The sequence below is a fragment of the Phasianus colchicus genome, chromosome Z, assembly GCF_987193195.1.
Source record: "Phasianus colchicus chromosome Z, bPhaCol1.hap1.1, whole genome shotgun sequence".
Taxonomy (NCBI): Eukaryota; Metazoa; Chordata; class Aves; order Galliformes; family Phasianidae; genus Phasianus; species Phasianus colchicus.
The window spans coordinates 33,486,305-33,615,402 of record NC_143476.1 but is presented as its reverse complement, the minus strand read 5'-3'; the positions used below and the strand labels follow the sequence as shown (position 1 = coordinate 33,615,402).

General features: G+C 39.0%; 3 protein-coding genes across 6 annotated transcripts; 2 read left to right on the top strand and 1 right to left on the bottom strand.

The window, feature by feature from the left end:
- Positions 1 to 15,084: 15,084 nt before the first annotated feature.
- On the top strand, positions 15,085 to 96,026 carry ATG10 (autophagy related 10). Of its 3 annotated transcripts, none has more exons than XM_090130996.1 (8): positions 15,085 to 15,439; positions 16,557 to 16,682; positions 21,376 to 21,492; positions 68,313 to 68,439; positions 75,625 to 75,722; positions 94,054 to 94,151; positions 94,417 to 94,548; positions 94,945 to 96,026. In XM_090130996.1, the coding sequence occupies exons 2-7, from the start codon at positions 16,557 to 16,559 to the stop codon at positions 94,532 to 94,534; spliced, it is 684 nt and encodes a 227-aa protein (XP_089987122.1). In that variant the 5' UTR covers positions 15,085 to 15,439; the 3' UTR covers positions 94,535 to 94,548; positions 94,945 to 96,026. The 3 variants fall into 3 exon arrangements, with proteins under 3 accessions (XP_089987122.1, XP_089987123.1, XP_089987124.1); XM_090130997.1 differs by having other exon boundaries at positions 15,085 to 15,670; XM_090130998.1 differs by lacking the exon at positions 21,376 to 21,492.
- Positions 96,027 to 105,312: 9,286 nt separating this feature from the next.
- On the bottom strand, positions 105,313 to 107,078 carry RPS23 (ribosomal protein S23). Its single transcript, XM_031609528.2, has 4 exons — positions 106,954 to 107,078; positions 106,571 to 106,730; positions 105,908 to 106,028; positions 105,313 to 105,507 (listed from the first exon to the last, which is right to left on the bottom strand). The coding sequence occupies exons 1-4, from the start codon at positions 106,955 to 106,957 to the stop codon at positions 105,361 to 105,363; spliced, it is 432 nt and encodes a 143-aa protein (XP_031465388.1). The 5' UTR covers positions 106,958 to 107,078; the 3' UTR covers positions 105,313 to 105,360.
- A 90-nt stretch (positions 107,079 to 107,168) lies between these two features.
- Positions 107,169 to 127,767, top strand: LOC116239430 (V-type proton ATPase subunit S1-like protein). Of its 2 annotated transcripts, XM_090131222.1 has the most exons (9): positions 107,169 to 110,969; positions 111,066 to 111,239; positions 111,955 to 112,253; positions 117,804 to 117,844; positions 118,682 to 118,743; positions 120,578 to 120,819; positions 124,128 to 124,178; positions 125,082 to 125,325; positions 126,611 to 127,767. In XM_090131222.1, the coding sequence occupies exons 3-9, from the start codon at positions 112,126 to 112,128 to the stop codon at positions 126,911 to 126,913; spliced, it is 1,071 nt and encodes a 356-aa protein (XP_089987348.1). In that variant the 5' UTR covers positions 107,169 to 110,969; positions 111,066 to 111,239; positions 111,955 to 112,125; the 3' UTR covers positions 126,914 to 127,767. The 2 variants fall into 2 exon arrangements, with proteins under 2 accessions (XP_089987348.1, XP_031465389.2); XM_031609529.2 differs by lacking the exons at positions 107,169 to 110,969; positions 111,066 to 111,239 and having other exon boundaries at positions 111,897 to 112,253.
- The last annotated feature ends 1,331 nt before the right edge of the window (positions 127,768 to 129,098 follow it).

Sequence of the window (129,098 nt, the reverse complement as noted above, 5' to 3'; positions counted from 1 at the left end):
TAGCATAGAAGGAACCTCAGGAGGTTTCTAGTACTTCCTCCTGTCCTATGCAGGGTGACTTGTGAGATCACACCATGTTGCTAAGGGCTTTTCTCACTTGGTTCTGGAAAACCTCCAAGGCTGGAAACCAGAAAATCACTTCAGACAATCTTGATCATCCTCATGAAGAAGACTTCTTTCCAGGTATCTAGCCAGAACATCTCTTGTTCAAACCTCTGCCCACCGTATTTTTAAAACATGTGTTTTAATTGGATTGCGAGTATTCTTTCTCACTCTGCACTGTTAACATTTTGAATACATACAAAAGTTCAGCCACAGGTGAAACTGACAGAGATTTAAAGTAATTTTGTATGACCAGAATGCTCCAAATTCCAAACAAAATTGTAATAAAGAAATAGAAAAATCACTGAACGATAAAATAAGTTTATTAGCATCCTAAATATAAATGATGAAGAATGCAGGTATTCCCCAGTGAGAATAAAATTCAAACTAACAATATGGAACTAAATAAAACATGGAACAAGCTCAAATTTGTACAAACTTGTTCACCACGCACCTTTGAGAAATATTATCAAACAGATTATCTGGAGCTTCCATAAGATACTCTCATTTTATGAGTGGCATTTATTGTTATATCTCATGGACACAAACTTTGAAGAATATTAACAATATCCTACCTAATGACCCTTAAAAAATTAAAAAATCTCTGTCTCAGCATGTCTACTTGATGAGAAGTACCATTCAAAAAGTTTGTGGTGGTTGTGGATGACAGTCACAGAAGACATAGCTGGTATTCAAGTGCTCAGCAAATAAGTCAAACAAAGAGCACAGACTGAATAGGAAGGAGGCATTCCCTTGTACTACCAAACTTTCCTTACCCATTAGCCAGCAGGTCAGGGCTAGAGTAAAGCACAGGTAGGACAAAAAAAGCTCCCTTTGTGGAGGGAATACTTATTCCAAAACACGTTTCTCTGAATAAAGTCTGAGTCAGAACATTCCAGTGTTTCAGGATATTTCTTTTAAAAGCTGCAGGAAAAAATGATGTCTAAAATGAATGGCAAGGTTTGAGCACCTGTAACGATCTGCTTTAGATACTATGAAATAATCTTAAAAAGGCTACATGCAAAGAGTAGAGCACAGAGGGGTATATGCTTACAAGATGGATGTATGTTTCAGAGGTAAGACCAGGTGCCAGTGCAGTCATGAAGGTTATGTTAAGTATTGCACTGTAACCACATGCCCTGGAATGAATTATCGAGCTTCTTGGTCATGCTAATGTTTTTACTTATGAGTTCTTACCTGTAAAGGTATGGTCTCATAATTACTGTAATTACAAGGCTTATGAATTTCATCATTCAAATCAACTTGCTCCCTGAAGACATACTCAAAATTGCTATCTGTCTGATTCTCACACTCTAAAAAAGGTAATTTTGGAGTAACGTTTCCACACTGAAAAAACAGCCCAAAGTCAGAGCAAAGAAATACGCAGCTAAGTAATGCAGCTGCTAATACACTCATTGCTTTCCTTTCTACCCCTCTGTCACATCTTTCTGATCATCCTCAGTCAACATATCGAACAGTTTTACCTTGGCCAATCCATGTGCAACTTTCTTACCACAGCCCATATATTTGTTGTACAATTAGGTTTTGATGATGAGGGCAGTTAATGTAGATTGCATGCATTACATAGTGAAAACTACAGTGTGTTCTTTTGTTAGCCGCTCTTTTAGTTAATATCAGAGAATAGATGGTGATGAAGAAATATTTTTCTGTAATACTACCTTTGACATTTCTAATAACATCAACTACACCAATGAAAGCTGCATGTAGGGCTGCACTGGCAAGTACACTTAGGATTTAGGCTTTTGAATATTTCTTATTTTTCTTTAAAATTAGGGTCCAACTCTAGTTAAGCATCACGAACAGCTAAGTAGTTCCTCTGGCTATCTTGACAGAATTTATTTCGAATGCAGAAGAAATCTATCCTAAAGGGAATAGCTGTATGCTTGATTTTTAAAGTTCAGAATTGCCTTATGGCTAAAAATATGTACGTGTGAAATCTGAAATTTGTGGAGATGGTGGCTGCATAGCCCCAAAATACATAAAAATAAAAGAAAAATGGGAGGAAAAAAATTAGAAGGAGCATTTAGAAATGCATCATTTTTTCACAGCCCCAAAGAATTATAAAAATGATTGTCTTTTGAAAGAATACTGGGTAGGCTTTCTGTCTGAATTCAATTATTAAAGATATCTTAATTTTGTTTTAAGGGCCTAATTACTGCCTCATTGAAACTAATGTAGAGGGGCATCCAATGAAGAGATGATATGCTATAAATAGAAATCCCAACTGGAGGATTGCTACTGGAGCGTTCATGATATTGTATAATCCAAACAAGCTGATAAATTAAAGAAAGTTCAATAAATGAAATGTAGGGTAATATAACTTCCACTCTGTTAGTGTTATATCTCATTTATGTCTGACTTTACATCATTTGTAGTACAGTTATAGTTAAATCTGATTTATGGCAACTGGAGCTTTATGAATGCCATCCCTTTAGCCTTTTCTGGATTGAGTTGTAGATCGTCCATTTCATGAAGTACTAAATATTCTCTGAAAAAGACCATTAGTTACAGAAGTAACATTGGTAACATTGGCTTCTTAGGAGCAGCAAGGGGACTCGATGGCAACACAGGTTACTTCAGACCTTTGATCCCTTATAAATAGAAATATGGAAACCTTTGATTAATTTCTTACTGTGTAATTCTTTAAAAGTCTTGCAATTATAATAAACTCATACTGTCTCCATTAGACTATTATCTGATAATACAGCCGATAATAAAACAACAGGGACCTAAATCTAAACTTACCTTGTTAATACTGTATTTATTGGGACTGTGAGTCTATACACATAGGGTTGAGCATTTTGAATGCTATTTTACATCTTTCTACTTCCTATCATGTTGTATATTAAATCTTTCTTAGATAGCAATACAAGCAAACAAACAAAAAGTTACAAAGGAAATGAACATTGCTTGCTAGGAAAATCCTCTCTAAGCTCAATTAAGTGTTCTGCTTTTTACTTATCTAATATCAAGCCTCAAAATCCTTCAGTTCCAGTGGTTTGATTATCACATCATCCTGTCTTCGATTCACTTTTACTCTAAACAATAACGTACATTTTCATAATAATTATACTTTGATTTTCTATACACTAATGTTTTCACTTGAGTATCTGAAGGGGCCTTAAGTAGTGTTGAGTTAATCTTCAAAACACCTATTACATTATCATTCTCATGCTGCAGATAGATGAAAATAACAGCAAGAAACAAGTAACCTGGCAAAGGTAATTGAAAGAGTTAGTGGCAGAGATGAAAGCAGATGTGATCTGAAAACAGATGACCCCACCCTCATCATTAGCCCCCAGTAATCCTGTAGTTGATAAAACAGAACACAGCAGCTGTTTCTAAACTGCTGGATACCTATGAAAAGCTGTCATCTCCCAGGGTGCTAACCACCGCTTTTAGCTGCTTCTCTGTCTAAACACTTTTCCTAAAAAAGGGAACATTCACTAGACAGACAACATTATAAGTGCTGTTGAAAACATAAATGAAAGTGGTTTTATGTAACAAAATGCATTCATCAATAAAGCAATATTGTTCGACTGTGAGCAGGTATGAAGAAAGGAACAGTTACAAAGTGTTGGAAATAAAGGGGATTAAACAGAAAGTGACCTGGATTTGAACATCATTCTAGACAGCAGACAAAAGAAACTGGGCTGGGAAAATGCAGTTTACTGGTGTTGGGTGGGTCCCTTTTAAATTTGTGCTTGGGGGTACATTCCAGTATTGTTACATATGAAATTACTACTTCTCTGGCCTCTACATTACAAATCACATGCAACATATATACATTGTACATCAGGGATCCAAAATGTAAATTTACATCTTATTTTATTATTTATTATTTGTTTCATGAAAAGGCTTAGGAAAAGAAATGTGTCTCTTAAACATAATTTCATTTGAATCATATCTAGTTCAATCAATTATCTGTGGACAATTATGAGCCAGATGTTGCCAATTTTAGTGTAGAACTATATGCAAACTAAACACTTGTAAGCTATATTTTAGCTCATATATAAGCCAGAAAACCCTATGCACACAAGTCAGCTCCGAACAGATCCAGCCCTGGAGTCTTGGCATTGTTCTCCAGCTACGAGGAGCACTGGTTTGCAGCTGATTTTGTGGTTCTGCATGAACTTATCTGGCCAATGCTGGAATGGATCTAATAAATCTGTCTGGAATGAACCCAGTTCCTGCACTTGGCTATCTTTGTACTGTGCTCCTTAGGGCTCTAGGACTCACTAGCTCTGCAATACATCCTTGACCCACAGCATTTTGGAGCACCGTGTAAAGGTACCTGAAGAGTTCCACAGAAGTAATTTCACCTCCAGTTCTGGGCCTGTGCCGACTACACTGTGACTCAGTTATTTCCGAGAAGGGTCACTTTGATGCTGTCAGCTGTGCACCACAGTACCCATATTATACTAGGTTTTCATTAGCCAGGTGTTGCAGCCCCACAATTACTCCAGGTAATGGGGAATAATTGTCAGACTAAATTAATTCTGACATACCTTCATCGACTTCAGCAGACTCACAGCAGAGGAGAATTTGGCCCATGGATTTCATTGTTATGTTAAGAAGCTGTCAGTGCCATGTACAGATGAGGGGAGCTGACACTGATGAGTTGGTGAAGCTAAAGTGTGCTATTTCAGTGTTATTAAATAAATCATTCCTATTTCAGTGACAGTCTGCTCTTCATCCTCTTGTCTTCCTGACTTTCTTTGACTCTTACTGTATTATTTACCTTGTGTAAATGCTGCATATGACTCTAAGTATGATGCCTGAAACTCAGGACTGGAAGTAGTTTGGTTAACCTTTACACCTTCTGGCAGGAGATATTCCAGCAAAGCATAACTGTGTTACAGGTAAATATAACTTCAGTGAAAGAAGTGGAGTTACAGCCTCTTATGCTAGAGTGGATATGGTCAATTGGGTCAATGCATTTCAGAATCACAGACAAAAAGAAAGAAATTACCAGGTATACAGTAGAGTAGAAAAGAGTACTGAGACCAAGATAGTTTATTATGCAGTACTATTGATAGTGTTTCATGGGATTAGATCCCTACAGCTCCACTTTTTTTGCACCTATTTTTTCGGTGGCAATCAGCAGCAGTTTTGTGATCATGACTGGGAAAGTATTCCAGAATTGTTCAAATTATCATGTTAGTTGATCTATTCAATGACGTAATGTTTTGTAAGTTGAACTCTATCTTAATAAACGTACAATTTTTCTGGAAAAAAATTGCATACTGGATTTGATAATATCTCAGTAATTTAGCAGTGATTTGAATTCTGAAGATCTGGTAAATTTCTGGAGTACAATTCAAATGATTGAAAAAGACTTTTGACTATGTCCAAAAAAGGGGAAACAGAAGCATCGCTGTCATATATTAGACAATGTGAGTTAAGAGAGTTTTTTGAAATTTAGCATAGAGATTTTCGCACAGGCCAACCTGCCCATTTTAAAGACAAAGAAGGAGACTGAAGGAGACTGAAAGTTCCTTATGTCCAGTTATGTACATGATCTCCTATCTCTATATGTATTAACCCCTAGATATCTCTGGGAGAAATTAATCTCATGGGCACAGGTCAGTACCTAGCATATTTTTTTAACACAGGAGTATTACATGCATTGGCAGTACAGAGAATCTTTCAGAAGTATTGTCTGCACCCTCCATGTTTATCATCTAGATCTTTATGCTCTCCATTGACATTTATCTTGATCCTTACCTGCAAGCAAATAGCAGCCTGTGTCATTCCACTCATTTTTTAGCCCATCATTTTTCTTGTGAACTGCTTTGTTGGGCAGCAGATGACCTCCAGAAACTCAGCTTCCTTAACACACTCGTGGTTAAGGATTCCTGCATCTTTTCCAGGAGTATGCTTGTTTAACCATTTTCCTGCTCCGGATCTCTGGGACAGAGGGTGGTCTTTAAAGGCTACCTTGGGAACAGACTGGGGACAACCCTAACTAACCATCCTTAACCAAGTACAAACTGCTAACTGAAGTATTCCAGCTCGTATTCTGTTTAGTTCAGGCTTCTCTAAACCAAGATTGGCTTACTTAGAACTTAAATGAAGCACTCTGAAGTGCCAAAAACAATCTGAAAAGGCAGAACAGAAAAAGAGAGAGAGTGCCCAGTATTCATACTGTGCTGCTTTGACATTGTTGTTAATTAATCCTTCATTAACAGTTCAGTGTCAGTTGAACGATCAATTATTCACTGTTCAATCTATCATTTTATCAGTATAGGTTCTGATTTTTCCAGTCCTGGCAGGTGATACTTAACCGCTGTTTTTTCTTTTTCTTTTTTTTCCTTTTCCTTTTTCTTTTTTTTTCTTTTTCTTTTTCTTTTTCAAGCAACCAGAATTTTGTCAGTTCAAACTGATGAAGTAACCATCTCTGCAGACGACTGACTTCTCCAACATGCTAAATTCTCCATTTATTGATGTGCTGTTCTCCCACTGAGCTTTTAAAAATCTCATTTGCATTTCCTGATGAGTACACCATCACTGATTGAAATGACCTTTTTTTTCTTGCTTTCAATACGTTTTGATGTTTGGAAATAAGTCCAGAAAATAGGCAGGAGTGGTGACAATAGAAAAGAATCAATCATATTCTCCAGTTATAACATATGCCGTAATTACATAAGAAATGTAATTTTAGAAAGGGTTATAACATTCTTATATGGAGGCCATTTGCTTGGTAGAATTATTGTAATAGGACAAAGAGATATATTAAAAATGTTAGAGGCCATGTGTTGATGAAGACAAGCAAGTATGGGGGCTTTTCTCCAGAATTTTACAACAAATCAGGTAACACTTTTTTTTCCTTTTCTGTGTCAGGCACTTCCAGATAAGAGTGCTTAGCTATACCATTCAGAAGGCTAACCATGTGAACAGCACAGCTGTTTAGTAAATAACAACAGACGACGTGTCTGAGAATCAATACTGAGTGAACAATACAGGTGGATTCAGCAGCTATGAAAGAGGATTGGAGCTGAAATTAAAAGCATTAGAGGCATCTTAGCTGGTCAGCCCAAGGGCCTAAGCGTCTGACTAGTCTATCTTTGACAGTAGCAACAGGAGAAACCATTTTGGGAAAACAAGTGGCATTAACCACTTTGGCTCATTCCTCAGCATCCACAGTGATGGCATTAGGGATACTAAAGAGCAATACAATGTTAAAAAGCCTTAACTATGGAGAGGAGAGGTCTGAAGGAGAATGGTGGAGTTGTGTATACCCACAGAAGGTCTCAGTGAGTGCTAGATCTACAGTTGTATGTGCAAGGGTAGCTCCAGTTCCTCACTGTACATCTGCTGTATGGCAATTTGAACTCTCAAGAAACAGAGGCTTTCAGCATTAGCATAAGAAGAGGACATACACTGGACCTTTTTCTTGAAACACTACAAAAGAAAATCACAAAATACAGACAAGGGACACTCCAGACAGCAAATCACTAAATTTAAGTTATCACTAAATCTGGTTTCAGATTCACTCATCCTTTCTCTGTTGGACAGAAACTTCAAGATTCCTCTTTTAGATCACTTTGTGTCTGCACCCATTTTGCTTACTTTTCAAAAAGTGGCTTTAAACTCTTCTTAATGTAATCTCCACGATATATACTTGCACTTGTGAAAAATTTAATAACATTTTTTCCAAGTAAATCTACTTTTCTTGCCAAAGTATCTCCAATCTACTTACTATTCATAAACTTGCACTGGCTTTAACAGGTCTATCTTCTGAAGGCACAAATCAGTCTAGTTTCAGTTTTCTCTTGGTACCCATGCAGTTAGAAAAGGATTTCATGTACTTTAACGAAGACATTAAGTGTTATTAAAATAATGGAAATAATACTCCATGAGTAGCAACATACTGAGGAAGACTTAATTTTGTCTGTGAGATTAAGCATTGGGCTTCATTACTTTGGTGTCAGATATATTTGATATATTTAAATATTTTCCACACTGTTGTTAAAAACACTGTCCTTCTCATCCATCAGGCCTCTGTTGAGTACAGAGCATCAATCTTGACATGCATTATTCTCTGAGGACAAACTGGGGGCACCTGTAGACCCTTAGTAACTCTAGAACTAGTCAACTATGAAAGCATTATTTTCTGACAGCCACTTATTTCCCATTTTGAGACCATATGGTGAAAAACGAGGTTTTTCAAAGCAAAAAACCCAAACAAACAAACCAAGAAACAATCTAATTCCTTGAAAGGCACATCTGATGATCCCTATAAATCCTCAGATCAAAACCATAGGTATGCTGGATCTCGTGTGAATATAATGCTGTGACACAAGTAACATCCACTAAGTCACACTTGCTGTGTGGATACAACATGCACTAACTATACACATGTACTAGAATTCAGACTTTTCAAGATGCATTTTCTCCCATCATGCTGTTGACTTTATGGTAAAAGTGCAGATGGGGTTCCAGGATAGGAAACAGGCTTGATATAGATTGGAAAACTGCTGTGAAGGGATTATTTCATTCAGAGTAAATGAGAACAGCTGCCTGGAATGAGGAAAGGTGGCTTCATGCCTCCTCTGTTTTCTTTCACTTAGCTGTACTGTCAGTGCAGGTAAGGCTAATGCCCTGATTCATTGTGTAATTTGTGTCACAGGCACTACTTGGAGTACGTTCCTGTTGGTACACCTACAGGATTTGTTATGAATGCAGTACAAAAAAATTACTGATACAAACCTCCCTGGATGAGGGCGTCAGAAATTTACAGCCAAGAATTTGCCATGACAGACAAGATGATCAGATGGTGTCCCTTCCAATAAGATGGTTCTTTATCAGCAGCATATTACACAGATAGGTCAGAAAGAAGTGCTTAAAAATATATAAAAACTCATTCTTAATTCATGAAGAAATTCTCTCATATTTCAATTCATTCAGCTTCCTTAAATAACGGAGTTCTTAACTTTTGCAATAAACCTCCTTGTTAAGCTCAGAGTCTTCTCGTTAAGTCAGAATCTTTTCTCTATATGAGGTAGATGATAATTGCTCTGCTCTTGCCTGTCATTTTCTATCCAGAAAGCTTCCCTCTTGACCTTTGTACCTATCATCTGAAGAAAATATTCTCAAAACATAGCTTTGCAAGTTACCTTATATAATTTTGGATTGCAGCAGGAAGTGAGAATAAAATGCTCATTCCATAACACCGGTATCTGTCAGTTTTGACTCACTTCAGTGTTCATTATGAGCTGGACCTTCAAAGCTATACCAAACCAACCACATTCCTGGAATAATTTATTCTGGAGCTTTACACTAGGTTTTATTTAACTTACACGTACAGAATGAATTTTAGCTCTGATCTAGTTAGCATCCTGAACAAAAATATTTCAGATATTGTACTCAGAAATGATTTCTGATTTGCTGGTTTCAGCAAACGTGACGGTGGTAGCATAGCTTTGCCGGCTTAATGACACATGAGAGACAGATGGTAACATGTTAATTTTTTGAATATATAAATATATATTTGCTATAGATTCTAACAGTATTTTTTTACTGCATATTCATATAATCCTCCACTATAATGACCTCTGCCCCACTGTCTGCAGATATTTTAATATTGTTTTGACCACGAATATGTAAGTTGATTTAAAAATTTGCCTTTCTGTATCAATTAGTTCTCCTCACTATTTTCAAAGTCCCACTGCTTAGGAGCATCGCTTTTTGAGGCCTTCATTTGCTATTATGTTCCATATTAATGACACAATAATTTCATATGCAGCCTGTCTCAAATTGGTCTAATAGGAAAAACAAACAAACAAAAAGAATGCAACATAACTAACAGTAACAAAAAAGTGAAGACAAAACACATCAGGAAAAAATCTGAATCCTGAAAGATTAAACTCTTACATTAAAAGAAATAGATAAAAGTAGAGCAATTGTTAAAGCCCGAACAATAGAAGAATTGCTGCACTGTACAAGTACTTTCTTCAGTGCCAGTTCATAGCTGCAGGAGCAGAAGAAAAATATCCATGAAAAATGTATGCTGTTTGTACACCTCTCCGTCTGTTTCCTTTTGAACTTTCTCTCTGAACAGTCACAGTACCAAGAAGGCAAGTAAACTGAAGGCAGACTTCAGTTTACAAAACTTAGCTCCTTTCACCAAAACAATGAGTTCCACAGCCTTCACCAAGTTAATTCCTCTTTTTCTACCAACAAAAGGAAAATAACACAACTCTTCTACTTCGTAAGAATACTGCAGTTATTATTGAAAAGAAAGGTCTGTATGTCCATTAACAATTTTGAAAGAGTACCTCTTCAACTAACAATCTCTATCAGGGGAATTTCATCTATGAAGTCTCCTAAACAAACAAAGCAGAAAAATGCAGAAGAACATATTTTTAATTCTTATTATGTATTATTCGTGCAGAATCTTTATTAGGTCAATTAATCTAGTAGACAATTAAGAGATTTAAATTAAGTGATCAGACATGCTTGATGTTTGCTAGTACCAGTTTCAACTGGAACAAAGTTCCACATTTCACTTTTGCAGATGTTGCCTATGTAATCCTTCTTAACTGCAAATGAGGTACATTTGCTCCTGCAACCATACCACTAGAGCAAATGAAGACAGGATGTGTTATAATACAAATGACATTTTGCTTTTGAACATGCTGTCAAATAGCCTCATGAGGTTTTCAAAACCATTTTGCTTTGGCTAATCCATCCTTTCTTATTTGGCTTAGCTAACAATATTCCTTTGTAGTACAACTCTGCAACCCAGGTACGCTGCTCACCACTGGAAATCAAGAGTAATCAAAAACCGAAGTGGAAGAAATAGCATTAGAATTACTCTGAATTGCTCAAGATCTGAATCAAACTAAGAAGGATTTACAAAATTGAAAGTAAATCATGTTAATTCTATCAATTCTAGAGATGCAATGTTGCCTCTGTTCTTTGAAGAGCATTATTAGCAAAGTATTGCCTGAGTTTCCTGACTGATCAGTGAGTTCTGAATGAAGTTATCTTCCCTGGAACCAAAGACAAGAAAGAAGAAATGAAAAAAACCTTTCAGAGATCACCCTTCTAGGTGATGAAAGACTATTCGCCATGATCTTCATTCAGTTTAGTTCTAAAATCCAACCAACAAAGTTGGTTGGATTACTGTATTTTTCTCTCAAAAATGATCAGTGTTTGATGATTTTGTAAATATATATATTTGTGTATTTAGAGTAAAAAATCACCTGATGACCTGTACCTCTCTTTATCTATATCTAAGTAGTGACACAAGGGACAATACTACTAATGCTTTTGTATGGCAGAGATGAGATAGGAAAATGGGGAAATTATTCACAATACAGGCAGGAGAAGGAAAGGAAGGGACAGAAACCTTCATGTTCAGGCTGAGAGAGCTGGGTTTGTTCAGCCCAGAGAAGAGAAGGACCAGGGGAGAGCTGGTAGTGGCAATAAGTAAAGGGAGCTTATAAACAGGAGGGAAATCAATTTTTTACATGGGTAGACAGTGGTAGTACATAGGAGAAAGGTTGTAAACTAAAAGAGGGAAGATTTAGATTTGATGTCTGGGGAAAATTTTCACTGAGAGGGTGGTGAGGTACTGGCACAGGCTGCCAGTGAGGCTGTGGGTGCCCCATCCCTGGAGGTATTCAAGGTCACTTTGGATGGGGCCCTGAGCACCTGACCTGGTGGTTTTGGGGGGTAGGGTGTTGAACTGCATAATCTTTGAGGCCCCTTCCAACCCAACCCATTCTATGACTCTACAATTATATTTGGGGGCCTGCTGACAAGTAGTTTTAGAACTATGACAAATCCTTTGATAAAAAGGCACTCGCTACCATTTTCTGAAATTACCTGACTGGTCCTTGGCACTCTAAGAATATTCTGTGATCTACTGATCTACTTTGAAGAAGGAGAAAAAGACAAATGGACATAGGAAAATGAAATTACTAGCCTTAATTTGTCTATACCATAATCAGGATTAGAATCCACTCTCTGCAATATCCTGTCTACTTTGAGATAATATACTATTTCACTAATATTGCTTTTTTTTGTGTGTGCAGATGCTAACAGTTTCTCAAACTTAAGTGTTCTAAATTTTTAACTTCTATAATCTCAAGAGTTAATTATGATTGTCATGAGGAAGTTGACAAGCATTGAAAGGGGACGCTCTTTGTCCCACTGTTTGTGCTTACTTCTAACAATATATAATTACTTAACAGTGTTTATGTTCAATTTAAGGCCCATAGATAAAAGAGCCTGTTTGAGATACTTAAACTTAAGCACGACTAAAGCCTATAGTCTTTAGAAATGACGACAACTGAGTATCTAATTACTGGCTGTCCTTGATTTTTGAAGGGTCTGTATTTGAAAATTAGTTTACACAAATTTTAGTTTATGTGAATGGATCCAAAATTACAGAAACTGCAGCTTAGTTTTCTGGAATCTGCTAGCCATAGCAGATCCTCTGCTAAATTCAATGCAAAATCTGAGGCCCCAGCAGCCACTTTTTAAATGCACTATGTCTTAAACCTATGATTCTTGCCTGAGAAAATGCAAAGAGACAGTAACAAAGCTAAAATTAGAAATCAGGAGCTGTAGCTTCCAAGGCAATGCACATTACGTGACATTTTTTCAATAACACAGACATTTTCTGTTAGCAAAAATGGCTTACAGAATATATTCCGCAACATAAAATCTCCCTTCAGAAATCAAGGCTGGGTGACAATGTGGTGTTTGTGTACCAAATTTCCAAACACCAACATTTAAAGGAAACAGTCAATAACAACATAAATAATTAATTCCTATAATGATTAAGTAATGACTATAACATCACATCTTGTACTTTTAATGGCATCACCCATGCCATACAACTGCTTTCTAAATTAATATATGCAGTCAAAATAATAATCTGTGGAGGCACAGTAACCTGTTCAAAGCACACTGCACAATATGCACAATTATTCTTCAGAATAATTGAGTGAAACAAATCTTTTCTCTTATGTACCTAATGTTGAAAATTATGGATTTACATGGAACGTTACATTTTTCAGGAAGAACTGTGAAAATTATATTTAAATATGAATCATGGTGTATATTTGAAGAACTAGGCTGCTAACAGCCAAAAACTAGAAAATGGAATTTTTAAGAATAAAGAAAAATGGTTTACCTCAGAAAATTCCAACAAAAAGCTTTGGCCCTTCCTTGTGAAATTTCCATACTCTGTGGATTACAGGCAAATTAGGAACTGTGCAGATTAAAAATGTCACCTTACAGTCAGCTATAGCAAAGCAACCTATGGATACCGAGCTCTGCACTGAATAGCATGGACTTCAAACATGATGGGTCAGATTTGCTTACTTCTTCTACAGCAGTCACAGAACTCAGTAGTTTACAGATACACTGGCAAAGTCAAAATCATGTTCTACTTAAGTGTATCAAAATATTGTGAATTCTGTAATTAGTATTGTTTGGGTAGTCTAGTCACACTGGATAAGACCTTACTTCCAAAAAATGTTTGGTCTAACAGACTCATGAGCTTAAAAATAATTCTTGAAGCATTTATCTAGCAAGATAGATACATATTTAACACATTAGATGCACATTATCTGTCTAGCAAATGCTAGACAAATGCTAGTTGCTTTGTGCGCTTAGCAAATACTCATAACCAAAAGCAATTTAAGAGCTACAGACTGGACATAAGGAAACATTTCTGTATCGTGAGCGTGCTCAAACAAGGTTCCTAAGAGATGCCCCACAACTGTCAGTGTTTAACAGACACTGGGATAATGCCTTCAGCAACATGTTTTAGCTTTCTTTTAGCCCTCAAGTAGCCAGGCAGTTCATCTCGATGTTCACCGTAGGTCACTTCCAACTGTTCTGTTCCACTCCAGTAAGCTACATAATCATTTTGCATGACTTTTCTCTTAACGTCGGTTGTAAGATGATGCTCAGGTGACCTGGCTACTTTAATTTCATGTTCCTCTCCTACTTGTTTTTACTAGATGAAAGTCATAATATATTGTTATATATTTATATTGCAGGAACAGAACCCAAGTCTCGAAAATTAATTAGAAACATTCAAATAAAACTGGCATTGTTGAGCTTCTGGCTGAAGTCCAGCCTGAACTATATTTGTCTAGTTCCAACAACTCTTCTTGTTTGGGCAGTGGGAGAAGGGGGCAGAGAGAGGAGCTAGAGGAAGGGAAAGCCTTCCAGGGACTTGCAGTGTATCCCTGGAGAAAAGGAGGCTCTGGTGAGACATGAAAGTGGTGCTTCAGTATTTTAAGGGGGATTTGTAAGAAAGAAGGAGACGGAGTCTTTAGCAAGGTCTATGGCAACAGGACAAAGGGAAATGGTTTCAAACTAAAAGAGGGGAAATTTAGACAGGATATAAGGAAGAAGTTTTTTACAGTAAGAGTGGAGAAGCACAGGCACATGTTGCCCAGAGAGGTGGTGGGTGCTCCATCTCTGGAGACACTCAGGGTCAGTCTGGGCACCTGCTGTAGGTGTCTCTGTTTGTTGCAGAGGAGTTAGACTGGATAGCCTTTAAAGGTCTCTCCCAACTCAAATGATTCTGTGATCCTAGTGTACTTAAGTCTGTGATGCGCACACAGACGCCGCTACATCCCCCAGACGACAAACACCACAGTGCAAAGGGCTGGAGGATGACACGGGCACAGTGCTTCACCTCTGTCTTCTGCCAGCTATGGCAATCAGGGCCTGAGGAGGGAAACCGAAATTTCTCCTTCCTCTTTAAAGCTGTCACTCCTTACACCATATCAGGGAGTACTGCGTTACAAATTTAACCCGTCGAGAAATACCACAACCCCCGCTGAGAACCACCACCACCACCGCGCCCTCTGAGCACAGCAGCCTCCTCCCACCGCGCATGCGCGTCGCCCCCCCCCCCCCGAGACACGGCGCTTCCCTGGGGCGGAGCGGTGTCCGCCGCCACGAGTGCGCATGAGCAGTGCGCCGAAGGGGGCGGGGGGCGCGGCGAGGCGAGGCGCGGGAGGGCGTGGTTTCCTCTCACCCCGCACCACCCCCCGCCCGGGAGCCGTCCGGCGCTCCGCCGCCATCGGTCTGCGGCTCGTCCCCGAGGGGAGGCGGCCCGTCCCGAGCCTGCCTTCGACCGCGCAGGCCTCCCGTCCGTTTCTCTTAGCGGCCGTGGGGCCGCGGGGTGGCTGCTGCCCGCCCGCTCGCTAAAACGCAGCGCCCAGCTCATTGCCTGCGCTGGGGCGGGCGGGCAGCGCCTCATCCGGATTGGGAAATTTGGGAACCGCGGGCACGTTGGTCGAGCCCGTTTCCAAATTTCCTGTCTCTTCGCATCCAGGTAACTTGTGCTGCTTGGGGGCTCGGGCGGCCTGCCACAGGAAATCAGGCAGTTTCAAGTGCCAGGTGTCGTTGCCCAGGCGGGCAGGGTGACGGTGTGGCTGCGACCGCAGCCTGCAGCGCGGCGAGCGCGGCGCGAGGCACTTCTCCCTACGTACTGGAGGTGTGACCTGCCTGCGTGTACGTCTGCACAGCTCGGTCCTGCCTGGTGCCCGCAGCTGGATTGCACAGGGTGCGTGGTTCTGGCAGCAGAAAGAGACGCTGGCAGGCTTGTCAGAGTACCCTGTTCCCTGCGAGAGCCGGGGGTAAGGGTGTAAGGGCAGGGAAGGTGCCTGTCTCACACTGCCGCACCCTGAAGCCATGCCTGGGCCGTCAGGTTTGTGGTGATCAGCTGGGCTGAGCGGCGGCAGCCACCACACAGGTTAACCTTCTGCCATTTGGCTCCCCGTGGAGAAGGTGCTAGGCCTGGTGAAATAAGCCCACGAGTGAGTTCAGGCTTTGGACACACACTGGTCCATAATGCTGAGGAGGCATTTGCCCTTACCACATCTCTCTACTCCTGCTTTCCCCGGTACAAGGAAGGCCGTGATGGCTCAGGGTGTGGTGTCAGACACGGGAGGGGTGGGACTCTTCAGCCTGGAGAGGATCTTACCAATGTGTGTATGTAAATACCAGATAGGAAGGTATGAATAAGTTGGAGCCAGTGTATTCCTGGTACTGTTCAGTGAAAGGCAGTAAACACAAGCTGATACATATATACATTTCTTGTTATTTAGACATTAAAAAAAAAAAGTCATTTCAGTAGTAATTGAATAGTGGAACAGAGGTTGTGACATCTTCCTTGGAGACAGTCATACCCCATCTGGAAATGATCCTGGGCAACCTTCTGCAGCCGATGCAGCTTTGGGCTTAAGATTTGGACTGGACGATCCCCAGAGATGCCTTCTGACCTCATCCATTTTGTGATTCTCTAAAGTGTTGCACTTGAAATAATTCTTTGTCTAATAGAAACAAAGCATTCTCCACTGCTTTGTTCTTTTGCTATTCAGTTGCTATAAATCAGTACATGTTATTTTTAGTGTTTGTCTGTCATTACTAACATTTAGTTTGCTCTGCAGATGTCCTGTAGCATGGCTGTTGAAGAGGTCTTTTTTTTGGAAGAAAAAAGATTCAAGCAGTACTGTGAAGAATTTGTTAAACATTCACAGCAAATAGGGGATGGCTGGGAGTGGAGAACCACCAAGGTAAAAATAATCAAAGTGTTCATTTTTAGATAGCTTGCTGGCCTCTCTTAGTAGTTTGCAAATGCTAGGAGCTATAAGATCCTTTAGGATTGTTTATATTGCGTGAAATAAATGACGTTTTTTTCACAGCTTGTCTGTGAGCAAGAGAGCACAGAAGTGGTTCATCTAAGCATTTAGACTAAGGCATTTATTGAATACAGTTAATGAATCTAGAAACAACTGCTGGGCCTTACATAACAAAGACATAGAATAATCTCAGATGATGTCTGTTTTGATGCCTTTTAAGGCATTTTCCTATCTTTACTTTCAGAATTCCCAAGGATGGCAAAACAATTACAAGGCCATGCTTGAAATTTGAAGAAAATATTACTTTTAATCTTAACTACCTAGTTTAGACTTTCAGCCACTTGAACTTATTCCTTTTCTGCGAAGCTGAGGGCTTCTCTTTTGTCAGAATTCTTCCTATTCTGGTACTTATGGATTCAGGTCAATTCATCCCTTAATCTTGTCTGGGCTAAATAAAATAAGTTGACCCCCTTGACTGTTTGGCATTTTTCCGGTATTCCCGTGGAACCTCAAGTCCTTTCCAGTATAGCAGCATCCTTTCTTCTTCATCCAGAAGATGAAGAACTAGATCCACTAGTCAGAACTAGTGGATGGATGTTGCATCACTGTGAAGTTCAAACCTTCCTAAGTGACTTTAGCCCTTTAAACTAAAATAGCACATAGGATTTTCCTGTTCAGCTAATTATCCATAAATCTATGCAGATTTTGTGCCTTAGGATCTAATCCTTCAACTTGCTGTCTTTGTTCTAGATGTGTGACTGTATTTTATATTTAAAAACAATTAATTATTTGCATACAGCATCTGAAATAATCTATTACTGGTCAGTATTTGGTCAGTCCTCATTATTTTCTGCTTCCCCGTTATCTTCAAGCTTCATGAAAAATAACTACATATTGTTTCTAGGTCATTAATCAAAATTCTAAATAGCACGGGGCTAAGACTGATCCCACAGGACCCCATTAGAATCACTTCTTTTATGATGATTCCCATTTTTTAAGTTGTGTTTGTGATTGTTTTTTTTCATCCTTCAGTGTGTGTCAGATTAGTTTGGGATTAGATTACTTCTGTTCATTTCTGCTTTTGAAATCAGTGGTTAACATAGGGAAATATGGGCATATACTTGCATGACTTTTCTTTTGTTTAAGAAAAATAATCAGAAATAAGGGAATAGTTTCCTTTATTTATTGAATTCCATTTGAAGTCTTTGCTTGGGATAGTGTCCAGGTAACAAGTGTATAGCTATGTATGTTGTCTGGTATATACTTTTAGGGATACCTGGATACATTCTGGCCTTCTCCCAAGTTCTCTGGAACTTTCATAGCGTTCAGAGACATAAGGAACATCAGCAGTTCTTGTGTGCTGGTTAGAAATACGGAGTCAATGCCGCTTCATGCTAATGTCCTGTCTAACTGCTGCTTGCAGCCCTTGGCTGCATCAGTTGTATTTGATGCCTGGTAACAATAGAAATGTTTTGAACACTTGATTTTTCTGCTTTGAGTGCTTCTAATGTTTTTCATCTAGTATTAGATTCATACTGTATTAGGGTGTCTCTTTCAATTACTTTTTTCTTTTGCTTGTTGGACAGCGTAGATTTTCTTACGTTCTCTTGCTTCTCTGACAGATATTCAGTAATGGAGGGTTTGAGATGCTCATTGTTATCTCTATTTCTTCTCTTTGCTGTGCAGAATTTCTCTCTTTTTTTTTTTTTTTTCTTTTTTTGTGTGTGGACTGGTAGTCTTTTGCTTTAATGTCTGATTTTTCATTCTTTCAGTAATTCTGGGGAGAGAAATCTTGCTTAAACTGTTTTGAAATGCAGGAAGTCCAAGAACACGTGTGGTATCATTTCTATTTAAATTGTTGTACTCGAGTGGAAGGGTTACCATTTGTAACCCTTTCATCATGGATTAAACAATTTCAGATCTTGGCCTTAAATGCATTCACTTAAGAAGTTTTTAAAACAGTGCAAATATTAGCCAAGTTTTACAGTGCACTCTTTCTTGTAGGCAGCCATTTGAAACTTCAGATTTCAGTCGAATTTATGAGGGATTTATTCAACAAAGAAAGATGCTATGAGCCTCTATTGGGAATTCAACATGCAGGTCAAACTTTGAACTTTTGTGAAATATGAATCTTTGCTGGAAATAACAAAATGAGGGATTTGTGTTCTCATGTATATATACAAGTTTTTTTTTAATTGGCCAAGTTGATGACTTCGTGATTTCAGAACGTAGCAAAAACCTGGCTGTTGAGATGCTCCATGTATACTATATAATCTCTGAGGGAAGCCTTTCGTTAAAAAGATTTCTCATTGTCTTTTTGCCTTTTTTTAACAGTATTTGTTATACAGGAAGTTTGAAGCACTCGGTTTTGTCAATGTAATGTGCTCAGACCCCATTCCTCATTCCATACTTGCATGAATAGACCCGTTGATGGCAATAATACCACACAGACTTGCTCTTAGTCTCCTATGTTTTTGATAGAGATTAAGCTTAGATGATGAAATACTCATTGTTTTTGACAGGCTGACTCCTGTGGCATGAGCTCACGTGACCCCCAGCAGAAAGTAGAATGTTCTAAACCATGTTGTTTTTATAATCCTTTTTTTTTTTTCTTTCAAAAGAAAGCTATAAAAAATAAAAAGCTAAGAGCACCTCAGTTGTAGGGACTGATGGAGTTAAAATGTGAATAGAAATAGTTACCAGAGATGGATAGTTAGGACTTGTCTGTGGTAGCTGTCCCATCATTTCATTTCTGTTTTAAGTTTGTTTCATATCAGTTAGGTTAATCTGGGTAACTGTATCAAAGTCTGTTTCAGTTCATGTTTGTTTATGATACTTACAAGACAGCTGGAGTAGAAAGTACTCCTTTTCCACATTCATAAAGATCAAAATCCTTGCTGCAGTATTGATTTGTTTGCAGGGGCAGGAGTCTACAGGGTGCAGCAGGGAGGATGCTCCTCTTTCCAGCCACTGCTTCACTGACTTCTGATGTACAGCTGTCGAGCACAGAGGTTTCTAGTTCCATGTTTCCTGCCATCTGTAGACATTTTTCGTGGCATTCAAATTCCATGGATCGCAAAGGCTGTATAGCTTTGGCTCCTTCTTTCCCCTCACTGGAAAAACTGGTTCAAGGAGATGAAAGTTGTATCCCGATCTTCTCTGGCAAAGATCATTGTGCCTTGGGGCATTCCGCCTCTGTGTGTGGTTATAGTACTTTCTTTGCTGCTCTTAGGGCAATAAATACTAATGTAGGCAGCTTTATTTCTACTGATACTTGCACAAAACTCCACAAGGAGAGACTTGAGAGACTGCTGAGAATGAACGGAGTAGTTTTTATGTCACCAGGATGTGCATCAGTTTTTCCATCTCTGTTGTCCTCCACATGCTTGGTTCTTCTGAGCGCAGGATGCAGTTGGTTGTACAACCAAGATATCCAGCAAAGTTTGGCAGATTTGTCCTGTTGATGAGTGAGATAACTGCTCATAGCATTTGTACTTAAAAATTCACAGGCAAAAATACATGTAAAGGCATTAGTATTTTATTCAAGGTGTGAAACTTGATAAGAACACAGTGCGCATATAGATATAATGTGTTGGAGGTGTATATATTCTGCAGTGTCACTGGGAGGAGAGAACTGATTTATCAGAATAAAACATACATTGATTTAAAGGTCAAAATACATGAAACAAACTGTGTCAGAAATAATAGATTAACCAGAGAGTCCTATTATGGTTAAATTTGCGGCCTTGTTGAGCAATCTAATGCTACATTAATGAATTCGGTAGAGAGACTGCTTTGAATAGAATTCTTTTTCATCAGATGTTGCACATGTGCTTTCTGTATTTGTCTAAAATAAAATGTAATGAAACAGCTAATAAAAGCTCAATTTATTTGTTTCTTTTGAAAAATACTTTCTTAACATGCAACTACTGTTCTTTGTGTTGCATATGCTCTTTCTTTCTTTCAGAGGGTATTTTCGTGGTATGTTTTTTTTTCTATTCTTTGAATTGAAAAAATAATTTTTTATATGTGTGCAGATAGTTAATAAAGAGGGAAGGCTGTTTAGAGCTTCTACTGCAACTCTGATATGGCAGAAGGGCCTTCTACAACAGTGGGCCAGGTAGTTTGGGAAGCAGAATGGTAAAAAGGGAACTGGGAGAAAGTAAAGCCTTGCTGTTTTCTCTCACATTTGACCTTCAGAAGCGATCAAGAGAAGGGACATGCAAATTCTAAAGGTTGTTAGGTTTTGTTTTGTTTATTTTATGAATGTTGGAATGTAAACAGATCTAAAATAAAACAAACTACTAAAAATTTGGAAGTTTGTACTGGTATGAATGCATTGCAAGTTATTAGTGGCTGTTTGTCTCTTCAAAACCTTAGTGCACTGTCTTCTGATTCTTTGGCAGTCATCCTGGATGAAGTTTCATTTTCATGTTCAGGGTCTTTGATTTCTTTTAGCACTGAGAACAGAATAAACTACCAGTCAGAAGATTCTGAGAAGCAGCACAATCATTGGTTTTTGTAAAAAAGTCTTGGAGCTTCTGCTTATACATCGTGCTTTATTTTCTGTAACAGTGATAGCACTTAGCATTTTGGTTACAGATTTTTTTTTGTGTTCTGAATGCAGGACTTTGGTGATGGTTATCTCAGTAAAACACATTTCCAGGTAACAAATAAAAGCATCTCACCAGATCTCAAGAAGAAAAACGATAACATTGAACAAATGCTGCTTACACATGTTGAAGTAAGTACTTATTTTAAACTTCTGTGTTTATAAAAGAAAACATGAACAGGATTTTAAAAAAGAACATAGCATTAAGTCCTTCCAGATCTTCAGTTGTCGATGGCTTTTAGTTATTTTTCATGCAGTGCTTCTTGTTGATGTGTGTTGTTAATTTGGAGGTGAAATTTGGGAGAAAATGGAAAAGATCTATCTATGTGTTTTTGTCATGGAAGGGTAATATTTTTCTGCACATTGATTTGCACTAACATTAAAAAACTTAATTTTTTTTTTGAACTGAATACTCAATTGAAGTGTATTTTTCTTTGAAGAATTTTCTTTAAAGTAAGTAAGTATTGTATAGAAATTTTATGCTCACTATATGTTTATTTTCTACTGTTACTTCTTACTAATTCTTAAAAATATTGAGCAATTTTTTTTAAACTAGTGGTGAGAAAGAAAATAGATTATGCCTTCTTGAAGGGAAGTAAACTTCTTTCTTCTAGAAAATGAATTTTGCTCATTAAACAGAGAGCGAATTGTTTTAAATAATGATTTGCTTGTTTGACATTGGACTTACAGATTATTGACTAATCATGATAGAAACAGTGGAAACTCACTTGTTTTGTTGTTACCATACACAAGAAAAGAAATTTTGGATTATAATTGACTGAAAATAATGGATTCCTTGTTTTACAAGCTGTTGAATAGATTGATACAGTATATTTTCCAGTTACCTTTTCCTGTAGCAATTCCTTTTCTTTTTCACCAGCACAACTTTTTTTACTTTTTTCCCCACAGCGACTGTGGTACAGGGTCTGAAATAAGTATTCTTTTGGCCTGATTTCTGAAGGAAATGCCACTTAAGCAATCATACCATCTGTTAGGTAGTTGTTTCTTGTGATTTTCTGAGTTCGCTCATGGATTTCAACTGTATTTTAAAGAAGAATAGATCTTTCAAAGAGTTTGTTTTTTAAGAAATTTGAAAGCTGATGTCTGGCCAGGTGAAAGATGACTTTTGCTGTCAGGTAGAACTCTGATCTTTGTGCTCTGTTTGGCTAGTCAGTGCATGTACCAAGATAAAGGAGCACCTTGGTCCCTCAGAGTACCTTGAAGAGCAGGACTAAGTCTTATTTGCAAATTGCTCGTGTTCTATTGTTGATAACTCTTTGGATGTGCTGAAAAAGGGTTGGAAAGCTTTACAACCCCACTGCCGGTACACCAGATTTGATACCAATTGGAATTATCATCATCTTTAGAGTCATTGCCTTATGTTTGTTACATGGGTACAAATTGATGGGCAGATTATATAGGTCATCTCAAGGGCAGCTGAAGCATTTTAGGTTTTCCTTGAAATGTTAGTGTTTCTTAAAATGAAGCCAAATATCAGCGCTTCAGAGGTTGTTATTTAGCTGTCTTTATAACAGTGTTTATATACTTTAGGCCTGGCTTGTAAGAAGAGATTAGTTGTTTATACTGAGAATTACTCTTTATTATTGTGGCTGTTTTAACAATGAATCAAGTTTTCTTTAGAGTATGTGGTAAAATGATGTGTTTTAAAGCTGTTTAGGCCTCCCTCTGAAACAGGCTCTCCAACCCACGGCCAGCGGGCTGCAGGCAGCCCGGTCTGTCAGCACTTTGGCTGCCCCTGCCCCATGCTGTAAGGCAGCAGCTCTTCCCCTCAGGGTGGCCCCAGTGCAACCATTGCTCACAAAAGCCGAACATCAGTGCACTATTATTGCTGCATCGACTGACTGCAGGGCGCAGGGGGGACGGTGCTGACTCAAGTGATGGCACATAACTGCCTGCGTGTTGATACATTGGCTAAACATAGGGCTCTGAACAGCAAAGAATATGCAGCCATGCTTTCTGTTGTGATAAAAGGATTTGAAAATAGCGGCTGAAAAGATCATTAATATATGTTTGTGACACCATTTTCAGTTGATATAAGTACATGACCTGTAAATATTCAAATGGAATATGTAGAATTGCAATCAGGTATTTAATTTAAAAATCTGACCCTGTCTCTTCACCAGACTTCTATTAGCCCTCTCTTACCAGAGAGAGAGATCCTTCACAATCACATCTTATTCATGTTGCTGCTTTTTGGCAGTATGCACATGTGTGAAAAATCGTCAAGGATGACGTACAAGAAGAGTAAAATGTCATCAAAAACTTGATGAACACCTTGAGACCTCACTAAGAATTTCAACCACTGCCATCAAACCAAGGTGATGCATTTGTTTCACAAAAACAAGGTCAATAACCCTCCAGTCTTTGTTCCTCTTCTTTAAACATGTTTTAAGAAAAATACTAACAATTAAATTTTGTTTACTTATATATTAATGATACCATGTATTTTAAATGGGCCTTCTGTTTTAGGATATTGACCCATGACATCAGAGGTGGATATTGGTGGTATGGCACTAGAGATTGAATCTTCCCAATGATACTCTGTTACATTTTGATGCAGTGTGACAACAAATGGCAGCAGAGAGGCTGTCTGACAGAATGGTATCTGACTTGGAAGTGTGTATGAAGCAAGGGTGTGTTGTTGAATTCCTCCATGGGGAAAAAAATGGCACTGCTTGGTATTCACTGATGCTTGAATGTTTATGGAGACCAAACAGTGGATGTGAGCACAGTGAGGTGGTGGGTGGTGTTTTTCTGCGGTGATGACTGTTACAGTGGGTCACCTAAGCTGGTGCAGATTGTTATGAGCACAGCATGCAGGGTCTTGTTTGTTGCTGGTGAAAATTCATAGCTAATGGTAGTGACTGTGATTGAAAGATATTGTTTTTGTAGCTGAGAATTTGCTTTATGAAATAGTGCTATTGTGCTCTTCGTATGGATTATAGTTTCCATGAAATTAAATAGGAGGCATTACTTCTGGAGTAGTTTATGTATCTGCTGCCCAAGATGATTCATCTTTACTTAATGTGGCCCAGGCAAGTAAAAACGAAGTGGATCCAGAGGAGAGCCACGAAGATGGTCAGAAGGCTGGGGCACCTCCCTTATGAGGACAGGCTGAGAGAGCTGGGGCTGTTCAATCTGAGGAAGAGAAGGCTCTGAGGAGACCTTATAGCAAGGGGCCTACAGAAAAGCTGGAGAGGGACTTTTTATCTAGGCAGGTAGTCACAGGGTATGGGGGTGTGGTTTTAAATGGGAAGAGGATAGATTAGACTAGATATTAGGAAGAAATTCTTTATTGTGAGACTGGTGAGACACTAGAACAGGTTGCCTGGTGAGGTTATGGATTCCCGCTCCCTGGAAGCATTCAAGGCCAGGCTGCACGGGGCTGTGAGCAACCTGGTCCAGAGGGAGGTGTTTCTGTCTATAATAGTGGAGTTGGAACAACATGATCTTAAAGGTCCCAAACCATTCTGTGATTCTATGAAACTAGTGCGTATGTTTTCCCACAAATGTAGACTCTGCAAGTCCTGTTCCAATAACAGTCTATTATTAAATAGACTGTTGTATTTTTGTAAAGATAAACATTGTACGTACTTGGCATTGCCACAGTATTTTATTGAAAGAGATTCTGATGAGTAAACTTTAACTTAAATGGTGATCTTTGCAGAGCTTGAGAAGTTCTTCATTGATTATGTAGTCATTATTTATCATAGCTTTTCCTTAGAAAATTTTTGAAATCATATTTTTATATATTTGAAAGCTAAATGATATCTAAATAAGAATTTTAATTTCTTTTGCGAATGACTGTCATTGGCTGATTGATAGATTCATATTTCAGAATTCCAAATTTCAGAATTTCTGTTGTGATCTATATATTTACTGTATTGTATCACTGCTGTTCGTGTCTTACTGAGTTATTTTCATTTGTCGTTAGTATGATCTTCTCCTTAAAGGTATCTTGGAGGAAGTGTTATGTGTGATAGTTAATTAGAAATAGTCAAAAAGGAAAAAACTAAAGTCATCGTAATCAGTATCCATTGATAAGAACATAAAGCGTTGACAGAGCAAAAAATGTACCGTGGTGTATGGCATGGCATAAAAGGTCACAGCAGTCTCCTTTATAGTGTTCCTGGGAATCTGTTTCAGAGATTATGAATGGAACACTGGTTTTGGCAGGTGAAAATGGGGAAAATGCGAAGACAGAATTTTGAAGCTGGATAGAAATAGGGGAAAGTCATCCAGAATGAGGATGGAACTCTTATTTAAATAACTGAACCAGAAGGCACATCAATGAATCACAGAATCATAGAATTGCTCAGGTTGGAAGACTTTCAAGATCATCAAGTCCAACCTCAACCTAAGCATATTACCCTAACTCTAACAACCCTACGCTAAATCATGTCCCTGAGCACCACATCCAGACGGTTTTTAAACACATTCAGGGATGGTGACTCAACCACCTCCCTGGGGAGCCTGTTCCAGTGCTTAACAATCCTTTCTGTAAAGAAGTTTTTCCTGATATCCAACCTAGACTTCCCTGGCACAACTTAAGGCTATATCCCCCTTGTCACCAGTGAGAAGAGACCAGCCCCACTCTCTCTGTAAGCACCTTTAAGCTATTTGAAGAGAGCAGTAAGGTCTCCCCTCAACCTCTTCTTCCCCAGACTAAATAGCCCCACCTCCTTCAGTCTCTCCTCAAAGGGCATGTTCTCCAAGTCTTTCACAAGCCTTGTTGCCCTTCTTTTGACCTGCTCCAGCATCTCATTGTCCTTTCTGTACTGAGGTGCCCAAAACTGAACACAGTACTCGAGGTAAGGCCTCACCAGTGCTGAGTATAGGGGCAGGATTACTTCCCTACTCCTGCTCACCACACCATTCCTGATACAAGCCGGGATGCCATTGGCCTTCTTGGTCACCTGGGCACACTGCTGGCTCATATTCAGCCGACTGTCCATCAGTACACCAAGGTCCCTTTCCATCAGGCAGGTTTCCAGCCACTCCTCCCCAAGCCTGGAGGGTTGTCTGGGGTAGTTATGACCAAAATGCAGGACTTGACACTTGGCCCTATTGAAATTCATACAGTTAACCTTGGCCCATCGATAAGAGTCTGTTCAGGTCCCTCTGTAGTGCCTTTCTCCCCTCAGGCATATCAACATTCCCTCCCAACTTGGTTTCATCTGCAGACTTACTGAATGTGAACTCAAGCCCCTTGTCAAGGTAGTTTATAATGATGTTAAATAAAGTGACCCCAGTACCAAGCCCTGGGGGACACCACTTGTGACTGGCGACCAACTGGATTTAACTGCACTGACCACAACTCTTTGGGCCCAGCCATCTAGCCAGTGTTTCATCCAGTGGAGTGTACGCCCATCCAAACTGTGGGCAGCCAGCTTCTCCACGAGAATGTTGTGGGGGACAGTGCCAAAGTGTCAAAGGCTTTACCACATACCACAGGTAGACCACATCTACAGCCGTACCTTCATCCACTAAGTGGGTCACCTTGTCATAGAATGAGGTGAAGATGTGACATTGAATAATTCAATGGGTATATCCTATTATAGCAAAGAATTTTGACATTGTGTTGAAACTGCAGAGAAACAAAGTTGTTCCTGTTTTGTTTGTTTTTAAATCTGTCAAGAAGCAGTAAAATAGAATGATAAAGTGCAAAAAATGTATAGAACAAAGCAACCTTATTAAAATAGGAAATCAGTGATCAGATATCATATTATCAAAAATGTGTCAATCTCATGGGATCCTCACAGAAACAGATCACATTATTAGAGAAAATTATTTCCACTCATTGGTTATGGACAATTGGCTTTTCAAACTTCCCATCTTATTCGTTGCCATCTAAATATTTGGGGTCTTCTAGTGAGGGAGTAGAAGTTAATATGTATTCTAGTCTTTTCTTCACAGCTGTCTGTATTACCTGGTGTGCTTGGTTCCACTTAACATGGCTTGTGTTTTGATAAAGAGATTGAAAAGCATTTGAAAACCAAGAAAAAAAAAAGCTGGCTTTTTTTCTTTTTCTGTTTTTCTATACTTGCAATATAGAGCTTGTAACTTGAATCTCTGTTTCAGCCTGAGGCAGTGAAAAGTGATTATTGTCTATAAATCAAACTGTTTTGAGAGAGGATGCACCTATTTTTCTCATTGATGTTCAGGGAAGCTAGATGGTTAACTCCGATGTAGTAATCTGCATTTTGTGATATGTATCTTCTACAATGAAGCATGGATGTAAACTCATTAAAGGCTGTAGCCATTTTTGCTGTTGACTTCACTGAGGCTGAGATTCTGCTTTGACACTAAAGCTTATACATATTTCAGAACAGAATATAGCAGGAACTGAGGACAAGTTTGGGGACCTTTGTGCTGAACTGCAGCAATGTGGCATTGTTATCTAATAGAAAGCAGGTTTTCCATTTTCTTAAACTTGAAGGATTCTATCGTGCACATAATGCTTAATTGATGATAACTTCAACTCACCGGCAAGCCTGCAGAATTCAAACTGTTTCCTAGTTATCTTTTCACATGTCAGTGAGCCTTCGGCATTTGCAGGACTCAGACATGCTGTTGCTAATTCCTTAGCTGTCCTAGGCAATAGAGGAGTTAGCTCATGAACTCATATGAGGACTGCATATGATGTTAGCTGCCGTGCTTTTAATTAGGTGCATTGTAAGAGTCACGAGTTGCGTTTTGTTCATTATATTTGAATGACATTTAGCATAAGCTTAGTTTAAGGTAAATGGAAGAATTTATGTCTGCCTAGATGCACTGACATTTTAAAGGTAGATTGTTTGGAGACAGGTAAGTTTAAATGCTATCACCTACTTAGAGCAATTTCAGAAAGTTTCTGTGTGCTTGTTGGTAACTGAGTTGTCCAACTGTTTATCTAACCAAGTGCCTGAGTGCCGTGTTTCATGCAGATGCTGTCTCTTTCCATTTGCTGCCTTATTAGAAAAGGATAGGGAGTGTTCCTATGAAAAACTATTCTCTGATTTCTGTGGATTTAGTTTAATCAAAATGTTTAATAAGAAAAAGGACTTTAGCTCCTTTTCTTGAAGAATTGCATCCTACCCAGTGTTTACATTTGGTAGTATACTTATTTAGATTGGTAGACAGAAACTACTAATGACACTGTGACTAAACATATGCAGATTTTTGACCAACCTTATGAAGGATGGTCACAGCTAACTAGTGAGATGGGATATAAGCTGAAGAGATCGTAAATCTGAGCTGAAAATAACGTGAAATGTAAAACATGGAAGCAATACAAACACATCATACCATCTGAAAGTTGCAAGGTGCAATTTTGATCTGGTTTGATATTTATTCAGTTTTTGTTCTTTTCTCTCTTAACTTTATGCCAGGTAAGGGTCATCTATGCTTTTCTGCAGACAACATAAATCTTGTGTAACCACTGTACTGTATTTGGGCTAATTCAACAACAGTATTCAGTTTATGTTCTGTCTTGATCCAGATCAATGTCCAAATCTGCCCTGCCAGGAGGTCTGTCAGGATCTGTATTAATGAACATGGAATCATGTAGTCTTTTGTATAATTTAATTTATATATAGAAATGTACGTTTTAAATATTTCTATGTTGACAATCCTATAGTGACCAGATTTATAGCTGAGATTCATATAAGTTGTGCATCTGAAGCTCTTCACTGAGACTAGATGCAATGATAACCAGCTGTGCAGGGAAAGGAATAATTTTGATGAACTTAACCTGGGCTTGATTTTTGAGATATACTGTGACATTGGTATCTTGACTGAGGTGGTACCTTCTGTTTTGAATTTGGACTCTTAGCCTTTTTTCTTTCTTTCTTTTCTTTTCCCCTCAGTAGGTTGAAACTAGTTAAAAGCTGTAGAGTTGTATGTCCCTAATGTTATTATGAGCCTGGGTAAGTCTGAATTTCACTGTAACACTGGCTATGATTCTGGATGTTGGTATTTACCATCAACTTCATCCAGCTCCAGCTTTTGTTAAGCCGTACATAGACACCTCTCAAGCAGGGACAGAACAATTACTACCATATATTATTACATGAATTGTTGACAATGTGAACAATCCTGTACAAAAACTCAGAATCAGGACAGCCTGCATGCCTCAAAGAGCTTATATTCTGAAAGAGTGAAATAGGAAAATCTGGATTCACTTTATGCATTCTTTTTGTTTATTATTCAAATAGCTCAAGGGAAGCAATAACTTGGAGTCATAATTCTCTGTGTGTGGTTTGTCTCAGTTCTTCTGGGTATTGCAGAAGTAGTGAGTCAGCCTGGAACCGTTTCTGAAGTTACAGCCATTGCTACTTTATGTAGGAGTAGGCAGGTTGGGAATGTTGAAGGTCTCTTAATACCCGAGGTTGCCTTTGGAAAATGAGCACCAACCTTCACAAACATGTTGATTAAGTTATATATTTATTTTTACATCAACTTTACCTTTGCTGGCAGATGTTCAATATTGTAAGTGAAGATTTCCCTGATAGAGGATGTGGTAATGAGTCTGACATCTTTCTTGTACTTCTTGATTCTGTGTGATTTGCTGTTCAGCTGTGGTGTTCAGTTTATTACAACTAGAAAATTATAAGTCTTAGCAATTATTAATCATTTTTTCTCCAAACATATCCAGTATTTTTAGAATTAAGAACGACTCCTTTTGTGTGCAAGAGTAAATAAGATGAACTCAGTGTAAACATTGGCATAACCACAGTATTTGTTGGATGGTTAAAAAATGTAAAGTGAAAACCCAGGAAAAGTACTTAAGGAGAAAAATGTAAATACATTTAATGAAATCCAGCACTCACTGAAGAAAATAAAATGTCCGTAGCAGAGGAAGAAAATCAAGTATTACATATATAAAATATCAGTTTATAATGAATGATCACAGCTTAAGAACAGTGCAGCTGCCTCAGAAACAGGTGAGTTTACCCATTGTCTTTTCCATAGTTTCCCTCTTGCTCTGGGGAGGGAGTAAATGATGGTGTATGTACTCAACCCAAAGTGTGCTTTCTTGAAAACCTAATGGAAGAAGGTTCGATAACCTTGATAGGAAGGAAAAATCCTAGTTTTGGTTCAACTCAAGACTACTCAGATTGCTTTCAGTATGCAGGGTGTCCTATTTATATTCCAGTAGGTCTCTATGGAACCAGCTCTTCCTTTGGTGTTGCTACCCAGAGTGCTGCTAGGCTGCCTTAATTTTTCCACAGTACATGACTGTGACCCATAATTTTGTATTAGCTGGGCCAGTGATTGGAAGAGTCACCCGAATTCCCTTAATGTTTTGTCGTCTAGCGTGTGTAAAACAAACCTTTTAAAATGCTAGGTCACAAACAGAAAACCCAAATTGTTGATGGGAACCTATTAAAAAATAAATAAATCAAGAAACCATTTATTTAAAATAGATCTATAGTGAGTTGCAAAATGCAGCAGAGATCCTTGTGATTGTGTTTAAAAATATATTAATCTGAAAATGGAATTGGTTCTTATTTAACTACAAGAAAAAAATGGGGTGTGGATTTTATTAACTGTGTTTTAGATGAGAAAGCTTGGCAAAAGAATGACATTGTTTAGAAATATCAAGTCTGGAAGAAACTTCGATATCAAGACTACTCCCCTTCCTTGAACTGGAGAAACCTCAATAAAGAAGGAATGCTGTGGTGACAGAAGTCATTTGGGTCCAAGATGTATCCTGCCTCAGGATTCCTTTATTGGTGGGATGTCTCAGTCTTCATGGAAATCAGCTACATTCTTCTTTTACTGAGTTCTAGTGGCAGGGGAATTTTTCTCTCCCCTCGGCCCCACACCTTTGCAGATCACTTTCAGCATGTCACTTTGATATCCAGGTAGATCTTTTTAAGAGTAGTTAGTCTTAGTTTTCAAGAGCATTGATGGCATGCTGTCAGCTATCATTGTGCATGATGAGACAGTAATTTTTATCTTAAATGTTTTTTGATTGTAGTTCTGATTTATCCGCTAGAATATGCACAAGTTTATACAAACCTTAGAACTGATACAAACACAAACTAATTATGAAGCTTTTGGGAGAACTGAAGAAGCACACTGTGTGACCTCCAAAAGTAATTTCTTTTTAGTTTAGAGGCTAAAGTGGTTTCAACATTTTGTGTGCTATCTTAGTATTTGGAGTTGACAATATTAGCAAATAAATTTTGGACCAAACACTGAAAAAAAATCTCTAATTCAACTTTGGTAAGTGAATGTGACAGTTCACTTAGAGTTACAGTAGTTGAAGACATGCCATAATCCCTGCAGTATGTCTTGCTTTTGCAATAAGTAAATGAAGCATGCATTGAGACTAGTCACTGATTATGGTTTTCCCAGAGCCTAGACTTTGGCAGTCTAATAATGCAACCGATGAAATTTTTTATAAGCTTCTTCGTTTGGCACAGTGATAGTGTGTGATAGGTATTAAAAAGTATTGTCATTTTGCTGACTTCGGTGCATTGCTTGATGACTTCTAAAAAGTGGTTCTGAGAAGTTTATGTAGTTGATTTTTTTTCAAATCTAGAAAAGAAAACTCTAGACCAAGGTCTTTAAACTTAAGAAATGCTGTGGCATTCATTTTCTGAATGTTTCTGTTTTTGGAGATAATGGGAATGAAAATATTGGAGGAATGTATCATTACAATACTATGATATTTTATTTTGTATGAGCAGGTAGATACCAAATACCTACCCATCTAAGCCTTCAGAACTGTTCAGTAGTTGCAAGAGACTGGACATCATACTGTTTTCACTCAGTACAGCTCATTAATAGGAATAGATTTGTGATATAAAGCTCACTACAGTGCGTAGAAGTCACATATTTATTACTCTTAATTTTATCTAACACCTTGCTGTATTTCTTAATTGTGTGAATTTAAAAATGAAAACTATGCACCTTAAAGTTGAGTACAGTTAATGATGAAAGCTGGCAATAGTTCTTCAGAATTGGTCAATCACTGGGATATGCGTAATGCAAAGGATATGCTCCAAAAACATATATTGACTCTGGCAGTGATGTTAAATACAATAAAAAGATTAAAATCTCGGTATTCCTAAAAAAACAATGACGAATCAGAGTAGTTTGGCTTTATGAAGGTAAGGATAAAGAGGCTTCAGAATACTTCTGTAAATAATGGATATAGGACTGTGTATTTAATTGGCTTGTATAGGATATAGAGAGGTAAGACAGCTGCCTGTATTGTGAGTAGCATTTTGGAGACCTTAATTTCAAGCCATGGCACATGTGGTCGGAGAGTGAAGAAGTGTCCTGTAAGAATGTAGCTGTGGAATTAAGGTTCTGTACAGGGCTGATGTGGCAGAATGTTAAAATGTGGTACTGATGGTATTATGAATGGCCCAATTTCAAAATTATCATTTCACTTTACCTCAGGAATGAATTTCATTCTGTGAGTTTGTATGAGACACAGATGTTTTCCTGAATGAATAAGGCCGTAGATCTTTAATAACAGCAGGTATTTTTTTACTTGAATTCAGCTTGTTCATGTTGCGTAATTTTTCTGCCCTGATTTGCCAGAGACCAGTTCAGACAGTGCTTAGACATGTTTACTGACAATTTAAATGAGACACTCTCATTTATACATTCCAGGTAAAGGGAGCATTGTTTAAGTGATCATATATATGTTTGAGGATGGGAAAATGCACTGCGGAATGTAAACTGATGTCTGTAACTGGACGTATTTCATTTTACTTGGTGAGAAACTTTTTCTTGAAGATGTGTGGCGTTATCCATCAAAATAATTCTGGAGAGACAGTGTCATACACTTAATAAAATATATGTTTGCTTTCTAAAAAAAAAAAAAAGTGAGTGTGAAGACTACTCACAACCATGAGATAGACATTTCAGAGATAAACTAAAATGCATAAAGACCCTTCTAGCACAAGAGAGAGAAAGCTGTGTCCTGTAGGAGATAGAAAACTCATGATGTAGGTAATAGGTTGTATTTTGTAACTTTAGCTTTGTGTCAATCTAACAAGCTTTGTAATATGATTAATAGTATTTGTTTTCATCCGTATTTTCGACTTCTCCTTATTTGATGGCTTGCCAATAAAATTTCTTTCCAAGACAGCTGAACCTAGCTTGCAGGCTGACAGGGAACAAAAAAACACCTTCAAAAGAAAACACATTAAAAAGCTTAGAAATCACCAGAAAGCGTTAACGGCTCTGTTGGCTGTTGCACAATGGAATGCAGGAATTGCAGTAATGTTCTTCTTCCATCTGGTGCCTGCAAACTTGCTGTTTTCAGAGGCATTCATTACTGTAGCAAACTGTTCACTTATTCATTCATGTGTAGCTGCCCGTTATTCTTTGGAAAAGACTTGAGTTGAAATCGGCTCAGTTCTTTGTTCCTGAAGTGCTTGGTGTCAAATGTATTATGAGAAGTTGTCAGTCCAAATGCAAATATCATCAAATTTTAAAGCGTCTCCGCATGTTGTATGTATTTGGAATGTACTGTGAAGGTGCACTCCCAGGAGTGAGGATCTTGACTGACAATACTCAAAAGAAAATCATGCATTATCTGTGCCAAGATGTCTGTCTTAGACCGAATTTTCAGTTTTTGTTTTAAATTTCCTGGCTTGTGTCAGCTAACATCCTAGCCTTCTTTCTTAGCTTCTCTTTAGTTGTTTTCCTTGTTGCATCTGGGCTGATTGATGTTCAGGATGTGAAACGGCTACTGAAAGGTGTTCTGTGAGGAAAGTGCAGTTTCCTGAACTAAAAGCTGGGGAAGCACTGGAACCAACTTTTTTCAATCCCAGTTACAAAAGTACACAACTTTGTTTTGAGATGTTTCTCCTTATTTCCTCTTATTGGTTCTTAACAGAGCAGTATTGGAGTTGCCAATTTCCTCACTCTGATGCAGAATGAGGATCGTCTTTAGGTCCTCATGAGGAACCTTTGGAGGAACCATGTGTCTCAGCTTTCTGGCAGTGTTAGTATTTGTTGCTTTCTTAATTGAAGTTGTGGAGTTCTATTAGGAGGAAAGTCAAGATAAGTGTGCTTACTTCTTGCCAGAACAGGAGATGGGGGTAGATGATCTGTAATTTGTCAGCACAGACCAGTTGAAGGAGTCCAGCTCTTGATCGTTCTTGAGCATCTGAAATAATGATGTTCATCTGGCCAGTGGTGATGCGTTCGTAGCAAGGGTGCCGGGTTAGCCATTACCTCTCCTGCAGCAGTGAGCAGGTAAGTGAACTTGCTGACTGTTCTCTTGAAAGTTCTGGTAGGAATTCTTTCCATTCTGTCCGTTACAATTAAATGCTGTGTAATAACATGCATATGTATCTTCTCATTTTGCTTTCAGAAGACATGAACAAGGGGCTGGACTGAGTGAGACTACATGGGAAACTTTCGCTTTCGCATGTATGGAACTTTAGAAAGATTTGATAGTGGTAGAGCTTTAAGCACAGTTGTTCATGGAGCTTGTCACTGGCTGTTGTATCCCACACATACAGTGGTGCTGATGAAATACCAACCTTTCTTGGCTTTTCCCCCTCTGGCCAGTTATGAGACTGGAAAACTCACGTGGAAAAGGATCATTTTATAGATCCTAGAATGTCATTGATGTTCATCTCCTGTTGATAGGTTACTTGTGGGAGAAAAAAAAAATCACTATTTCTGGAAAGTGAAGGGATCAGTGAAGTAAAATGCATTTTGTCTCATGGCTAATGAGAGGTTTAAAGACCTAAGCTGTACGCTGATGGTACTGCAAAAGAACTGTGGAAGGGTATAAACTGGATGCAGATATGTGGCATCACAGTTCAAGCAATAAATGCACTTCTGAAGGCTTCTTTAAAGTTGGATAGTTTGTTCTTCCCAGAGTTTTAAAATATTCATGTCTTAGCCACTCTTTACAATTCATTATTATGCATAGTATGCTGATAAGTTGCGGATTTCCATTTCAAACATTAGCTACTGTGTTACAAGATTTCAAAATAATTGAAACAAATGTGAAACTTTTGTATAAAGTGTGGTTTATGCTCTGGTATTCTCTTAAGGGCCTGGTATTGAGACATTATGGGTGAAAGCATAGCTCCAATGGATAATAGGATAGTAAAGCCAGGCTGTAGGTAACTGTTTTTTGGTTGATTTCCTACAGTAATTATCTTAAGGGGTCATACTGTATATTTTTCACTCCACCACAGTGATTTTGGAGCTGCGTGTATACTGTCTGTGTTGGGTTCTTTTCCCACCTGCTTCATTTGCTGGTACAAGCACAGCCTCTAAGTACCTGTTGTGTACTATTTGTGCCTATTAAAGTAGTCCTCTAAAGAAAGAACCTAAGTTCACACCTAGTCAATGAAGAGTAGTATGTGCCCTTGAGAGTCTCCAAATCAAGATTGTGTCTGCATGAGTTCAAGTAATAGTTTGGTTTCTAAAAACAGACTCTGTCAATTATTTCTTCACCAACTAAGTTAAAGCACAAGCCCTCTATTAGGACTGTTTAACAAAATGCAGAACAAACTGGGATTAATTATCTAACTTAAACAAATGGAATTCCATCTTCTGCTCACAAAATCTTTGTTTTTCATCCTTTATGCACTATTCAGTCAAATCCTTACTTCTGGAATGTTTGCAGATAATACGGATCATGTTGAAAATGAAGTGTGTGAAAAGGAATTATTTAAAAATGACTAATCATCATGCAGTTTTTTGCATCTGAACCATAACATTTTGAGTAATCCCTAGAAGCTAGGTGTGGGTTTCTCAACTGATCTGATACTTAGCAGTGGTGAGTCCTTCAGCTGTTTTTAGTGAAATCTTTCCAGTATGTAGTTCTTTGAAAAGTAAGCCCACACAGGTGCTTAAATAGAAACCTGCTTATTTGAGTGAAAATTTCTGATTGGAAGAGTCTTACCCAACATTTAGGAGGTAAGGTAAGCTATGATTAGTTGTCCTGAGTGGTTATAGATTTGCAGAAATGAACACAAACAAGAAAAAGCTTTCTGTATGAATTCCTAATTCCCATGCAGGATGCATAGAGTGTTATTTAAATATTGTTTTCCAGGGGTCTTGTGCTTCAGTAGTTTCACAGCATCTGTTTTAATGTATGCCAAAGGAGTTTTAACAGTCCAGTAATGGCTGGTGAAAAAAAAAAGCTAAGAAACTGTTTTCCTTTTGCTGTAGGAAGTCAAAGAAGCATTATTACTCACCAAACAGAAGATGTAGAAATACAGTTAAAGAACAAAAGAGACAAGGCAATCAAAACTTTGATGCTATGGTGTGACATTAGGTGGAATTATTTCATTTTCTAAAATAAATGATAAAAACTACAGCTGTTTAAATAGTGTTAATGGTAGAAACTCGTGTGACTTCTTTGTTTTTTAAAACATTTTATTTGTTGTCTGATGTTGGTTGTCTACTATTCACATAACTTGTTTTTTTCTCCCGTACTTTGAAAAAGCAAGAACATATTTGTCACTTAAAGACAAAGACATGATTTCTATGTAAACCATAATTATTCAAGTTTCTGAGAAAACCGTAACTGTACAGAATTCTAGGAATAATATTAAACATTGTGAAAATGAGAATCCAGGAGGTCTGACAGACCTAGAGTTAGCAAGGTATAACACTCTTCTTTCAATTCTGTTTTGATTTTCTTCAATGCTTATTTATGTCTCTATGCAAATTTTTTTTTTTTCATCAGTGAAGTGATGTTAACCACATTTGAGCAAGGTGGAGGTTCTGAAATATAATTAAGCTCCTGTAAATTCTGTGAAAATCAGTGGCTGAGTGAAAGACAGAACATAACTTGCAGTGTGCATTGATAATTTGCAGTGTGCCAGGAAATCCACATGACATAGACCTTGTGAATGTCCCAGCCTTGTCGTTCCTTACATCCAAAAATCAGTTGACCACAAGATTCAAATCTGAAGGAAAGAAAAATCAATCAGAGAAAACACTGAAAAATAATTCAAGGTAATTATAATCGTACAACATTTAATAAGCAACTTGATGAGCAACTTCAAAATGTTTTGTCATGTGGGTTTGATGTAATATGGGGAAACAAACATGAGTTGATTAAAGAACTAGACTGACAAATAGTTGTTTTTTTGCTTTTTTGTTTGTTTGTTTTTGTTTTTTGCTATTTCAACTGTTTTCCTCTTTCCTTAAGCAGGTGAGCTTTGGGAAATCAGAGAGTACATTGACTAACTGTGGATAAAGTGATATTCCTCATGGGCAGTCAGTCCTGTAGCCCTGTAGCAATGTGCAGAGCATATGAATATTAAGCCATTGCATTTTTCAGGGAAGCCTGCCATGCTTTCACTGGTGCCACCCTCGTCCTCATGAATGGCAGATTTGAATGTCTGTGAATAGCAAAACTGCAAAACCTTTCTTGTAGCATTTTTGATCCTATGTTGTATAGATACCTGGGACTTAGTTAACTTGACCTAAATTACTGGACAAACGTGGTCCCAACTGCTGAATTTCCACACATAGTAAATCTTGTACCTATGTTGAACTCCTGGTGGTTGTGCTGGGCCTTAATAGAAATTTCTTTGTATATGCAACAGGTCTTCATGCTTCCAGGGAAAACGTTGGACTTACAGCACAGACATTGTGTAGCGCTGGTTCTCTCTCACAGTTATAATAAGTGGTCGTATTTGAAAGGAAGATGAACTGGAATTTTTTTTTTTTTTTCAATTCAGTATGAGAAATACTTGCTTTCTCAATCTTTTTTAATGTTTGGTATTATTTTGTCTGGTTGATATCATAATTTTTTAATGATGCTATTGCATGGACAACGGTAGCTATAGCAGAGTGAAAGCGTGTTGAAATTCTTTATAGATTTTGCTGAAGCTAACATAAAGACTCACCCTACTGTGAACTGTATCTGAATCTGTTTTACATGTAACAACAGGCTTAGTGGTCAGACATGCAAAGCTTGATAATACCCAAGTGTTTGAATCAAACTGAATTGCACACTTACCAATGAAATAAATATATTTCTAAACCATGTTTTCAAACACTTTAGCTAGGCTAAATTCTTATGTACCTCTGTTCCCTAGGCATTTAGAGCAACCTGACTATCATTAAACTAGACAAAGTGCTTTTTACCACTGTGGTCAGATTTTTAGTATTAGACTTTGTTTACAGTCCTGTGCATTTCTCCAGGTTTTTTGCCCTCTCTACTGTTGTTACCTATTTCTTTGTTCTGCATGAAAACGATATTTTGCTGCTACAGTAGTAGCACCTTGCTATAGAACTTTATTTCAAGTCTATCTCTAGAAATACTTCTTAGAACAGTTACTTTAATGCTTTTTCTGTAAAAAATCTTTCTGGAAACTGCTCTGATGCTACTCTGACGGAAATATCAGTAAAAAGGAAGAAACAGAAAAATAACATGAGAGGGGTTGTTATTGATGTCTTTATTATTATGTACTTTATTAGCTTCAGTTGAAATCCCTGTTGTAATCTGATACACTTATTTTTTTCTGGAAGGTGTCCTCAGTGCTTTATCTAGTTGGTAATTTCAGATTTTGCCTGCTGGTGCTTTTGTAAGCTGCATATTTGAGAATTAGCTTCTACCTGTTGGTTTTCAGTGGCAGCCCTTTATCAGCAGACTCCTACCTAGGTGTGAGCACCAGTTTTCCAAATATCTAATGTGTTGGCAGCTAGTTATGTCGTAGGTGTTCCAGTGAATGGTATATCGTTTCTCAGTATTGACTAGAAATCTTTCTGAGGTGAGATGGTCCCTTATCTGTGTTAAGTCCCTCTTACAGGCTTTTTACATGTGTAAGTAACATGCAATTAAAAGCATAATCAGTTTTCTTTAGTGACTGAAGAACATTTAATAATCTTACGTGGGTAATGCAACAATTTACTAAAGCAAATCAAAATCAAGTGCCTAGCAAATTTTAAAATCATAATTATTAAGAAATGATCACTTACACTTTGAACTGAACTTACTAAAAATGCATAGATGTACTTACAAGGAATATGTGGATGAATATAAACAAGTGTTATGAGTGGGAGGGAATTGAGCTGGTGCAGTACTTTGATAGGGAAGGGCATGGGTTTATTCTAGTCATTGGAGAGTAATTTTATAGCAGTTTCAGAATGCTAGAAGTGAGGTTAAGAACAGTGTAATTTTCTGCATCAGGAGAGTGGAAAGGAGAGCAAAATGGTGTCCCCCCCCCCCCCCCTCTTTTATCTTCTGTTAGTCTGTCTCTTAAATTGTCACTTGATAATACAAAGAACAGGTATTTAAAAATATCTGTGGCTATTGAGTAAATACAGTTGTATTCATCTGACTCTGAAACATACATACTTTTTAATAATATTTCAGTAAGATGCTAGGAATTCAAAGCATTGATTAGCTTTTACAGAAATCATTGAAATAGGCAGTTAGACTGGAAATGTGTACTCCCACTACACCTACAAAGTTTATAATTATTTGTGGTATTTTCAAATAACAGAGAAGTGGTAAAAAGATAAAAAGGCTTCTGATATTTCGGACATGTGGCTTTAACCAGGAAATAACTTGGGTTGTAAGCTGGTTTTTAAGGGACTTTCAGTTTCTTCTGTTGTTGAAGTAGTTACAAGTGCTTCTCGAAGCAGATTAGCCATTATGTATTGCTTTGTTAGGCATAATTAACATTGTAGAGAGGTAGGATACTATGTTATTCCAAGCAGAGCATCATAGTAATGTGTGTGCCTATGTTGTTACTGGTACTTGAGCTATATCTCTGGAGACATTCTGAAGATGATTTTTGATACAACAGGTGATTTATGCTGGGAAACCAAACAATATAATAAAATGGCTGCACGCACTGAATAGTTTCCATCTGTTCATACCTTTGGTGTTTGGATTCTGTACAGTGTTGTACTCCTGTTCATTTCAGAGTAAGATTCACAGAACGTGTAATCCTTTTTGTCTCCTTATTTTTCATCTTTCCTTTTGGTGCAGTTTAACAGACAATGTTTGTCTTGACTGTTTTTCATAATGGTAAATAAGAAGAATTGCATCTGTAGTATTTTAGAAGAAACCAGAAAGACTCTGCAACCTCCCTCTCCAAAAATAGGTAAGGAAAGATATTGTGAAATTAGAAATCAATTCTTTACAACTTGTTTCAGCTATTAATTGAAAAAGAAGTTTTCACCATGACATAATAAAATTTGAGAGCAAGCTTGTGGAATTATATTCCCCAGCAATATGGTTTGTTCATAATTATGGCATTATTGTTACTTAATTATTACTCAGTTGTTATTTATAAAAATGATAAGAGTCTTCTGGATGTAACAACTGGTGGATTTTTTGTAGCAGTTGGGTTTTAAATGAAAAAAAGCTAGAACACTTTCAGATTTAGTTTTAGTGTTTAGTAGGAATTACTTAATAGCTGGCCTTAGAAGACAAGCTTGATTGGTTATGTCATGATTTCATTCTGTTTAAAATACACTTAAGAAATTTGCCTACCTTGAGTTTATTAATTACAAAAGATCAAACTATAGCTTATTGAATATATTTAATCATTTCAGCTGAAACACACTTTTACTACTCTTGAATTGAAAGTGTGGAATAGTCTGAAACTCAGCTGTTAAAATAGGATTAGAAGGAGAGTGAAGCAACTTGAAGGAATGGAGTGTTTAAGTTTTAGAGGCAAAATAAGGGTTTCCATGAAGTGAACCTGTATTACACCTTGAAAACAGGTCTGAAATGTCAAATGATGAATGTCAAATGGTTCTTTATGCCTACTGGATAGAAAGAAAGGAAGAGAAGCAAGCCCAATGAAAAGATTGCGGACAACTATATTTTGCTGTCTAAAGAAATGAAAACAAATTCCCATTTTCAGTATAGACTGTTTTGGAGGAAGCAGAATTGCTGGTAAGAACGCGATTGTATGTAGAAATTGCTTTGATGGAGAAAAAGCAACATTTGAGGGAGCAGAAGGCACGCTAGAAATTTTTGTTAGATGTCTGTCTTGTTTGAGAGAAATTTTTGAAATGAATGAAAAAGGAAAGAATTTTTATTTATAATTTAAAAATGCATAAAGCTGTAGGCTTCTAAGCCTGAAATCAATAGTATTCAGTTTTTTCTAGCAAGGCCTAAAAGATAAATATATGGCCACTGAAAAAGAGTGTAGAATGGAGTGCAAGATGGATTTATGGAAGACAGACATATTGAAAAGTGACATTATTTGGCCAAATAGCTCATGAGTTGGAGAAAAGAAAATATACCTTCTAATCTGTTTATAGTTCAGTAAAACATTTTTTATTAAAAGCATAGAGGAAGATGAAAGTGAATGATAATATCACAAACATTAGTTTGTGGACAGATCTAACATTTTAACTAGTAATTATAGTACAGGAAGTAGGAGTGGGTTAATTAAATTTGCTGATGGCAAAAATAAATAAATAAATAAATAAATAAATATTGAGGCATCATCAATATAGGAAGAAAAGAAGAAATTCCTGCAGAGAAAACCAGAGGACCTTGAGGATTGATACAGCAGAAACAGGATGAAATGTATTGGTGCAAAGCATAAGGTCATGTACTTAGGGAGTAGGCATAAGATAATTCTGTGTCAGAAGCTTGTGGCTCATAAGATGGAAATGACTGAGAAGGAGAAAGAAATGAGTGTTTCACTTGACCATACAATTACTGTGAGTTGGTAATGGGCGTGAAGGAAATAAAGACAGTTTTAGGTTCTGAGTGGTGGTTTTAGTTGAAATAGGCACTGTGCAACAAGGTGAATTTTTTGGGGGGGGTGATTGGGATAATTCTGTAAGAAGGGACCTTCAGAGATCATCTAATCCAACTGCAGTTGGGAGAAGCCTGTCTTAGGAGAAACATTTAGAAGAATTTGTCTTGTTTAGTCTAGAAAAAACCAACGCCAAAAAAAGAATGTGATTTATCTGTGTTAATACATTGGAGAAAAGAGGTTGGAAATGTCTGGGAATGAAAGAGTATTTAAACCCAACTAAAATGTTGGCTTTGGAACTGAAAGTTGTAAACTGACCACAGATAAGCATGCACTAGAACCAGTGAAGTGAGATGCTGCAATATCTTTCCAAAAGAAACAGCAGTGTCCTGAAGCCATTTAATTTCCAGGTTAAGCTACATAAATTTAGTATAAAGCATTATATGATGTTTGATCTTGTAATGAAGAGAGTCTGAACTTTATGACCCAGAAGGTCCCTTCCCCTTGTATTTCAGACATTCCTATTTTTCATTTGTTGTTATCCATGACTGTGGTGAAAGACAGGTATTTAAAGTTAATGCCTTTGTTGTTGGGTATCAGATGTTGCAAGGCTGCTTAAAGGGTGGGGAAATGTGAATAGGACCCTCATCTTTACAAAAGCCAAATAAGAGAGATTGTCACTTTTGTTTTAGGTAAGAAGTCCTAAAAGCCTGAGATCTGATTTTGAGAAACTGCTATCCTCTTAATTCCCCCCCACCCTCCCCCAACATTCTATTTTCAGATTCCTCCTTCTTCTACGCCCTTCTCCTAAACAAGTAAGAAAGATTTTCACAGGAGAATCATGGGGAAGAATATATGGGAAGTTTGTCAAGAATTAACGTAACAGTCACCCCTAGAATTTTCCCATTTATGTCTGGTTTTCTTACCTGTATTCTTTTCATTGAGTTTTAGGCACCAAAGTTGTTACAAGATTGCATTGTACATGGAATGCTTCTCACAGCCCAGGGTTCTTTACCTGCCTAAAGTTCTGCTGAGAGAAGAATTAAGAGGTCTGCAGAGGGGAATGCTTAACATTTTAGATCACTGAGCAGTCACTTACTTTCTAATGGAAGTCTGAGACAATAGAAATTTGTTATTGGAAACAGAATGAGTTGTTTCTTCCTCATTTCTCATTCTTAATTCTTCAAACCTGAAATCAGCAAGTAGTTCTTTGGATCTGGCCTCTGCTCAGGCTCAGGTGGAGTTGCTCCTGTCAGTGTTTGTTGGGCTTTGAGCTGGTTTATTTTTCCTTAGGTGCATGTCTGCATCATGGAAGCTTTCAAAAGAAGGTGAGAGACAGTGGGCTGAGGGCTTAAGGGAGAGATTGCATGGTCACACTACTGGATGTGTGAGAAAGAACACAGGAGCATTTTCTACAGTTGAACTCTGCACAGGAAGGCCATGAATGGGACAACAGGGAAACATGAGACAGAATAGATAGAAGGGATAGGCTGAAGGTCATTGGTACAGATAAATAATGTTACCTGCTAAAACTTGCTTAGTGGTGATGCACATTGCTTCTTATTCCCCATATACTGCACCAGGAGCTTTTGTGCTTCCATGGTGTGAGACTGATAGCCCTCTCCAGAGTGTTACTGTTAGTAACGCTAAGCAGTCCTGTGGGGTGCAGGTAGCTTGCATCCAATTCTGTGATGAACTTTCAGACATTTAGTACTTATGGTAGGATGGGATCAGGTCCTCTTGATTGATCTTTTTGTTTTTCTTGGTATTGTAAATATTAGTTGTTAGAGAGTTTTTGCTTGTTGATCTAAAAGCTGCATTCTTACCTAATAAAAAGAACCAGGAAGTGATTACTAAGGCAGGGAACAGAGGAATGAGAATTGCTATCCTGAACACAAAGCAGAGGAAAGTAGCGGAAAGAGCACTGCTCTGAGCTGCCTCGTGGAGGGGAAAACTGGTCCCTTCCCTTGTGATGTAGCTTCAGAGCAGAACTATGGTGGACTGAGGAGGAAAGGATGCTGCAAAGTTAGGCATCAGCTTTTCCTCTGTAGCTGAGATTTGCCTTAAAGCAGGGAGACACTGATAGTTAACAATGCTACAATGCTGTCTTTAATGAAATACAATTTTAGTTTATACACAGCTCTAACTATATGCTTTTTTCTTGGAAATCTTGTTGCCAATTTTGTAGTCAAGAACATAATCTTTTGCTTTGCTAGATGAAATTTGTTTTCATTTCTAAGTTATCTTGTGTTAAAAATGAACAGAACTGACAAACATATTTCTCCAGAGAAGATGTGGCCAAGAGAAGCAGCATGTAAAGCTGTCAAGTACCAGGGATCTACAACCTGAGAGGGTGGAGACTTTCTGGAGCTGGGCATGACTCCCACCAACTGGTGTGGTCCAAGTGCCCCTGGCATCAGCTGCTGACTGATAAGAAATGTCCTGGCAGTCAAGGTACAGATGGAGTAAAGTAAAGCCCTAGGCAATCCCCCAGGTCATTGCATACTTCTGTATGCTTCTAGCTTTGGAGCACGACTTCTAACCAATCGTTACAAATGACTGATATTCAGGAATTGTGCTATGAGTTGAAGCAAATGTGCTATTAAGTGGTCCTTATTACTTACTTGTTAGGGGCTGAAGATGCAGTCATTTGGAATAAGAACAAATGTTTTTGAAAGTGCCTTTTTACATATCAGTACTGAAAGCTTGCACTACTGAAATAGATCAGTTTTGAATATTAACATTGTTCTTAACTTCCCTTGCTCTTGTTCTCAATCCTATGCATCTTTATGATTTTTGTTTGACTTATTATTTTACTCTCTTTTGAGGAAAAAATGAGCCAATGTATAGTAAAGAGTTTGTGATGAATACTTTTTTCATGGTGATAAAATGAAGACTGAATAAACGACGTCATCTGCAAAACTGTTGAATTTTCATTTCCTTTTTCTAAACCAGATGAGCATTCTTTATTTTTTCAGAAATAATATCTTCACTTTTCATTTTTAATACTGAACTTTCAGCAATCCTTATCTACATGATAAGAGTAAGACCAGTAATTCTGAGTTTGCACTGTTCTCTTGACCTGTGTTAGTGTTCTCCCCCTGCTCAAAGCCTCAGAAGATTTCCCAAGATGTATGAGATTTGTACATAATCCATATAGGCTTGTGGAGGACTGTCCTTTCTCTGGCCAGCTGTGTCTGTTAGTGTATCCGTGCAGATACAAGTAGGAAAGAGGGCATACCATCTGTATACTCATTCTCTTATTTGAGGTTTATACTGAAAAAAGAAATTAACCTTGATAATAGAATTATGTTCTTATACCAGAAAATCTAATATTAATATGCTCTTTTTAGGTTAATTTTGTCTGAGTGACTCAGACAGTTCCCAATTGTGATTGGCAATCAATAGCAATAATATGAGCACTAAGTCATGTTTCTTCATCAAAATGACAAGCCTCAGAGCAGACAGTATAATTGTTTGCTTTTCTGCACAGATAGAGACATGATTGCTCTGGGTTTTTTCTAAAGAATGAGTTTTGGGGGCTGAAGAAATGGATGTATAAAGCACCAGAGCACTAGAGACAAAGACTTGTGCAAAAATAGGGAAGTGTAAATATTAAACAGAATGGACATTAAAAAAGTCATTCTGAACACATGAATCAGTAGCTAAATACCTGCTGGAAATTTTTAACTGAGTGCAGCTTCTACGTGGCATCTCAGAGGCTTGTGAATATGAAACTAGAATAGTATTATGTGCATGGTCTTTTAGGGAGAGAAACAAGGATTTCAGAATTTACACAAGCAATATAACTTATGTAACTGCTATTTCTCAACAAACTCTAATGTTAAACTTCAAAAACAAAATGAAATCTCTGAGTAATGTTTTAGGTTTTCATCTGGGCATATATGTATATTCTGTTTTCTTGAGGCTTAATTCCATAACAAAGGATTAATTATAACTCCTACATACTCTTATTTCTTACATTTTCATCTAGCAAAGTTGCATGTTTATATCTAGCATCTGATTTTTTTTTTTCTTTTGTTCCAAATGGCATGTATCACTTGGCTCAGTAATATGTATGTTACTTAGTATCTGTAACATCAACAGGTCCTTCAATACCATTGTGATTCAGAGAGAACCTTGGAGAAGTTAGGTTTTTTGAAAACTCTGATACGAAAGGGGTGAAAGATACAGAAATCTGGTGGGAAGTTAGGTTGTTTCTCACAATACTTCAAGACTGCAAGAAGAGGTGTGAGACAAGGAGATTATGGTTTCAGGATGGAGCTAACAGGGAATTTAAGGTGCAAGATTGCTATATAAGAGACGTACCTTGTTGCTGCATGTTCTTCTGCATTCATAATCATCCAACTCTCACAGCATATATCGGTTAATTTGTAGGCATGACTTTTATCTAATGCCTCCTCATTTTGGAAAACCTGGACCTCAGAAAAGTCCAATGTGCAATCTATAAGGCTAACATGATTCTGGGATTCTGCTCTTTTTCTTTTTTGTTCTAAATCAAATGGAATTGTGTAAAACTATATCAAGAAGTTTGCTTTTGCACAACTGCCATGGCAGATGAAACATGGCAAATCAACAGTAGACTGTAGTTGAGAACATACACTGCACCTACTCAGTTTTCAAAGGCACATACCAGCATATACAGTTCTACTTCATAGTTCAGATGTATGTTAAAATGTGTTTATTTTGTGTTTATTATGTGTTTAGTTGGTGTAAAATTCATATTCTTTTTCTTTCTATTTTCATTTTTTTTTTTCCAAAGACTTTATCAGTAACTGAGATTTTCTGCTACGATCTTATGTCAAAAAATTAAGGTTCTTTACTATGAGGAAAACTTTGATTGAAGAGCTTATATGAATGCTAACAGAGGAAAAGATGAGAGTTTTAAATCAGTGTGTATGCAACTATATTTAAGTATACTTGTAGCATGCACTTACATGATCAATCCTTATTTAAGTAGAAGATAAATTTGTTAAAGAGCTAACCATTTCAATGTTTAAATTATACTTTTAAGTTAAAGATATACTTTAAAGTATAAGTTAAACATGCTTTGCACTTGCTGATGCTTCTCTAGCATCTAGCAACTACTGAAAAGATAACACTTGTTTTAAAGGCACAGTCATATGATTTTTCTTGTTTATGTCTAGTAATAGTCTTGTGCCACTTGAGGAAATTCACAGCCTTGGTGTTTCTGGTTTGAGTGTTTTTCCGTTGAACACTTAATTTTACTCTTGCTGATAGAGGATGTCCCTCTTGAAAGGGCATTATGTTATCTAATCATTTACGGAACTGTTTGGTGTCTTCTTTGTTCTTAAATTTAGTTATTTAATGCAGAGGATCACAGCTTATAGAATCAGAATGGCTTAGGTTAGAAAGGACCTTAAAGCCCATCCAGCCCCAGTGTGGGCAGGTTGTCTCCCATCAGATGAGGCTGCCCAGGGCCCCGTCCAACCTGGTGTAGAGCACATCCAGGGGTGGGACATCCCCATTTTCTCTGGGGAGCTGTACCAGGGCCTTACCACCCTGTGAGTAAAGAATTGCTTCCTAACATCTGCCTAAATCTCCTCTCTTTTAGTTTAAAGCCATTCCCCCTTGTCTTATCACGTGAGACCATGTAAAAAGTCAGTCTCTCTCCTGTTTAAAGCTTCCCTCAAGTACTGGAAGGCTGCAGTGAGGTCTCCCCATAGCCTTCTCTTCTCCAGTCTAAACAATCCCAAGTACCTCAGCCTTTCTTACTAGGAGAGGTGCTCCAGCCCTCTGATCATCTTTGTGGCCTTGTTCTGGAACTGTTCCAAAAGCTCTGTATCTTTCTTGTGTTGGACCCACAGGCCTGGATGCAGTAGTTCAGATGGAACCTCGTGGGAACTGAGCAGAGGGGTTCAATTACCCTTCTGGCCACCCCTCTGTTGATTCAGCCCAGGATACAATTGGTCCTCTAGGCTGCAAGCACACAGTGCTGGCTCTTGTCCACCAGGACTACCAAGTCCTTTTCCACAGGGCTGCTCTCAATGAGTTCTTGTTTGTTTATACTCATACTTGAGATTGCCCTGACTCAAGTGCAACACCTTGTATTTGGTCTTTTTGAATCTCATTAGGTTCTTGTGAGCCCACTTTTCAAGCTTGTCCAGGTCTTTCTGGATGGCATTTATTCCTTCTGTCAATTGCACCACTCGGTGTCAGCAGCAGAATTGCTGAGAGTATGCTCAGTCTCACTTTGTGTGTCAGTGATAAAAATACTGAAGAGCACCTGTCCCAAGAGGGCTCCTGGGAATCATGACTGGCCTCCACCTGGGTGTTGAACTGCTAACCACAGCAGTCTGGGTGCTACCAGCCAACCAATTCTTTATCCACCTAATATTCCATACTTCAGATTATATCTCTGCAGTTTAGAGATAAGGATGTGATGTGTTACCATGTCAGAGGCCTTCCAGGTCCTGGTAGACAGCATCAGTTGCCCTTTCTTTGTCCATTGGTACTGTCACTCTGTAAGAGAAGGCCACAAAACTGGGGAAACATGATGCTGGCTGTCAAAGATCACATTCTCTTCTCTCATGTAATTTAACATATATTCCATGATTATGATCTGCTCCTTGAACTTCCCAGGCACAGAGATGAGGCTCACTGGCCTGTTGTTCAACATGTCTTCCTTTCTCCCTTAAAAATGGGAATGATGTTTCCTTTTTTTCAATCACCAGGGAATTTCCCTGACAGCCATGACTTTACAAATACGATGGAGAGTGACTTGGCAACCACATCAGGCAGTACTCACTGAGTGCTTAAGCCTTCCCCCAATTTCTTGAAGCCATTTCTCCCTTCTCATTTATCAGAGGACCCTAAATTTCAGGAAAGAGAACTTCCAGCTCTTTAAGGAATTACTGGATGAAATCCCCTTGGAAACTGTCCTTAGGGACATAGGAACAGAACAAAGTTGGCAGCTCTTTAAGGGCACTTTTCTGAGAGCATGAGAACTCTCCATCTCCATTTCTGCTTGATAAGAAATCAAGCAGAGGCGGCAGGAAACTAGCAAGGCTGAGCAAGGACCTGCTGGTTAAACTGAGGGATAAGAAGGAAAGGTACCGGCAGTGGAAGCAGGGTTGAAAAATATAGAGATGCCATCCGGACATGCAGAGATGGGATCAGAGAAGTCAAGGCACAGATGGAACCAGCAGTGGCCAAAGCTGTGAAGGTTCCAAGATATATTTTAAGGACTTTTGAGGCAGGGCTATGATAGTATTGTCCTGTGATTATAGATAGTACAGACATTTATTAAATGGTTAAGCACAGTTAATGATTTCACTTTAAATTCAAAAAATTATGAAAAGAACTTTCTAAGCACTGTGTAGCACTTTGTCTTCATTTTGAAATGTTTGTATTGGAAACAAAAATGTGCATTTAATGTGACTTATGTGTTTTACTGTGATACACTTGTTCTAAAGAGTGCTCATGTTAATAAACAATTACAGAAATAGATTTGAAGCTATTTTGATAAAATATAGAGTTGCAAGGTAGCTAATTATTGGTTTGAGCATTTGGAAGTACAAGCATTTTGGCACAAGGACTCAATCATTTATACGCTGAGTTCTCTTGTGAATTTATCGTATAAGATGGATGAAGGCACTTCACCTTTCTATCTCCACCTTTGAAGAATAACTTGTGCTTCCTGGGGGTAGAAGTTAACAATGTAAAATAACTTTATAACTAGCAATGGTAATGCAGAATGAGCAGTAAATTTTGTAATGCCACTTTTTGTGGAAAAAAAACCTACTCGTAATACCCAATAAAACTGTTAAGGCAAGACCTTTATGTTGAGTGAATTCCTCTTCACGTTGTGATTGCTTTCCTTTTGACCACTCCTGTTTTAAGTAATGACGAGATGAATACATAGGATCTTGTCTTCTAGCATTACGTGTTGATCCTTTCAGACTCATTACTGACAATTTCATCTTGTTCTCTTTTTCGAGCCAAAATTGTGTAATAACCAAAAATGGTGTGACTTAAATCATGTGTATAGAGTCTCTGAGGGTAAAAATTTCAGAAGTGAGCTGCTTGATATTTATTACAGATCATCAACCTAAGCTTTAAAGTTAGAACAAACTGCATTTTACAGTAAAGCTGTATATAACCAGGACTCCTTCCATGTGACACGTGAAAGTGTGTAGAATTAAGAAAGGGATAAATTTGACATGACTTGTATTGTTTTAATATCATCCAATTTTAATTTTGCAGTTTTCCCTGAACAGAGGAGAGGGGAAACATTATATTGTCCAAATAAAACACAGGGAATGATGTGAGGAATTCTTCCTGCATGTTCTGCAGTAATGAGAGCGTGTATATCATTATAGATTCCCTTGCTGCAGGTTGTTTATTCGGCTTGAGTTTTCTGTTTGAGTAGTAACATATTGTGTTGTAAGTAGTTACGCTTTTCTCTGGTGACCCATATCTCTGAGCGACTGGAGGACAATTTGGAAAGGAAGAAAAAGAAATGGCATGAGAGCAAAACTAGAGGGCTAGCTTAACCCACTCTACCCTAGAATTCAGTGTGAAATGAAATGTGACTTCCTGTTGCAGGTCTGAGTCTCTGATGACAGTGGGAGAAATATACAATTTTTTTCTTGTTATCTCTTGTAATTTCTGGAAAGTATGGAATGGGTTTGTACGCATATTTATACTTTAGGGAAAAATGGGAACGTTGTTTCTAATTCTGCTGAAATGCAAACATTTTAAAAGGCTCTTCCAGAAGAATATGAACTTGAAAATATCTCAATAAGAAAGCAAATCTGCATTAAGCATGCTCTGCCAGCAGGCCATGCCAGCGCAGCAGGGCACAAGCCATAGCTGGCTGTTTTTCTTCTGGTAGTAGGACCACGTCCTGCCCCTTAAGAGGTGAATCTGGCTGATAAACCAAAAATCAGTCCATGGGACTGCACTCCTGCTTTATCAAAATGCTGCTGCTGTCTCACCTCTCCACATTACCAAGCAGCCTAGATGTTGTGCACGATGCACAATGCAGGCCTGGAGGGGTGGGAAATGCTCTAACTTCAGAGCTTGGTTTTATTTGTGTTGTCCGTTATTTGCAGAGACAGTGGACAGAACTGATGTAAGAGGCTGGTACTTCGTGAGCTGCAGTAAATTGATTTTGGTTTTACAGTCTATCATGTAAATGCATGCTTTGGCTCATGAAGCACTTTGTCAGTGTGCTCAGTACGGTCACACAGTAAAAGCCTTATGAGAGGATTTGAAATGTCCCTGGTATCAACATTAAATAAATTAATTTTCTTTGACTAGTAAGTAGTCTTAGTTTGCTATCCTTTTTTTTTTTTTTTTTTTTTCTTAATTATATTTGCAGTCGGGTTTATATGCCTGTAATTCTCTTTTTACTTAGAGCTGTATGAATACTGTGGCAGAGGTGAAGGTGATAGAGAAGTTTTTTAATGGAAAAATTGTTTTCTGTAAAGTCAACTTTTTCTTCAAAAAATATTTTTCTAATTAGTTAGATGAAAATGAAGAAGCTTACGTAGGATCAGCTTAATCCTACTGAAAGTGTGATGATGTATTAAACTTTTCTCTTCTAGCAGGAGTTCAACAATATGCTGCATTACACAGCATAGCTGTGTTTATTACATCTTTCCCTCCCAATGCTCTTCTGGGGAAAGCTGCATTAAGGCTTTAATGGTAGAATATACTATTTCTTTTCTCTGTAGCCATTAGGGTGGTGAAGTGCCTATGAATGCCTTCAAGTAGAGACAGGCAGGATAGAAGGCCCTAATGTATGAGTGAGAACTGGGGTTGCATTCAGTTATGCACGCTTCTAGAATTATCAGACTGAATGTCCAGCTGGATTAGGTCAATCAGTTAGCAGTTTTACATGGCATGCTCTTATTTGGAAATGCAGTCATTTTCTTTGTTTAATATTTAACCTGAACGTTTTTGTTGTGTGATAAATATTCATGTGTACCTTTGATGTTGATTAAAGAAAGACAGATATTAAAAATCTGAAGTCCCTCATAAGATGGAAATAGCAGAATTTGCTTGGATTGCTGGCAGTCCAAATTGTCTTTTCTTGTAAAAAGAGATCTGCAAAAGGTAGGGAGAACCCATAGCTGCAATATGAGAATGAGGGGCATTTGTCTTTTCTTTTGTTGATACTGTCAATACTTTTCTGACAGAGAGAGGGAGAAGCGCTGAGGTCAGCTTGTGGATGATCTTGATGTGGCAGCACTTGTGTTATGAACACCATTTCCTGTAACACTACCTCTGCTCTATTGACAGCACTTCCCAACTTTGTATCATCAGCAAAATGTGTCTACAATCTCTTGCTTTTGTGTTCAGGTTATTAAGGAAAAATTTAACCAAGATTACATTGTGAACCAGTTTTAGAGGTACTCAGTTGGTCAGTGGTCTCCTGGTCAATAATTTGCTGTTGAGCATATATCCCCTTATTGCCTCCATTTTGCCAGATTGTTATGCATTACTTTTTAATATAAACCCAAACTTCTCCAGTTTAAATAGTAATTTCTCATTTGGTACCATATATGATGTTTACCCAAATTCAGGCAGATTAAATCTCCTGCATTTCTTTGTCCACTAATTCAGTTATCTTGTCAGATAAAGATAGCAAGTTTGTCAGGACTGCTCTCTCTTTGGTAAACTAATGTTATGTTTTGTCCCTGTTTCCATACTGCCATGTGTTTTATTCTTCCTACATTCAAAAATTGTTCTAACCCCTGCATATGCTGAGGTCAGAATACAGTTAGTTGAATAGGTTATTTTTTTTTTTTTTTTCCTTTTTTTAAATGCAAATACTCTGTTATTTTTCATTCAGATATTCTCACTCAACACATTCAGTGGTAAAAATCCCTGCTGCTGGATCTTTGCTTACATGTGTCTCTCCCTCAGACTCTTGAACTGGAGGCTCTTCTGGTTCCCTCCTTGGCTCTCCCTCAAGTGACCAAGATGTGTCATGGTTGTGTATCAAAGGATGAATGTGCCCTCATCCTTGTTAACAATTACAGGGTGTTCTCATCTTCTACTGTAGCGCACTGTGACAAAGTCTGAAATTGGGTTTGTGGCTGTTCCTATGTTAAGTTTTTTATTTGAACCTCAGTCTTATTACATTTTTTATACCACTTTTTTTACCTTGATGTTCTTTTACTCATGTCTGGTGAGTCTTCTACCATTCATCAGTGTCAATTTACCTTGAATATTGGCAGTTCTTGCTTTCTCCTTCTAACTTAGACTTTAAGATGTAGTTCTTTTCTGTTGCCATGCTACTGAGTTTTGCTCTCTTTCATTCTCTGAAGGTTTTGTTTTGTTTTGTTTTGTTTTTTTGTTTTTCTTTTTTTAATCATTTGTTCTGAGGTGATTCTGAGGTGATTATTCACTCAGTGAAGTCTGAAGCTTTTTTCTATGGTGTTTTTTAGTGATTCAGAATGTAGATTTTAGGGAGTTTTTATATCTCTGACTTAAATAGATTTAAACCTTTTCCAAATTCTGTTCCTTCACCTTATTTGGTATGCTTTGCAATTCTTCAATTCATACTCTCTTAATTTTTCAATTATTTAAGAAATATTTACAGAAATTTAGAAAGGATTTCTATGGACAGTTTCTCTCCCAAGATTCTCAGTAAGATCTGTAGTATAACTATTCCATCATTGTGTGCATATCTCAGGCCAAAATCATAGCATCATACTGAAGAAACATAGAATGGCTTGGGTTGAAAAGGACCACAATGATCATCTAGTTTCAACCCCCATGCTACATGCAGGGTCGCCAACCACCAGACCAGGCTGCCCAGAGCCACATCCAGCCTGGCCTTGAATGCCTCCAGGGATGGGGCATCCACAACCTCCTTGGGCAACCTGTTCCAGTGCGTCACCAACCTCTGTGTGAAAAGCTTCCTCCTAATATCTAGCCTGGGTTTCTCAGATCATTGTATAAGGTGAAGATCAGTTGTAAAGTACCAAAAGCCACATCTTTAATGTGCAGAACTCCTGGCTGATCGGAGAAAGCAGAGCAGATTGGAGATGTTGTAATTAGTTGGTTTTGAATGTTTGACCAAGATATAGCAATCAAATACATTTAGTATCATGTATACACCTGTCCTTTTGTATCTGTTTGTACTTAAGCGTAATTGAAACCTTTGAGTCAGACTTATTTTATATGCGACAATCCTGTAATAACGTTGAACCTGTTGAAATACATAAAACTAGTTTTTTTTTATATCCAGTGAATTTTGATGAAGAAATAATTCAAGAATCACATCCAAGAAAAAGAGGGCCTTGTCAATATTAGAAACATCTGTTCTGTAATCTTTTGCTACTGAGTTTGTCTCCTGCAGTTCCTGGCGGTACTAATCTCTCTAACAGTATTTGAGAGATCCCTATCCACATAAAATCCTGTAGATCCTATTTGTACTACTGTAAACTCTGTTTTTATAATTCTTCCCTCAGATGATTTTGACCCAAACTGGGTTAACTTTGTCTGTGCCACTTGTATTTCTCTGCATGATTCACAGCTGGAATGAAGGCACTTGAAAGCACTTTGTGAGAGAGAATACTGTAATATTTTGCTTCAGGGCGTGCACCAGAAACCCATGAGAAACCTCTGCTTCTTTTTGTATTGCTCATGTTATTGAATCAGGGTGACACTGGGAAATACTCTCCTTGACCTCTGCCAGGGTCTTGTGTAATGCAGATGCAGTCCTTTCACTAACTGTGGTCCATAGTTTCAAGGACTGTTCTTGCTCTCTGATAACAACATTATTAGGTCTTCTTCTAGATTTTATTTTCATAAAATAATAAAATGTCTTGGGTTGGAAGGAACCTCAAGGATCATCCAGTTCCACCTCCCCTGCCATGGGCAGTATTGCTAGCTTCTAGCTCAAGCACCAGATCAGGCTGCGGTGTGTCCCATCCAACCTGGAGTTGAGCACCTCCAGGGATGGGGCATCCACAGCTTCCCTGGGAGCTGTGCCAGGGCCTCACCACCCTCACAGTGAAAAACTTCACCCTGACATCTAATCTAAATCTTTCCTCCTTTAGTTTAAAACCATTCCCTCCTGTCCTATCACTGTCTACCTGTGTAAAAAGTTGTTTTCCCTCCTGTTTATAATCTCCCTTGGAAGGCTTTTATGGGGTCTCCCTGTAGTCTTCTCTTCTCCAGACTGAACAAGCCCAGCTTTTTCTGTCTGTCTTCATAAAGAGGTTCTTCAGCCCTCTGATCATCTTTGTTGCCCTCCTCTGGACCCACTCCAAAAGATTAACATCTCTGCTGTGTGGGGGCCCCAGGCCTGGATGCAGTACTTCATCTGGGGCCTCACAGAGGCAGAGTAGTGGGGGACAATCACCTCCCTCATCCAGATGGAACCCAGGGTATCATCAGCCGTGTTGGGCTGCAAGTGCACACTGCTGGCTCATGTTAAGTTTTTCATCAGCCAGGACACTGAAGTCCTTCTCAGCAGGACTATTCTCAATGAGTTCCTCTCCCAGTCTGTATACATATCTGGAATATGTACCCCAACCTAAGTGCAAAACCTAAGTGCACTTTACTTTGCTGAACCTCATTAGGTTCACAAGGGTCCTCCTTTTGAGTTTATTTAGGTCCCTCTGGATGACATCCCTTCCGTCTGCTGTATCAGCTGCTCCACAAAGCTTGGTGTTGTCAGCAAACTTGCTGAGAGTGTGTTCAATCCCATCATCTATGTCACTGGTAATGATGTTAAACAGTATTCAACTCAAGACGTACCCCTGGCGGACACTGCTCGTCACCAGCCTCCACATGGACTTAGAACTGATGACCCTTCTAACCAATTCCATATCCATTGGATAGTCCACTCTTCAATTTCTCTCCAATTTAGAAATAAGGATTGGTTGGAGACTGTGTAAAAGGACTTGTGCAAATCTTGGTAGATGCCATCATTTGCCTCCCTTTTGTTTACAGATGCTATCATTTCATCACAGAAGGCACTAGATTGGTGAGGCCATGCTGGCTGTCTCAGATCACCTGCTTGTACATCATGTGCCTTAACATTACTTCTGTTCCATGATCTTTTCTAGCACAAAAGTGAAGCTCACTGGCCTGTTGTTCCCTGCGTCCTCCTCCCTCCCTTTCTTATAAATGGGAGTGATGTTTCCCTTTTTCCAGTCACGTGGGCTGTGCCTGACAGCCGCAACTTTCCAAATATGATGATGATGTTTTTTTATTTTGTATTTTTTCATGTACATGGATAATGTTTTACTCTTTCTTGATTTATGATTTTATTCTCTGGTAAACAGATACATCTTTCAAATTTTCCATCCCATTTCCTATTTTAAAATACTTACTAGCTGTACTAGACCTGATTGAAAACGTTAGTGATCCAAATGCAATGATATCATTTTGTTGAGAGAAATCAGTTTTGTGTGGATGCTTACCAGTGACTAAGCATTCCCAATGAAGTTATCTCTTAATCAGCAGTGATATCATGCCTCCACCTGCTTTCTCTTGAAAAGGTGACTCCCAGTGAGTCACAAAATTGCCACCCAAAGTTCAATTAAACCTTCATTTCTTTAAGTATTTTCCTCTGCCATCCTCTGTAGTCATCTGTGAGTCATTTCTGTAGAAACTGGGTTTTATCATTTATTTTGATATGAGATACCCTCAGTAGAGCTTCCCACACTTCTGTCTCAATCTATGAGTTCGATGCTGCATATTGAACAACAAAAATAAAGAAGTGATGTGCTGCTGCTTGTCCCTTGTGTACTGCTAGGGGTAAAGAGCCCCCTGAGAAGAGATTAAAAAATCACCTAAGTGGATCGAATGTGCACGGGAACCCAGTTAGTTAGGAAACTTCAGTTCCTGTTTCAGTGCTTCAGCTTAATATCTGCTATAAAAATATAAAAACAAAAAAGCTTGTATGTCTATTCATCCTGTTCACTCGTGTGCAAATGTTTGTAAAAACATATGCATTGATATCAAAAGCCTACATTTGCCTTTTTTCTATTAAGTTCATATGGTTTTGTGAAATTCAGAGTATGAAGGATCCTGGTACTTCAGAACTGATTCCTGCAACCATAAATTCTTGCTTGTCTCATGTAGTGTTTCCATCCTGGCAAGGTCAAAAATGCAGAGGTCCTCTTATACCTGAACTGTTGTGGAATGGGGACTTCTGTGGTAGTGCTTAAAATATCATATGGACACCAGGCACTTCTTCTAAAATTATATTTTCAGGAATTGCAGTTGAGTTGCAGAAGCCTATAAACAGCAGTTAAGAAAAAAATCAATAAAGTATGTATTTTATTTTGGTGCAACACTATCATTCATAGCCTTGGTCTTATGAATAAAGTTATAGTATAGGATGTTAAAAATACATCCAATGTATATTTAGCTGTTTCTTCCTCTACATCCTTTGTTTTGCAAATACCTGAAGGTTGGTATTTAGGAAAGCATGTTCATAGTTGATTCTAGATTGATTCCTTTATATAACCAGAAATAATTTAAGTATTAAATATGTTGCAGTTTCTGAGGGACCCTATTTGGGGTACATGCTGCAGCATGCAGTACAATAAAAGGTTCTTTCAGCAAATGTTTAGGAAATACTTTCCAAGAGATCTGCGCAAGATTAGAATTGCTGAGTGCTCTCCTCTTTGGCTTCCTGTTTTGGAATTAAATGCCTTCGGGACACTTGGAATATCTCAGCTTTGAAAAGCAAGAGTAATTTAACCAATTAAATACTTCATCGTCTTAGCTGTGATTTCAGTTTGTTTTAAATAGGGGTGAATATCTGAAATAGTCCCTGAGATACCTTAATCGAATTGAAGAAACAAATTAGCTCCAGGAGCTATGGAGTAGCTTTTGAGAGAAATTAGAGGGTAAAGTGCAGCAAACAGCCAAAACTATGTTCTGTGTCTTTCTGTGCAAATACGCACACTTACTAGCTCTTCTCTTACCTTATTGTATCCCGTGTTTCTGATCCTATGGGTTGTCAAGTTCATCACTTTTAGATGGGGCCAAGGAAATTGGGATTGTCAAGCGTCTCACGGTTTGTGTCTCCTGCACACGAAAGTGATCTGTGCAGACCTGTGCTCCATGGTGTCCCTCACTCACTGAGCCCCCTAAGATGAGATACATTCATGTTCACAGATTGTTTGGGTTTTGCATCTCTGTAAATTATCTATGGCAGCACCAGGTAGGAGCTTGGCCATGTGTGCCAATCCTGGCTTTTGTAAACCCGCTGCTGCAGTGGTGTTGACCATCCCAAGTGTTTCAGCCATGTTTTGTTGTAAATCTATTTAAGTGTTCCTAATGTGGTATTGAGCTTTCTGGTCAATTAAAACAAATGTTGTCTGAAGATGGAAACTGTTAGAGGATACACTGTAAAAAGGTTCATTCGAATTTTCCTCTTCACATTCTTAGTTTTGGAGCAGAGCTGGCTTCTAGGTGCAGTTGTACTGAGTTGTCCAAAACTACTTGTATGTACCAGAACTGCTGGTTATAGCTGAGATACGTTTCTACTTGCGTATTTCTCTATTTGCCCACAGAAGTCTCCCAGCAATGCTATTCAACAGTAGGAATATAGTATAACTGTCTTTATTGTTAGATAGTGCTGTAACAGTCTATTTTTAATTATAAGAATGTATTGCATTGTGTCTTCTCATTTGAATTTTGTGGATTTTAGCTACATTTTGTCAAATTACAATTACTTCTTTGTAAAGCCTGCTAGTGATTAAATTTGCATTGAGTTCTATTATATACTGATTTTTTTTTTCTGAAAATTAATAGTGTCATGTAATATAGCATGGCCATTTTCATTTGATATCGCATTAATAAAAGAAGCATTCAGTATTTTCTTTCCATCCAGTATGAATGTCACCAATATACATTTGGGATAGTTGTGATAAACGGCATTTGATAACATTATAGTTATTAATACTTAGAATACACAGACTATTTTGTTTGAAAATGAATTGAAAGGCTTTTGACCTGCCAGATCTGAATACAGAGCTTTGCATTTCCTATGTAGCAGTGACTGTGGAGTAGGCAGTAAGTCCATCTGTATTACATCACATATTAATAAACAGCTTTTCAGAGCAGATAAAAGCTGAACTGATTTGACTTGGTAAACTCTGGCCCTGTTCCTTAAAAAAATATTTATTCTCACACCTTTCCAAAAAGAAAAGATCACTGGATCCTAGTGTGATACTGATTTTTATATAAGCATGGGAACAAATCAGAGTATTTTCAAGAATTTACCAGTGACTTCATAATTATTTTGTGTGATAGTTACATTTTTTGAATTAAAATTATTTTGATTTTGAAATAGACCATTCTGTTTTAATTTTTTCTTCCTATTGTCTTAGTAAGATAGTAATGTATGTGCTTCAGGCTTAATGTATATTTAACTTAATCGGAGCTCATATTGAAATAAGTTGGTTGTTATTAAGCTACCTGGTTTATGAGCATGGTTTCTAATTGTTGTGATTGTATAGTACAGCTTATGGCCAAGCAGTATCATTTTGACAGACATGCACTTAATTAGGGGCTCTGCATGGCACACGGCTTCTGGACCTCACCATCATCGTTTCCCTTCCAGCTGCTCATAATCAGAACCTGTAACTTTAAATTTCTTGTTTTTGTCGTGCCAGATTTTGTGACAATTTGAGCATTTCTGTCTGTAACTTTTTCACTTCAATTACTGCTAAACACTGTCAGTCTTGGCACCATTTTCATACAGTTTCCCATCTGAGAAATTAATGAGGATTTGAATTTGTCTTCTGTAAAGTAAAGAGCTGCAGGAATTTCTGTCAGTCTCCCTGTTGAATTAACTGTGTCCAAAACTGGGTTGCTGCTGAGCTTCTCAATGCAGAAATAATAATCTTGTTCTAAAAAGATAAAACTGACCTAAAATACAGCTGAACTGTTACCTTTCTCTTCTGATGTATCAGTATTTTTTTTTCTTCGCCTATCATAAAGCATACAATTACGAAGCATAGAGCTCAATTCGGGAAGCAGTTAGGTCCAAAAAAGCAATAATCTTACATAATAATGCTAAGTCTTGTAGTAACTTCTTATAATCTGTACAAATTCAAGGTAATAAAAATAATGAGAAAATGCTGCAATTTCTTTTATATCTGTCTGGACAGAATTCAAGAGAAGGACTTTGTCCTGATGCTTGCACTGCTTACCTAGAGTAAGATTGAGGCTTTTGTTCCTGCAGCTGGACCTATGTAGAGTGATCCCTGCACCTCATCTGTGCTGCATGGTAATTCTTACAGTAAGGCTGGTGGCGAGAAAGCAGAGATAGGAACATCACCATCTCCAGCTGCTTCTTCATAGAATCGTATAATCATTTAAGTGGGAAAGGACTGTTAAAACCCATCTATTCCAACTTCCCTGCAATGAACAGGGACGCCTACAGCTCAAATCAGGTTACTCAGAGCCCCCTCCAGCCTAATGTTGAGTGTCTCCAAGGACAGGGCTTCCACCACCTCTCTGGGCCCCCTGTGCCAGTGACTCACCACCCTTAGTTTAAAAAACTTCTTCCTTATATCCCTCCTAAATCTCCCTTCTTTTAGTTTGATACCATTTCCTCTTGTACTGTCACAAGAGACTCTGCTAAGAAGTTTGTCTTCTTTTTCTAATACCCCCCTCTGTAGGTACTGAAAGACTGCTCCCAGGGCTACCTGGACCTTCTCTTTTCAAGGCTGAGCTGCCCCAGCTCTCTCAGCCTGTCCTTGTAGGGAAGGTGTTCCATCCCATTAATCATTTTTTTAGCCCTTCTCTGAACACAGATTCACATCTCTGCTGTACTGAGGACTCCATATCTGGACGCAGAGGGGCCGGATCACCTCTCTTGTGCTGCTGGCCATCCTTCTTTTGATGCAGCCCAGGATACAGTTGGCTTTCTAGGCTACAGGGGCACATTCTTGGCTCATGTACAGCTTGTCATTCACCAGTATCTCCAGGACCTTCTTGGCAGGGCTGTGCTCATTCCTTTCATCTCCCAGTTTGTACTGATAGTGGAGATTTCTGTGACCCAAGACCTTGCACTTGCATTTATTGAACCTCATGAGATTCTCCTGGGCCCACAGTTTCAGTCTGTCTAGACCTCTCTAGATGGCATCCAATCGCTCAGTATGTTGACTGCACCCACGGGTTGGTGCCATCCATAAACTTGCTGAGGGTGTACTCCATCCCACTGTTAATGCCATTGATGGAGATATTAAAGAGCACTTATACCAGTACTGATCCCTCTGGGGCACCACTCGTCACTGATCACCCTCTGAACAGCACAGCATTGATCACCACTCTCTGGGTTTGATCCTGTAACCAGTTCCTTATCTATCAAACAGTCCACTCATCAAATTCATGTACTTCCAACCTGGAGAGAAGGATGCTATGAGGGACCATGTCTCGCCATACATCCTGCAAAGGAAGGGCTGCTGCACATGCCTGAGATGGAGAAAGAATTTTGATAATGACCATTGTTCATTGGAGGGAGTTTACATAAACGCATGCCCTCAGCTCACACACCAGGCCATGTATGCATGTCCATGGCTTAGGACATGCCTCCTGTGTTGCCAGCTTAGCTAGCCTCTCGCCCAGCACTTAGCTGTGTGCGCTGTGATTTCTACCAGGAGGGATTTTCTACCTAAGCCATATTTTATACATTAAGACAAAAAGAAAATACCTCTTCAGGGGGAGGAGAGGAGCCACTAAATTCTGCATTTTGAATGTGACAACAGGAAAAGAATGAAGAGTTGATTTTGAAAGAATTCCCCACCTGTATATGAAGGGAAAAAAAAATTCAAAACAGTTCTGTTTTCATGGTCCATTGCTTCTTTCACTTGAATAGATTTTGCTTTCACTTGTGATAACAGTTTTAAAGCAATCAAAAGACAAATCTAATTTCCAGCCATTAGAAACAATTGTTAATGCATGAGGGACTACTAAAATTTTATGTGCTGCATCTTTTTGGGGTGGAACTGTTGGATTTGTTCCTTTGGTATGCCTTGCATGACGAAAGGCTGTGTTTTTTGTATTAGCAACCTGTGTATTTTGGGGAAAAACAGCCATTCTAATAATCCCTGGATTCTTTAGCAGCATCAGTCAGGGTGCTGATTTGCAGTAGAAGGTTTTCCTTTGGGAAATGAATTATTTACTAGATCCATGTGCCTGTAGGAATCCATTCCTTGTTTACCTTAATCCGTGTCTGTTTTCCATAGGTGACTTAGTAGCTTCTCCAAGAGGCTGTGTCTTCTAGAACAGAATTCTTTGGGCTTGGTTTTAGCAGCATCACTGACTGTAGTCAGGGTTGCTTTCTTCTTCTGTTACCAAAGGGCAGTATTTAGCTAGGTTCTTCACCTGGCTAATTGAATTTGAAGAAACACAAGACAGTAGGGAGCACTCTATAGCTGCTTACAGGAAATAAATCTATAAGGTAACTTTGTCATTCCACAGGTCTTTTTTGTTGTACTTTTATTGCCTTGTCTGTCATTAACAATGACAGGCCTGGAAAGCACACTGAGACTGCTGGATTCCTGGTATATGCTTAAGATAAAAGAGCAATTTATTAATGATTATGAACTTGCTGAAACTGTTGGCAAATACATTTTTACATCATTCATACTTAACATATTCAGGAAAATGCCCACATTTTTATGCATTTTTACAGACTAGATACAGCGAGGTAAGTGTGTTAGCATAATGTGAGTATTTAATAGTTCACAGAATCCCAGAATCACAGAATTGTAGAGGCTGGAAGGGACCTCCAGAAATCATAGAGTCCAACCCCCCTGCCAAAGCAGGCTCCCTACACCAGGTCACACAAGTAGGCGTCCAGGCGGGGCTTGAATATCTCCAGAGAAGGAGACTCCACAACCTCCCTGGGCAGCCTGTTCCAGAGCTCCGTCACCCTCACCGTAAAGAAGTTCTTGCTCGCATTTGTGCAGAACTTCCTGTGCTCCAGTTTTCAGCCGTTTCCCCTTGTCCTGTCTCCACACACTGCTGAAAACAGTCTGGCCTCGCCACTCTGCCCCCCACACCTTAGATATTTATAGACCTGGATCAGGTCTCCTCTCAGTCTTCTCTTCTCAAGGCTAAACAGACCCAGCTCACTCAGCCTTTCCTCATAGGAGAGACGCTCCAGGCCCTTCACCATCTTTGTGGCCAAATAGTTGAAATAGTTGAAAGGAAAATACAATCACAAAATGCAAACAGAAGTTCTCTTACTATATTAAAATAAAGAACATGCGCTGCGGCGGTTTTAAGGTTCTTAAAAGTTTTTTTTTTTTTTCCTTTGTCCTCAGGATGCTTGTTTATACAAGGGGATTTTTTGCATTTTATAGGTTGTATTGCATTATCCACATTAGGGATTGTTCTGGGAGCAGAGCGCTCAGCCATCACAGCCAGGGTCTATGTGATGGTGGGGACCATAGAATCACATAATGACTTGGGCTGGAAGGAACCTTAAACACCACCCCGCTCCAACCCCTGCTGTGAACTGGTTACCCCTCACCAGATGAGGCTGACCATGGCCCCATGCAACCAGGCTTCGAGCACCTCAGGGATGGGGCACCCACAGCTCACTGGGCAGCTCTGCCAGGGCCTCACCGCCCTGAGATGATGTGAGAGTCTGTGCTAGAGGTAGGAAATCATCAGCAAGGTGACCTGCAGAGACTGGAATGGTGGGGCTGCAGGCAAAGAAGGGAGACGCGATCCTAATAGAGGTGGAGAACACCCAGGAGGAAGAATAAAGAGTACAGATACAATCTCACCATGCTGCCGCACCCTCCACATTAAGCTCTGCTTTAATTCTGTCTGATGAACGTTGTCCTGCCATTCAGTTTTCATGTATTTGCCACAGGGAAAGTGTTGGACTGAGAGGGGAGCTGTTCTGTGGATTTCTTGTGTTTCACACAGGAGCTCACAGTCATTTTTGGAAAAATAGTTAAAGAGGTACATGTGCAATACATTTGTTTTCAAGTTTAGAGGCCAAAATAAAATTAAGTGTAAATATATTCTAAGGAATGAAAACAAATTTCTTACTAATCTGGACTGCATCTCGTTTTCCCCCAGTAATGAGGCTGCTAGTTCCAGCGTCTGGTCCTTGGTCTTCTCTTCCTCCCCCCTCTGCCCACAGCCCCATCCTGCCCCACTTGTGTGTGAGGAGAATCCCATGAGGCTTCCTGGAAGCAAGAGGAAATACAGGTCAGGATGCCAAAAACAGAGTTGAAGAATATGGGAACTGGGAGAAGGGCAGATGTGATATCCAGGAGAAGTGTGCCTGCTGTTGTTCAAACCACTTCTCTTTCCCTATTCTCCCCCAAAAAGACTTTAGGGCCTGCTTTAGCATTTCAGAGGGAATTTGGGCTGAGGAAGGAATGCTGGCTCAGCCAGTCTCTGTGCGTGTGAAGTGAAGAGAGGGAAATATAAGGTGTCAGCAGAGGAAAATCCCTTCTCCATCAGGAGTTTCTGCCTCCTTCCATTTCACCTTGCCCATTCCTGTCCCTTCCCTTTCTATTGCAGCCCTCCCTCCAGGAGCAAGCTGCCCTATCCTGTGCCTGCTGTGATTGCACGCAGTGACGTCAGAGCACACCAGAGGCTCTGTCCTGCTCACAGATGTCACCAGTGGTTGTTGACTTGTCATCTTCATCAGGAGGAATAGAAATAGTGCAAACACATTACTTTGCCTTCAGAGTGATGTGCAGCGTCATTTCTGATCTGTTGATTTAAATAATTTAGCATTTTAAAAGGGACAAATCAACTTAATTTGCTTAGGGGATACTTAAAGGTTGAGAACAATTTTATATCAATTAAAATTAGTGATAATTCATTTATGATGGAACTAATATAATTAATTAGGTGGTTGCTGCTTATCTTTTTTGTAATAGATACATTGCTTTTAAACATCTGCTCAGCAGTCCATTATAGTAGCACAAGAACGATTTTACATGAGAGCAACAGAGTAGCAGATGCTTCCTGATGACAAATTCCCAATTTGTTTAGGAAACAGTTGGTGAGTCCTGGATTCACAGTTTTAATGTGAAGCATGGCAACCATGCAAGCAAATTGCAATGCAGAAACAAAAAAAAAACAAAAAAAAAAAAAAGGAAATAAAATTATTTCAGATATTTCATCTCATCTTTAAGGATTGCAAGTTAGTCAAAAAACATTTTCTGTTAACACAATAATAAACTTTTTTCTTTACGCAGATGTATTTGTCTTGACAACATCAAAGCAAAATTATGAATTTGCTTTCTTATTCATGTACATGTATGAATGTTTTGTAAAAGTTATGCAATCTCTCAATGTTAAAATTGATGTCAGTGTTGTCTATTAGAATAACTAAAATTTTGTATTAGCTGAAAGAGATAGAACACCTGTATACATTAAAAAGGAATGTAGAACAATTACTCGAAGAAAAATTTAATAGGCTATCAAGTGAAAAGAAAATTCTGTGATTTCTTTTTTTTTTTTTATGAGTTACACCTACATTTTATGTTTATGGCTTTACCAGTAGTTGGTTAAAGAGGAAAAAATAAATTTCTTCCTTTGGGCTGATATAACACTCTCTGAGCTTCCATGGCCTTATTCAGCCATGCATAATTTTTAGATGTTCCAGAGATCGCCTAAAGTGACTGTACTCATTTTATTCCTCTCATCAGCAAAGTTCATCTCATCAGTGAGAGAGATACCATCAGAACGTTTAGGCTCCAAGATGTACTTTCCTTGGATAAATCCTATGCATCATACTTACAGAGGCTGTAAAGTACAGGATTACACATCAGTGCTGCATTTTTTATGTAAGAAGTCTTGCCACTGCCGTTTACCAAAAGGAAAGGAGATTAGAAATAGCCCTAAGAAGGATTCAGCTATCTGTCTTTCTATGCAGATCTCAAATACAATGCACCCGCTTGTCACTAGAAATGGCACAAAAAGAGATCTGATTATCAGAAACTGTTCTGAATAGCATAGAAATGTTGCAGTAGACCCAAGTCCATCTTGTAACAGAGCAGAAGAATGTCAGTTTCAAGGCTTCTTCCAGCTCTTCATAAAGCAGAGTACTTGATTAGAGATACTGCTTAAACCATCAGTCAGAGAAGTCTGGGATAATGCAAAATGAATGTGTGCACAAACATTCTGCTCTCCAATGCAGTAATTTGTTTAGAGCAAAGCTGTTTATACAGCCTTCTTCCCTTGTCTGCTGCCTCTCCTGTCATCAGACTACGTACATCTTCTGGGAAGGCCACTTCTGCAGAAAATCAGCTTTCTCTGGAAGTAATAGGATGTTTTGGTAAGTGGCCCACTGTCTAATATCCTGGTAATGGCAGGAGTTCTCAAGAGAGTTTTCTCTCTGGCCTTCTTAAGGAACAATAAAATTAGAAGGACTGACTGACTCCTTTCCTTTCCCAAAAATGAAGACAGAAGTTGCTTACCAGTTGAAATCCTTGCTAACCCAGCAATCTGAATTCTTGATGACAAAGTTATTCTTAGCTTAATTTATGACTTACTGAGATAGTAAGTAGGTTATTTACAAAACATGTTTTCCCTAAGGGTATGCAGCTTTTCAGTATTTAATTTTTTGAGTTTAAGTTATTTATTTTCTTACGTATTTGCAGGTAGTAAAGAGTATGACTCCTTTATCATTTGGTCTAAAATTATCACGAATCAATGTTTATGTGAGGGTTTAGAGTTACTTAACCTTACATACACAAAGCAGGAGAGAGAAGTGTATGTATGGTATGGCATATTAACTTCACCTGTCCTACGAAGTCAGATACAGCAATCATCACTGTCCCTTCTGGCACGTTGTCTTTAGTATGCCTTCACATACATTTTTTTATTAAGTAGGTTAACATGGAGAGGATTTGCTTTGATGTTCCCTTTCAGTGCTTTATATACCTGTTTCTTGGGCTGCAGCTGCACAGAACTTCCCAGAAACCTTCTATTCTCTGACCATCTGTGATTTTGTCATTTCATGGCCAAAACTGTATTTACAGTACCTTGGTCTGCAGCTTCCCACAGTCTGGGCTCTTCATTCATGATCTGCTATCCACATGCTTCATTCAGCTGCAGCTGGTTGTCTAATATACTGAATGTGGGGGAAATATCTTTTATGTTGACTACCAAAAAAGAGAAAAAAAATAGTTTTTGGCATGTCATTACTGCTATAGTTTATCTGTTACTGTACCACCTCATAGATTGATTCATGGCTTAGCTGCCAATGTGAGCTAAAAATGCAAAATTCTTTGACTTTCTTGTGTGTTGAACCATTGTGGGATTCAAAGCTGGTTCTTCTTTTCCATTCAGTTTTTTTCACTGTGCTTGGACAGAGACAGCAAACCAATATTCATGGTTGGCAATAATAATCTTGTGGAGTAAACGCCCAACCTGTGGGGCATTATCATTGCTTAGTTCATGCATGAAAATTTGGGGGTTTGAAAACCAAACAAGTACACGCCCATAGTGTCTTTTTGGAAAGTTTGTTCTAACATTTAATCTTAATGGCATTAGTAATTTAATGTCTCCAGTTTCAGAGTTGTGAAGAATTGGCAGTTTGTAGAAAAGTCAAAATAGCTCGGTGCTTAGCACAATTTAAATATTATTTTGAAATTAAGAAAATTAATACAGTGCTAAGAGATATTTGTTCCAGCTGGGAAATATTTTAATGCAGTAAGTTCCATCTCTTCAGATTTATTTCAGGCCTGCAACATATATTAATTACTTTGCACCCAAAATATACAGTAACCGGAGAAAAATGGTCTCCACTTTTGCAAATGTTATTATTAAAACCAGACTTCTGCAAAAAGCCCTTAAAGAAAAAAGAACAAAGATTTTTTGGTGAATACTGTTGATTTGTCCTTTGCAAGCCAAACAAGATTGCTCAAGAATACACTTTTAAAATGGTTTATAATAATGGCAATCAGAAGAGGTGCAGATTTGGTTACCTTGTTGTACAGGAATTCTGCCATAAAGAAAGCTTTGCCTTTTTCTTTTGCCCACATAAGCAGCCTGCGTTTAGAAAGGCCTCAATTCTGCAAGTGCTTACACAGAGTTCACAGTTTTTAAAAGTTAAGTGTAACACATCTTGGCAGGGTTTGGAATTCTGTGATTTTCTTGCTTGTATTAAAATTCTAGTGCTGTGAAAGGGGTGGTTGCTATTTTTTTCTGTCCTGTATGTTTATTAATTACAACAGTTGTAATCAATTTCCTCTTGATAGAAATACAAAACTTGATATAATTTTGTGTTTGTGTTTATTGTTTTAGGAATCTTTGGATGATTCTCAAGTAGCTGGAGTTTGTGCAACAGAAGAAGTAATTCGCTATGAGTATAATGTCTTGTATTCCAGCAGCTACCAAGTACCTGTGCTTTATTTTAGGGCTTGCTTTTTAGGTAAGACCCATTTTCTGTTAAACAGTAATATAGAAAAATATGTCAGGTGCTACAGATGTTACAAACTCAAATTTTATATTAAACAGAGAAACAGAGTAATGATCATGTGTAATAAGAAAGTAAGAGATGAGGCTGTTCACCAGTAAATTTTGTATTACTCCAGACAGAGAGCTGCAGGACCTTGGAATAGATGATATCATCTCAGCCTGAAGGAGGCTGAACTTTGGCTCCTGGCATCTTGCCTGTGGTTGACTAAAACTACTGGTCATTTTTCTTGTTCTTTTCTTTAAATGAATACAAAATCCTTAAAGCTGCAGGTCTGAATTTGGCTATGAAATAAGTGGACATAATTACAGTGCTTCAGCAGAACTGCGTTTGTGTCTCTGAAGCCTGAATTTGAGCTCCAAGGCTGGGGCTAAGTACACCTTTAAATATGTATGTTGTTTTCTATTTAACTTCACTCATTTAAAAAAATTAATAGTGATAAAGTATTGCCTTTTTCTCTCTATGAAAACTGTTTTTTGAAACTAAGATATTCTTTCCTCCTAAAATGTACATCTTGTTATGTGTTATGAACTGCTACAGCCGCTGTGATTTCAGTCACCATCCTGTCAGGAAGGAAGGAGGAACACAGAGCCTCCCTCCAAGGCCAATGTTAGTGTCACTTATTTAATCAGCAAGCATAAAGTGATCATATTGCAGCACTGGCTGTGCTTTCTTCCTCTGTACGCAGCAACTGTGTACCAAGGACTGAGGGTTTGAAATCTTCAAGTCATTTTGTTCAGTCTCTTGCATGGTAGCATCAGCATCTTTTGTGTTTTAAATAATCTAACTTTATCTAGATAAAGATGTCTGAATGTTGCCAGAGATATCTTTTTCTTTTTAATTAAAAAGTAGCTTAAGCTGCTTTGAATGTGTTTGGTAGATTTAATCACTCTCTGCCTTATATTGTTTAATGGTTTCTAATTTTGCAGTGTTAGCGTTTTAAAAGGCACTTTAGATTTAAAATTGAAGAACAAATTCTCATGGATTCCCTGGTGAAAAGATTTTAGTCAGAGGTGCAGTTTCAGGAGTGGATAATTCGGGGCAAATTTTCAAACTGAGACATGGGGAATAGGGGACATTGCTCTGCCTTCCACCACCAGAACTCATTTGCACACATCCTGCTGCAAATTTCTTTTCTACTGCAAGCGTTTATAAATGTGCAGTGTTTTGCTTTTAAACTCATTGTGCAGACAGAAGGACGAGGGAAGTTTTGCTTGAAAGAGACAGATTAACCTATTTGTGGTCCTGAAAAATGTCATCATCTTGGTTTTAGCTGAATTAATAGCACACAGTCTCTACAGAAGAGGATGGAGATGCTGCAGGTAGAAGAAATAGGACACTATTTCGACTGTACTGTACTTTCATATAATTAGTATTCACCATAAGCAGTTAATCACCAGAGAAGAGCTCCCAGAGACAAAACAAGTTGTTTAGCTTGTCAGCATCAGGGAATCGGAGGTGTTGAAACATGACTCCTTATATCTGGAAGTGGATATTACAGAAGCTAGTGGATGATCTAATGCACAGTCGTAGTATTACGTGCCAACAGCTCCCCTTGCAGTACAAATCTGTTATTGTTCTTGCAACTAAGGTTATGGTTTAAAATGCTTCTTGGGAACCTTTCATGATGGAAAACAATGATCTTTTCAGATAATTCCTTAAGTCATCTAGCCTGTCTTTCATATTTAACATTTTCTTCTATCACGTAACATTCTCTAGCTCTTGAAGAGAGAAGGTTACTAAATACTGGTAATAAGTACTTCTCCAAGAATATTTTCAGCTTATATTCTCTGGTTGTAGTTGCGGATAGTTTAGTTTTGAAAACAAAAACATTCTGTCATAACTGCAAAAAATTTACCTGCCTTTGCCCGTGCTATCTGAAGGCCCCAGCATGGGGCTTCCAGAAACGTGCAGTCACAGCCCCCTGAGCTATCTGAGAAAGGTATCTTTTGTCTTGCCCTCAGTCTATTATGTAGGAAAGTAGGCAAAGCCCTAATATTTTTTTCTTTACAAGGATGACAGTCTTTCTGTGATTCCTTTCCTCACCTTGTTTCTTAGACAGCTAGAAATGCTCACTGCATTCTTAATCTGAAATAGGCAGGGAAGAATCTTCTGAGACCTGCATCGATTTCCCACTCTAAATTCCTGCTATTGTTTGCAGATTAACTAGTAAAATGGTTCTTCACAAGTCTCTTGTGAGCTACTCAAGGTTTTCCTTGAATCCTGTCCATACTGATCCTCATGCTAATTAGAGCATGTTGCAAGAGGTGAAGGTGAGTTATAATCCTTTCAGTGTTTCCACAGCCCTGCCCTGTCTTGTCTCCCCAGCAGAAGAGCAAGGAGGTTGGATTTAACACTGCTTCCTCACTGGCAGTATGTTAAGTGGCCATTACAACTCGAGGCTTGCCTAGGAAATAATAATTTTTCTGTTCAACCTGACTAAGTAGTTTTGCTTGTTTTGCAGTATTCACTTCCTTACTTCGCGTGCTATGATAGCAGCTGGTGCTGGCCTGTTCAAATGTGCAATATTCCAAATACGCTCTAAGAACTTTGCTAGAACAATTAAATCCTTCATTTCTTCCATCGTATGTGAATTTTCACTGACTCCAGGAGGAACTCTTAGGAAAAAGGCTTCAGAAAATACTCCTGTGGCGTTTTTTTCTTATCCTTCTTGGCAGGGTTTGTATCTTCAGGAGCTTGTGTAAGTAAAGATGTCTGGTTTTTACTCCTTTCTGCTAGCAGTTGTGATAAAAAAAATTGCAGGTCAGACCATGCTGGATGAAGGCAAAAGTTGCAAAGCTGCATTGTATCTTTATTCTTGCTGCTTTTTAAATTGCATGTGATAACTTATTTTCTGGTATTTATCTTTAGACCCTTTTTTTTTTTCTTGTCAGAGGAAGTTAATTATGTAAGATAGTACAAGGTACAAGTACAATTGCAACAGAACTAAAATGTCCTGAAGAGCACCTAAACTTTTTGTTAGTCTCTGGGAATAGATTTGCAGGGATAATCTTGTTCTGTGCAAGAATATACTTTGACTGAAAATCATGAAATGCGAAGACTGCCTGGAAGGATGATTGAAAACACTGTGGGAGATAGGAAGATGATTTTAGGATACATATATATACATCTAAGAAACGTTTTTCATTACTTCATGATACTTCCCTTGTGGCATATTTTCCTAAATTCAAACCTCATGAAGTCCTAGTCTGTGTCAGGAGCTCAGGGCAGTGGTCCTCAGTACCTCAGTGTCAGAGAACTATGTTTTTGTTCTCCAAAATCAGTTTTATCTATGCTATATCTTTCAAAAGCAGGAGTCCTTCTTTCTCTTGCTTCTGAGATTAGCAGAGAGGTAGCTAAAGAAATGCACGAACCCTTGCTGAGATCTGATGTCAGCAATTAGCCCTCTTAGAGACAGATGGTCTAGGCAATTAGCCTTTCCCTTCAGTGCTGGCATCAGCCAGATGGGCTGGGCTAGGTCCAGTAAGCTTTCTTTAATCAGCGGAGTATTTTCCCCTTTTCTTCATCTTTAAGATGTCAAGGAACTTTGTTCTTTTCCTGAACCATCTTCATCTAAAGCCTTACACTCTTGCACTGACAGTGAGGCAGCAGTAACAAAATCACAGATGCACACAGGCATCAGTCAGGAGACACCCTGCAAGAAAAGAATGACTTGTCTCACAGTTTGCTTCTTCTTTTTCCTACAAAGGCAGAAGAAGAATCTTTAATACTGGCAAGGCACCAAAAAAAGCAGGACTAATGGGAGTCAGTGAAGACTACAGCCTCACTCACCTAGAAAAGAGTGAAGAGAGGAGATTTTCAAATTGACCTGTTCAAAATATGTCTAGCTCTCTGACATAGATAGGTCCCTGCCAATAAAAGCCATGCTAATCGGTGGTTAGAGAGAGACAGCTTGTGAGATAATGTAACTTCCTCCAACCCCGAAGGCATGACTTTCTGTATTCATAACAGTGCTGAGCCTTATGGATGCGCTTTCCAGAAATCAGGCTTACTCTCTGAAGTCAGAAGCATGCAACCACTCTGTTCTTTCTCAGACAAATAGTTCTTCTTAAGATCTTGTCCTGTAAAAATGAGTTGTGTCATGGTTTTGGGCATAAAAACAAACAAAAAACCCCAAACGAATAAAAAAGCCCATCTGCTTTTAAACGATTCTTAACTAGCTTATGGTGACACGAGTGAGTTAACCCCAGCTGACTTCAAAAAGGCTTTCTCAAAAAAGTTTATGATAGCCAAGAGAATCTAAATCATAGCAATCTGAGCTTCTGACAGGAAGGCTATAGGCTGGTGCAGGTGAACCAATTGATTCAAGCCCACAGCTAGTGAATGTCAGAGGTAGAACCAATATTTAGGAGTTTTTGATTCCTGTCCTTTAGCACCTTTCTCTTAAAAAAACCTTTGGTGGTTGTTTCTCAGGCACTTTCGGCCTCTCTTGCAGGGTAGATGTCATGTTTGTTGCATCAAAGTCTGTGTTTCACTTGTGTTGGTACTAATGATGGCTTGTGTGCAGGTTTGTGGCTTTCTGAGCACAGTGTTTCAAAAAGGTACAGTAAGCCTGGGCTGGCCCACATACAGCTCCTGCTGTGTGGTATACATTTCCTTTCACTCTTTGTGGCAAACTGTGTGATTATTTAATAAGCTGAATTACACAAAACCACAAATTTTCTCCTCTGTCGACACACCAGCTTCCAGCTAAACCTAGTGCAGGGCTTGGGATGAGCGGCAGACACCTCAGCTTCTGGGTGGTTGATAAATAAATAAATACATTGCTGAGTGAATCTGCAGCCCACACCTTCCTCTGCTGCCATGTCTCTTTTCTTGATGCTGCCTTCCTTTCCCAGCAGTGCTTTCTGAGTTGAGCTCCACTGTGGAGAGCTGAGTGTGGAGAAGCAGCAATGGCAAGGCCCAATGGCTGCTAGGCCTCGCAGGTGCCACAGGCCCGCTGTTGCCAACAGCAACAATTTTTGACCAGCCTGGCCAGCCAGCTGGATGTCCGGGGATTGCAGAGATGCAAAATGGGCTGCTGAACTTGCGAATGCTGGCAGCCCTGCAGAGATTGAGTAAAAGTACCCAGGGAATACAGATGCGTCTACTTGAGCAAGGGTGGGAGGTTAGGAGGAAAATGGCTTCAGTTGTATTGTCCTCACATAAGCCAAGGAGTTTAAAACGTAACACCCACATCCAATCAGATTACCTGAAATGAGTTTTATCGTAAATACTTGTATTCCAACGTGGAAACAGCAACAAAAGAAAACAGACTAACAAAACTTCAAACTCTTCTATTTCTCATACTTCTGTCACAAGTTTGGGATCATAATATATTTTTTGTTCTATTCTATTTTGTTTTAGTTTGATTATTGTATTTTATTTCTGTAATGCAGAGAGAAAATGTTAGCCTTTCAGGTCTTCATCCGGCAAGGGGCAATGTGGAAACTGCCAATTAATCACCTGTCCTTCTAGGAAACCAAACTGGCCAAGCTCAGTTAAGAATTTATAGGAATTTACTTGGGAGTATGTATGAAATCTTGCTCAATTAAAATAAAAAAATGACTGATTTCAAACTCATTTAAAGTTTAGTGAAACATACTAAATTTGTGAAGAAAATTGAAAATTTGCAGGGGGCTTAAATCCAAACATATTTGTAAATCCCATATGCCCAGATCAGTTTTTTTGTTCCTATATGAAACGCTGCAATCACTTTATAATAACCAGTGAGATTTTTTACAGTGATCTCACTTAGGTAATGTAAAAGTTTTAGTTTAAATTTATTCATATTTTTGTCTGAAATGAAAATAATACTGTACTGAAATGGAACGTGTACTGCTTTTCATACATGAAGTTAAAGCAAAGCTGGTGATTTTTAACTGTAACATGCTTAATACTTCTTATGTACTCAATCATTTCTATTGATGTAAAATTTAGTTAGACAGTTATAGTTAGAATAATACATTCCATGTGTATAACCTGAATTTGCTCAAGGGATGTTCCAACAATTCACAAATACAAAAGTGTACAGAGCAGAATCTATAGGAGCAGATGAAATTTTTTATTGAAGTGTGTGTTATTTTACATTTTGCACTCGGACTTGTTCTGGATTGCCTTTGCAAGCAATCAGAAAACTGAAAATATCCATGGTATTTTGCATTATCTATACATTGATGATCTGAGTGTAAATATTTCCTTCTAACCTTGACTTAAACGCTGATACCAAATTTCTTAATAGGTGACAGACTGCCTCCAGAGCAATTTTGATATCTGCCATCATAGGCTCTAGGACATGAAGATCTAGCTGGTCTCACCTTCCTGAGGATAGCTTAGCATATCTACTGAATATTCTGTTGCCTTCACGGATACTTCATTTGCTACATATCTTAATGCTCCTGCTCTATCGTGCTTATGTAAGGACAAAACTTGGAGCTGCATTATAAAATGTGTGCAGAGACTGAAACAGAGGCAGTAGGCAGCTGTTGTTAACTTACACCTAAACATGGTATTCAAATGTTAATTGGGTGAATAAATCTTGTTCATTTTATAGATGTGAAAGTGTCAGTAGAATAAAACTAGTTATCACAGAATAATAGTCTCTGACACTTAATAAATGCTAAGATGTAGCTAGTTATTGAAAATATATCCAAATATCCTATTGCTGTTTGTCAAAAACAGGAAAAAAACTGACATGCTTACTTTCAAAATGGTTGACAGTAATATCTTGGCATAATCCTAACTAAAAGCCTGCTTTAACAATCCAGCCATCTAGGTTACTGAAGGGCAGTGTTTTTTAATCTCTTTTACTCAAGTGTTGTTTTACATAATTAGTTTAACTTTACAACTTGCAACCTGGAAAGTAAGTTGTTGCTCTCAGGTGACAGAGACTAAAAATGATCAGAGTATTCATGTTAGTTTTGAGAATTCAGAATTTATACACACATCCAGTTAGGATTTGAGCTGTGCTGTTCTAGAGTTATGAGGCTAGAAGTGTCTCAATCACATTTTGATGTGATTGTTTCACTCTCCCTCCAGAGAATCAGTATTTTTGTATTTACTTCTGCTGCTCTCTACTGAAAATACTGCCTGCTTAAGTGTGTCAACTGTGGGTGCTTTTTCCCCTTCCCACTCCCACAGATGGAAGACCTTTAACGCTGGATGAAATTTGGAAAAGTGTTCATGTTTGCTACCAGGCTCGTCTGCAGGAAGGGCCATGGGACACTATTACACAGCAGGTGAGAAGCCACTAGTCCTTTATACAACTGACAAATGCAATATATGTCCAAATCCTCACTGGTCTTATTTCTCTCCTGTATGCAAATAAGAGTCTTATTGAGGTGCTGTTTGAGCCACTTAACCAACTACAGTTTCAGACCTGGATTTTGAAGAATTTACCACTTAAAACTGAATGTGACATTCTCTCTCATTTAAAATAATTTTCCAAAGCCAATCTTGAAACCTCTTGGTGATTTCTGAGTAATCATGGATTTGGGTACATAAAAAAGTAGTCTTATTTACCCAAGTTTTGTCTAGTAATGCAACATTTCCCAGATTGTCTGTTAATCAAATTACTAAAAAGACTGTATAATTTTTTATTTTAAAAAACTTGCAATTCCTAGGATTGAAGGAGAGAAAATTTATCTCTCAATCAAATAATATGTTATTCCTGACAACTGTGCTTAAGAATCAGTGAATAAAGAATACTGTTTTACAAGAGGAAACAGATTACTGAACTCTGCTATCACTGCCTTGTTTTAGAGCTATTCAAATCACTTTTATTTGAAGTGGTCTTGAAGTCACTACACTATTTCAGCAATTTATACCATGTTTCTGGAGTTGCGTGGTGGCTGTCTTGAAAACAGTCTCACTTGTGCATAGGAAAAGTGACATGGCTCAGAGCTGAGCTGATTGCTACAGGCCTGCAGTGCAAATTTGAACAAAGAGTGGAGACTCTCCAAGCGTGAAGTCTTTGTCATCAGATGAACATACTGATGCCTCTGTTCTTTTACTGCTTCAGTCACTGGCTTCTTGATCTTAGCTGTTTTCGGGTACATAGGTTTCTTAATACAGCAGCTGGCACAACAGGAATGTAACCTCAACTGAGGTCTACAGGTGTTCCCATAATTCAACTAATACAATTTAATTACTGTTTGTAAATGGTACTCAATCATGCGAACATAAGCAACATTCATGTTTTTGCAGCCACAGACAATTATTTGTATTATAATAGCTTCTTGGGAATCTCACAGATATTGGTTATCCGAAATTCGCTGTACATTTCTGAATTCTAATTGTGAGTTGCAGATTCTCTCCTAATAGATGCTTTTAAATAAAGTGTTAATTACCCAGCTTGCCTACTGCAGAATGAAGATGAAAAAATTAGATTTTAATAAAATAATATGCTAGCAGGTAGCTGTCTATTTGTACAAGAAAGTTTTATAGTTCAGATTGTAAAGTTTTGTGATTCATAGCTGAAGTTTAAGATTTGTAGCTAAATGATCATTGTTTCTGCATAGAGAGGCAGAGGATTCAATTAACTTTGCCTTCATTGAATGCATATTCTTGCATTCCTGGTAGGTAGAGACCTGCAGTCAGATGATAGGAATCTTTTGGTGTTAACATCTCTAGTATTTCCCAGCTGAGCTGTTCGGCTCGTGGATAGTTTATACATGTAAAAATGTATAGAGGTGTCTGCTTTGTGCACTTTGGAGGTGTTCTTACCTTCTAATACACTCTTCCAGATTCCTCTATGGCCTAAAGCCACATTCATGTTCAATAGATAGCACAGTTTCTTTCTTTCTGTTTGATGCAAAGCACTACAAGAACCTACAACCCTGTATAGGTAATAAATCATAATGCAGTGCTACTGAAAATAAAGTGTAAAGAATATGTTTGAAATATGTAAAATCAAAGTAATGGAAGCCAAAAGGAAAACCAGAAAACTCCCACTCTGAGATGAATCTTAATGAACAGTAAAGTAAAACTGTCCTACATCTTAAAACTAGAGATGTGTATGAGGCTTACACATGCACATGTTTAATGGATGGTAAAATGTATGGTGTGCTGAGCCTCCTGACTTGGTGGTACTTTCCCAGGGGCAGTTCAGCCTATAAGAGTCCAGTGACAAACAGAAATTATAATATAAGAAAGAACATTTCCAAGAAATTATTAGTTATACAGCAAAATACTTTGTAACATAACACATCAAGGTGTTACTCCATTAAATAAGGACATTGCGGACCAAGTTAAACTGTTTCTTCTAGAAAAATACAGACTAAGCCTCAAGCATGATACTGGAACTGCTGGCAGGTAGAAGCTGGAGATGGTAAGATCCTTCAGCTGTTCTAATAAGCATGTAATTTAGAATTACTTTTTTTCCCCTACATCTTTTGTACACGTCTTCTCCATGAAGACTATATACCTGTGGCTTAAGACCATTGAATTTCACTGTCCTGAGTGAGATAAGCCTGCATCACATCAGTACTGAACAGGGTCCATAAGCCCCAGCTGCATTCCTGGATTGAAAATGTGCTTTTCTGCATGTCTGTGAGAGAGAGCCTCTAGGTTTGGCTTTAAGAGGTCTGTAGTTCTAATTTTAAATGAAAGCAGGAAGGCACCAGGCAATGAGAGTGTATTCACTTGTGGTCATTCATTCCAGTGACCAGAATATGAAGGGAATACATGTGCTGTGCCTCTGACAAAGTTGGAGAGAAGAGAAAGCACCAGCACAATTAGCAGTGCCAACACTTTAGTATTACAAGTGCCAGCAACTTGTACACTTCCCCTTGTAAATTGAGAGATACATATGCCAGATCATGTATAAGACAACAGTGAAAATCAGAGAATTCTCATAGGAATTATAAAAGATAATACAAGCATACTGTAAGCAATAGCCTACAAGGCTTAGATCAAAACAGGTTAGGTCTTCAAGAAAAAGCGTGTATTTTGCCCTCAAGTGGGTCAGGGTTCTGAACTGAAAGACAGTTTCTCTTCTGCATTTCTGCTGACCCATTTTGTTATGTGGGTTAGGCTTTGCCTGCAGGGACACAGATCATATAATGCAAGTCACTGGGCAAACTCACCAAAACAAGCTTGAACTCTCAGTACACGTGAACAGCAGAGAAAGAACATTTAGGATTTTGCTCCAGAACAGACCAAAAATTTTAAATTCTACAAACAATTCACCACTGGGAAAAAATGAACAGAAAACTGTCATTGGATAACATTACTTAACTTTTAATCCTTGATTTAAACAGTTGGTAGGTTGGGGGGGGGGGGGGGAAGTCATACTGCCATATATAAGTCACAGATCCACAAGTGGCAACTGAGCATTTGGAATTTATATTCCTTGTCTTTTATGAAATGTTCATACTCTTGCCTTTCATATCTGAGACCAGAAGTGGGAGAACACTACCTAAGCACTAAAGAGTTTAGGTGTTTGGGAGTTACATTGCCAATGTAGTTAAAAACAGATTTTAGGTAAAATTTGGACTTTTTTTTGTTACCTTTGATTACCATTGGAAAGTCACATTCATTTTCAGAGAATGTGCCTTCAGATGTTTTTACTGACTAGATGATTTTTATTGCAGAAAGCAGAAATCATCTAGTTACCTTCTCATAAATAAATTAGTATGATAAGGTTGCATAGTATTTTATAATGATAATTGATAAATGGTGATGATTTAATTGCACTTCCTCTAGTAATAATCTTAAAATGCTCAAATGAAGTTCCTATGATTGGCTTTCTTGTGAGTTAAATCTCCCTGGAGTCTTCAGTCATCCCTTTTCTACATCCGGAGATAACTTGCTTTAGCTGTTTTAAATAATACAAATCAATTATAACACACAGCTGTTTAACAAAACTTCTAAATGTTGCTACAGGTCTCTGTGGGTATTTCCTGATGGTTTATAATGACATCAATTTAGCACACCTGGTAAGATCTGTGTGAGCTGGAAGTAGCTTAATTCTGCAATAACAGGAAAATTAAGGAGTATTTATGGATTACTGTTGCATTTTAGAACCCTTGCCAACTGTGATTTTAGCTTCTTTTTATGAAGAGTCAGAAATGGAATTGCAGACATTGCATGTCTGTGTCCTGAATAGTTTTCTTGTAACTCAGTGAGTGCTTTTGAGGATATCCTGTATTAGTTATTACTCCTATGTATTTCAAAAGAATGGCTCTTTGCCTTTGTGAATTAATGGATGCTAGAAATTGGTTTTTCTGAAGAAGCTGCTTTCTGTGTATCTGGTGTAACTTTTCCTGAAATGCAAACAGAATAGCTTTCCTCAACTGTCCTGCAGTTGATTTATTCTGTTCTGTGGGAATTAGGATGAAATCCCAGCCCTGCATCCCCCTTGTCAGTATCCTGGGGGAACTTCTGGATTCCTCAGGCTTCTAGCCCTGTTTTTTTTCCCTTGGTTGCATGGCATTTCAAAAGTACTTATTAAGCCAGCTATATATTGGCCTTTAGAATTAATAAGAGATGTAAATGTTCAGGAGGGTGGATTGGGGAGAAACAGAAATATCACAAGAGAAGTTGAAAACAGGATGAATGTGAAAATAACTCTGAAGGTCCTGAAGAGATTTCAATTCATAGAAGAGAACAAAACAAGAAACATTCTGTAAAGCTTTGAGTAACTGGATCCAGCTAAAAGAAATTTAAGATAAATGGTAATAAATGGTTGTCTGTACAAAGGAATGAAGAAACAAGTCACCATGGTAATGGATGCCATCAAGATGTGTTTCTCTCACATATGCTCTGATATTTAGCAGAGAAATCCAGTATCATTTTAGGTAGATACATAGTGGCATTGTGTATAAAAGCTCCAACCTAATGGTCCTCCTTTATGTAAGCCAATGGCAGATCCACCATATGAAAATCCAGGTATGATGCACCAGAGGCATCCAGTTGGCAGAAGTCCAAAAGTGACATGATGCAATGCTAAATGATGAGACAATTTAATAGAGAAAAGACCCATAAGTATAGGAGAAACTATCAAGACCAAACAGTGGAGAGCAAAGAACAGAAAAGAAGCAAGGTGGGAGAAAATTTACTGTTTAAGTGAACAGGTTTTACCATGGGTAGGGTATAGTTTATCAACCAGGAATTGATAAAACAGAGATAACTAAACTTAAGTTCATTTTAAAAGGCTGTATTTTATCTCCTGTCATTTTGGAAATCTCCCCTGATGTGAATGGGGCAATTAAAAGTGATTGCGTAGTTACAGCCAGCCCATAAGTACTGGTGAATGTCAAATTTTGTCTTCTATTTTTACACACCTGCTTTTCTAACTTATGGCCTAATGATGCATAGTTACCTATTAAAAGGTGAACTATAAAGACCTATTTATTTTCCAGACACCTTCTAGAAGTTGCTATGAAGTATTGGAATATTTATTGGATCGGGCAGTAGATGAAGGCAGTATTCATTTCTTGTCTTTGTCCTGACAGGTGTTTATAAAACTGTGTCCAGAATAGAGCAGCTTCAGTAGTGGAAAGTGAAATGTTCCCACCTCAAAGTACCACGTAGGTTGGTAGTGAATGGCTCTCTAAGGAAAAGCAAGCAGAAAAGAAAGCTGAATCTAGGTCTCTTGCATCTGAAATGAGTTCTCTACTTGCTTGTAGAGTCAACTGGGGTAAAACAACCATCTCTTCTTCCTATATGATATGTTCTGTGGGAGACCAGGTTTGGTAGGCTTGCTATATGAAGGCTGTGGGATACTCTCATTGCAGACATGCTAGGAGTCAAAGATGTTGATCTTATTTATGAGTTGTAGTTGTTTATGCACATAGTGAGAAACAGAAAACTGCTTTTTTTTTTTTTTTTCTTTCAGGGGGGGACAGATTTGACAGTCTGAAAAACAGATATTCCTAAGGTTAGAAAGATGCTAAGTGAGAATTTCAGATGATGTTAGATATATACCCCTGAAAATGTGTGCCCAAGTCCATTTTTTTGTTCTTCTCACCTGTGCCAGTCTTTGTTATTTTTTGTGCTTGTTTCTGTATTGAAGCAAACAAGATAATTTTAAAAGCTGGTGAATGAATCTGATTGCAGTCAGAAGAAGCATCACCGAAAGTTTTGTTACAAAAACAAAACTGTGAGTGTTATGTTGTCATAAACCACGACCTTCCTCTGAGAAACCCATAATCACAATCAAGTGTATGAGCTAAGGCTTAATCAATGCGTAGGGATGATAGAATGTAAAATCAAACATCCAAGGATAGAAATCGAATTGCATTATAATAGGAGGTTCAGCAGTTGAAAAACTGCCCAATAAAACAAGAATGAAAGCTTGGTGACTTGAAGGTCCTGTAGAAACAGTCTAAAAAACTAAACTGTAACTCAGGGCTCTGAAGAATTATGGAAGTTACAGACCGTGTGCTTCCTCCTTTCTTCTCTATACCATGCCAGTTTTTACTAAAAACAGTTCAGACCCAGTGTATCTATTATCAAAATGTGAATTCAAAATCTGTATGCATATCCCTAAGCACGTGAGCGGACAAGTTTCATGTAAGGTATCATGATTTGATGTTTTGCTTGTGCTAGTGCCTTGGAGATGCCCCAGAAAGAAAGATATTGACAGCATTTGGGTACTGACTCTAAATGCAGTAACTGGTGAGGTCAGATGCAGGCCTGAATTTCAGGATTGTAGCAACTCACATTTTTCGTCAGCCTGAAATTCTGATCCCAAATGGGTTCAAAAACTTAGATTCTTAAGAAGTTTCCAGTGGTTACATAGATATGGAAGTATCTTTTCTGTGGCACAGTAAAAAAGATTAATCTAGTGGTCTAACTTATCATAGAACCATTAAGGTTCAGAAAGACCAGTAAGATCTTCCAGTCCAACCATCCACCTGTCACCACAATGTCTGCTAAACAGACAGGGTGACGTGGTCTCTCCTGAGCTTCCTCTTCTCCAGGCTTAACAATCCCAGTTCCCTCAGCCTCTCCTCATGAGACTTGTGCTCCAGACCCCGTGCAGCTTCATGGCTCTATTTCATGAATACATCTTCCTTAAAAGGTTATTTCTCCTTAGGTACGTTCCTGCTGTTCTGTAACCTTGAATAAATTCCTAAGAAAGGAAGATCATTGTTGTCTATGCGTAGCCTGTTAAAAGATCTTCTGCAATGGTTAAAGTCTTAGCTTAAAAGCTCACCTTGTATAACCCATAAATAGAAACCAACACCAGCTGAGGAAGGCTGGTGGTGATTCTACTGTTTTCCTTCTGTTGTTCATGCATCTTCAGTTTTAGACTATTCAGCTCTTTTTTGATTCTTCACTTACAATGTTCAAAGCTGGTATTTACTAATAACACCTCTATGACAAAAAGGGATTTTAGCAACTCTGTCCCACATATTACTGATATTAAGTTTCAGAATCATAAGTAAAAAGGAATTTTCTGACTTCTGACTTTTTCCTCCATATATATTTGCCAGTTTCTTCTGAATCATCTGTTTTTCTTCTGTCATTTGGTACTTACCAGGTAGTTGTAATATCATCTCTCTTACATGTCCATTCTGTCATATAAAAAGTAGCTTTCCAAACCTAAACTTCCAAGAACAGCAGAGAATTGCAGTATTTTTCCAGTGTCTGTGCTTTTTCAATATGTAGTTAAGTATCTGAAAGACATATTCTTTATAGTACTTCAATAATCCTGTCCATTACATCACTTAATTTATAGCGGTGTTAACAGAAAAATCAATAAACATTATTTCTAAAATGTCAGGGATGTTAATGGTGTGATTTAGAAAAGGAAAAAGATTCAAAACTCTGAGCAGAGCACGTTGATATAGTGTGGTAGAGGCACATCTTGCTGAAACTGTGGTAGGGAGGATTTAAATCATTATGGCTCAGTCATCTTGAAAAATGTGTGTAGGTAGCTATTCTTAGACATACAAATCTTTCTTGCCATATTGTGGGATTTTGCTAAGTGGGGGAGGCTGTATAAAGTATGTCTTAACAGAAGGTTGCTAAGATTGCTCTTAAATCATTTTGAATCATATCAACAGTTGCTATGGATCCCCTGCTAATATTTTTGGAAAATTATTAGTACAACATCCTGAGAAAAGGGAATATTACCAGCATGGATTGGAAGGTTGTTTCAAAGGGAAAAAATCTAAGAATGGAGAAGTGGGGTGAATACTTATTTAAACTAAGAGTTTCTGTGATGTATTGAACTTCTGTGGCTGAAAACAAGGCACAGTAGTGTACAATCTAGCAAGTAAGTTTTGTTTAAAAATTGAGCATTAATTAATAATGTATAGTCACAATGAGTCAAGTTTCTTCCAGTAAGACTTTATGGGCATAAAGCTAGTCTGACTAATTTTATAGGAGGAAAAGACCAAATGGTGGACTAATACTAAATGGTGTAACATAAACAAAGAGGCTTAGCTGATAATGTTCATATAGAAATAAAAAGTGGTAGGAGGATCCTTGCCAATTGCCGGTGTACAGTTCAGGATAGCCTTTCAAGCCCTAGCAATCAGACCTAGTACTTGAATTGATCAGTTATTCTGAAGTAGAGGTTTAACAATATTTCAACACTGATTCATAATTAATTGAATGAATTACAGTGTAATAGTATTGATCCTCATCGTTCTTCTTCAGTAAAAAAAAAAAAATGAGTCAGTGCTACATGTCGCATTTGCAGTTTCTCTGGCAAGAGGAATTCCACAGATATCTTCTGGAAGAGATTTTGTGAAAGAGATGAAATAATACATTTTCTACCTGGTCTGACATTATTCATTGTGAGCTGAGGTGTCTTTCCCTTGCAGCAGACCTGTATGGATCCAGCAGTTAATTACTAGAGCGAAGCTGGGTACCGAATGTTCCCCTCTTATTGAATACTTCTATGAAAAATTCTAAAACACACTGTAACACTAATTGCACAATATGAGAGAAGTGGTTATCATATACGTCATATTCAATTAAACTCCATGTGAAAGACAGTTGACACAATCATAAAACTGTTGCAAACTTCGTAAGAATGTCCAATTTTGTTTCTACAGCGTGGGCTTTTGGTCAAGCCCTTCTGCAGATTTTTTTTTTTTTTAATTATTATTAATAAAGCTCCTACATTGCCATTTCAAATGGAATTTACGTATTTGCTCCTAAGCACCTGTGCTCTCAAGTTTTGAAGCAGCTGCTATCAGCAGTTCAAAAGCATTTAGAGAAATTAATGGAACCACTTGTCCATAAATGGCTATAAAATTACCTCAAACACAGTAATACAACAAATATGCTGAAGCTGTACAAGGGGGATGAACCACAGAAAAGGGCCAAACTTGTGTTTTTATAAAATGGCCTTTCCAATTGCAGCTGGCAGACATAAGATATGTTGGATAAGGAGATGGATGTCTTCTACAGAGTCAGATAGTTAATGAAACTGCATGGAGACTCCAAAGCTCACAAAGCCATGTGATGGCTCTTGAAGTTGAAAGTTAATTGGAGCTCTACTATGGCCCTTTTTGTATATTGCATTCTGACTGCATTGCAGCATAATTCAATAATAAGGGGATATACCACCAAAAATGACCTTGCAGAATGGGAGCTGTGGCTCCTTAAGAAAAGGTGAGCTCACACTTGCATAAGCTTTTGGTCTCAGGAGAGAGTCTGGTGTTTCATTTGTGCTGTTACAGACACTGATGTGTTCAAAGTCTGTTTTACACTCTGGATGCTGGATCGGATTGATCCATTTGATCAATCATCAAAGCATTTAGTTGCAGTCCTGAGAAGGCTTTTCACCACTGCTGGAGACAATTTCATTTCCTTTGTGCATTTTCTGCTGTCCACCTTTGTTGTGCCAGCATTTCCTTTTTTGTTGGATATTAATCCCAATTTAAACTTCTGCCTCTGCTAGCTTGTGTATGAAGATCCTTGACTACCTTCAGCAAACTTGTGACAGGTCAAGCTTATAGGTCATACAGTTTGTAGCCTACTGTGAAGCCTGTCGTGAATAAAATTGCTATGGTAATTGACAGTGTTACAGGTCTGTGCAAGAATATAACATATGCAGTTTCAGTAGTTGTTCAGAATACTGGTCCAACAAGTGGTATTTAAAGTAACAGGCAGTACAAGGTCCTTTAAGTGAAAGAGAAGAAGGCATTATAGGAAGAGATGAGAAACAAAGAAAGTCTTCCCTTGGCCCAAACTCGGAATGAGGGTTCACTCGCACTTTTATGGACGCTTTATTGCTTCCTTATATCTGATATAGTTACACTAGCATCCTGCTGCTTTGCTGCAGCAGAATTTTGCTTTTCATTCATTACAATGTGATAACTGTCTCTAACAGTTTGACTGTACTCTAGCTATCAGTCATACTACCTTACTGATAAATGGTAGAGAGGAGGTGGAAATGTTTGCCATCACATTTGCTAGTTGCAGTATTTCAAGCTTAAAATTCCAATGAAACCTCTCTTTCCAACATCTTTTTGTCTAGAAACTCCTGGAACTATAAAGTGAGCCCTGTAGGGGTGCATTTGTCAAATGCTATTACAGATTATTATTTTTTTAATGTACCATTTTTTTAATCAGGGTGAGAAATCTGTCCCCAGAATCTTTTCCATACTTCCACAGCTTGCTGGATCTTTCAGTTTTGCGCCTTAGTTGAATCTCTTAACTTAAGAACAGATTTTAAATAGTAATTAATTAAGACTATATGCTACATAACTAAAATTGTGACAACTGAATTAATCTCATTTTGGCAAGCATGGAAGAAGAATCATCTGTTTATTTTCTTGGAAAAATGGCTGAGATGCCATTTCTTGACAATGTAATTATGGACCTGCCAATTTTTAGCTATAGAGTTTTCTTAAAGAATCCTAAATGCAACTTACATGCTTCTGAGGAGTTTAGGCTTTGAAAACATAATTGTGAGTCATCTACTGCTTTGATTCCAATTGTTCTTAAATTTAATAATCAGAACCTCATTTTACAAGTGTAAGTATTAGCAGTGTTGTCTATTCTTGATGTGTGTTATGCTTGTCTTAGCTATGCCTTTCAAGGATATTATTTTAGATGTTAAATAAAATACTTAATTTATATATAAACAGTAAAAAAGGATCATCATCTCATTGCTCTGGAATTGATGAATTGATTTCAGGAATGAAATATACTAGATCTTGGTTATCTAGTTGTTTATTACACTTTTTAAATTCTCTGCTCTTAAAGTATTACAATAATTCGTTAACTCTGCACAAAGGTACACATACACATCAGGTCTTTCAGAATTTCTGTTGTTACCACTGTTGTTAGTTAGAGAAGTCACTACATAGAGATGATGATTATCTTTTGAATACACCTGAAATAGAAAGGACCTAAAATGTTAAGTAAACTGAAGTAAAAGTTCCTATTTAAACTCATTTCCATCTGCTGCCCTTGAAAAACTCTTTCTGGATAACAAGCTTTTTCTGTGACTTTTTAACTTGTGTTGTGTATTAGACAAGAGAAGCAAAAAGCTGTCTTCAAAGATTGTGGACAGAAGTACTGTTCTGGTTTTGGATACACTTTGATAGTTCTGATAGCTTTAAAAACAGGAAAGCAAGATTGATATGTTTGTGACATTTGACTGCAGACATGTTCAAGTGTCACATTCAACAGAAGCTGCAGCTGTCAATACAAGTAGCAATAAGTTAGCAATATGGAGGTGACATGTGTGGAACGTAGTGGTCAGATCTCTGTCCAAAGCAGGAAAACAGTTTTATTGTAAAATGTAGACAAAAGGCTGCATTGAGGCTTAATGTCATTAGCAGGGTTTTAGATGTCATTTATGGAAAAAGCAATGTCAGTTTGTGCCATGAAGTGTTTCTTCAGAACCATAATTTACACCTTCCTGGCCATGGTGGATTCAAAGCAGCAGGTACAAAGTGATAGGTGTGCTTCATCTCACAGAATTTCTGGGTATGTTGAGTAACATCATGTATTTGTGCTGTGGAATCTGCCAAAGCAACTCCATTTTCCTCAAGAAAAATCGTAGCAGTTTGATTAATTGCTTTTTCAGCTTGGTCTTCAAACTTGATGCAAAAAGAAAGCTTAGTTGGCTGTGTGGGGTTTGTAGTAATAAAAGGATTAACGTAAACTTGCCACTGAAGTTAGTTGGTATGTCTTTACAGATACACAGAGAACACATCTATTAAATCATAAGGACAGTTTCAACTGCTCTTCTGCAAAGAACTTGAGCATAAATCAGAATCCCTCTGGAGGCTTCCCCAAAAAGTGATTCAGTAATTGCAGAAACTTGCTTTTTTTAGTCTGGTTTTCACTTTTTTGTTTCATTGGAGTCCTTATCCAGTCTGTAGTTTTCCCTAGCTCAGTATCAGTGCAGATTTATTTTGTGTATTTCAGAAAATGCAGGAGAACAGTGATAGCTGCACTTTTATAGTCATACTTTAGCAGTCTTTACAGATAGAAGTAGGTTATTTCATCTTCAGCTGGCTTAGCAGTAGGAGTGCTTCTCTGGGTTTTACTGCAAAGTTGCAGAAACTTTCCTCAGTTATATCAGGAGGATGACTTGGTTTCTGTCTGTAAATTGAAATCAAGGTGACTAAATATGTTGCCCATCTGAGGTAATAAACTGTATCTCATGCTCCCTAAGATAAAAGGAGCTTTTGAATCTTTTTTTTTTTTCTTTTGATCTGTTATTACAGCAAGCACATTTCTTTCGCCAGCCTTTTTGCCAGTCTGAAGGCTTTTTTTTTATTATTATCATTTCTCTGTAACCAATACCAATCCTATTACTTAAACATTAGTTTTATGAAGTGGCTGCATTAATAGCAATGCTGTGACCCATGTCAGTAGAATGGAAAAGTGCTATACAGTCAGTATTCTAACAGCTTTATTGCTACAATCTGCACCTTCTTACTGAGTGATAAAAGTTCCTGGTGTAATTGCATTTCCATAATGCTGCTCCTGCAACATAGCAATAGCACAGTTACGAGTTTCTTTTGTAGTATTTGCATTATTAGAGGAAAAACTTGTGTAAGGAAAAGGAAACAGTAGGAGAGAAACATTTGGAACATTTTTCATCTGACAGCTGTTGCTGTCCTGTTGCCTTTGCACCATAGCTAGTTCTTGTAATCACGATGTGCATACGGCTCAAAGTTCCTGTAGCCCTCATTCATGGGAGTTTGTTACTTCTTACTTGCTTTTTTGTACCTGAACTGGGGCAGATGTGTAATTGAAACATGAGGTCATCTTTTGACCTCAAATTCAACACGTTAGGTTTCACATGTGTACAGTTATCGTTCTGCTTGTGGGACATGTGTTCAATCTGAAAAGCAAAATTTATTACTGTTTCTCTGAATGAGAGAAATTTGATCTTATTGAAAAGTAAGTTATGTTGGCATATATAAAAACAAGGAATGAAAAAGGAGTTTGTGAATTTGAGGTTGTAAAATACTTCTAGCATCATAATCCTGAGTCAAGGATTTTTACTTAAAAACAAACATTTGTTTGAATAACTGTGGTTAAGAGTTGGTGAAAAGGGAAGGACATGCGGCTTCTTTATTCGTTGTGTCACTATTCCTGTGCCTCTAAGTGGAAGAGATTTTGAGGTCATGATTTATTAATTCTACAATGTTTTTCTGACCTGATAACTGGGATTGCAAGCACTGATGGGAAGATACCTGAAAACAATTGGTTCTGGCTTGTTTAGTAAGATATCCCACGTGGAAGTTCTGACACCCCTCAGTGAGTTATTTTTGTAAAGTGACATCATGCAAACAAGATCTGGGCAGAGGTAGTTCAAGCACAAATCTCTTGCACTATCGTACATGGCCATAAAAGTTATGATATATGCTCAGAGGCAGGTTAATGTAGCACTGGAGAAAATAGAAGCCATTACTACTGGACAATCTCCAGTTATGACACAGAAGATAAATGGTGCTGTTACAATAGATGTACTGACAACAAAATACCTGCTGGCTGGGGAGAACAGCAGAGCATAGTTCAGCTACCTAGAGGCAATTACCCATTACCTGAAGTAATGTTTATTTTTAATTTAAATCTGACATGGGTAGTATTTCCTACATGCACTGCTAGATAAAGTGACATAATCCAATTTAATGGAAGTTTTGTATTTTATTCTACTTGCACTTAGGAACTACCCAATTTTTGCCACTGTTCAGATTCATGTCTATTGTTTCACTGTGTTACAGGCACTGCACAGAGAGGGGATAAAGCTTACACCTTCATTCCTCATAACCTTGTGAGGGAAATCCAGTTGTGTTAGTAAATGATTACAGAATGGTTGAAGGACGGTAACAGAGCCTTTGTGTCCCTGACAGATTTTGAGAGCAGACCTTTCTACAGCACATAGAAAAAGCTGCTTCTAAAACAGAGGTGTTTTTCAGTCTCAGTAGCCAATAGTGTTCGTTTTCATTGTTGTTGCCAAGAGCTCAAGCATACTACCTAACATAAACCTCAGTAGAAGTTTAAGCTTGCCAGTTTGACCTCAGAATCCCACCCCAGTAAGCCCAACCCAGCTGCAGGGATGGTTCTAGCTGCTCAGCTAACAAGTAGGAAGCTGTCACACTGCTCAGTCACATTCTGTAGCATTCTTAAACAGAGGTACATTCATCGCCAAACTACCAATAAGATATTTTACATCTCTCTTCCACCTCTCTTATGTGGTTTTATATGAGAGAGCTGAGCAGACAGCTAGAGAAATGGGTGCAGATCATCCTTTTGGATCATTCGTGAAGTTACCTAGTAAAGACAGTTTTCTGCAGGGAGTAAACTTGGCAATGATTTCAGCTTTCACATTCACTGGAGCTAGTTGCTCCCTGTAAAAATCTGTTTTCCCATTAAGGTTGGTTCAAACTCAGAGATACACAGATGTGTGGTGGACTGCAGTGCCTGCCACTGAGCAGCGTTACAGCTCAGTGTAGGGATAGCTGCAAGAAGATAAAGTTGCAAATTTCAGACAAATTGCCCAGGTATTGCTGTCCAGAAGAGTTGAGAGCACCCTCTAAATGAGTTCTTTCCATACAATGCCAAGGACTAATTGTGAGAATGGACTTGCAAGTCACACACACAGTAAAAGGCACTGCTATATGAGTGATCAAAAACAAGAACACTCTTTGTTATTTAAAGTGATCTTTTTGTGTGTGTGTAAAACTTCGGTAGGACTCTATGCTTTCCACCTAACAGGTGTACAGAAGAGGTTAACTGAAGACTTGTGTTACTGTCCTAGCATTTTACTCAGAAAACTGTTTCACGTGCACACTGCCTACATTTCCTGACAGCACTTTGCTCCTACCTGGACTACCCCTGGGTTGACAAGATAAGCCACTGCCCTTAGTTCTGGACTCATCTGCAGCCACAACCACCAAGGCGCTAATTAATGCTGATTTGCCTGTATGAAGCCAGACAGTTGCATATACAGCCATCATATAATAATGAGTTCTAGCCACTGGCAGCCCAGGCTGACTCTGAACTGGTGACCTGACAATAAGAAGGCTCTGTAGCTTGATATCCATTCTGAAATCATTCAGAGCTTTGAAAACTCCTGTGTTTTGTTTTTTTTTTTTTTTTTTGCAGCTGTCTGGTAGCTCCTCCTCAGGTCTGCTGTGTCAGTCATTTAACCTTGAGTATACATTAAACCTCATGGGGAGTCCATTATGTACAGGATTTGGAATTCAAAATTGGACTGAATCAGATCTGGTGCTCTCAGAATGTTTTCCTTGACTGCTCAGCAGCTCTCCACCTTGCCTCAGCCATTTCCCTTTTTAGAGACTCCTGATAATGGGCCTTGGCTTGGTATTTCTTTTATTCTCTTCTCCTTTTGTGTTCTTCCTGTCAGACAAGCAGTGTGTGATGTATCCTGTCTTTCAGGCTTCGAACAGTTCTGAACAGTGTGCCATTCTTGCAGTTTCATTCCTTTTATTTAGGATGGGAAGAATAAACTGATGCAATAACCTTCTTGAAAAATTCACACTTTAGACATGACTGTTTGCTTGACCTTAGTGGAATTTCTTGCTGAAGGATCTGTGCAGTAATAAACTTTTCTGACTTCATGGATGCTTCATTGTTGACATTAGAAATTATGTGTGCTGTAGCAAGATTTGGACCACGCCGGCACTTCTGTTGCTTCAGAAACTGCATGAAGCAGCCCTTCATAAGTTGACAAACATGGTAGACTTGGGAGGAGGAGGGTTTGACTAAACCAAACCAAGTGTTCTCAGAGCCTTTGTCACATGCTCATATGTCACATGTTGACACTAAAAATAGGACCAAGGATTTTACCCTTTTGGAAAACTGGGTAGCAAGGCACTCTGCTTTTTGATATGGACATCTAATTGTTAGAGCTGGGGAATTCTTCAGTCTCACTATGACATCTTGTAAGAAGAGGAAAAACTAAAAGAGAAAGGCAGAATGTAAGGTTAATTAGTTATTTTAAGAAATGACCTCTGGCCTCCATTTCTCATTCATAAGTAGTTGTATCAACCAAGAAGTAGGAGGGTATAGAATAAAATACCATGTCACGAGATGGTTGGGATTGACTTCAGGCTCGATATTCAGCTTTGAGAAATTGCGCTTTTTTTTTCAGAGTGCTAACATATTTATTTAAGATGATCTTCTCCATTCTTTTTGGGTGTGTGTACTAACTCTTTATGCTCTTCACTCAAGGAAATTGACTCAAATTGTTGCTTTATCTTTGTTTAATTACTTTGTAAACATTGTTAACTAACAGTTTTTACTATCTTTGAGGACTAACACTGGCACAAGCTGTTTATTTTCTAGAATTTCTTAGAGATGTAAACTGATCTAAGCTAGCAGATAATTTGAATGTATTTTTTGATTAAAACTGTCAATATTTCTCAATGGAAAAAAGCATCAGTTCACTGTCACCAACAGCAGATGGTAGCATTAATGCATAAGTTACCTACTTGCACTGCAGTGTAAAAACACAGCCTTCTGAACATTACTTTTATGTGTTCTGAAGCTTTTGGATGTTTTTTAAAGTTCTCTTAGGCAAAAAATGATGGCTCCTCATGGGTGTGTTTTCAGCATGAGAAACAATTGTCCTTTAACTGAAAGACATAATATGGGATATGCCCTCTTTGCTGAAGATGACAGGCCAGGATTTGTTTTCTGTTTGTAAGCAAAGAGCTGGAGAAGGAGTTTTTATCGTGTAGCAAGAAGTCTTGATGAGCCTCCTTTCTTCAGTGTAGGCAGTGCAGTCACAGAAGCAGGGAACTTTGACTGCAACAGCCTGGAAGAGGAAATACGTATGTCTCAGAGCGTTAAATTTGTGTAGTTTTTTCTCAACCAACCAGAAACGGAGCAACCACTAGAAGCAAACTGAACAGGGTCTTTCCTCAGGATCAGTTGCCCATCACATCAGTCCTTGTGGTTGGTATATGCTGAGGTCATGGTGAGCAGCCCTGTGCTGCCAGCCAGGCTCGTGTCACAGAGGACATAGTGTGGAAGTGATGATCCTGTTGTGTAGTCAGGGTGGCCTGTGCCTGGTTCCCTCCTTGTCCCTCCTGTGCGTGGTGCTTTGAAGCTTCAGCAGATAGCCACACACACTGTGTTCAGTTATACACAAGCTACCCTTTGCCCTTTGTGTCTGACATCCTCCTTGTCTGGGATCACCCCCTAGCTGTTCCGTGGTATCCCATATTAAGTCCTTATACCCTTGCTGAATATGAGGGTGAAGTAGAATTTGTTTATTTTGGTGGAAAGCAATAACAGTGACCTCAGCAGCATTAAAAAATCAGTTTCCCAAGGCATGGTGCATGGAGACAGTCAGATGTGCTGATGCCCTGTATCACAGATGGAAAAGCAGGTGTGAGATCCCTGTTACAGCCAGGGATTGAGTGCAGGCTTGATTAAGTCAGAACATATGCTCAGTGTGAGTGGCTGTTGGAGAAGAAAGCAAAACCTTCACGGAACATTGGATTGAGTTTTCAGCAGTTCCCTGTGCTGTGTGAAGTTGGAAGGGAACACAGAAAATCTTGTTGTGGGGAGTGTGTCTGACTGCAAACTTAAACACAAAATGATTTTTTCCTCAGGACAATTTTGATTGGGCTTCCTGGCAGACAATGAAAGTTCAGGACATTTTTCTGTAGAATAGCCTAAATGAGGACATTCCATCTAGTGAAAACTAAAGCTACCTCCATGGCTCTTCCTCCTTCTTGCTTCCCCTTACAAGCTCCTCATTAAAGTCTGTTTACTTCCCAGCAGAAGTTTGACAGGGCTTTATGTTAAAGAGATTTTCCATGGAGCTGCTTTGTTTTACATATTACATGTGAGCAAATACAATAGTTTTGCCTACACTTGCATTGGAGAAATACTGATACAGTAACTTGAGCTGCTTTTGGAAACCTTTACATATGAACTAAAACTGTGACATGATGTACTTGGTGGCTTTATTTCTCTTTTAGGTGAGATAATGTGCTGTTAAGTATTGATTTGTTAATGACTTAATAGAAAGACAACGTGGGTTAAGTTCTGAAAAGAGAAAAATTGCATCAAATGAACCCTTCTACATCTTTTTCAAATGCAGATGACATATTTTCTGTTTTCTTTCTATATAATGAAACAACTGACATTATTTCTTAGGAGCATCCCTTACTTGGACAGCCATTTTTTGTTCTACACCCCTGCCGGACTAATGAGTTCATGTGCTCTGTAATGGCCGGTTCACAAAAAGACAACAGGTGAGAAACACTACTGTGATTTGCAAGGTTTATATGCTATAGAGTCATATGGGAAGTGGACATGGGGGCAGAACAACTTCCTTAGTCCAAATGGAAGGGGATTCTGTATTGTCACTTCACTGCTGAAAATTATAACACACTTGATATAGCTCAAATGAAGGAGTAGCCCCATTTTAAAATACCTTATGGCTGTCAACTATATCTGTAATCCAGGAAAAGCTGAGTAAGAGCTTTATGGATTCTTTATGTCTTTTTTTTTTTCTAGACACAGAAATTACATTGTATTGTGGCTAAGTACAGTAGGCCCAGTTGTGGGTCTAAGTCTACCCTTGAGTTATGCAAAGCTAGGACTTGAAGAGAATACAAACACCGAAATTGATTGAAATTTTATTGAAAGGTAAGAGAATGCATGACCTCCATCACCTCTTCTTTCTCACATCATCCTCCAAAATTATAAAAAAAAAATAGATAATTGACAAAAACATTATCTTTGCCTCTGGAGATCTTTGTTCAGTTCATTTAGGACTCAGATTTTGATATTTTGCTTATACAACTGCCTTGTTACCTTTCATGTTTTGCAATGAAAATTTACACTGAAAGATATGTTTGGCACATTGCTGTGACCTTTCCTAACTGTCAGAAGGTTCCTGAGAGGGAGATATCTCTCAGGTGTATAAGAGCATATTGTGTCAGACCTTCCAGCACATGGTTGATGGTGCCATCTGTCAAAACTCTGCTGCACTAATTTGAATTTCATCCCTTCTCTTTTTCCTGTTTGATGTCTCCACTTCAGACCCCTGAGCTTGAAGACAGGTAATACAGCCATGTAGTAAAGCTACTGCAGACTTTTCTAGAGAAGAAACAAACACAGACTGAAGGAATTCTGTGTGATTGGTAAGCAGTACAACACTGAAAGATCACTGTTCATGGCTCTTTCTTTGGCAAGCACTTGCCTAATTACAGGTGAAGCCTTAAGGATTGGCTGCAGTTCTGATGGCAACTCCCAAACACCACCAATACTTGTTCTCCCTTGTGGCAGCATTGACCTTCTGAAGTTGCTCATTTTCTTCCTCTGCTTTACTGTGGTTATGGCCTTAATAGGGCTTCACACAAATGCACAAACCTCTGGTTCCTGGATACAGAGTTGAAATGCTGTGTTTGAGTCTATTTTCACATTTCTACTGCATAGAGTATGAGAATATGTACAGAAAGAACTTGGAGAATGTGGTTTAAGATTGTAGCAATCCATCTATGGGACACTGCCTAGGGACCACCTTCTCTAGCATACACTGACCCTCATATTCCACATTACACACATAAAATATCAAAATCCCAGGATTATATTGTTACTAAGCAGGTATGGTTCTAGAGTTCAAGGTGCCTAATGCTATCCTGTCAGAACATCAGGCTTTTACCTGCCTCGGTGCCTTTGAAGGAAGCTTTGCCATACCCTAAGGGAGTAACTGTTGTAGTAAAATTAGTATTTATCATTGTACTAGTAGTTTTCACTTTTTGTCCCTATTCTGCAGTCTTTGCACAAGCATCCCCTGACAGCTGTTGAAGTTTGAGCAAGTAGGAATCACATAGTAGTGCAGTCAGTGAGAAACAGACGTAACTTCTGTACAAGTCATCTTGGATTCCTTCCCAATCACATTTATGTGTAATATAAAACAGACCACTAGTTCTAAGCAGGATGGAATTGAAAATTTTACTTTTTATGTTCAGCATTATCTAATGTATGCCACATCATAGCTGGAAATGTAAGATACAGCAGTTTTCAAATTGTTTTTTTTTTTTCTTTTTTCTTTTTCTTGATATTATGATTGGTTGCATATTTTAAATTTGCATCATATGTTTTTAGTGGATTGAAATAAAGCCCTTGAAATTTCATCGGTGCAGTATTGTTTTCAAACCCATTGAAATTAATAATAAAACCACCTCATTTATCCTATTCTGGGTCATACCGATCAGAAAAGACATTTTTCCATGTAAGATTGGTAAAAAATGGACTTCCATTCATGTACCTTGGCAGCATCTACATTATCTTTCTTACCACTTTCGGTAACATGTGCTTGATGGTTACATCCATAGCCCATTTTGAAACTTAAGATTGGTACAGGAGGAAAAACAAAAAGCAGACAACAGCAGTTGTAAAAGCTGTTAAATGTTCATCCCTACTCTGTCATCTTCATCTGCAGTGCAGTAGAACAAAAGAGTGAAACCAGTCAGCTGCTCTCAGCTGCTCCACATTGCTGGCCAGCTCTGCTGCCTCTGTCAGCGCAGTGGTACACCCACTCTGTGCACACAAGCCCTTTGGACCTTTGTTCCCTGGATAACTAAGAATTAGCCTCAGGTACTGTTATTTCCATGAAAGCTTGAATTAGCTCCTGCCGTCCTCAGGATCAGCAAAGTGGAAAGGACTGATGGAATTCTTCATATCAGCCATAAACGCTGAATGCTGCATTAGTGTACCTGAGGATCACGTGTGCTCATTTTCCTATATCATCACATATGTTACCTTGCACTCTGCTGATGATAAATTACGAGGAAGAAATTCCACTTTTAAGGAATATGAAGAAAATATATGATCCCGAATACAGAGTGGTATTGAAACAACTTACAGATGTCGGATTTTATTATTAATGTTTCCAAATACTGGACAAGAGCCTTGAACACCATTGAATATTATTTTCAGTAGTAATTGTTAGACCATAAGAAGATTCAACTGCCAAGTTGCTGCTTTGCAGAGTTTATAAGCATAGTTTCATAGACATTTTTTTGAGATCAGCTCTTGCTGTTTCTGCCTCAAAAGCAGAAACTGTGGTACAGTATTACTATTTGAAACAGGCTTTGAGCAGTTGGGTTCCCTCATTATCATTGCCAAGACTGATTATTAGAAGTATGGTAAGTATTATCTGTGGGATGCTGTTAGTTGGACAGTGTAACTAAGCAGAGTCTAATTATAGACAAGGAGAAATAAATAAGAAATCTCTAAGAAAATATACCCGAATCACCTTTCCCACTCCGTCAGCCTTCCATTGCACCTTAATATTTTTCCATTCAATAATTGCAATAAAAAATGAATTTGTGTGCTCTTCGACATCTTTATCAGTGACATAGAGAGTGGGATTGAGTGCAAGTTTGCAGATCACACCAAGCTGAGTGATAGAGTTGATATAACAGAAAGAAGGGATGCTGTCCAAGGGGACTTGAACAGGCTTGAAAAAGTGAACCCATAGAAAATGTAATGAGGCTCGAAAAGTTGTTGCATTTCAGTCACAGTGATCTCAAATATGTGTTCAGTATGGGAGAAGAACTTGAAAGCAGTCCTGCAGAGAAGGACTTGAGGGTTCTGGTGGACAAAAAGCAAGACATGAACATGAACCAGCAATGTGTGCTTGCAGCGCAGATGGCCATCTGTATCCTGGACTGCATCAACAGGGAGGGTAGCCAGAAGGGAGGGGGAGGGGAATGTCCCTCTCTATTCTGCCATCATGAGGCCCCATCTGCAGAACTACTTCTGGCTCTGGGGCACTCAGCACAAGAAAGATGCAGAGCTTCTGGGGCAAGTCCAGAGGAGGGCCATGAAGATGACCAGAGGACTGGAGCACCTCTTCCAGTAAGGAGCTGAAGCTTGTTCAACCTGGAGAAGAGAAGGCTCTGGGGAGACCTCATTGTGGCCTTCCAGTATTTGAAGGGAGCTTATGATCATGAGAGAGGTGGACTTTTTACACTTTTTGATAGTGATAGTATGAGAGCAAAAGGCTTTAAACTAAAAGAGAGGAGATTTGGGTTAGATGTTAGGAAGAAATTCTTTATGCAGAGGTGGTGAGACCATGGCATAGCTGCCCAGAGAAGGTGTGGTGCCCCATCCCTCGAGGCTCTCAGGGCCAGGATGAATGGGCAGTGTTACCTGGTGGGTTCTTCTCAGTTTCTGAAGCAGTCTCTCCCTTCCTTCCTTCTGGTAAAACCTCTCCAAATTCCTCTGCAGAGCCTTGGCCCTTTTTCCAGCTAGTTGGACATGATGATGATAATAGAGAGCATGAAGAGGATGAGCAAACTAACAGTTCCTTGCCCCACTACAGTTCTTAACCTTTTAACACCATAAACAACTAAGGAACAGAGCAGTATCATCATCAGAGTCCTTCAAGTTTCCTTGAAATTTGCTCAAAATACCACCAAACAAAAATTCAGTTAAGTTAGTACAAATGCTCTAAGCTTAGAGCATTGAGAGACAAATACAGACTAACCTAAATATTTGGGATTAAGGTGAGCTATCATCGTGTTTAACAATCTACTTTGTAATGACTTGAATGGAGGAAGGCATCTAAGTCCCCATTTGCATCTGTGCCTTAATAACTTACAGGATGTTCTACAGAGATTGCATATGTATAGAAATTCTGTTTTATTTCAAAATGAAGTTAAAACTTCTACAGTATTTAGTAGCTTCATTTAGCAAATCTACTGAGGGCTTTTAGATCTGAACTTGAGTTTTGATTTGCTCAGTTGTTCATCCTTGCTAATCTGGGAAGACATGTTGAAGACCATGGCTTCTGCGGACTTCTTTTAATTCATACCTGCCCTTAGTTACAAGAAAAATGAAATTTTGTGTGTTAACTAAGCCAAAAACATGCTCTGCTTTGGAATGCAGTTCCAACCTACATAATTTCTCATTTGTGTCAGAATGATCAGGTTAGAATTTATCCTCCATCTGGTCAGCCAGAAGGTTTGTTGTTGTTTGGTTTTTGTTACTAAAAGAAACACTTATTGGGTCAATCACATGCTTGTTTTCACAACAGTCAGTGTTCTGCTAGTCAATTAGAGCAGAATATGGTGAAGTAATCAATATCAATTCTTGTTGCAACTCTGTGAATTTCAGCAGAACTTTTTCAGTGTCTTTTTTTTCCTTTTTTTTGCCATTTGCTATGACTACAATTTAATGAGTTTGTTTGGACATCTGTATTTATATTACATAGAATTCCAGCTCTAGCACAAAGGAAAACAATTGCTCTTTCTCCTGTGAAATAGAATTGTTTCCTCCGAAATACTCTCTTCTAGAGAATATAGTGTGTGATATCAGTGTATATTTTTTTATTACATGTAGACTTTTAAAAGTGTTTCACAGAGTGTAAAAGATTTCTTAGCAATGAATTTGTGCCACCCAGAATAAAAAGTGTATGCATAAAGTTCATAGCTGCAAAGCTGCCCTGTTGAATAGCTGCAGTGTTAATTCATAATTTTAGAAGGACAGGCCAATTACAGAGGAGAGGCATACTAGGAGAGTAGCCCTGAAGAGTGTAGCTTTGGACTGAGTGCTCAGGAAGAGTTAGGACGATGTTGCAGCAGTTACCGTCATGTCCTGAAGTGCCTAAAAAAGCCCAGCAAACTTTCACTTACCGCTGGAGAGCTTGTTGTAACCATCACCTACTGAAGATGAATTTCAGCTCTAAGTGAAAGAAGAGTTAACTGCCATGTTTGGAAAGAGTGATTTTATAGAGTCTCACCTTGAACATCTTTTTCCTCCAGCCTGCTAGAAAACAGCATGTTTTCCTGCAGTATTATTTTTCAATATTGTTGTTAGTGCAGCACACTGGAGGAAGTTGTGCTGTCTGAGAAGGTTAGGCTGTGCCTTTCCACATGGCTGTGTCAGGCTCAGGAGCCATGCATGATGAGCCAGCAGCAGAGGCCAGATGGAGGAAGATAGATAGTATTCAGGTGTCTCATTTCTCAACCCTTGGTGCTTCCTGGGATTAGGCTACAGACAGAGGAGGATCCCAGTAAGCACTCATCTGCATCACCAGAGGAATCTCAGTGTTGGGTTTGGAATCCTTGTCTTGGAATCCATCACCTTACAGTGCAGAGGAACAACTTGATGATTTTTGCCTCTGCAAAAAGTGTTGCAGTTGATGCCACCCCACTTCAGGGGAAGGGAGAGTCCACAGCTCCAGGCTGAGCAGAGGTGATAAAAAATCTGGCAGCCTTTAGGAACTAACTAATCCTTCTTTTCTTTGCACCTGATCCATATTAAAGTCATGAATTTTGGTAAATTCAGTCCAGGCCTTACTAGGCCAAACAGTAATTCTCCAGGGTCAGTAAGGTTCATTCTCCTGCATCCAGCAGTCAGGTATGACAGGTATGGTTAGCTAACTGCTTCAAGATTTACATGTCTGCTGTATTTATTGCACAGGTTCACCTCTGATTTATCTTTTGAAGGATTTGGTTGCATAACACATAGTTCTGACATGTCTTAATTAGGCTTAAAACTGCTTTACTAGTGACTGTGATAAAGTCTGGCCTGGCTCATCTTCCTCTGAATTTTTTTGTGCAGCATCCAAATAACAGAAGTTATTCTTGAGCACTGACAAGTTCTATAGACAGACATCCTAAAAGCATCCTGGTGCCCAAATTCTGACCAGACATGCTAAACATGTTTATGAAATCAGTGACAAAATGCAACTCAGAATGTGCAACTTGCTTCAATAACTTAGTGCTTTGCTTCTGCTCCCAGTTCTGTGTGTTTGCTCACTTCTAGCAAGTAGTATTACATAATTTTATCTTTGCAAGAAGTTTAAAACAAACAAACAAACAAAAGATCTAATTTAACCAGGTCTGTAAAATATCCACATGCTCAATGGAGGAGTAATCTGTATTCTTTTATTCCATTTTTTTGATCTAACAAGATGTGCAATGATTTCACACTGTAGGCTCTGGTGTTTCTGTATGGCATCTGTCCCCCAACTGGGTACACAAAGACGATAAGGCAGTAAGTGCCCCATTTGTAATGGAAACTCACCAAATCAGTTAAAAGCTAACTTTCCCATTTTGAAGACTTCCTCTGTCAATGTGCGTATGAACAACTGTTCGTTTACAACTTTTGTGCTCCAGCTTCTCCCCTCATCATGCTTACAGCAACATCTAGTGGTGAGATTACCTCACGACAGCGCCCTACTTTCAGAAATAGCTCAATTTACCCCCACTAAACCCTCGTTTTTTCTATTGTCAGGTTGTCTTCAGAACTTGAAAAGAATATAAACCACAACTTCTTTAACAGAACTCTTTGATGGTTGCAATATAATCCCTTTTTTTACTGAAAGCCTTTCTGATATTTTCTGCTAAGCAAGAAAAGCAAATCACAATAGGAACAGTAAGACTCAGTTTGCTGGTCATAAACTTGGGTGAAATAAAGTAACACCAGCGGTGGTGCAGGATAACATTATTTGTATGTATGAGACTGGTTTATTGATTAAACTGGCTGACAGGGACCTGCTTCTTCCTCTAGAACTGCTGTCAGGTCTGCAAGCTCTGAATCACAGCCTTGAGTGCAGTGGCTGGTCTGCTAATCCAGCAGCTTCTAATCTTACTGTAATCAAAGATCACCTGAAAAAAAACATTTTAGCTGGTCAGGTTTGCATGTAATTGTTTATGATTTCTCTCACCTGTTTACTGTGCTTGGTTTGATGCATATCATGGATAAACACGGCTGTGCCACTGGCAACCAATTCTTTCAGGTCAAGTCAACACCATACTTGGTTCTGCTCATAGATTGAGGCTAGATTTCAGAGATTTTGCAGTAGGATATGTATGCATTTCTACCATGTGCAGCCTCTGATTAGTGCATCTGTTTCTCACAGAAGCAATACATAGAGCCACAGCAGACATGTTGTAGTGATATATCTGGGATTTCTGGACTTAAGTAGCATAGTAGAAGTTACTGTGCATAAACAGTACATGTGATTCAGTGAAGCTGTAAGAAATATTGGGCAGATGTAGAATATCCTCAAAATCTGCCCACATTAAAATTTTGGGTGAAAAGAGAATGCATCCAGAAAACACATATTGCAGGAAGGAACAAAAATGCCAGCAGTTAACCCTCCCCTATCCAAGATGGGATGAAGGCTACCAAGCTATGTATCTAAGTAAAAAAGTGGTGGCAGGGGATACTGAAGCTGTGGGGATAGCTGATGGCATGGGGTCCATCCATAGTCTTCACAGTCATAGAATCATAGAATGGTCTGGGTTGAAAAGGACTACAATGATCATCTAGTTTCAATCCCCCTGCTATGTGCAGGGTGACCAACCACCAGACCAGGCTGCCCAGAGCCACATCCAGGCCTTGAATGCCTCCAGGGACTGGGCATCCACAGCCTCCTTGGGCGACCTGTTCCAGTGCTTCGCCACCCTCTGAGTGAAAAACTTCCTCTTGATATCTAACCTGAACCTCCCCTGTCCCAGTTTAAAACCATTCCCCCTTCTCCTGTCACTATCCACCCTCATTAACAGCTGTTGCCCTTCCTGTTTATATATTCCGTTCAAGTAGTGGAAGGCACAATGAGGTGTCTCTGGAACCTTCTCTTCTCCAAGCTAAACAAGCCCAGTTCTCTTAGCCTTTCCTCATAGGAGAGGTGCTCCAGCCCTCTGATCATCTTAGTGGCCCCCCTCTGGAGCCGCTCCAAGAGCTCCTGTGCTGGGAGCCCCAGGCCTGGAAGCAGTACTGCAGATGGGGCCTCACAAGAGCTGAGTAGAGGGGGACAATCACCTCCCTCTCCCTGCTGATCACCGCTCTTTTAATGCAGCCCAAACACAGTTGGCCTTCCAGGCTGCAAGCACACACTGCTGGCTCATGTCCAGCTTCTCATCTTCTAGAACTCCCAAGTCCTTCTCTGCAAGGCTGCTCTCAAGGAGATCTTCCCCCAGTCTGTATAAACACCTGGGGATTGCCCTGACCCAAGTACAGCACCCTGCGCTTGGTCTTACTGAACCTCATTAGGTTTTCACAGGTCTTCACCAGGTTCTAGTGTGCTGGTTGGCTGGAGTACGTTACTGATACTGTGCATCTACACTGCTATAGTCTGTCTGGTGGAGCTCCTAAAAAACTCTATCTTGTTCTGTTGTGTCTTCCCCACTCACCATGGCCCTGGTCTTCAGCTTCCTTTTTCTTTGCACCGAAGACCACTGTGCCTCTGAAGTCAAGGTCTGAAAATCTGAGTCAGATTGCAACCGAGGGAGTCCTAATTCTGGAATCACAGACAGCAACTTTCCCAAAGTTGGGAAGAGGATACAAATAAACAAGTTTTCCCTAGGACAGCAGCTACAGCATTAGCAAGGCTACAGAAAAACAAAGTTCAGCACTGCTTCTGTGCCTCATCTGAGCAAAGATTTGAATCCAATGCTCAGAACTAGATGACTAAGCTGCAAAACAATCAGTGGCAGAGATTCTCAGCCTGCTCTTAACTTTAATTCCTCTTCCATATAAATTAGCGAATGCTAATTGAAGCAGAGCCTTGTGAATGAACACACAGATGATGTTAACGAGAGAATTGTTTACAGTCAAAACTTCAACCAAAGAGATATTTTTAGTTTTTGTTGCATAAGATAGCCCTAGCACAAAACTAAGAACCCATGCTCCACCATAAGCTCTACAGAAAATGTAATTTCAAAGGGCCAAACTTTTAGTAAAAAGAGTACAGATATTGACAGCATGGAAGATTTAACAGTGGTTTAAAGGCTAACATGGAGGAACATTTTGACCTCTTTATTTATTGTCTATAATTCTATGTTATGGTAACATCCATTTTTTAAGCGATACTGAAAAATTGGGCAATACAGAAAATACTAAGTGATAAAAGCTTCAGTTTTTCAGTAGTTTGATAGTGGTGTTGAGACCTCTGCAAAGCCAAACCAACCAGCCCAAAATTACAAAACAAACAAAAAAATCCCAACTATTTAGAAATTTGTTTTAATGTGGCAGAGAAGAGCAAAAAGTATTAAAGATATATTTAAGTCAGTATGACAGTGGTTAAATGATAACAGATAACAACTGGAATGCACTAAAAGAAATCAGTATCTTCAAATCAGCAAGATTTGTTCAATCGAACTGTTTAACATGTAACATGAAAGTAGCTGCATGAAGTTCTGCGGGCTGGGGAGGGACAGAGATGAAATTAGGTAAATGCCTTAATAATCCCTTCAGGAGCTAAGTGATAAATTGTGTCAGGTGCCACTGCCTGCCATCACACTAGAAACTGGAATCACTGTTATTTGAATACTAAGAATGAATATGTAAGCAGAGAACAATGCAGTGACACACCTTTGCTTCATCTTTATTTCCATGTCAGACACCATTTTGTCAGACTGCCCCTCTACTGCCATCTGTTGCACGGCAACAAAATACTGGCTGTAATGTTCAGCCTCTCCTGCCATACCACAAACATCTGCCTCTGACACCATGGACCAACACTGTAAGAGAGGAGGCATTACTTCTATTGTCTTTTTCAAAATACTCCAAGAAATGGATCTTTCTGTGTAGAGGGAGAACAAGGACACAACTTTGCTGCATAAAGCAGTGAACATCTCACTCCCTGACCCTTTCCACCATAGATGTCACACCTATGATTGACATTGGCTTTATGATACAGCCCTATTAGAATGATTGTAGGTTTGACCAAAGAAACAGCCCACCACCAGAAAGCCATTGTCTGGACTCAGGCATGGAGCTTGAAAACTCAGCTCCAACACCATCAAAAATTGTAGCTGCTGCAGTTACTGTGTTCAGTGGGCCACAGGGCTTGTCAGCTCCGCACTGGACTGTCCATGTGCTGGCATCATATACTAGTCTACGGTATCCTCTTACAGCACTCCATCCCTTGAAAACACAGGCTACAGAGCAAAAAAATCTTTTTTTTTTCTTCTGTAATGCAGCCTGCTTCCTTACATCAAGTCCCCATACAGCTGTTAGCATCATACTCAGACCTGAGGTTCATGTGGCAGCATGACTATTCGGCAACTTTCTTTGATGGGACCATCTTTGCAACAGCTTTCAGGAAGGGCTTACAGAGGGACAAAGACCTTAGAGGCATCTATTGATCCATCCTGACAGCAGAAGCCTTAATGAAGGCTCTGACAACTGGAGAGAGACCCAAAACATAATTTCAAACAATGAAGTAGATCTCTGAATTTCCAGGCAAACAGCTGTCGTCTAGTAAACTTGGAACTTTTGAGCTAACATGCTAGTTATAAAATTCTTCAACAGCAAAGTATGTGCTACATTAAGGAAAAACCTACTGCAACAAAGGGCAGTGTACCCCGCTTCTGAGAGAACCATTGCCTGCGTGCAAGTAACACACTAAAAAATACTCTAAATCTTAAATAATGAGATAGAAACTTCTCCAGTCAAAAACTTTATTGATATTCTTGGCAAGTTAATAGAAATTTATGATCTTGGTCTCTCTTTCTTGCCCTTGTACAAGGCCAATAGAGAAACATTGGCTACTTTGACAACCTTGAAGCGAACTCCAGGAATGTCACCAACGGCGTGACCCTTCCGACCAAAACCAGCAACGAGCACTTCATCGTTTTCCTGCAATGAAAAACCATGCAGTTACAAAGCTATAAACAGCAAGCCTGTCCAGACATCTGAAAGAATCTGCAATAAATCTGAGCCCCAGTACAAACTTTCTAGGGAAAGGATAAGAAATACTGAAGACTTTCAATAGACACACAGAATAATACCCCCTTCAGTGATTTGGAAAGGGTAATATTATTTAGCTTGCAGCAAGAACACTGAAAACTGTCTTGGCCAACAGAATGGAAAGTACAAAAATTGCCTCTGACATCTTCTGTCTCCCTCTGTAGCTACCACATTAAGATACACACTGTTCAGAATGACATGAAACCCTGTCTAACCATCAGCTAAATCCATCAATTCCATGTTTCTATACATTAACACACGTATCAGTCAGTTCCTGGGTATCACTCACCTCAATGAAGTTCAGGCAACCATCATTGGGAACAAAGGCTGTTATTTTTTTGCCATTCTTGATGAGTTGGACTCTCACACACTTCCTGATAGCAGAATTGGGCTGTTTAGCTTCTACTCCACTAAAATGGAAACATATGAAAACACATCAGCAAAAGAAATTGTTTCACGAGTTAGCAGACCCTCACTGCACCACAACATATTACTGTATTTTTTTTTTTATGTTCAGCCTGTATTTCGAAACAGAAAGGTATCACTGATGCATGTAGAGTTACTCAGTACTAAAGCTAAATTACACAAATACCTCATCTCTTACATATCCTAACTCAGGAAATAAAGCTGAGAAATAATTAGCCCTTGGGTCTTCGCTGTAAGAAAGCAAAAAATCCCACCACCCACTCACCCCTATATTAGGTCAATAAGAACATACTGCTTTACTTCTTAAACGATGTATATTAACCTAACAAAATAAAGAAGCAATGATCAGACGTCCCAGAGCTCGCTAACGCTACGTTATACGCTGTATAATAAAACACATGAAATAGAACAGCTCATGCTCGCTGTTTTCCCGCGGCCCCTTCCCGAGGCCCGGTGCCTCCCCGTGCCGCTCCCAGTCCCACCCCACGGCCCTCCCCCGGCCCCGCAGCGGCGCAGGGTCACGCACACTTTCTCCAGGACGATCCCCTTGGCGTGGGACGCGCCGCCGAACGGGTTGGCCTTCAGCGCCGTGCCCAGGTGAGCCTTCTTGTATTGCTTGTCGTGCCACTTCTGGTCGCGACGGTGGCTGCGCAGCTTGCGAGCGGTGCGGAGACCACGGCACTTCCCTGCGGGAAGCGGGACGGAAAGATGAGGAGGCGCTCCGAGGCCCAGCCGCCCCACCGCCGCCCGGCCACGCGGTGTGAAACGGCTGCGCCCCTTCCGCGAACCACGGCGGCGTGGTCGGGGCCGTGAGGCTCCGAGATCAAGTTAGGACCCCCGCCGCCGCCCCGACCCCTTAAGCCCAGGCCCCGACCCCCCGGGCCCCCGGCCCTGCCCAACCGCGCTCACCCATCCTGCTGCCGCGGCTGCCGAGCGCAAAAGGAAGCGCCGCGCCCGCTGTGCGCCACCTAGCTGCGGCCGCGAGGACCCCGCGGGCTGCCCGCGCCGCGCCTGACTGAACGCAGCCGGCAGGCGCAGGGCGACCTCGTCGGGCGGGGCGGCCGTGAGCGGCCTGAGGTGGGGCGTGGCCGCTTCGGGCGTGTGCGGAGCTGTGGGTGGGCGTTGCGGAGCCCCGGTCCGGTAGTTAAAAGAGATTTAAATTCGTAAAAACGTTCTAAGATCTTACAGAGTACCGGGCCTAACTAGGTGTATAAAAGCCGCTAGGAAGGAAGTTGTGACGGAATGTACTGAAGCAAACGGCGGTCTTCGATGCGCTAAGGCAATTGTTCGGTAACGCGCCAAGGCTGAGGTGTCCTCCGCGACGGGGACGCGGAGCTGCGCCGGCTCCTCCCGAGGAGCTGGGGACCGCCCGGCCCCCAGGGGGCGCTGTGAGCTCGCCGGCCCTCGCGCGGGCGCCGCCATTTCGGCGCGGTGAGGAGGCGGGGGGAGGCCGGTGTGCCTCATGCCTTTGTGCTCCGCAACGTGCTCGCGGGGCGCTGAGGCTCCGTTCCGCTTGCTCCATCCGCTAGGGTGTTGGGACTTCCCTTCTCCGTGGCAGATCAGTGCTGTGACACAGACTGCTCTATGTTTCCCTTTTTTTTTTTTTTTTTTTCTCCCATATACTCAGTCATAGGATTGGAAGACATCTTGGAGCTCACCCAGTTCCAACTCTTTGTTGTGGGCACGTTGTCCTCCCCCCCAGATGAGGCTGCCCAGGGCCCCATCCAACCTCAGGCCTTTAGGGATGGGGCACCACAGGCCTGTGGCAGCTGTGCCAGGGCCTCAGTACTCTCACTGTGCTGAGTTTCCTCGTAAGATCTAACCTAACTTACAATCAGTGTCTGTGTGGTATATTTGATTGAAAAGCTCATAGGCAAATTAGTTGCCAAGTGGAGATTTTGCTGAAACCGGGATAATTTTTTTCTAAATAAAGCCAATTTTTCTGCCCATGCTTTTGTTGTACTTCGGGAATCAATCCATTGTAGCTGTTTGTGAACCAGAGGAACACCTTATCTTAGACTAGAAAAACAGTAATGGTTTCTGAAGTGTTTGTACAGTTGCTTATATGTCATACTTTGTTATTTTGTTAGGCATGTTACTTTAAAAAGCTGTTCTGATCACAGTGACCTGATATGTCATCTGAAGGTAAACTGCGTTGAAAATAAATTGTGCCATTGTTTGCCTGAGGAGATGCCCTTCAAAGAGATAAATTATCCATGTTTAAAATTATGTCTGCACTCTTGTTCGTTGCACACAAACTCACTGCGTACATAATCACTGAAGCATCAGGCAGAACAGCTGTCATCTCTAGGCCTCCATCAACATTTATGTAATCATCTTCTTTGACAGAAGGCTTGCTGCTGAACTGTGGTGACACACTTTGGGGTGTGTGGAAGGCCAGGAATGCTGATTGGCTTACCTGTCGGTCTTTGTGATTTTTTGTTTCACAAACTACATGAAACTCTGAATCCTTACTCTGAATATAATTGCCAACTGCTTTCTTAACTACCTTTTCTGCAAGATAAATCCCAAACAATAAGAGGAGTAAGTGCAGATCCAAAAAGAGGCACAGTGAGATCTGTAACTTCTCCCTGACTGCTATACATTTTGCAGCAGAGGTGTTTGAAATACCATGTTGCTAAGAAATAAACAAGTGATAGCAGCTTAATCATCAGAAGGAGAAGTTTTGCATGAAGAATAATCCTAAGCAGTATCTTACTGTCAGATGGAGAAATCATGACAATAAACGGTATTTTAATCTTCTTATTAGAAATAGTAGCCAGTCAGCCCACCGTAGCCCACCTTGTGATATGTAGACAAAACTGTTAGTTTATTGTTGGCTTTGTCTCCTAGGAAGTTTGTTGGATGCATTTATGGAACTGAATGTAACCTTGTGTGTTCCATAAAACAGAATTTGGGTTTTGCCCATGATCCTTTGTTCACCTTTGTCCATGGTGTATGTATGTAGTTGCAGATTAAGGTACATTTGATTAGCTTTGCTTGTCTGTGTGATTTCAACATAAAATGTGCAAATATAACAGTAGTTTGTCAACCAAATCACAAGAGCTCGTCTAATCATTTCCTAGTCAAGACTACTGCATAGAAGCTCCATTCAAAAAGTTTTCAGGCTTCATAGAAATTTTGTTGCAGAGTTGGATGTTCGTCATAATTCTTCACCAGAACAAAGTGTATGCATAGGATGGCTTCTTTGCTTTCAGTATAGTCTGTTTATTCTTGAAGCTCAACCAAAAGGAACCTTTTTAAGAATGGCACAGAATGCTTTATATTATCAGCAAATACCAAGAGGTAAGGAAGGACTTTTCTTCATGTTCATTGCTTCTTCCAGTTTCTCAGGTGATGAGTGCTAGTTAGTGAATTACTATCAGCATGTGCTAGTAGTATGTAGTGAGAAAGTATATTTTCATATTGGTTTAACCTGTGTTAGCAGTTTGGCATTACATGTTCTCTTAGTTGTCTGCAAAAGAACCTTATTTCTGAGCACACTAATATGTACTTTTCTCCTCGCTCTGTGAAATATGGACTGAAAAAGCATTTTCCCTGTGAGATTGCAAGCCCCACAGAAATGTGCTGGCAGAAGAACAATTAAATATACATTCTGTTGACAGAGAATAGACTTTTCACTGAATTCAGCCTATAGTGACATAGTTTAGCTGTGGTCTGCCAAGTGTTGTCGATACCATTTTATCTCCCTTTCTCACTTCAAAGGATGCACAGTTTGTTAATCTGTGCAGCAAGTATTTGTATTTCAGCATTTTTCTTTCTTAGCATTTGCTCCTGTACCAGTGAAAAATGAACATGTACAAAATACCTACGTGTGAAATCCCAAGGCACAAATAGGAAGACTCTGTGCATTTTTATTTAAAACAAAATACTAAAAAAAAAAAAACAAAAAAAACCACTAAAAAACTCAAAAGCTTGTTTAAAAGGAACTATGCATCAGGAATACTAAAGAATTTAGCATGTCCTTTATTTTAGAGGCTTACTAACTTTTAGAAATGTGTGTGACACTTCTGCCTCCTTTCATGATTTCTTAAAGTTCTCAGCTGAGCCACTTCTCTTTACTGGTGTATTTATTCTGCTGATTTGGGATCATAAATTTCTGGTGTTCCATGGAAAATATTGAGCTTATTGTCACTTGTTCATTATTTTTCACTGCTCTTCCTCACCTCATTTTTCATGTGAGGACTCTCATGAGTATTTAGATTCCACCTTAAATTGGATAGAAGCAGCATGACTCTGGACAAGCTGTTGAGAGATTTTTAACATTAGTGAGTACCATCTGTATCCCTGAAAGAGAAATTAAGATGGCAAATCCTTTTGAATAGTTACAATGCTAAAGCCCCTATCTTAATCTTGTATTTGGAATGCAATAGACAGGAGCTCTTAATCAGTGGAGTAGGTCTTATTCCACGATCACATCAGTGGGTAGCTTACATTAGCTGCCACACAAGGCATTAATGTGCCTTACGGTTGGGTATAGACTGGGTATGGGTTGGGTATGGTATATGACCATAAATATACAGATGTATAAAGGCAGCTGTTGGCTGGAACTGGTCGTGGCTATCTCCTGCCTGGATATTTAAATGGAAAAGGGTGCAGCATAGCTGCAAATGTGAGCTGAGTGCTGGTCTGAACTGCCTCTCAAGACTGATCTTTCAAGAAAGTGCTGCTGATGCTGAAGGCTATACTAAAAAGGCGTTTCTGTCAGAGGTTTTTTCTCAATTTGATTACCAGTCATAGCTGTGCTCACAACTGAGGCCAGACTGGATGTGAACAGGTGGAAGAGCACAGTTTTGACAGTGGATCCAGCAGAAACTACTTACTTCTACCAGTAAACTACCAGAAACTACCTTACTTCAGCTTTCCCTGTGCAGATACTTTGATTTCAAGTTGCTGTTAGTGAGGTGAGCATTATGCTGTTACTGAGTTTATGTAAAGAAAGCGCATGGACAGTAGGGTTTGAGAAATCATTGTGCCCTACCCTCTTCTTTCCCACACAGATAGAACTGCAGTCATAGAACCATAGAATCATTAAGGTTGGAAAAGACTACTAGGATCATCTAGTCCAACACTTTAACCCATCCCCACCGTGCCGTGTCTCCATGTTTCTTGAAAACTTCCACGAACAGTGACTCCAACCACCACCCTGGGCAGCCTGTTCCAGCGTTCTTTCAGTGAGGAATTTTTCCTAATATCCAACTTGGAAGTCCATTTTGATGTCTCATGAGGACAGAGGTCTTATAGAAGGAGGTGCCTGCCCATGACCCACCTGTCCTTGTCAGAACAACTTGATCCAACCTGTGCTAGGTGTGGACCCTGGAGCCTCAGTCTGACAATTCCCAAACCAAGGCACTGTCCTTTTGTGGACATTTGGCAATGTTAGTTCTGCTTTGCATTGTCTCTGAGTATATAAACAACTAAGCCAGAGAGGTGGGTGCACACAAATTGACTGAAACTGAAGTTAACCAACTCTGAATGTTTGACTTCTTAGCTCTTTAAGTCTAATTCCAATCAGTAAAATAGCACTAGTATTGTAAAGGTATTGTAAGTCTTCTTTAGAATACAGATAATCCTTATGAGGATAATTACACAGATAGGAGAATTTATGAGCTATTTGGAAACACAGCCTTACCCTTCTGTAAGGTTTAGGTTGAGTACAGATAACAAGCACTGCTGAGTGCAGCTTTAGTGTAGTCAGAGCTTGTAGAGACCACCCTTTTTTTTTTTTCTTTTATTTCTTTTTTTCCCCTTCTTTCTTTCTTTCCTTTTTTTTTTTTCCCCCACCTTTTTTTTTTTTTTTCCCCATTTCTTTTTTTTTTTTTCTTCCTGAAAGACATCTCACACATCCCAGTGCATTTTGCCCCCAAACCAGTAATCCTTCCTTCGCAGGCACACGGGCCGTGCCTACTGTCGGTGCATGCAGTCAGCGTACAAGTGAACACGCAGAGACTTTCTCCCGCTGGGTTCCAGAGCAGAGACGTCTCTCGTTGGCTGCATCTGCTGTCCATCACACCGCCGGGCGTGCGGGGCCGCGCAGCCCCCCCCAGCCCAGAGGAGCAGATGTGCTCGGTGTGGAGGCACCGGCTCTTCTCCATGGAAAGAAACGCCGCACTTAGGTTGTTCGTTCTGTTCTCATGCCTGGGCCTCCCAGCAGCTGTGGAACAAACGCTTGCCACAGTGGATGGCAGGTGAGTGATGGAGTGCTTGCTGACTGACCCTTGGTGAAGTTGGGTGCGTGTGTCAAATGTGGTCCTTTAGTGGCGTGTGTCATGCGGGAGATTTGGCTGTGGTTTAGAATATCAGGGCATGGTTCCAGTTTTCCTCTCAGAGAACAGCTGAGGTGAATGTAGAAATTAATAGAAATTTTGAAGCCTACGCTGTGTAAAAAAGCAACTTTAAAACAATTTTATGTGTAACACTAAAAATGGTTTAAAAATGAATTTTTCTGATCATCTGTCTTACACTTAATGATTCTCTTGCTCATGATTCTCTTGCTCTGACTTTCTCTGGCCTTTTTTTACTTTATTCTTTTATTTATTTATTTATTATTTTATTTTTTATTTTGATTTAATAGATATAAATAGAATAGCATCAAGGGTGTGAAAACTACTCCATGAAATGTGGGTGCTAAAATATTCTACTTGTGCAGAAGCGTGAATTCAGCATTGCTAAAAAGTCTTACGGTTAAGAAATTACAAGGAATTTGGATTCATCTCCGTTTATTGTGCCATTTTTTAATTTAATGAAATATTAATAGGAAGCCCAAATTAAAGTAAAGGAAAGAGAACTTTCTAATGCCAAGCATTTTAAAAGTGTAAAGAGCCTAAACTGTATTAGTTGAATTATGTCCCCGAGGCACTAATAACAAGCATCAAATATGCTGATGAAGATCACAGCTGGCAATAAAATCTGTACTAAGGCAAGAAGGACATGTGGTGATTTGCTTAAGCTTGTATTAGGAGAGCTGGTAGTCAGTTACCAGTAAGTGCTACAATATGTTTTCATTTAAATAGCTTACTTCTTGTTCTCCTTTGCCAGTTTTCAGATTTGTCTGTGTCTTCTTAGAATAATTGCTTCTTTGCTATCAGATCAAAATTAGAGAGAAGGAAGTGAAACACTGCATGAACTTTATTCTAATAAAAATTAAGAAATGTAGTTGTGCTTCTGTTGCTGTGGAATTGAATGGGAATTCAACTTTTGCATTCAGTGGAGGTGAGATCATACCTATAATTTGCCAGACTTTCTATGAACTCAATTTTGTTATTTATATACAGAACTATAATTTTTTGTAGGTCCTAATTCTACTAAAGTACAGATGAAACAATACTCAGTGCAAAACAAAGTAATTATGTAAATCTGTCTCCCTGTGTTCCATCACAGATGGAGCTACCAAAATGTGACACTAAATATTTAAAATCTGCAAAGAGATGCAGGCTTTGTAGATGTGGTTTTTTTTTTTTTTTTTTTTTTTTTTTTTTTTTTTTTTTTTATGATATAACTTCAACAGATATATTCTAAATTTAATTACAGTTTTTGTTAGGTACATTTCTTAGGAGGAACTAGATTTTACTTTGAATGTGACTCACAATTATAATTTAATAACTTTGGAGATATTACATATGAACAGCGTCCCTGGGACTACAATCTGGTTGTTGCTGCCAACTGCTCAGTAAGCATTCCCCTCTTTTGGTCATCATAATTTCATATTTAGTGAGTATGAAGGTTCACATTATTTTTCAAATAAACACTTCATAAATTATTGACACCAGTTTTACAGTCAGTGAGGTAGTCTGCAGCTGGACAATACGAGTGTGTGATAGTTGGAATAAATACTGCAGCAGAGTGTATTTTGGCACCTGATGCAGTTTGTGAGAGCAGTAATATGAAAAGTAAAAGACAGCCATCCCTATTGCTTCGCCTGAAACATTTTAAGCTGATGGCATGAGAAGTATGGCCTCCACACTTGATCATTTTTGCATCCCAGGTTTATTCATTTTGCTCACTTCGGTGGCCAAGTGGCTGCTCGCATGAGAGTCTTCAAGGGGTGGAGTCTACATGAACAGTTTAGGTACAAAGTTAGACTTTGTTATCTTACATAGATGGATAATGTTGTCTGATAAGAGGGAATTTACACTTCTTTATTCTTATAATCTTATTTAATTGGGTTTTACATAGTGATTAGTCATCCCAGTGCTTTGTATTAGGGCTAAGCCAATTTCATGTGGGCTCCTGACACACTAAGAATGGTAAGTTCAACATACAGGATATTGCCTGCTTGCGTCTGGACTAGTTATTTCTGAATTGGTAAAGAAATATGTTAGTCCTCAAAGCATACACAGTGTGTGCTCCTGAATTTGAAGTTACTATAGGACAGAATGGCTGAAAAAGAATTACGTTTTTATAAGTCATGTGTATGTTTTTGTTTGCTAAAATGATTTGCTCTAGCTAGAGGTAGTTTCCTTTCTCCCCTTACTGTAATTAATGTTTTGTGTATACAAGCAAATATGTGGTCTTATTTCACTGTTAACTTTTCCCATTATTTCTTATAATGCTTTCATCTTACGAGGGCAAAAGCTCCTGGCTGCCAGAAATCACCTGTCAATTGGTCTTGGCTGAAAGGGCCTCTGATTTGACACTGGGATGGTTATTGAAGGCCACCTGTTTCTGTCACAGATGACATGCTTCCATGAAACCTCAGGGTTATAAATGTCAAAAGCAGTCAGATTTTTTCTGCTCCGAGAAAGGGAGGCGATCCTTACCATATACCACTGTCTGTGCCACAGCTGGGCTGTAGTGAGACAAAGCAAACCCCTTAGTGGGGTTTCACACAGAATACAAGAGGTAAGGAGGAAGCTGGCATTGCTGGTGAGCAGGGTAAGAAAAAGAAGTACCCAGGTGGAGGCATTCCGCTCCTGTGCTTCTGCCTGCATCCCAAGTGTGTGAGAAGACTGCCATGTGGCTGAGAGCATTTGTCACACTGTGATACTTAGCGGTGATTCCTGGGTCACACTCTCTACTACATTCCTCATGAAAGCATGAATATTTCATCAGCTGTGCGCATTCATCTATATTTGAATATCTTTGTGCTGAAAAAAGCAGTTTGGCCTTCAGGAACAGCATGGCTGTGTATTGCTGTGGTATATTGCATGTGATGTGAAGGAGTCAGACTGTGTTGTCACAGACTTCAGCCTGAGCCTCACAGGCTGTGTGGAGGGCATTTGTACCTGTGTTCAAGGCATAGCCCTGCGGAGTTTTTTGTCAGGAGTATGGTGCCTCATACGTTCATTCATTCTTTGCTCTCCTGAGGGCCTTATGTTGCTTATTAATTAGTATTCCTTAAGGTGAACCACTTGGCATGGCCATTGTATTAGCATTATCCCGATGGGAGATAAGTAATGACTTTCTTACCAACAATCATAATACAACCCTTTCTCTTTTCAGAGCAACATAAAAACCACTCAAGTCCAGTGATGAAATTAACTGAATTATGCAATTTCACCTGTCTCCTCACGTCCTAGTTTTAGTCTACTTGCTTCAGCGTGGCTATTTCCAAATGTAATAATGGGCCTTGAGCTTTTAACTGAGCATATGCTAAGAAGCTAAGTGTATAACTAACAGAATTAAATATATGTAGATATAACTAAATATAACTAGAGTTAGTATCTAAATAATTCATATCAATTTCTTTTTGGTGTGCCTCATTTTTATAGCTTTGTTTTTGAAAAAATGCCCAGATGAGCTGCTGCCTTCTCTGTCCCAAAAGCACAATCTGTCCTGAAAAACTGGGAGAGGAAATTACCATTGGGCCCTAATGACACAGCCTATGCTCCTAGTCAGTATAGAAGCTTTTAGAGAGCTTTGATCAAGAGAACAAAATTAAGTCTGTTTTGGTCATATCTTGAGACAGCCAGTTTTTGTTCCTTGCACTGGACTCTTGAAGATGCTGAAGTCTGCTGTGTGATCTAACAGTGTCTTTCTGGTGCAGGTTGGGCCAGAATTAGCCTTAGGTAAAGGGCAGTTGATGTATACGCCCAGTACATGCATCTCAGTGGGATTCTATTGAAGTTACAGTAAACAAATTTACTTTGGAATTATGCTCTGGATTGCTTAGGTTTGGTAGACATAGCAAAACTACTCTGCTTCTGCTCCTTCCTTACGAAGCAGTGGTTTAAAAAAACTATCCTAGTGCTAACACCTGGCTCAGAAATGTGGTGAGAGTGGGACCCATGCTGAAAGTGCACCATCTCATTGAAGTCTGTGGGATTTAACAGCTCTTGACTGGAGAAAGAGCTGGGCTCACTTTGTCTAATTAAAATGCCAAACTGATTTTGAACAGTGTTATCTATATTTATAACATAAAATCTTTTTGGCTCGTTCAGCTCAGATTAGAGTCAGTGCATTGTGCTGCAGATCGTAGCTGTCTTTTTGTACTGTGTCACATTTTCTCTGTGGACTGTCTTCTGTTTTATTGCCTTGGTTGCTGAAGGGACTGACTGTCCTGTATGGTCAGGAGCAGAGCTGCTCATCAGGCCTGCTGTTTGGTGACAAAGTGACAAGCTGGGATATGAACTCCCCTCACTTTTCTCTTTTTTGCCTTCTGGGTTTGAGGAGTTTGCAGGGGTGCACAACAAGTCTATTCTTGGCAGCACAGAGTATGCCTATGAAAAGATGCTTTTGCTAGGGAGGCACTGATGAGAAGAAGGAGCCTCTTGCCCTTCCAAACCATGAGAGTAAACTAGATGTTATGTGTGAGATGATAGAATAATAGAATGATTAAGGCTGGAAAAGACTTCTAAGATTATCCAGTCCAACCATCAACCCACGTCCAGCATGCTCATGACCCATGTCCCTCAGTGCTACATCTGCCCTCTTCTTTTGAATGCTTCCAGGGATGGTGACTCCGGTTTCCCTGGGCAGCCTGTTCCAGTACCTCATCACTCTTTCTGAGAAGAAATTTTTTCCTAATGTCCAGCTTGGACCTACCCTGGTGCAACTTGAGGCCATTCGTTCTTGTCCTGTCACTGTTACCTGGGAGAAGAGGCCACTCCCCACCCTGCTATACCTCCTCTCAGGGAGTTTTAGAGGGCATTAAGGCCTCCCCTGAGCATCCTCTTCTCCAGATTGAACAAACTCAGTTCCCTCAGCTGCTCCCCCAGGACATGTGCTCCAGACCCCTCACCAGCTTCACTGCCCTTCTCTGGACACGCTCCAGAGCCTCAATTACTTTTTTGTAGTGAGAGGCCCAAAACTAAACACAGTACTCGAGGTGCAGCCTCAGAAGATTAGAGTTCAGGGGGACAATCCTCTGCCTGCTCCTGCTGGCTGCACTATTTCTGATACAAGCCAAATACCATTGGTCTTCTAGGCCACCTGGGCACTCTGCTGGCTCATGGAATTACATGGGTTTTGAGTGAGCCAAGTGCAGAAAGATGGAATTCCCTTGCTGCTAGAGCTGCTTAGATGTGATAGAAATGGATTTCAAGGCTGCTCTGTGTTCCTTCTACATGAGGTTATGATGCTGTGTCTCACACCATTCTGCCACTAAGATGAAGGCATTTAAGTTGGTATTACTCTTGCTCATTGTCCTTACATTGTTCTGGTCTTTGCATGCATCTTTTCAAGTATTTTGTATTGTGAATGTTATACTGAATGAAACACAGCAGCAGGAGCTCTTCCATATGAACCTGTTGGAGACTTCAGATGCTGAAAAAGTAAATATTTTTTCTCTTCTCTTCTAGTTCACATGTAGTTTCAGATCAAGATTCTCTGCAAAGAACTGGTAAGGCTTTCAGTGGGCTAAATGCCTGGATACTGGCTCTGACAGTGCAGCTGTAAAAAAATCTTCATTTCCAGGAGCTGCTCGTTCTGGTATTGCTGACTGTTTTGTCAAGTGTTCTGTTAAAACATATCCATCTTTAACAGATATCCTTTAAGGGATTTGCCTGGTTAAAACAATCATGTACTAATTGACTCTGAAATATAGTGAGAATATAGAACAAAGAAGTCTTTGGGTTTTTTTTTTCTTTCTTTCCTTTTTTTTTTTTTTTTTTTTTTTAATCAGATGAAAACAGAGCTAAGTGTTTGAAAGGTGAAGATGTGAGAAAGTCCATGAAGCGAGTTCACTCCTACAAATCTTCACTGTCCTAACAGTGGAGAACACTGTCCTAACTCGTGGAGATAGACAGACCATCTGTTTGTCACAGGTTCCCATCTCTGTCCCCTGCAGGGAAAGAAATTCCTACACAGGCTCTTGCCTTGTAATTCAACACACACTTTTTGAAAACAGCTTGTTGCATAAAGAAAAAGTAAGGTTTTATTAAGTGTGAGATGTATATACATGTATATGTGGATAGGCTAAATCCTGTCATTTTTGGCCACTGGAGTTCTTCCCAGCTAGGATGGCATGATATTCACTGAAAAGGAGACTTTATTTTATGAGCAAGGTAAACTAAAACATAAGATGGATGTTGAAGGTGATATTTGCATCAAGACACACATTTTCCAAAACAAAATAAAATATCTTGTTCAAGGCTACTTGTGCCAGAACATGCAAGATTGTGGTTGTACAAGAAGTGGATACGTTCTGTGTGGGCTCATAACACACTTTTATCTGCAGGTCGACGCTATGATGGTGGTGTGAAGCCAAAATTCAATGTAAATCAAGTGGCAATTGCACAGGTAATGCTTGCAGGAACTGTATCAGAAAAGTTTTGTCCTTTTTTTTTTTTCCAGTAACATGCTGAGATCTTTTAACTTCTATTATTGAATTAAATAATCTATTATTTACAAGAAATAGCTAACAAAATTCTGAGTCATTGTGGTTTGCTATTGATTCCCAACGTGCATTTCAGTGTCTCTGCTTTTCTAAGCAGTGAGGTAAGGCTTCATTGCTGGTGCTGTCACTGGGCTCAGGCACAGCGTTGTTCTAGAAGAACCAAATTGTACTCCTCCTCTTCTGTACAACTGCATTTGACTGCAGTGCCCAGTATTTTGCTTGGTACAAAAAAAATATCTGAAGCGAAACTGATAAGGAAAAGGCTCCCCTCTCTTATTTATTGGTAATTCTGAGAACACAGCGTTATTACTTGTCCAAATAACATTCATAGTCAGTGTTTCTTGCTGATCTTACCTTGCTTTCTGCTTGTTGCTGTGAGTACTTACTAATTTTAATTCCTAAAGCAGCCTTGTGCCATATGTGAGGTCAAGTATCAAAAGGGTCTTTCAGGGTCTGAGCTGGGAGATGTGATTTGCTAATCTTAACAGCAAAAAACCCATCTCTTTAAGCCAAGACAAAGCTTTGGGGCTTAACTGTGTCCCTTCTGGAGCCTGATAAGGTGCTGTTTGTGACTGAAACTTAGAAAGGATACCTACTTTGTTTTTGTTCGTGCTTTGAATTTGCTCAATGCAAAACAGCCATGCAGACATTACATGCATTATTATGTTTAAATAGGATGCATGCATAGTTGAAAAAGAGCTAAAATCTGGAAATCTTAATATGAAAATGACAAATTTTGAAATCCTTTCTGAACTCTAACTTACTGTCTCACTTTATATAATCTCACAGTCAAATTGTCTTTCTTTGGCTCAGATGGAATAGGATTTTTTTTCTGACGTTCTTTGAGAACATGGTGGAAGCTGCAGTTCCAGTGTTTAATGTTATCACAGAATCACAGAATCACAGAATCACAGAATTGCCAGGGTTGGAAGGGACCTCAAGGATCATGAATCTCCAACCCCCCTGCCACATGCAGGGCCACCACCATTCCACCTAATGCTAGACCAGACTGCCCAGGGCCCCATCCAATCTGGCCTTGAACACCTCCAGGGACGGGGCATCCACAACCTCCCTGGGCAGCCTGTTCCAGTACCTCACCACTCTCTCCGTAAAGAATTTCCCCCTGACATCCAACCTATATCTCCCTTCCCTCAGCTTAAAACCATTTCCCCTTGTCCTGCTGTCAAACTATGTCAAAGTATGAACTACTGATTCTGTAAAAGCAGAGATCCACATTGAGCCATGCTATGGGCCCAACTGTCTAAGGTCAATTTAAAATTGATTTTTTTTCCCACCTTTAGAGCTGCCTAAAGTGTTTTTGGTATGGTAGACTGTATGCTTTGCCACAGCTGAGTCTTAGAGAGCCTTTTGCAGGGGTCAGCAGCATTTCTAGCATTCTAGCATTACTTCATCTTCTTGTATTGGGCAGCTCTGATTGTGCTGGGCTGAGATAGGATAAAAAAAATGTCAGTTACTCTAATAATATTTCTGTAGAGTGACTTGAAAAACAACTTTAGCTTGTATTAGCTATCTTGCCAGTTGTGTTGGAGCTAAAGGTCTGTATGGTATGCTGCCCAGTGTTGGGAGGGGTGAGACAGGTACTTCTGTGCATCCCTACCTCAGTACTGCTGCAGCTAAAACCTAGCAATGCTTTCCAAGTGGCCACCTTATTGTAGGGTGGAGAATATCTCTTGCAGTACCCTTCTTTTGATACTTATCTTCTGTATGGTCCTTCAGGTTGTCAGCTACAACTTGAGCAGAAGGGATCAGCTGGAAAGAGCATCCTGGAGGCCATTCACCCATAGCCACTACAGCCCTCTCAATGTCACAGTTAATGGCATCCCTTGCATTCTCTTCTGGGCCAAGAGGATCATGATTAAGTTCGAAAACCACACACAGCTGGATTTGACAGAGAAGACATTTGGTGTCCATGCAACAGTGGATGTTGGAGATTCAAACTGCAGTGAAGACAATGCAATGTAAGATGTCAGTGAAACTAGTACCAGATAACAAGTCTAGTAAGTAAATATTGAAGAAACAAACCTTGTCATATGTAGTATAGAGCCCCAGTATATCAGGGGCACATTGCAGCCAGCAAGGCCGTGTGGATTAGATGCTTTCAGATGAATGTTTCATTTGGCATATAGATGTACGTGTCTGTCTTCATCTTCAGTAATGTCAGTCCTTGTGGCCAGCCAGTTTCCCATTAGTATCTGAGATTGGAGCTATTGATCTCTTCAGTCTCCAGGTATTTTGAATTGCTGTTTGGAAAAGTGAATAATGGGCCCTATGCTAAACATCAGGATTTAGAGGCTGGCAGTGACTGGTGGTGGACTACTTACCTCTACGTAGGATATGTGCCAGTATTGTTTACAGTGTAAAAATGCAGTTATGTCTTTAGAGAGAGTTAAGTAGCCCCATGTCCCAGAATGTGATTTATGAATTGCTGATTCTTAAAGGTAAAATAATTACAGGTTTGCATACTGTTCTGGCATGAATTACTTTAGTATGAACAGTTCATTGCCTCACTCCTACCAGTTAACCTAACTGGATTCCAAATCCTCCTATTCTTTAGCCATACTAGAAAGGTATGCATTTTTTTAATATCGTAGAGATGTTCCCACAGCCTTTTTTTGTTGGAGAGGTGTTCCACCCGCTGAGCATCCTTGTGGCCTCTACTGGACTTACTTCAACAGATCCATGTGTTCTTTGTGCTGGGAGCCCTAGGGCTGAACACAGTGCTCAAGGTAGGGTCTCTTGAAAGTGGAACAATCAGTTCCTTCAGCCTGCTAGCGACACTTTTTTTAGTGCAGTCCAGGACACAGTTGATGTTTTTGGCTGCAAGTGCACATTGCTCGTTCAGGTTCACTTTTTCATTCACCAGTACTCATAAGTACTGCAGGGAGTACTCCCAAGTGGCTCCTAAGCCACTCATCTCCCGACCTGTATTTATAATTGAGATTGTCCCAACCCAGGTGCAGAACTTTGCGCTTATCCTTGTTGAATTCCAGGAAGTTCACATAGGCATCCAGGTCCCTCAAGCCTGTCCCTCTTGATGGCATCCTCTGCCTCCAATGAGTTGACTGCATTGGAATGGACTCCCAGGGCAGTGGCCACGGCACTGAGCTGCTGGAGTTTAAGAAGTGTCTGGACGATGCTCTCAGTCATGCAGTCTGATTTTTGGGTAGATCTGCGGGGTGCCAGGAGTTAGACTTGTTGATCTTTATGGATCACTTTCAACTTGGGATATCCTACGATGCTATGATTGGTGTCATCTGCTCAATTGCTGGGAGTGCACTCAGTCTCACTGTCTATGTCACCAACAAAGATGTTTAATAGTATCAAACCCAATATGGACCTCTGAGGAGCACCCTTTATCACTACCTGGATGTGGAGCCACTGACTTCAACTCCTTGAGTGCAACCAGGTAGCCAATTCCACTGAGTGGCCCATCTGTCAACTCCATGTTGCTTTCACTTAGAGATACAGATGTTATGTGGGACAGTGTCAAATGCTTTGTAGATAGATGATGTCAGTTGTTCTTCCCTTATCCACGAATGCTGTAAACCCTCTGTAGAAGGTCACAATTTGCCCTTAGTGAGCCCATCTTGGTTGCTACCAACCACCTCTTTTTTTTCAATGTACCGTAATGTAGTTTCTAGGAGGATCTGCTCCATGGTCTTGCCAGGCACAGAGGGGAGACTGACTGGCCTGTAGTTCCTGGGTCTTCCTTTTTTCTCTTTTTAAAAATTAGAGCTATGTTTCCCCTTTTCCAGTCACTGGGAATTTCACCAGGCTACCATGACATCTCAGGTATGATGGATAGTGGCTTAATAACTTAGTGGATTATCTGGCTGAGTGCTCACATGATGAATTGCCCTGTTGTTCTCACCCCAGAGAAGTCCCTTAAACTTCTCTCATTTGACGCCTTCTTTGCTAAGATAATCCTGTGCTGTGGCTTTGGATTAGCTTCATACTACCTTTATACTGTCTGAAGTAGCTGGAGCCAGGGCCTGGCTACAAATGCATATGCATTTGCTATGTAAATTTAATATAATAAAATAGCCAGTGATTGGTTGGTTTGGTTTTTATGTACCAATTCCTGGATCAAGCAACTAAATTTCATGTTATATTTGCCAGTGTCTAATCTTGTTTTGTGATGTGTCTATCTTTGAACTATAATATGCCTTTGTAATAAAATAAGGGAAGGTCTAGGTATGAGGGAGAGGGCAACCCACTTGTGGCCCTGGGTGGCTAGTAATGTGGCTCCACGTGATCAGAAACTTTTAATGTTATTACATGATTTTTAGTGGTAATTTTCATGAGTTGATTGTGTGTAGCTCAAGTATGGACTGCGTGGGTAACAATGGGGTGCTGCAGAAGGGTGGGTTCAGTGCAGAGTTGGCTCCGCCTCTTGCGCCCACCACACACATTTAATCAAATTGCAAGTCATGATTCAATTACGCAGCTTGGTGAATACAATTCAGCGATTGCTGATAATGTATAGACCTACCTACTTAGGTACTTCCCTGTGAAGGCATGCACTTTTTGTTACTGAGTTGGCATGTAAGTTTTCTCATTTAATTATTCAACTGGCTTGTATCATTTTGTACAATAATTTAATACATATTCACTGTGGAAGAAATATCCAGAACACTCATTTGGTGCTGACAAGTTCTGTAAGTCAGCATCACAAAAAGCATAAAGTAGTTTATAGTATGTTTCTGATTAGTTTTGTACATGCTAGGGCCTTTCACTTCAATTGCCTGTGCTGACTGCACAGAAGCTTTGTAAAGCTACCTCAAAGCCAGTGTATTTATATTGCTGTAATGATGCATATGTGTAACATTCAAACTTCCATACTATCTGCTTTTATTACACTCTAGTACCTAAAAAAATGAGGATTACATGCCTGTTTACATGTAGCTCTTCTTAACAACATGTATAGGTTATACCTGACCAATATATGTATTACAAATCAGCCTTTTTGTCTTGAAAAAGTGAGCATAGATCAAATGCACCTAATTATCAACTGAGGATGAAACAGCAGGATTTAAATATCTTGTTTTCTTTGTGTAAAGTCTAGGCCTCATTCAAATTAACATATGAACTACAGGATTTCAATGGAGGAAGATTTAATAATTGTAAGTTTTTTTTTTCCCACAGATTTTAAAGGTGTAGTGAGTAAAAGACTGTCTGTCACTGTGCTTAATTTTCTATGCTGTTTTTTCTCTTAAATTTTAGATAAGTTTTTATCTAGCCTGACATTACTCACTTTTTGACTTAGGCTTTCTCTGAAGTTTGGTGATATTGGAAATCTAAAGGGACTTGTTATTAGGTAAGTAATATGATAAAGAATAATATTATGCAATCATATGTTATTATCTATTGGTATGCAATTACTTGTGCGATTTTTTTGGGTGAGCTAGTAGCAGATGTCTCTGTCCTTGGTATGGGACTCAGAACTAAATTATCTTCAATTATCTTATTTCCAACACAAACATTTTATGATTCTGTGATATAATCAAGACATTTGCATTTAACAGAGCTGTCATTTTCAACTGTATTATTTGTTTATTGTATTTTCTTACAGCATTTCTTCTTCTATGTTGAATTCTCTACACATGAGAAAAGTTCACGTCATCTCATTTGAGTAGTCTCAGATATTTGCTAGACTCCGTTAATTAGCTGAATTTTTGGGGGGAATTTTGTTGAAAAAACTGATAGTGTAGGCTGCACAGGCATCAGACTGTGACCTACTTCATGTTTGCTTGTTGGTGACCAAAGAAAACAGCATTTCCTGGTAAATAATTTTGTATGTGATGGTATTTTACTAAGATTCCATGCACAAATTGAGTGTGTAGTGGATCATATCAATTTAGCCTTTTTTCTTCCACATCTATGCACTCTTTCTAACTTACTGTGTCATTACTAAAGTTAAAATAGGTTAGCATATTGGAGTATGTCATGAACCTGTAGTGTTCTCTGTGAAACCCAAGGAACTGTAAGAAACAACAGTACACACAAAAAATGAGCTTTAGTGTAGATAACAAAAGAAAAGTTTACCTTTTCTTAGTGTTCTTGGAATGAGAAACACATTTCACATATGAAGTTTTAGTAATATAAATGGAGGAAATTGATAATATTGGTTGGTCTTCTGAGGTTATCTGACGTGAACTTAATAGTTACAACTCTTAGACTTGCTATTGTATTCTTCTTTTTTCCCATAAAATATTTTCAGATTGTTACTAACAACCAACTATTACCAGCTGTCTGTTCAGAACTGGTTCAGCTTACAGAGGCTGCAGCTTCTTTACAACCACTCTGTACAAGCAACATTTAATGCAACAAGAATATATGCACCAGCAAGTTACTCCTTCCACTGTGAACGTGTGAGCAGCTTGCAGAGATATGATGCCCTCCTGATACCGAGCTCTGCAAACGATGTTTCAAAGCTCTGGGAAGTTACTTTCATTGATTTCCAGGTAATGTTGTTGAATTAGGCCAAATGGATCCCATAGGTAGACTGATGGTAAATTCTGTACTTAAGTTCCAAGAAAGTATTATGATCTCATGCGTACAATTTATCTAACCTCCATACAACTTTCGGCAAATTAAATAGAAATGGAAATTTAAATTACTCTAGTCATTCTCCTGTCAAAGCAAATGTAGGGCTGTATAGCTTTTCTGTAGTGCCATGCTTGGGTTTCCTCTTAATGAGATAAGTAAAATTAATATTAGATGTCAATATTAGATGTCTCTGAGCTGGACTCTTAAAACCAGTCATCAAGGTTGGGATTCATCTAACTCAGTTTTTGAAGACAAGAAATGTTAACGTTATGCTCTGGTTACAGTCACCCCAATCTGCCTCTAAAGTCAGTGGATATTTCTTCTAACTCATCCTGAGTCCTTATTTTAGGATGAGATTACTCATCAGCTGAAAGTGCCTATATTTCTGAATCTGGTAATAATTGACCGTAAAATGTCTTGGCTTGGATATTTTGCTTTTAGATACGTAAGTTTTAGGGGATGAATCCCAGCCCAAATTGCCCAGTAGCCCTGATTGCACTGAGTACTTCTACTCTACCTCACCATCAGTACTTTTTTTTTAGCGAGGGTAAAGCAGAACAAGTATGGAAGAAGTAAATGCAGAGATGTAGGACTTCTTTGCCCTTTTAGTCCCCATTTGGTAAATGTCCATGAACCCATTTTAGTGAAGCAGTCAACTCTGTGAACGCCAATGTGGTAAACTTCACATTAGAACTGAAGTCACGAGTAAAGCTTGTCCTGGCCATAGATGAATGCATCTTCTTATAGTTGGGCTGATTCGTTACCACGTATCACATGCTTGAATCTGGTGATAAAAATCCAATACTAGGGTAGGCAATTACGCATGTTTTGTGCATTGAAATTTGTGCAGTTTGAAACAGAGAGTCTGGAAATCCTTAACAAATGATACTGGAAATGCATGTACCAGGAAAGTACCACACTTACAATTAAATGTGAGCAAAGTATTCAGAGTGATATGGAAGATTCTGTTTAAAACACAACTGCAAATTCTTTGAGCAGCAGAGTGATGGGGCTTAGAATAACTTTTGGTCTCCAGAAGACTGACCTGGATAAGCTCACTATGAACTCCAGATACCATTGCAAGATATAATTTTGTAATATGATGATACTAAATCAAAAAATTTTAGTGGCACCAGAGCAAAGTCACAAAATTATTTGCAAAGATTTTACTTAATATGAGCCCTTCTGTTCTCTTTGTAGATTCAAGGTTTTAACATTCAAGAAGGACATTTTGCCTATGCAAAAGATTGTGCATCCTTTTTCTCTCCAGCAATTCTTATGGGGTTGGTTATGTCGCTAATTCTGCTGCTGGTTCTCGCCTATACTCTTCATATGTTGATTCACCTGAAATCTCTTGACAGGCATCATGAATGCAAAGCTTCTCCTGCTTATTTTGCACAAATGAAAGACAGTGACATGGGGGATGAGAAAGAGCCACTGAGAATTAGTGGAAATGAATCGTATGAACTTAGAAGCCAGCAGTTTTGTAAAATCTATATTTAGCAGCGTGTTAGCTGTCACAGTGAAACAGTGAAAGTGATATTTTTTTTCTACTGGCCTTGTTCTATGTAGTTTGTGCTAATTTTTCACCAACCAATGAAAGGAAAAATAGATAATAGACTGTTTATCCAATTTATCCTGTTATTTATTGATAGCCATCTCAAAGTTTCCTTTGAAAACGGGAACAAGAGAAAAAGATTCCAGTGTGAGTAACAGATATAATGTGATAGGAGTTTATTCCTGTAGTACAAAACCAAAATGCATACCTTTGCAGCCAGCTTACCAAATTCTGAAGAGAAGAATCACTAATGGAATTTTTTTGAAGTTAAATAAAGAGACAAAAAATAAAATTTAAAAAAATCTCTTGGCTCATTCTTACAGAAGATGAGAGTTTTCTTGGTTTGTAATTGCTTTGACTCGTCTGCTATCTATCCTAACAAAATAGCATCTGTTCATTTTACAGTGTGTATTTTCATTATATTTAATTCAGGCATTCCAAATTACACCCTTCCTCTTTGTCTGCATGAACTCCTTCTTCAGAGCCCCTTAAGCTATGTATTACACACGACATTGATGAAACAGTGATAGTTGTGGTACAGAGACATCTTGATACTTTTGTGTAAGCTGGAGGCTTACCATAAAGATCTGCTGGGAGAGGAGCAGACATCTGGTCAAAGGCTTACCCTTAACTTCCCAGCTCAACTTTATGCCAAAAGAAGGATTATGAGCATTATGCCCTATAATTCTAGATTTTTATTCTTCTCTATCAAATCCCTTTAGTTTTCCAATATTTTACCTAAATAGAGAATATCTAATGCTAAAATGTAAAATACATGCAAGCATAGTGAAATTGGAAGTTCCCCAGCAGCAAAAAGAATTTCCAGAATGTTAGAAAATCTTCTACAAAAGCAGATTTAATAATCAAATGCTTTTATTTAAAATAACAGAGCTAGCTAGTTGTTTATGGTCTTTTTAACCTATCCTGCAGTTCTCTTTAAGCATCCTGAGGGATGTCCAAAGAGCTCTTACTTACTAGCACAGATGACACGCAGACCAGACATGAAGTATGAAGCAGTTAGTTGATTTAGGGAAGCACTTCAGAGGAAAATAAACGTCATCTTTGAACTGTAACCAGATGTAGGATATAAGCTTCTGGGGACTTGGCAGGGCTGCCTGTGGCCAATCTCTGTCAAACATAAAGCGTTTCATAAAGGATACAAGCAAAACCAGGTATATTTGGGAATCCGAATAAGATTTGGAGCTGCAAATAAAAAGTCGACGGCATTCTACATGTGGTTCCCCCTTCCTTAAACACCACGGTGACAGACGCAGGTTGATGGCAAAGTTATAAGAAGCTGAGCGTGTCAGTGCTGAATAGGTGATGTTCTCCAGAGCTGGGAGAACAGTGCTCTTGTGCCTGCAGTCTGCTTTCCCACCAGGCACTGAATAACTGACACTCATCAGTGGCAGACTGAGCTTCAAAATTACCTCCTTCCCTAGCTGTTCTCCTGTCCACATAATGTTCTGCCCATGTGTCAGCACAGAATGTTGGTGCAGAATTAAAGATGGGAATGTGTGTGCGCTTTCTGCTGTGAGGCACTTGGGCAAGGTAGATGACTGTGTACCCACTACGTGCCAGGCAAACTTCATGGAAGGAAGAGAATGCAGAGAATAAAAAACGGCAAAAGAAGGCAAAAAAAATCTCTCCTGTTCTCAACTTTTTCAAAATGATGCCAGAATTGCAGTTACACTTATTGTGTCAGGGGTGATGGAGTACAACTGGTGGTTATCTCCTCTCTGCTGGGACTTCTCACCTGGCAGTGAAAATGCTCAGGATCATCATATTTCAACTTGTGTGCTAGCAATGATCAGAAAGGGTGACAAATACACCAGTTGAGTTAGATAAGAAATATGGTGCTCAGGAATGAGTAACCATATATTTGTAAAGAGTTAATGATGTTTTAGTGGAGAAGCAGAATGAGAATCAAAAAGCATCAGTATAAAAGCAAGCACCATGATTGAAAAAGACAAAACCTGGATTTCTGATAGGCTGTTTTCTGTGAGGCAGATAAGCAAACCTTATCAACTGCACTATATATTAAAACAAGAGGCATTCCGTTGCTCTGCTTCTGACATAAGAAAATTCAGGTTAACATTGTCTGCTACAAAAACAAGCTACATTCACGCT

Coding starts and splice junctions, on each gene's coding strand:
- ATG10 (XM_090130996.1), top strand. CDS start 16,557: ATGTCCTGTAGCATGGCTGTTGAAGAGGTCTTTTTTTTGGAAGAAAAA. Junction 16,683..21,375: donor GGGAGTGGAGAACCACCAAG/GTAAAAATAATC, acceptor TTCTGAATGCAG/GACTTTGGTGATGGTTATCT. Junction 75,723..94,053: donor GGGACACTATTACACAGCAG/GTGAGAAGCCAC, acceptor ATTATTTCTTAG/GAGCATCCCTTACTTGGACA.
- RPS23 (XM_031609528.2), bottom strand. Junction 106,029..106,570: donor GGGATCGTCCTGGAGAAAGT/GTGCGTGACCCT, acceptor TTTCCATTTTAG/TGGAGTAGAAGCTAAACAGC. Junction 105,508..105,907: donor GTTGCCTGAACTTCATTGAG/GTGAGTGATACC, acceptor TTTTCATTGCAG/GAAAACGATGAAGTGCTCGT.
- LOC116239430 (XM_090131222.1), top strand. CDS start 112,126: ATGTGCTCGGTGTGGAGGCACCGGCTCTTCTCCATGGAAAGAAACGCC. Junction 112,254..117,803: donor CTTGCCACAGTGGATGGCAG/GTGAGTGATGGA, acceptor CTTCTCTTCTAG/TTCACATGTAGTTTCAGATC. Junction 125,326..126,610: donor TTACTTTCATTGATTTCCAG/GTAATGTTGTTG, acceptor TTCTCTTTGTAG/ATTCAAGGTTTTAACATTCA.